Source organism: Lathamus discolor, chromosome 4, assembly GCF_037157495.1.
Source record: "Lathamus discolor isolate bLatDis1 chromosome 4, bLatDis1.hap1, whole genome shotgun sequence".
Lineage (NCBI taxonomy): Eukaryota > Metazoa > Chordata > Aves > Psittaciformes > Psittacidae > Lathamus > Lathamus discolor.
This window is the reverse complement of record NC_088887.1, coordinates 127117643-127255817: the sequence shown is the minus strand read 5'-3', so window position 1 is coordinate 127255817 and position 138175 is coordinate 127117643. Positions and strand designations below refer to the sequence as shown.

The window sequence follows — 138175 nt, the reverse complement described above, 5'->3', positions numbered from 1 at the left end:
TCTACGAGAGGGTGGCCAGCAACCGGGAGCAGTGGACGAAGGTGTCCCACAAGTTCACCATCCGCGGCCTGCCCAGCAACAACTCCTTGGACTTCCTGGATGAGGAATACGACCCCCAGCTCAACGGATGCCTGGAGCCCGAGCGGGGACACCCCATGGCAGGGGCTGAGTGAAGGGGGCGATGGGGGGGACACCATGGATGGTCCCCCCCCCCAGCCCATGGGGAGGAGGTTGTGGGGTGGTGGGGATGGACACGAGTGACTGGAGCACCATGGCGAGGGCTCAGCCACCACCCACCTCCCCTCCAGTGGGGACTGTCCCCTTCCTCTGGGTGTTCATTCAGGTGTCACCTTCACCCTGGGGCCCTCTTTGGTGGGACTCTGCCTGGGGACCCTGTGGGGATGCTATGGGGACGCCATGGGGACGCCATGGGGCTGGGTGTGCTTTCAACTGCCTTAAGGCTGCAGGTTTTGTCCCCATAGGGTGACAATGGGGACAATGTCCTCAATGGAAGCACCCTCAGAGGGTGGTCACCTGAAATGGGGTCAATGGGATGGAGGGGGATGAGGGGCAATGAGAGTGCTGGTGATGGGGTGAATAGTGTGGGGACGTCCCTATGGACCCCAAAGGTGGAGCCAAGGCTGGGGAGGTGGGATGGGAGTGCTGGGGATGGAGGAGCCAGGATGAGACCCATGGAAAGAGGCTGGATCTACATGGAGGAGGCATCTGGAGCAGGATACCCATGACCATGGGGATGCTCTGCCTGCATCCAGCCCCACCACACTGGAGAACCCCCCTGCCTGTAACCCCCAATCACCCATGGGAGGCCCCGTGTCTTTCACCCAGCCTGGTCCCACCAAACCATGACCCCTGCAAGGGCTACACCCGTGCCAAGGCTGAAGGATTGGTCCCCACCATGTGGTGTCTCTGTGGCTCAGCACCGTGGTGCCCATCCTGGAGCCTCCTCGCTGCAAGTGGCTGCACCAGTGACCAACCCGTCCATGGCCTCACCCCACTGTGACCACCGTGCACGGACCCCACCATTGTTCCTCTGGTCCTGCAGAGCACCATGCATGGACCCTGATGGTCTCCTGTGGCCCCTCTGGTCCTATAGAGCACCATGCATGGACCCTGATGGTCTCCTGTGGCCCCTCTGGTCCTATAGAGCACCATGCATGGACCCTGATGGTCTCCTGTGGCCCCTCTGGTCCTGCAGAGCACCATGCATGGACCCTGATGGTCTCCTGTGGCCCCTCTGGTCCTATAGAGCACCATGCATGGACCCTGATGGTCTCCTGTGGCCCCTCTGGTCCTATAGAGCACCATGCATGGACCCTGATGGTCTCCTGTGGCCCCTCTGGTCCTATAGAGCACCATGCATGGACCCTGATGGTCTCCTGTGGCCCCTCTGGTCCTGCAGAGCACCATGCATGGACCCTGATGGTCTCCTGTGGCCCCTCTGGTCCTATAGAGCACCATGCATGGACCCTGATGGTCTCCTGTGGCCCCTCTGGTCCTGCAGAGCACCATGCATGGACCCTGATGGTCTCCTGTGGCCCCTCTGGTCCTATAGATCACCATGCATGGACCCTGACGGTCTCCTGTGGCCCCTCTGGTCCTGCAGAGCACCATGCATGGACCCTGATGGGTTCTTGTGTTCCCATCAACTGCCATGCATGGACCTTGCCATCCTCCCGTGGACCCTCTGGTCCCACAGACCACCATGCATGGACAGCAATGGCCACCTGTGGTCCCTCTGGTCCTACTTAGCACCATGCATGGATCCTGATGGTTTCCTGTGGTCCCTCTGGCCATGCATGGACCCTGCCAGTGTCCCACCACCCCTCCTGCCTTGCTGACTGATGCATATGGACTCTACCATCCTCCTGTGGTCCTATTGACCACCATGCATGTGCAGCGATGCCCTCCTGTGGTCCCTCCTGTCCTACCAACCACCATGCATGGACCCTGATGGTCTCCTGTGGTCCTTCTAATCCCATCAACTGCCATGCATGGATGCTGCCATCCTCCTGTGGTCCTCCCAACCACCATGCATGGACCCTGATGGTCTCCTGTGGTCCTTTTAGTCCCATCAACCACCATGCATGGACCCTTCTGGCCACCCCATGGTCCCCCCAGCCCCACCACCCGATATGTGTGGACCCCTCTGCTCCACCAGCCCCACAGGGTCCCTCCAGGTCTTTGTCACCCCATTCAAAGCCACCCAAACCAGCCAAGAGCAGGAGAACCAGGGCAGGGGGAGCTGGGAATAAGGCATTGGGGTGCACTGAGCCCCTCTGGCTGCTCCATCCAGCCCATGGGAGCTGACGGCTCCATCCTCAGCACCACAGCAGAGGAAGGTGATGGAAGCAGCACAGTGAAGTCCTGGCTCTACTGGGGTTGGTCCCGATGGGGTTGGTCCCACCAGGATCAAGGGCAGCTTGGCCTGGTCTCCTGGGGTGCCCTGGAGCACACGAGTCTATGGGAGCATCAGGACGACCTCGCCATGGACAAAGTGAACTCAATTCCTTTTGCCTTACCTACTCGGAGATGCCTTTGCCCAAACCCTGGTAGGACCCATGCGGTGACCACGTTGGCTGCTGGCTTCTCCTACAAGATCCCCTCCAAGCCCTTCTCCACCTCCCTTGGCCACCATGAGATGACACAAGGGGGGATATGGATGGTCCCACAAGGCAGCGAACCCCCACACTGCAAGAGGAGGAAGGTGGCTCCATCCCCGGTGTGACACCAGCGTGGTCACGGACCAGCGTTCCTCATCCAGCCGGTACCTGCATCCCGGAGCCAGTGAGGGAGTCTCACATCCCAAACGGGTGCCGATGGATGCGGGGATGGGGATCCCGCCTGGGGTGCCGCATCCCGGGTACCACGCCACCGCGGAGCGCCGCATCCCGGCCGTATCCCGCTTTCCCAGCCCCTGCCGCTGGTGGGCGCTGCTCACCCGGTTCCTGGACAGATCCCTGTGGATACCGGGCGGTGGAACCTGCGCCGGTTCCTCCGGGCCCCGCTCGCGGCGCTGGTTGTGCTGGGCTCCGGGGGAGCCCGAGGAGACGAATCTGCTCCTCCTGCTCCTGCTTTGTCTCCTTCTCTTTATTCTTCTCTTCCTCCTCCTTCTCCTTCCTTCTCCTCTTTCTTATCCTCCTCCTTCCCCTTCTCCTTCTCATTCTCCTCCTCTCCTTCTGTACTTGTTGTTCTCCTTCTCCTCCTCGTTTTCCTCCTCCCCGTCTTCTTTTCTCCTTCTCCTCCCTTTCCCCTTCTCCTCCTCCTTGTTATTCTCATCTTCCCCTTCTTCTTCTCGTTCTTCTCCTCCTCCCCTTCTTGTTTTCTCCTCCTTCTCATTCCCCTTCTCCTCCTTGTTTTTCCACTCCTCCCAATCTTCTTCTCCTCCTCCTCCTGTTCTCTTCCTCCCCTTCTCCTCCTCCTCCTTCTTCTCCTTCTTCTCCTTCTCCTTCTCCTTCTCCTTCTCCTTCTCCTCCCCCTCCCCCTTCCCCTCCTCCTCCTTTCTTACTCTATAATTTTTGGTGGGTTTTGGTTTCCTAAATAAATTTCATACGTGGATCTCCCCGCGGCGGCTCCGTGGGTGCCTCGTGTCGGGGTCCCGAGGGATGCTCTGGAGCAGGGTGGGGGATGTGGGTCTGGGGGGCAGGGACGCTACCAGGGCCGGGAGAGCCACAGCTTCTCGCCACAGCCCCTTGTGCTGCTGCCCCAGAGCTGGATCAGGGCTGCAGGGGGGGTCTCCCCAGAGCACAGCAGAGGGGCAGGATCCCCTCCCTGAGCTGCTGCTCACGCTCTGGGGGTGCAGCCCAGCACATGGGGGGGTTCTGGGCTCAAGCACTCACTGAAGCCGGGTCATGGGGAGCTGCTCCTCACCCAGCACCCCAAGTCCTGCTCCTCAGGCTGCTCCATCCCATCGCCCCCAGCCTGGGTTTGTGCTGGGATTGCCCCGACAGGGGCAGGACCTTGCCCTTGGCCTGGTTGAGCTCCATGAGGTTTACACGGTCCCACCTCTGCAGCGTGTCCAGGTCCCTCTCGGGGGCAGAACATCCCTGCCAGCGTGACTGGGCTCAGCCTGAAACAAGGGACGTTCAGGTTGGATCTAAGGCAGAAGCTCCTCCCTGTGAGGGTGCTGAGGCGCTGGCACAGGGTGCCCAGAGAAGCTGTGGCTGCCCCATCCCTGGCAGTGCTCAAGGCCAGGTTGGACACAGGGGCTTGGAGCAAGCTGCTCCAGTGGAAGGGGTCCCTGCCCGGGGCAGGGGTTGGAGCTGGAGGAGCTTTAAGGTCCCTTCCAACCCAAACCATTCCCTGATTCCATGACACCCATCTCAGTCTCATGGGCAGGACTCTGCACCCATGGGTCACGCTGCCCTTTGCTGTGCATGGCTGTGATTCCCCCCACAGACCCTTTCCCACAGCGTTCAGGGATGCACGATCCTGGGCTCAACCTCTCTCCCTCCCCTTGCAGAGCTCAGCTCTGCCCATCACCTCCCCATTGGGGCTGTGGTTTCCATCCCAGCTCCAGGCCTGACTTGAGCCATCCCACTAACAAGCAATTCATTACTGGGATCAATGCAGCGCTTTCATCCCAGCCCGATCCGATGGCTTCATCCCAAAGGAAGTCCCCGGTGGCTTTGACGCTGTCACGGGCTGAGCTGCCAAAATTGGGGTGAAACCTTGCCTGAAGAGCCCCCATCCCGCTCCAGCCGCGCTCAAACCCAGCCGCACGGCCCTGAGCAAAGCCCAGATTGACACTAAGCGAGTCCCAGAACAGCGTTTGGGGGGGACGCCCGTGGCTTTTCAGCTCCTCTGCCTCTGACACTGGAGCCTCCATGCCCTTGGTGACGTCCCTTTGCCCCCCTGGGTGCTCACAGGGTGCTGCGACCACCCATCAAGCCCCTCACCCCGGCCTCTGGGCTGTACCTGTGTGCACCCATGGGTGCTTATGCACATGGGCTTTGTGCAGGCAGTGACCTTGCTGCACGTGCATGTGTCGGCCGTGCACAGCACTGCATGGTGATACAGAGCACTGCACTGCACAGCGCCACGAGACATGCCGGATTGCACCCTCAAGGCACCACACTGCACTGCACACTGCACTGCACAGCACCACGCTGCACAAGCCCCATTGGATTGCACCACGCAGCGCCGTGCAGCACCGCAGAGTGGCACAGAGCACCACACCAAACTGCATTGCACTGCACTGCACTGCACCACACAGTGCTGTGCCACACTGCACTACACCATGCAGCACTGCACAGCACTGCACACTGCACTGCGCATCGCACTGCGCACCACTGTACTGCACAGCACCACACTGAACCGTACCACGCTGCATAGCATTGCACTGCACCACACTACAGACAACATTGTGCAGCACCACACTGCACACATTGCACAGCACCGCACCATACCAAACCGCACAGCACCGCACTGCGCTGCATACAGCCACTCTGCTCCACACTGCACTGCACACATTGCACATCACTGCACCATACCAAACCACACTGCACAGCACCACAATGTGCTGCGCTGCATACAACCACTCTGCTCCACACTGCACTGCACTTCACAGCACCGCACCACACTGAACTGCACTGCACAGCCCTGCACTGCATACAACCACTCTGCTCCACACTACACACATTGCACAGCACCACACCACACTGAACCGCACTGCACAGCACCGCGCTGCACTGCGTTGCATACAGCCGCTCTGCTCCACACTACACTGCACTTCACAGCACCGCACCATACCAAACCACACTGCACAGCATCGCACTGCACTGCGCTGCATACAACCACTCTGCTCCACACTGCACGCATTGCACAGCACCGCACCACACCGAACCGCACTGCACAGCACCGCACTGCACAGCGCTGCATACAACCACTCTGCTCCACACTGCACTGCACTGCACAGCACCGCACCATACCAAAACTACTGCACAGCACCACACTGCACAGCGCTGCATACAGCCGCTCTGCTCCGCACTGCACTGCACAGCACCGCACAGCACTGCACCATACCAAACCGCACTGCACTGCACTGCACAGCACCGCTCACCATCGCCCTGCCAGGGCCCCCCCGCCGCCCGCCCCGGGGATCTCGCAGTTGCGAAGCCGCAGGCAGGAAGTGTCACACCCCACCGGGGCCCTGCCTTGCCCTGCCTGTCCTTGCTCCTTCCTGCCTGTGCCTGCTTCCTCCTACCCTGCCCTGCTTGTCCCTGCCTCCTCCTGCCCGTCCCTGCCTCCTCCTGCCCGTCCCTGCCTCCTCCTGCCCGGCCCTGCCTCCTCCTGCCCGTCCCAGCTCCGCTCCGCATTTTGGGGCTGCCCGCGGGAATCAGCTGCGTCCCCCTTGCCGCGGCGGCTCTGATTGGCTGCTCTGGTGCAGGAGGCGGGCTAACAGGGGGAGGCAGCCAATCAGAAAGGGAAGAGAGGCAACTCGGGGTGTGCCGGGTCCCAGGGAGTGCGTGTGAGCTCGCGGAGGGGGGAACACACGGACACGCGTGTGCGCGAAGGGGCCTGTACACGTGTGTGTGCACATGTGTGTGTGTGTGCACATGTGTGTGTGTGCACATGTGTGTGTGTGCACATATATGTGTGTGTGCACATGTATGTGTGTGCACATATGTGTGTGCACATGTGTGTGTGTGCACATATATGTGTGTGTGCACATATGCGTGTGTGTGCACATGTATGTGTGTGCACATATGTGTGTGTGCACATGTGTGTGTGCACATGTGTGCACATGTATGTGTGTGCACATATGTGTGTGTGCACATGTGTGTGTGCACATGTGTGTGTGTGCACATGTGTGCGCACATATGTGTGTGTGTGCACGTGTGTGCACATGTGTGTGCACGTGTGTGTGTGCACGTGTGTGTGTGCACATATGTGTATGTGTGCACGTGTGTGTGTACATGTGTGTGTGTGCACGTGTGTGTGTGTGCACGTGTGTGTGTGCACGTGTGTGTGTTTGTGCATGTGTTTGCACATGTGTGTGCGTGCACACATGGGTGTGTATGCGTGCACACATGGGTGTGTGAGCACGTGTGTGTGTTTGCACATGTGTGTATGTGTGTACATGTGTGTGCACGTGTGTATGTGCATGTGTGTACATGTGTGTGTGCACATGTGTGTGTGCACATGTATGTGTGTGCACGTGTGTGTGTGCGCATGTGTGTGCACGTGTGTGTGTGCACATGTATGTGTGTGCACGTGTGTGTGTGCACATGTATGTGTGTGCGTGTGTGTGCACGTGTGTGCGTGCATGTGCACACATGCATGTGTGTGCACGTCTGTGTGTACACGTGTGTGTATGCACATGCATGTGTGTGCACGTGTGTGTGCGCACAGGGAGGTGCTCACGCACAAAGGGGACCGTGTGTTCGTGTGTGTTCACGCACCCCCCCCCCGCATGCACACGTGTGCGCGCCTGTGTGTGCACGAGCACACGCGCCCCCCCCTTGTGCACGTGCACTCGGGGGGGGGGGGGGGCGCCCCTCCTTTCCCTCCCTCCCCCCTCCCTTTCCCTCCCCCCCCCCCCCCCCCGTCTCCCGCCCCGGGGCCTCTCGGGGCCGCTCGGGGGCGCTCGGGGGCGGTCGGAGGCGGCGGCAGCGCCGCGGGGCTGCGCTCGGCAGCGCCCGAGCCGGAGCCGAGCCGGGCCGAGTCGTTCCGAATTGAACCGAGCCGGTTCGTGCCGTTCCGGTCCCTACCGAGCCGCTCCGGACCGGGCTGTACCGAGCTCTCCCCGGGCCCAGCGCCCGCCCCGCCGCCGCCTCCTCTCCCCGTCGCCGTCCTGCCAGTAATTTTCCAAGCCCGGCCGGCGCTTCCCGGTGGAGCTGCCCGCGGATCGGCGGGGCCATGGGAGACAAAGGCACCCGGTGAGCGGGGCAAGGGGGAGCGGGGGCACCGGCAACGGCAGGAACGGGGGGGGGGGGGGTGTTCCCGGTGCGCGCTGCCCGCCCGCTGCCTGCACCCAGCCCCGGGCTCGGCCCCCACATCTGGGCACCGCTGCCCCCGGGGGGGGGGGGGAACGGGGGACGGACACGGACACCCTTGGGGTCCCCTCGATGTCGGGCTGCGGGGCTCAGGCGGGGGCTGCTGGGGCGCAGGGGGATGTGGGGTGCGGGGTGTGGGTCCCGCATCCCTTCCTGCCCCGCTGTGGGTCCGCGGCGCCGCTGCTCTCTTCCCGTCTCGTTCGGAGCGTGGATGGATGCCGGGGGGGGGGGGGTGCTGAGCGCTGTCATCCGGTTTATTCCGTTTGTGATTCCAATGGGAAGCTGCGGTGACCGCCATGGGGTGCTGGGCTCTGGTGTGCCCCCCCCCCCCCCCAGTGTTTGGTCAGGAGTAAGTGCCATGCACCATGGCAGCGTGTGACACCCATGGGGGTCACCCCGATGGGTGCCACCCTTTGGGGACCCCCTGGTGATGGGGACGGGGGGATGGATCCTTCACCCGGCCTTTGCCAGCGCCATGGAATGCAACAGCCCCATGGAAATCCCACCCTGGGATATGGCAGCCTGGAGTGTGTGTGTGGGGGGGGGTGGCGGTGACCCCACCACCCATGGGTGGGGGTTTGGGGTGTCCCTTTTGACACCCCGTCCCCAGCCAGCTCTGGGGGTGACCGAGGGCTTGGTGCTGCACCTCGGTGCCATCCATCACCCTGATCCCTACCTGACAGCTCCCTGTCCCTTGGGACCTCCCCAACATTCCTTATTTAGGACCAGCTCTTCCAGAGGGCTCCCGTTTGCCCCCCATCCCCGGGACCAGTTGCGGGGGGGGTGGCATCACTCTCCCATCATCCCCTTCCCCATAGCACCGGGGTGACCGGACCATGGGGGTTCGGAGCATCCGGTGCCACCACTGTGCCCCATGGCAGGAGGGAAGGACAAGGGGGTCCAGCCTTGCTTGGGCAGAACCTTCCAGAAGCGCTGCATCCTTTTGGGATGGCAGGATGGGATTTGGGGGTTCCATTGACCCCCGCAAGCACTGCGGGGGGGGGGGGGGGTTGGTGCTGGGTGTTGCTGCCTGACAGCATCTGCATCCCCCCGGTTCAACATCCCTAATTCGGGATACCCGGTGTGTTGCACCCCGGCAGCGGGTGAGCAGCACCCAAGAGATGTGGGGCTCGGAGCAGTGGGGCCGGAGCACCCATTGGGTTCCATAAGCCCTGGGATGCAGCCGGATCGGCCCCGGGAGGCTTTTGGGTGCTGGGGGAGCGGCATTCCCGTAGGAAGGCAGGAGAGGAATGAGCTGATCTTCTCCCTGCCCACGCAGCGCGTACGGAGGGAGCTGGAAGGGGGGGGGGGGTGGTTAGGCTGAGAAATCTCCCTTTTGGCTCCAGTTTGGAGCTCTGACCCCAAATCCACTTGGATTCATCCCAGAACCACCAGAGAGAGGTCTCGGGGTCTGGCTGCGGGAGCTGCGTTCCCCCCGGACACTCCAAAAGCATCATTTCCATGGATTCCTTGGGGGTCACCAAGGGACCGGCCTGGGTGCTGCGAGGGTTTGGCATCCCTGGGTGCTCCATGCAGGATGTGGGACCCATCCATGGAGTGCTTGGGGGGCTCGGCTGAGGTGTCTCCATGTGTCACCATTCCCAGCTTCCCACTCAGTCCCTTCAGTGCCACAGCATCCAGCCCCATGGGTGCCCATTGGTCCCAGTGGGTTTGAGCCACGGTGGTCCTAGCACGGGCGACCGGCCCCTAGTTAGCACTAGGGCTCCGTCCATGCCTTTCCCAATGGCCTCTGATCCCATCCTGCCCCTCCGCAGCACCAAAGCACGCTTTGGCCTCTGCATCCCTATGGATGAAGCCGTAAGGTCCGGGAGCGGGATGGGGATCTCCAGCAGGAAGAGAAGGAGCCCTGGAAGGTGGCCCGGGAGGGGAGACTCCTGCTTCCTGGATGTTGTTTGGAGAACAAACTCTGGGAATAACAGCAGGATCCAGACACATCCCGAATCCCACAGCCAAGGCGCTTCCTTGCCAAGGGAGCCGGCGGCAAAGCTCCGACCTGCCTGGGGGCTGCTGCCACCGAGCCTGGCAGGGATGCAGATGGGATACGGGATGCAGCGGGGATACGGGATGGGACCCATGGGATGCTCTGGCTCTGGGATGGGCTGGCCCAGCCTTCCCGGCTCATCCCGGCGCGGCTGGCCCGGTGCCAGTGGGGTTGTACCGGAGCGTGTGATGTGGTTCCTGGCGGCTCCGGTATTCCCAGAGGTCCCTTCTAATGAGGTTCAGGCTAATTGGAGCTGCCACCGGCCCCATTAGCGGGAGCAGCCGGTGCAGGGCCCGGCTCTTCCATCCCCAGTTCAAAGGCAATCGATGGCCTCGGGCTGTGGGACCCCGCACGATCCCATGGGAATGGGATCAATGTCCCTGACCCAGATCAAACGGAGCCCACTCAATCAGTGAAGCGATGCTGAGGCCCGGATCAATGGGATGGAGAGGGAAAGGTGGGATCCGGCTTTGCACAGGGGGTTGGGAATACTGGGGCTCCATCCATGCATTGGCAGGGATGGGCAGCGGTGCTGGTGCTGGTTTCCTGCCTGCTGTCAGCACCAGGAAGGGCTGGAAGGGGAGGGAAGGCCTCGCGCTTCCTCCTTCCCTCCCTCCGGATCCGGGAGCAGGAGAGGGGGCTGTGTCCGTGCCCCCATTCCCGGTATTGAGCAGGGTGTAACTGTGGGGCCTCACTGCCCCTTCGTGCCCCTTCCCTGCTCCCAGGGGTGCTTTGGGATAGGGATGGTCCTTGGGATGTGTGGCCATAGGGGCTGCCCATGGTCCTGCACCCACAGCATGGGCCCATGCAGGTCCTGGGCTCTGTGGGACCCCTTGCACCCATACGTGGGGCTGCACAGGGCTCCTGCATCCGTAGCATGGGGCTCAGTGGGTCCCTCATAGGTGGGTGCTGGGGATGCCAGGGAGGAGCGAGCGGTGGGTGGTTGTTTCCTGCCCTCCATCCATCCCACCCCCCATTGATCCCACCCCCCATCGATCCCTCCATCCATCCCACCCCCCACTGATCCCACCCCCCATCGATCCCTCCATCCATCCCACCCCCCACTGATCCCACCCCCCATCGATCCCTCCATCCATCCCACCCCCCATTGATCCCACCCCCCATCGAGCCCTCCATCCATCCCACCCCCCATTGATCCCACCCCCATTGATCCCACCCCCCATCGATCCCCCCCCTCCATCCATCGCACCCCTCTGTTGATCCCACCGCTCCATTGATCCCACTCCTCCATCCATCCCACTCCCACCGGGCTTCATTACTGGCTGCTCCGTGTTTCCCAGGGCTTCCCAGCATGGCTTGGGATCAGAACCCGGTGCCTGCATCCACTCGGGATCAGGACCTGGCACCTGCATCCCCAACCCTGATGATGAACCCAGGCCCTTTATATCCCTCCCCCTATATTTAATTGCAGCGGCATTCCCAGCACAGGATCCGTCTCCCACCCTGTGCCCTGGGGATCCTGGTGCCGGCAAAGTCTTGTGCTGAGCATCCCACCCATGGCAATGGCAAGGAGAGGTCCTTTATCAACAGCTCCCGTTGTCTCCTGGGATGCAGTTGGGATCCAGGGAATAAGCCACCCGCCCCCCCCCCCCCCCAACCCCAGCCCTCTCCGGCTCCTTCGGTGTCATCCTGACTCCGGGCTGAATCCTGCTGCATTCCATGGGAATTGCTTGGCCAGGCCCTGCAGCTCTCGATGGGGTGGGATGTGGGGACACAGGAATGTAAGGATGCAGGGATGCATCCTTATACAAAGGGATATATGGGATGCTTACATATATATAAGGATATAGGGATGCAGGAATGTGGGGATGCAGAGACACAAGGATGCAGAGATGTGGGGACACAGGGATGCTGGGATGTAGGGACACAGGGATGCAGGGATACAGGATATGAGGACACAGACGCAGGGATGCAGGGTCACAGTGCCTCGGTCACTCTGGCACATGGACATGGCTGAGGGTCACCCCAGCGCATGGACCAGCCCCAGCCCCATCACTGTGGTCACCCCCGGCTTGGGTACCACACATTGGGCCTGTCCTAAATGTCACCGCTCCCTTTTCCTTCCCTGCTTGTGCCTGGAAAACCCAGCGGCTCCTGGCTGGGTGCAGGCAGATCCTGGAGGAATTCCGGGTATTCCAGGCAGAGCCCAGCCTTGGGAATTGCTGTTCCCGGCCAGACCCGTGGTTACTAATCTTCCCGGATGGCTTTAATGGAATTTAAAGGTGGGGAGGGATTATCCGAGGAGAACCCATTAATGGTGGCTTCATGCCAGGGCAGCTCGGACCAGCTTCCGAAATCAGGAACACCGGGAATGCTGGCTTTATCCTGCCTGCTCCAGGCACACCGGGAATGCTGGCTTCTCCCTGCCTGCTCCAGCATTCCCAGCACCGCGGTGGGATGTTGGTCCCACATCCTTTCCCTGTGGGATCTTTCCAGAGGGATTTTGGGGGACACCGTGGTCTTTGGGCATCCATTGGGATGGAGGATGAAGGATGGGGATGAAGGCCTTGGGAACAGCAGCATCCTGGGTGCTGCTGCTGGTGTTGGTGTTGGGTGCTGGTGCTGGGTGCTATGTGCTTGGTGCTGGGTGCTGGTGTTGGGTGCTGGTGTTGGGTGTTGGGTGCTGGGTGCTGGTGTTGAGTGCTAGGTGCTGGGTGCCGTGCACTGCACTTTGCATGGCAGGGCCTTGGCTCTGTACTTTGCACCTTAGGCTGCTCCTTGCTCTGCTCTTTGCTTGGCAGGGCCCTTGTACTGCATCACACTGCGCATTGCATAGCAGGACCCTTGCACTGCTCCTTGCACTGCATCACACTGCACACTGCATAGCAGGACCCTTGCACTGCTCCTTGCACTGCATCACACTGCACACTGCACAGCAGGACCCTTGCACTGCTCATTGCACTGCATCACACTGCACACTGCATAGCAGGACCCTTGCACTGCTCATTGCACTGCATCACACTGCACACTGCATAGCAGGACCCTTGCACTGCTCATTGCACTGCATCACACTGCACACTGGACAGCAGGGCCCTTGCACTGCGCATTGCACTGCTCCTTGCACTGCATCACACTGCACACTGCATAGCAGGACCCTTGCACTGCTCCTTGCACTGCATCACACTGCACACTGCATAGCAGGGCCCTTGCACTGCTCCTTGCACTGCATCACACTGCGCACTGCATAGCAGAACCCTTTCACTGCTCCTTGCACTGCATCACACTGCACACTGCATAGCAGGACCCTGGCACTGCTCCTCACACAGCCGCTTGTGCTGCGCTGTGCACATCAGGGTAAACTGAGGCATGGGGCTGGCTCCTGCTGCTGCTGGAGCCGGTTGTGGTGGGGCCAGGTCCCAGCCTGCAGCACCCATGGGTGCCCCGTGTCCCACCCGTTGACCCCCTCCCCTTGCTTTGCAGGGTGTTCAAGAAAGCCAGTCCCAACGGGAAGGTGAGCGGGATGCTGGGAAAACCTGGGGGGGGGGGGTGGTGCTTCCCGGGTGATCCCATCCCAGATCCCAGGAACGCAGCCATGGGTCCCTCTCCCATCCCAAAGATGCCCTGAGCATCAGGAAGGGAAACTGAGGCACAGCAGGATGGGGGCTGGCAGCAGGGCTTGGAGCTGGCGTCACCTCTCCATCATTCCCAGTATCCCGTGGCATATTCCAGGGGGAGCACATGGGGACCACGGGGTGATGGGATGGACTCAGGGGGTGGTGACCAGATGGGGGGACCCCAGGAGACCCCCTGGAGCTCAGCCATCGTGGTCCCAAGATCCATGTCCCCACGTCCCTCCTGCAGCTCACCGTCTACCTGGGCAAGAGGGACTTCGTGGACCACATCGACGTGGTGGACCCCGTGGGTATGTGGGGATGGGGCTCGGTTGGGGGGGAGCACATTGGGGTGGGCTCTGTTGGGTGGGAGGGAAGGATATGGGGAGCAGGAACCCCCCAGATGTCCCCCTGTGCCACCGTGTCCCCATAACCCAGCCCCGGACGCAGCTCTGGGGTGATGATGTAAAGGGGGGGACATCTCGAGCCGTGTCCGCTCCTGTCCCCACCGGCGTGTCCTGACCCTGCGCTGTTCCCTTGCAGATGGGGTGGTGCTGGTGGACCCCGAGTACCTGAAGGAGAGGAAAGGTAACGGGTGCCCAGGGTCCCTTGGGGGTGGCACCGCCATGGGGGGGTGGTGGTGGCATCTGTGGGTCCTCAGGTGCATTTTGCAGCCCCTGGTCCCCATGGGGGGTGCCTGGTCCTGCAGAGGATGGGGGCTCGTGGTGGGCACCCCAAGGTGGTTGTGGGTGCAACCTCATCTCCATAGCACATCCTGGGAGCTGCCATCGCTTCCCAGTGCTGGTGGGATGAGCCATGGTGGCACCTTGCCATGATGCCACCACGCCATGGTGTCACCACGGTGATGCAGTGATGCCATCACACCATGTCATTGTGCTGTGATGCTCCATGCCGTGATGCTATTATGCCATTGTGTCACCGTGGTGATGCAGTGATACCATCACACCATATCATTGTGCCATGGTGCTCCATGCCGTGATGCTATTATGCCATTGTGTCACCGTGGTGATGCAGTGATACCATCACACCATATCATTGTGCCATGGTGCTCCATGCCATGATGCTATTATGCCATTGTGTCACCGTGGTGATGCAGTGATACCATCACACCATATCGTTGTGCTGTGATGCTCCATGCCGTGATGCTATTATGCCATTGTGTCACCATGGTGATGCAGTGATAGCACCACACCACAATATCGTTGTGCCGTGATGCCAGCATGCCATGATGCCATTACGCCATTGTGTCACCATCCTGTGATGCCACCGTGCTGTGATGCCACCACACCATGATACCATTAAACCGTGGTGTTGCCACGCCATGAGACCACCGCACCATGATGTCACCATGCTGTGATGCCATGGTGCTACTGCACCATGATACAATCGTACCATGATGCCACCATGCCATGATATCATTATACCATGATATCATGATGCCATGGTGTCATGCTGTGATGCCACCACGCCATGATACGATCATACCACAATGCCATCATGCCATGATACCACCACACCATGATATCACCATGCTGTGATGCCTTGATGCCACCATGCCATGACACAACCATGCCATAATGTTGCCACACCATGATATCACCATGCTGTGATGCCGTGATGTCACCATGCCATGATGCCACCATGCCATGATACAACCATGACATGATGCCACTACACCCTGATGTCACCACACCATGATGTCACCATGCTGTGATGCCGTGATGCCACCGTGCCATGATACAATCATAGCACAATGCCATCATGCCATAATGCCACCACAACTTGATACCATTATACCATGGTGTCACCACACCATGATGCCACACCATGATGTCACCATGCCATGATACAACCATGACATGATGTCACCATGCTGTGATGCCTTGATGCCACCATGCCATGATGCAACCATGACATGATACAAGCATGACATGATGTCACCACATGATGATGTCACCATGCTGTAATGCCGTGATGCCACTATGCCATGATACAACCATGGCATGATGTCATCGCACTATGATGTCACCACGCTGTGATGTCACCACGACATGATGTCACCGCACCGTGATGTCACTATGACATGATACAACCATGCCATGATGTCACCACACCTTGATGTCACCACGCCGTGATGTCACCACACAATGATGTCACCACGCCATGATGTCACCACGCTGTGATGTCACCACACAATGATGTCACCACGCCGTGATGTCACCAACACTCTTGTCCCCCCGCAGTCTTCGTGACGCTGACCTGCGCCTTCCGCTATGGGCGCGAGGACCTGGACGTGCTGGGGCTGACGTTCCGCAAGGACCTGTTTGTGGCCAACGCTCAGGCCTTCCCCCCCCTGCCCGAGGAGAAGAAGCCCCTGACGCGGCTGCAGGAGCGGCTCATCAAGAAGCTGGGCGAGCACGCGTACCCCTTCACCTTCGAGGTGGGACCGCGGCGTGCGATGGAGGCACCTTAAAGCCCATCCAGCCCCAACCCCTGCCCCGGGCAGGGACCCCTTCCACTGGAGCAACTTGCTCCAAGCCCCTGTGTCCAACCTGGCCTTGAGCACTGCCAGGGATGGGGCAGCCACAGCTTCTCTGGGCACCCTGTGCCAGCGCCTCAGCACCCTCACAGGGAAGAGCTTCTGCCTTATCCATAACCTGAACTTCCCCTGTTTCAGTTTGAACCCATCACCCCTTGTCCTGTCACTGCAGTCCCTGATGAAGAGTCCCTCCCCAGCATCCTTGCAGCCCCCTTCAGACACTGGAAGCTGCTCTGAGGTCTCCACGCAGCTTCTCTGCTCCAGGCTCAACAGCCCCAATGTTCTCAGCCTGGCTCCATACAGGAGCTGCTCCAGCCCCTGAGCATCCTCGTGCCCTCCTCTGGACTTGCTCCAACAGCTCCATGTCCATGAGATGCTCCCTTGGGTCTCCAGGGCTAAAAGCTGGTTTGGGTTTGAGGGTCCCATCCCTGTTTCTAACCCCATTTCTCTTCCAGATCCCCCCCAACCTGCCCTGCTCCGTCACACTGCAGCCAGGCCCCGAGGACACGGGGAAGGTAAAGTTCCCCCATCCTTGTCCGTGATGACCAGACTCTGGTTGGGGTCACCTCCTATGGGGGTGCAAAGGGGTTTCTCTGCCTCCTCTGCCCCCTCCTTGTTCCCAGGCCTGTGGTGTGGACTATGAGGTGAAAGCTTTCTGTGCCGAGAACCTGGAGGAGAAGATCCACAAGAGGTGAGTGGAGAGGATCCATCCAGCACCGGCACCGAGGGGCTGGCCAGGGCTGTGCCCAGTGGGGAAGGGGCACCCCGGGGTGGTACCAACAGTGAGTGAGACGGGGATGGGATGGAGGTGAACTCCAGGATGGGGATGGGATGGAGGTGAACTCCAGGATGGGATTGGGATGGAGGTGAACTTTAGGATGGGGATGGGATGGAGGTGAACTCCAGGATGGGATTGGGATGGAGATGCTCTCCAAGACAGAGGTGTTCTTTGGGATGTAGATGGGATAAAGATGCTTCCCAGAGTAGGGATGGATCAGAGCTGATCTTGGGGCTGGGATGGAGACATCCACCACTGTGAATGACCCTGCTTGGACTGACCATGGAGCTGCCCCTCGCAGCATCCTCCTCCTGCCCCAAACAAGGGTCTGACCCAAACCGGGCCAAGCGAGACCCCGTGGGCAGAGGTTCTGCTGTCGCCATCCCATAGGAACTCGGTGCGCTTGGTCATCCGGAAGGTGCAGTACGCGCCGGAGCGCCCCGGCCCCCAGCCCATGGCAGAGACCACGCGGCAGTTCCTCATGTCCGACAAACCCCTGCACCTCGAGGCCTCCCTGGACAAGGAGGTGGGTGAGGACCTGATGGGGGGGACACTGTGGGGTGGCCCAAGGGGTGATGGAGACCTCCTTGTCCTCCCTTCGCCCCTCCGCAGATCTACTACCATGGAGAGCCCATCAGCGTCAACGTCCACGTCACCAACAACACCAACAAGACGGTGAAGAAGATCAAGATCTCAGGTGAGGAGCGTGGATGCATCCGTCCCTGCTGCTGCCCCTGTCCCCATTGGGGTCCTCCTTGACCCCCGTGGCTCCATCTCTCTCCCCAGTGCGCCAGTACGCGGACATCTGCCTCTTCAACACCGCCCAGTACAAGTGCCCGGTGGCCGTGGAGGACGCGGAGTGAGTACCTGCTGCCTGGGGACAGCATGAGGGACCTCATGGAGCCCTGCAGGAGCCCGGGAGGTCTCCTGCTCCAGTGCAGCACCAGTGGGATGTTGCATTCAGCGAGCAGGTCCTGGTGGGAGGAGCGGGGAGATGGAAACCCCCTGTTGATGGTGCCTTGGGGATGTCACCATCTGTGGCCTCCTGGGTGGAGATGGGCTCTGGGATGGGGCAGGGAGAGGTGTTTGGGCTGGGGTCGGGATGGAGGTGGGATGGAGATGTCCTCTAGGATGGGCTTGGGATGGAGATGTCTGGGCTGAATTTGGGGTTGGGATAAGGATGTTCACCACACTAGGGTGGAGATGTCTGGGATAGGCTGGGATAGAGATGTTCACCAGGGTGGGATGGAGATGTCTGGGATATGTGTTTGGTTGGCACGGAGATGGTCTCAAGGCTGGGATGGAGATGTTTGGGCTGGGTCTGGGGTGGAGATGTCCTCTACAATGGTACCTGGGAGGGAGATGTCTGGGGTTGGGGTGGAGTTGGGATGGAGATGTCTGGGCTGGGTCTTGGGTTGGGATGGAGACGTTCACCAGGCTGGGATGGAAATGTCTGGGATAGGTGTTTGGTTGGGATGGGGATATCTGAGATGGGTCTGGGATGGAGATGTCTGGGGCTGGGATGGAGTTGGGATGGAGATGTCTGGGCTGGGTCTTGGGTTGGGATGGAGACGTTCACCAAGTTGGGATGGAAATTCTGGGATAGGTGTTTGGTTGGGATGGGGATATCTGAGATGGGTCTGGGATGGAGATGTCTGGGGCTGGGGTGGAGATGTCTGGGATTGGGATGTAGTTGGGCTGGAGATGTCTGGACTGGGTCTTGGGTTGGGCTGGAGATGTCCTCTAGGATGGGTTTGGGCTGGAGATGTCTGGACTGGGTCTTGGGTTGGGCTGGAGATGTCCTCTAGGATGGGTTTGGGCTGGAGATGTCTGGACTGGGTCTTGGGTTGGGCTGGAGATGTCCCCTAGGATGGGTTTGGGATGGAGATGACCTCCAGACTGAAGCTAGGGCAGGGATGTTCCCAGGCTGGGATGGGATGTCCAGGGTGGCCCATGGGGGTTATCGGAGGTGGGGAAGCCTCTGTCTGATGGTGTCCATCACCCCCAGTGACATGGTGGCCCCGAGCTCGACGTTCTGCAAGGTCTACACCCTGACCCCGTTCCTGGCCAACAACCGGGAGAAGCGGGGCCTGGCGCTGGACGGGAAGCTCAAGCATGAGGACACCAACCTGGCCTCCAGCACCCTGTGAGCCCACCATGACCCCCCCCAGGGCTCTGCTCCCACTGCCACTGCTGGGGCAGCACCAGGCCCTGGTGGGGCTCCTCCTCCTGCTCCAGGGAGGATGCTTGGGGTGCAGGAGACCCTATGGGGGGACCTAGAGGAGGATGCAGGGCTTGGTCCCTATGGACATCACTGATGCCCACCCGCCCCTTCCTCCAGGTTAAGAGATGGAGCCAACAAGGAGATCCTGGGCATTATTGTCTCCTACAAGGTGAAGGTGAAGCTGGTGGTGTCACGAGGAGGGTGAGTGATGGGGACCCCCCCTGAGCTGGTACCCCCAAAGCTCTGCTGGGACTCAGCAGTGTCATGGGGACACACATGGTGGGACATGCTTGGTGGGGTGGTGGCATGTCCGTGGTGGGATGGTGACTAATGTGTTGTCTCCTTTGACCCACACCAGGCTGCTGGGAGACCTCGCCTCCAGGTAATGCCCCAACCCACCCCTGCGCCCCCCATTGCACCCCAAACCCACCCCCTTGTCCCCTCCGCTGCCACCGTCACCCCACACTCATCCAAAGGATGCTCCTGGGGCCACAACTCACCCAAAGACAAGCACCAGAGATGGGGCTGGTGGTGGGGTGAGGAGTTGTGGGGCTGGGGATGGTGATGAGGGTCTCACCCTTCATCCCCCCAACCCTAGGTCAGAGCAGTGGAGATGGTGTGAGAAGGACCCAGGGGTGAGGAGGGCACCAAGGTGGCTCCTTGGGGCTGAGCATCATTGGGCTGTGGGGAGGAGTCTCCAGGGCTTTCCTGGTCTCCATCCTCACACTGGTCCCATTAACATGGGGTCTATGGGGACCGTGGTTCCTGGTGCATTCCCAGGAATGCTGAGGCCACCCAACCCCATCCCTGGAGGAGCTCAGGGCCATGTTCAGCCTCTCCCACCATCACCGTGCTGAGTGAACCATTCCAGGAGTCTATGAGCTTTAAGGCCCCTTCCAACCCAATCCATTCCAAGAGCTTCAAGGTCCCTTCTAACCCAACCCATTCCAAGAGCTTTAAGGACCCTTCTAACCCAATCCATTCCAAGAGCTTTAAGGCCCCTTCCAACCCAATCCATTCCAAGAGCTTTAAGGACCCTTCCAACCCAACCCATTCCAAGAGCTTTAAGGACCCTTCCAACTCAAATCATCCCATGGGCTTTAATGGTCCCATGGCACCAGAGGTGCCCAGATGCCACTGCAGGTCACAGACACGCAGCCTAATCCCAGAGGATTTGGATCCTCAGCAGCTTCTAAGCTACTGAACAGCAGATTTGGGCCACCCAATGTCCTCCTTGTGCCCAACCACTGTCCCATGGGGGGGCTTTGTGCTGATCCCAACCATGGGGTCAAGCTCAAGCAAGGAGCGTGGTGGCTCTAAAGGGGTTACAGTGAGGGTACTCCAGGGTTTCTCCCTGTTGGTGTCTCCAGCAGTGGGGATGGGGGTGATGATGCTGCTCCCACCCCAGCTCTGCCCCATCTCTTGCAGCGACGTCGCGGTGGAGCTGCCCTTCACCCTGATGCATCCCAAACCCAAGGAGGAACCGGCACATCGGGATGGTGAGTGGGCACCGGCCAGCTCCATGTGTGGGGCAGGACCTCCATGGGATGGGACGGGAGGGGATGGGATGGAATGGGATGGGGGGAAAGGGGAACATCCCACTCCCCTATCTGGGTGGATGGAGATTTCCACCTCCTGTTGAGGAACCTGTGGACCAAGCAGCAGGTCCCTGGGGGCGTCCCCATCACCCTGGTCCTGCCAAGCACCAGTGGTGGGTCTCACCCATCCAATGGGACAACAGTGAAGATCCCGGTGTGTGCATTGACTGAGCCTGTGCCATCCCTCTGTTCAGTTCCAGAGAACGAAGCCCCCATAGATACGAACCTGATAGAGCTGGACACAAAGTAAGAGACACAAAACCCATCGTTTTCCACCCAATGTGGGGTCTGTGCGGGAAGGGGAAGGGTTTGCAGAGGTCTCATGGGACCCCCTAACCCACTAACCCCGCACCATGGTGACTAACCCCGTGCATGTAACCCACCACGCATGTTGTGCCCATCTCTCTTCTCTCCTTTGCCATCTCCTTGCATGGCTTCCAAACACCCCAGGAGAAACCACAGTAAGGAAGCACCCGCCGGGTTGTGTGTTGGGATGGGGGGGGATGTCCCTATGGTGTCCATGTGGTGTCCCTGTGGTGTCCCCATGGTGTTCCTGGGGATGGAGGCGCATGTTCCGGATGCTGGAAATAGATGAGCTTTAAGGCCCCTTCCAACCCAGATCATTCTATGATCTTTAAGGACCTTCCCAACCCAAACTGTTCCATGATTCCGTGATCTTTAAGGCCCCTTCCAACCCATTCCCTGATTCTATGAGCTTTAAGGACCCTTCCAACTCACCCCACTGTTTGATCTTTCAGACCCTTCCAATCCATTCCATGATTCTATGACCTTGAAGTACTTTTCCAACCCAACCTATTTGATATGATCTTTAAGGCCCCTTCCAACCCTACCCATTCCATGATTCCATGATCTTTAAGGACCCTTCCAACCCAAACCATTCTATGATCTTTAAGGACACTTCCATTCCAAACCATTCCATGATTCTATAATCTTTAGGGACCCTTCCAACCTAAGTAATTTCGTGATTCTATGATCTTTAATACTTTTCCAACCCAAATCATTCCATGATCTTTAAGACCCTTCCAACCAAACCCATTCCATGGTTCTGTGATCTTTAAGGCCCTTCCAACCCAACCCATTCCATGATCTTTTAAGACCCTTCCAACCCAACCCATTCCATGGTTCTCTGATCTTCAAGGGCCCTTTCAGCCCAACCCATTCCATGGTTCTCTGATCTTTAAGGACCCTTCCAACCTAACCAATTCCATGGTTCTGTGATCTTTAAGGACCCTTCCAACCCAACCCATTCAATGATCTTTAAGGCCCTTCCAACCCAACCCATTCCATGGTTCTGTGATACTTAAGACCCTTTCAATGAACCCATCCCATGGCTCTATGATCTTTAAGACCCTTCCAACCCAACCCATTCCATGGTTCTATGATCTTTAAGGACCCTTCCAACCCAGCCCATTCCATGATCTTTAAGACCCTTCCAACCCAACCCATTCCATGGTTCTATGATCTTTAAGGACCCTTCCAACCCAGCCCATTCCATGATCTTTAAGACCCTTCCAACCCAACCCATTCCATGGTTCTATGATCTTTAAGGACCCTTCCAACCCAGCCCATTCCATGATCTTTAAGACCCTTCCAACCCAACCCATTCCATGGTTCTATGATCTTTAAGGACCCTTCCAACCCAACCCATTCCATGATCTTTAAGGACCCTTCCAACCCAACCCATTCCATGATCTTTAAGACCCTTCCAACCCAACCCATTCCATGATCTTTAAGGACCCTTCCAACCCAACCCATTCCATGATCTTTAAGACCCTTCCAACCCAACCCATTCCATGGTTCTATGATCTTTAAGGACCCTTCCAACCCAACCCATTCCATGATCTTTAAGACCCTTCCAACCCAACCCATTCCATGGTTCTATGATCTTTAAGGACCCTTCCAACCCAACCCATTCCATGGTTCTATGATCTTTAAGGACCCTTCCAACCCAACCCATTCCATGGTTCTATGATCTTTAAGGACCCTTCCAACCCAACTCATTCCATGGTTCTACGACAACCTCTGAGACACAGAGTTCTTTGCTGAAGGACGAAGGTTTAAGCCCCCCCAAGCTACACCCCCACAGCGCAGCACGAACCATCCCAGACCCCATCTCCCCCCACGGCCCCCATCACATCCCCTCTCCCTCCTGTCCCCACCAGCGACGACGACATCGTCTTCGAAGACTTCGCCCGCCAGCGACTCAAGGGCATGAAGGACGACAAGGAGGACGAGGAGGAGCGGACGAACTCCCCGCAGCTCAATGACAGATAAGCCCCCCCCAACCCGTGTCCCCGCTGCCGCCGCCGGGGGGGCACAGCCGGCTGCTTCTCTTTTTGTATGATGATGGAGTTTGGTTTCTACCTGTACCGGAGGCTCCGGCTTCGCCCGCTGGTCACAGCAATTATAACCCTCCAGCTGTGCCGCTGGTGTTGTCACTTCATGCAGCTGCCAAAGCCACTGCAGGGCACGGCCGGAGGGGTACTGGAAGCACTGGGGGGGGGGGGCTGCACTGCTTCCATTGGCACCCCCTTTTCCCCATCCATCCATCCATCCATCCATCCATCCATCCATCCATCCATCCATCCATCCATCCATCATCCCCGTGTCCCCTTTCCTATGAGCTGCCTCTTTTATGTGTTTTCTATCCAAGTCCAGTCTCAACACCAGTTTGTAATGGGGAGGATGGGGTGGGGGGTGCAGCAGATGTGGGGGGGGGCGGGGGGGTTGGGTCTTTTCTAGGCAGCCTGCTCATGGGAAAGGGCACCCACACACTTGGGGTGTCCCCTCCTCTCTGGCCCTGCTGCATGTGGGATGCACCAGCCTGGCTCTGCCCCATGGAGCCCCTGCCCTTGGCTGAGCCTCCGAAAGGAGGCAGCAGGATGGGTCTTATCCCAAAAGCCTCCTAAAGGAGCCAGCCCCGGGGCGGGGGGGGGGGGGGGGTTCATCAGCTCCAGTGGGATTTACACCAGTGCAGCCTCCCTGGAGGGATGGAGCTGGGAGTTGCCAGGGCAGGGAAGCGCATCCCACATGGATCCATGCCATCAGCCACGCGATGCTCGCACCGGGAGAGCTGCAACTGCCCCTTCCGAGCCCCAGCAGGGGCTTGGTGGAACCACCTTGTTCCCAGTGGCGTTCCACTGGGGATGGTTCCCCCATTCCCAAGCTGCCAAGCTCCCCTGGTCCATGGTTCCCCCCTGTCTGTGCCTGCATGGGGTCAAGCACCTATTTGGGGATGGGGAGGGAAGGGGCACACAGCATTTGCCACCTTAACCAGTGCGTCACCGGGTGCTCGTGCCCATCCAGCACCCATCGCACCCCATGGACCCTCACCGCGGTCTTGGGTCTCCCACCTCACCCAAGAGACCATTCCCATTATTTATTGTGCCGTTGCGGTCAGCGTTGGCATCAGAGAGTGATCCATGGGGATGGCTCCATCCCTCTGGATGTGGGGAGGGGGGGGGGGGTTCAGAGTTGAGCTCCCCCCTCCCCGCCCGTTTCGGGGTAAAGCTGATGGGCAGCGTGGTACTTTTGTAAGTGGTTCCTTTGTACTGTTCTGGGTGACTGCTCCTCGCCCCCCCCCCCCCCCCCCCCCCCCGTCTCTGTGATGTTTCTGTGTCTGTCAAATAAATTATTCTAGTTTATTAAACTCAGAAGGACAAAGAAAGAGAATAAAGAACCAGTCCCGGCGCCTGGACACGTCTCTTGGCTCGGGACAGGGGAGATGGAACAGGCCTGGGGTGTCCGAGCACCTGGAACGCAGAGGAGGTGATGGGCGCCTCCGCGTTCTCCCTAAGAGCTCAGCTCAGTCTCCCCTCGGGCAGGTTCAAGCCATTCCCCTTGGCCTGGCCCTACAGGCCCTTGTCCCAAGCCCCTCTCCAGGCTCCCTTCAGCCCCTTTAGGCACTGGAGCTGCTCTCAGGTCTCCCCTTCAGGAGCCTTCTCTTGTCCAGGCTGGACCAGCCCAGCTCTCTCAGCACCTTCCCCCTCTGGTCCTCTCCTCAGCTGCAGTGTCTCCCTAGGAAATCCATTCACTCCTGCATTCAGGTGTGTGTGTGTCTCCAGCAGCATCCCAGCTCCAGCCTTGGTGTTCCCAGCACCCCTGTGCCTGTCACCCACCTGGATGTCGGTGCTGGGACACCCCTGCCAGGTCCCCGGGCCTCAGTATCGCCCACAGCTGCCCTTCCAAGCCCCTTATCCCATAGGAGACTTTGGCCATTGAGCTCCCTTGCACGTCCCCGTTCCAGACGTGGTGGCCAAGCTTGGCTCACACCGGTGCCTGTGTCTGTGTCTGTGCTGCAGGCTGCAGCTGGAGCCTCGCAGATCGATGCTCTGATGCCACAGGGCTCCCACCGAGCTGGCTCCTGTGCAGGGGCAGGACAGGAGGTCCGTGCCCCCCCCCGCCAGCACCCTGCTTGCTCCGAGCTGACACCTGAAACAGGGGGTGAGGAATCATTAACCCAGCCCAGGCTCCCTGCCAGGGTGAGGATAGGGCCAGGCATGGATCCAGCAGGTCCTCAGCACAGCAGGACCCTGGTCCTGGAAGACCAGAGCGGATGGACACGGGCACCACATGGGATGCGGCTCCTCCTGCCAAGGACCAGGGTGAGGAGCAGCCTCTGAGCCACCCCATCCCTCTCCATCCCCTGGCACTGCCCCGAATCCAGCCATGGATGCGTCCATAAGACCCAAGGAGGGGATGAGGGTTTGGGCATCCCACAGGGCATGACTGTGGCTGGCCACGCGGTGTCTGGTGAGAATGGGGTGCAGGTGATGAACAAGCAGTGTCCAGTCTGTGCCTGCTGAGGAACGTCACGTTGATGGTTCAGTTCCTAGGAGCCGTGCCCTATAGGCTGGCACTATGGGATGGATACACCCAGGAGCTGGTGCCCACCAGCAGGATTGTGGCCAACAGGTCAAGGGAGCAGCAATGAGGGGAGATACAAGAGTGGGATGTCTCAAAGGGACATTGTGAGAGCAAAGGAAAACCTAACGCAACCGCTGTGTGCAACAGCAGGGGCTGAGGAGAAGCTGGTGCTGCAACAGCTCTTGCAGAAGGTGCTGAAGTGTTTTTAAGATGGGGACTTCTGCTTTGAGGCCTTGTGTTGCTCCTTAAAACTGCTGGGATGGCTTTGGGGGGAGAAGGTGGGTGCCAGGGATGTGGCTGCCCCATCCCTGGCAGTGCTCAAGGCCAGGTTGGACACAGGGGCTTGGAGCAAGCTGCTCCAGTGGAAGGGGTCCCTGCCCGGGGCAGGGGTTGGGGCTGGATGAGCTTTGAGGTCCCTTCAACCCAAACCAGTTGGGATTCTATGAGAAATGCCATCACCGGCATCACGTTAAGAGGAGATCCCTCTGCGCATCATCCCTTTGTACCACAGATGCAAGTGCTTCCGTTTGGACATCGCCATTCCCTGGCAGATCCAGGTCAAGCTGGACAAGAAGGGTTAAGATCTTTCGGTGGGGGGGGGGAAAGGGAAGTTCAGATGGGTACAAACTGTGCTGTTGCTCAAGTCCTGCTCCTCTGCGAGTTTGCTTCCGCATCCTCTGCACCGCCTGCATCAGCGTGACGGGGAGGGCGTCAGGCTCATCTCTGCTGCTTCTGCCCCTCAGCTCCCCCAGCACGGCCCTGCAGTGGAGACAGGGAGGAAGTCTGGCGGTGGGGAGGGCTCTGGGGGCCAGCCCCACAGCTGCAGCAGCAGAGCCCTGCACGTCAGCTCCTGTGGGACCCCCCCGTGGGCTGGGTGCACCCCCGGAGTGTGAGCAGCGGCTCAGGGAGGGGATCCTGCCCCTCTGCTGCAGGAAGGGGAGACCTGAGAGCAGCTCCAGTGCCTGAAGGGGCTGCAGGGAACCTGGAGAGGGGCTTGGGACAAGGGCCTGTAGGGACAGGCCAAGGGGAATGGCTTGAACCTGCCCGAGGGGAGACTGAGCTGAGCTCTTAGGCAGAAGCTCTTCCCTGTGAGGGTGCTGAGGCGCTGGCACAGGGTGCCCAGAGAAGCTGTGGCTGCCCCATCCCTGGCAGTGCTCAAGGCCAGGTTGGACACAGGGGCTTGGAGCAAGCTGCTCCAGTGGAAGGGGTCCCTGCCCGGGGCAGGGGTTGGAGCTGGAGGAGCTTTAAGGCCCCTTCAGCCCAACCCATTCCATGGTTCTCTGATTCCCCAGAGTGCCTGAGCTCCAGGATCCCTCCCTGGGCCCCCTCCATGTCTGCATCCCCATCAGCCACACACCGCCCTTGCTGGGACTGCCCCAGGTCCCACTCTTGGGCCAGAACCTCCTGCCCTCACCACTCTGGACATCCCAGTGCAGGGCATGGGCACACGATGCTCCCATGGACCCAGTACCTGACATGGAGAGCCTGGAAAGCCAGGAGCCGTCTTTGCAGCCCCTTACTGGGGCTCAAATCCTCCCAGCCCTTGGCAAGACCCCACTCACCCCAGTCTGACATGGCCAGAGCTGGACTGGTTCTGCCTGGGACCTCCCAGCAGTGGAGAGGAGGGAGAGGAAGCATTGCTGCACCAGTGCTCAGCTCCTTTGGGCTCAAAGAGGCTTCCTTCTTCCCACTGCTGGTGGTGACAGAGGCTTCAAAGCATCAACCCCCCAGGTTCAGGCAGGCCACAGGCGCCTGTTTCACACTGCCACACAGGCAGGGATAGTTTTGGGATACTTTTGGGATAGTTTAGGGTGTGGAATGGCAAAGCCCACACAGCTTGTGCTGGAAGAAGACCCATGAGAAGCTTCCCTCTGTTATCAGATGGCAGACAGAGGCTTCCAGCCTCAGCCCCCGCAGGCAAACATGCGCGTCCATGACCCAGCAGCGCAGGGCAGCACAGCACATTCCCAGCTCCAAGGCTTCCCCAGCACAACCTTCACCCCAGGCCACCCATTGCAGCACCCAGGCTCAACTCTCAGAGCCCTCTGCACCCTCCTGACTGCAGAAACAGGCAGTGGGAGGCATGAGGGGACAGGGAATGTGGGGTGCTGGGAGGCAGGATGCAGCCTGGCACGTACTCTGTGAGCCTTTGCCCTGCAAGATGCAGCTTGGCTGCTCCTGTGGGAGCAAATCGCAGGGCCAGAGCAAGGCAGGGACCCCCTGCCTGTACCCCTGCTCAGCTCCTCCCTGAAACAGGCTGGTTTTCATGGTCAGGATATGGAGCAGAGTCCCCCCCCCCTCACTAAATAGCACCTTGGTAACAGAGTAAAACCAGTGCCTGGCTTCCTGAAGCCCAGGAATTCCATTAGCTCCATCGCATTTCAACTTCCACTGGGGGGAAAAGCACCAGAACATCCCAGTGCCTTTGCTCAGCAAGGGGAAGGACAAAGCTTGCAGCAGGCTGGGGCTGCAACGGTTGTTCCTGTTCCTTTTGCAGGCTGCGGCTTCCTGAGCAGAGGCCACCCTACTCGTGACACACGCACGTGATGATCTACCAGCACCCCAATGGGGTGCACAGCCCTCCCCCGGGTGCTGCAGGCGGGGAGACAATGGGTTAAATATACCACAGAGCAGGCTGTTTCTTCCAACTGCTCCTTTTGTGGTGGCTCTTTGCTTCTGAAAAGCACGTGTGTGACAAGGCAGGACGCGGGGCTATGATAAAACGGCGGCAGGATGCTCGCTGTCGGTAGATACAAGCAGGCTACTACACTGCCACTTGGAGACAGGAGAACAACTCACCCCATCAAGAGTTCGGATTCTGTTTCGAAAGAGCTCTCTGCAGTTGGTTCTGTTCACTACAAAGCGGCTCGCCACAGTCTGTGCATGCAAATGGCCACCTCCCAGCCTACACGCAGGAGAACAGAGACAGGAAACACCTCGCAGCTCACCGCAAGTACAAGCTACCCACACGTCCCTCCGGGCTGAACCCAGTCCCAGATGCTCAGGGAACCATCGCTGGCTGCTGACAGTAAAGTTCTTGGTTTCTGTGGGTGCCACGTGTGAGCTGTGACCAGGAGAGGGTCTCCAGTGCTGGCCTCTTCACCAAACGTGTGGCCTTTGTGGACAAAGGTTGGTTCTGCTGGCCTGGCGGAGCTGTCCCAGCTCCCAGTGTCATACACGTGCACAGTCCCATCGAAGCCTGAGTTAAAGGAACAAGAGACACCACAAGTCAATCACGTTGTACCAGTGCTGCTGGGAGAGAAACCAGGCCAAAGGCACAGCCTGAAAACCTGTGAGAGCAAAGCAGCCAAAGCCTCTGAGGAGCTTGCCTTGAGCTCCCAGCTGCTGAGGTGAACGCAGGCCAAATCCCCCCAGCTTCCACATTCACTGGTTGGATTTTGCAATGCTCTGGCCATGAGGCAGCTTTTGCTGCCCAGCTGCTGTTATCAGCAGTGTCCCTGCAGCCAGGAGGTCACTGGCACCGTCAGGGCAGTGTGTGCAGAGAGCTTGGGGTGTGTTCTAGGAGGGAAGCTGGAGCCCCCCCAAACCCACCCAGGCTCCATCTGTGGTTGTTGGGGAGAAGAAGCAGTAGAGGACATTGAGCTCTCAGGTCTGCTGGCTCCAGGGGCAGCTCTGAACAGCCACCCCCTGCCTGGGGTGTTTGAGGTGGGGTGGAATTGCTAAAGACACAGCTCAAACTGTCCCCTGTCCTCATAAGAGGGCTGGAGCCCCTCCCGCAGGGAGCCAGGCTGAGAACATTGGGGCTGTTGAGCCTGGAGAAGAGAAGCTGCGTGGAGACCTCAGAGCAGCTTCCAGTGTCTGAAGGGGGCTACAAGGATGCTGGAGAGGGACTCTTCATCAGGGACTGCAGTGACAGGACAAGGGGTGATGGGTTCAGACTGAAACAGGGGAAGTTCAGGTTAGATAGAAGGAAGAAGTTCTTCCTGTGAGGGTGGTGAAACACTGGAACTGGAACTTCAGTGCAAGGAAGAGGTAGATGCAGTGTTCAAGGCCAGGTTGGACAGGGCTCTGAGCAAGCTGCTCCAGTGGAAAGTGTCCCTGCCCGTGGCAGGGGTTGGAGCTGGAGGAGCTTTAAGCCCCCTTCAACCCAAACCATTCTATGATTCAAAAAAAGCCTCCAGAAAAGGAGCCCTGTGCCCCAGAGCACATACCCGAAATGGCAAGGCAGCCTTCCAGAGCAGGAGCCCAGGACACACACAGGAATTCTGCATTAGAGCTGGGCGAGGGAATGCTGCACTTTGCTGAGGCCAAAGGCTCCGAGGGTTTCCTTACATCTGTGAGGGTGAGGTGGCCTCTGTTCGAGAGGCAAGCTATGGGCTGGGAGCTTGAGGCAGAGCCTGGAGCTGTCTGCCTCACTCCCATGCACCACCGCTCGTCACCCAGCACCCAGGGGACAGACACAGCCTCCAAGGGATCCTGCGGCTGCCGAACGTCCCCCAGGTACAGCTGCCCCTTGGCACAGCACAGGAGCAAGGTGTTGCAGTCCAGGAATGCCAGGCCACTGAGCTCCTCGCTGCTCCTGGGGGCTGCAAGAGAGAGGAGGATCTCAGGTGGTGTGAGGAGGATTTGTCTGAGCCTTGTCCCTGGGGGTGGCTTTCAAAGCATTGTGTCCTTGGGCTGCACCCCCAGAGCGTGAGCAGCAGGTTGAGGGAGGGGATTCTGCCCCTCTGCTCTGCTCTTGTGAGACCCCACTTGCAGCACTGTGTGCAGTTCTGGGGTCCCCAACATAAGAAGGACGTGGAGCTGTTGGAACAAGTCCAGAGGCCATGGAGCTGCTGCGAAGGCTGGAGCAGCTCTGCTCTGGAGCCAGGCTGAGAGAGCTGGGCTGGGGCAGCCTGGACAAGAGAAGGCTCCTGAAGGGGAGACCTGAGAGCAGCTCCAGTGCCTAAAGGGGCTGCAGGGAACCTGGAGAGGGGCTTGGGACAAGGGCCTGTAGGGACAGGACAGGGGGAATGGCTTTAACCTGCCAGAGGGTAACAGCCACAGACAGCTCACTCAGGAGCAAACTGATACTAGTGAGTGATATGACCCTGAGGGCAGCACCTCCCTTGTCTGGGCCAACACACTCAGCAGCATCCCTCTGCTAACCCAATTCTGTGCACTGAAACCATCTGTGGTGCTCTCTCAGGACTCAGATCTGGGGCAGAAGCCTGAGGAATCACTGTCATGGGAGTAGTGAGAAGCTGGAGAGAGCCCAGAGCATTGTAACTGCTTTCAAAATACATCTTTATAGCCTTGGGCATGCGTCTGGAAGCACCCACGCAAGTGAAGTGTTTGCTGCTTGAGCAGTTCCTCTTGCTTTACCCAAAGCTTTGCACCAGCAGACATTTGACTGGAATACCTGCCATGTAGATATTTTTCCTTGATTCCACCTCTGTAATGTGGACACTGTCAAGGGTTGATCCATGCAGGACCCACTGGGCTCTGGCTGCTGTGGTTGCAATTCTAGCCCAAGGATGCCCATTTTCTGTAGGTATGGCACTTACAGGTTTAATAACATCTGTTTGGGAGATAAGAGCAGCTGTAAAGCACATCAGGAGTCAAGTAAGCCCTGGGATTAAGCTGTTTCACAAAGCTAAAAGTGACCTACTAAAGCAATAAGGAAGCCAATTACGACTAAAGCCCTCACCAGAATAAACCCACTGTGCCAATACATCCAGCCAGGATTACCATGGCAAATCCAGCCAAACACATGGGAAGTTGTGAAGCAAGACGTTGATTTTCAAGGAGGAAGAGTAAGAAAGCTTTTAACGATGTTTTGCACTTCCTTTCTGGTGGTTTCAAAGTGTTTCCCAATTTTGCTGTAGCAAGGCAACAGCAACCCTTTTTCTAAGGCAGATAGAGGCTTGGAGAACTGAGGTGTTTCATGGACTAACCTGAAAAGTGGTGCAAGGAGCTCTTTTATTTCCAGCCTCTGGAGTTGCAAAGGTAACACTGTGCCAACTGGATACGGAAGGAGTTTGTTTGTATGATTAAGAGCTTACAACTAAGTGGAAAGCCACTGTGAGAGGCCTAAATCTCCTAATTTACTTAGGAGGTTTATGCTGGCAAGTCCATCTTTCCAAGCCACCAGAGTTGGCACAGACACTTCTCTGGTGCCCTTCTCCAGCCCCTGCCATGCAAGGGCAGTCACTCAGGATGTTACCTAATGGGACTGGTGCTCCTCTCCTCATTTTATACCCAGGCAAAAGGGGAAGCTAAAGATGCTCGATGCAAAGACTGCATTGCGAAACTACTCCAACTGAGAAACGTGTCTGTTTCTTACTAGAGTCCTCTGCTGACACCTTCCAGAGCTGGAGGGAGCTGTCTGGTGGGCCACTGGTCACCAGCAAGCTGAAAGAACAAAAAGAACCCCATAAATCTCTTCAGGAGTAAAGAGCCTGGGACAAGGTGCTCTGCTGCTCCTCCTGTGCTCAGGGGCTTTTCCCTGTGCTTGGAGCTGAGAAAGGGTTGGAAGGACAAGGATCCCAGAACTCCTCACACCAGGGTAGACACAGTCCCAGGGCATGGCATTGAATTCACACACATTCCATAAGTGCTAGACTAAGGATGGTGCAAAGAGCTCCAAAGTAGCATCAGGGGCTCATGTGGGAGGAGAGAGCTGAAGGGGTGAAATGAATCAGTCAGAGGGAAGTGTGTTTGCTTGGCCTAACAGCAGGAAAAGAAACCTTTGTGAAGGCACACACAGAGCCCCTGGGGCTGGCAGGGCTGCAGCAGCAGGGTGCAATCCATTCTGATGAGCACCCCAATCACTGCTCCTCTCCAAACACCAAGACAAGGTGCTGGGAGGAACACTACATGTCACTGGCCTGCAGCTCCCCTCCGTACTCTCACAGCTAGGTCAGGAAGCAAGGAAGGAAAAGGAGCTTTCTCCCAGTGGATGAGCTCCTTCTGCATCTCCAATATGCCCTGAAAGGACCTCAATGCCTTACCTGGTGCCAGGCACACACTTCAGGCTGTATATGGGGCGGTCGGAAAATCCACCACATTCCACCTTGAATTCTCTCTCTGGAAACAGGCTCTAGAAATCAGAAGCAAAGTGATTTCTTATCACTTAACAATGCAGAGCTTGGTGAGGTTGGTTACCCTGAAAAGAGACAGAGACACAAGCCACCCTCTTCTGCCTGCCCAGCAATGCCCGTTTCAACAGGAGCTGTAGGATTGAGGGATCAAGGAAGAGTTAAAGAGAATCTGGAGAAAGCTCTGTCAAGAATCATATCATAGAATCCCAGTCTGGTTTGGGTTGGAAGGGACCTTAAAGCTCCTCCAGCCCCAACCCCTGCCACGGGCAGGGACCCCTTCCACTGGAGCAGCCCCTGTGTCACAGAATCACAGAATCCCAAGGGTTGGAAGGGACCTCAAAAGATCATCTAGTCCAACCCCCCTGCAAGAGCAGGGTAACCTACAGTACATCACACAGGAACTTGTCCAGGCGGGCCTTGAATACCTCCAGTGTAGGAGACTCCACAACCCCCCTGGGCAACCTGTTCCAGTGCTCTGTCACAGCCTGGCCTTGAGCACTGCCAGGGATGGGACATCCAAACCTTCTCCATTCATCCCATCCCAGTCTCCCAGCACCCTCACAGGGAAGAGCTTCTGCCTTGTATCTAACCTAAATGTGCCCCGCTTCAGTTTGAATCCGTCACCCCTTGTCCCACCACTCCAGTCGCTGATGCAGAGTCCCTCTCCAGAGCACCCCCCTTCATCTCCATCTCCCCTCCAACAACTTAAAGCCTTTCCCCTTTCTACTCACAACCTGGCCAAGCCCTTAGCAGAGCAACAGGCCCCAGGGAACAGCCTGTGACCCCCAGCCTTGGCGCGGTCTCCGAGGACCCCAAGCCGAGGGGCAGGGCGGGATGCGGTGCCCTGCGCCCCGCAGCACTCACCTTGCTCACCACGTCCCGCACCGGCGGCAGCAGCTGCAGGATCTCGTTACCACCGGCCTGTCCGTACCCGGCCACGAAGACACCTTGAGGGGGGGGGGGGGTGAAGCAGAGGCACACGGTGACGGGCCTGTGGTGCCATCCAGCCCTGCACAGCCCCGCTCCTGCGGCCCTGTCCGACCCCATGGCCTCCCCTTCCCCACGGCTCCCCTCAGGCCCAGCGCGCACTCACGGTTCCCCGGGGCCCATTCGAGAAGGCGGGTGGGCTCCTGGAGCTCAAAGACGTGCAGGTCCTCGTACCTGCGGGGACGAGGAGGAGGAGGGAGCAGCGGCGGAAGGGGAAGGGGAAGGGGAAGGGGAAGGGGAAGGGGAAGGGGAAGGGGAAGGGGAAGGGGAAGGGGAAGGGGAAGGGGAAGGGGAAGGGGAAGGGGAAGGGGAAGGGGAAGGGGAAGGGGAAGGGGAAGGGGAAGGGGAAGGGGAAGGGGAAGGGGAAGGGGAAGGGGAAGGGGAAGGGGAAGGGGCCTCCCTCACTGGCTCAGGGACTGCACCAGCCACTCGTCCTCCCTCTCCATGGCAAGGCGCGGCGCTGACGTCACTCGGCGGCGCGCCGCAGTGACGCTCCCCACCCGCGCAAGGGCGGCTCCGCACCGGTTGGAGCCGGTTAGAGCCGGCAGCGCTGAGGAGAACGTGGGGGGCGACCGCCGCCATGAGGGGGACAGGCGGGGGGGCTGCGGTGTGCGGCCGGGAGGGAGCGGAGGGGATCCGCTGTGGTGGGGATCTGCTGTGCAGGGGATCCGCTGTGGTAGGGATCCGCTGTGGTAGGGATCCGCTGTGGAGGGGATCCGCTGCGGAGGGGATCTGCTGTGGTGAGGATCCACTGTGATAGGGATCTGCTGTGGAAGGGATCTGCTGTGGAAGGGATCCGCTGCGGAGGGGATCTGCTGTGGAAGGGATCCGCTGTGTAGGGATCCGCTGTGGTGAGGATCCACTGTGGTAGGGATCCGCTGTGGAAGGGATCTGCTGTGGTAGGGATCTGCTGTGGAAGGGATCTGCTGTGGAAGGGATCTGCTGTGGTAGGGATCTGCTGCGGAGGGGATCTGCTGTGGTGAGGATCTGCTGCCAAGGGGGAGAGTCCCTGGAGGGGGCCCACCGTGGGCAGCGTGTCGCGGTGCTGGGGGGCACATTCAGGTCTCGTGGCGGTGTCCGAAATGAAGCGTTCTTTTAATAAAAGGAGTGATCAGATGTGGGTGGCGCAGGCACAGGCGTGGGGCTGTGAGGGCAACGGAAGGAATGACGCGGTGTGGGTCTGGGCCGCTCCTGGGGCAGCCTGGAGAAGAGGAGGCTCCTGAAGGGAGGCCTCAGAGCAGCTCCAGTGCCTAAAGGGGCTGCAGGGAACCTGGAGAGGGGCTTGGGACAAGGGCCTGCAGGGCCAGGCCAAGGGGAATGGCTTGAACCTGCCCAAGGGGAGACTGAGCTGAGCTCTTAGGCAGAAGCTCTTCCCTGTGAGGGTGCTGAGGCGCTGGCACAGGGTGCCCAGAGAAGCTGTGGCTGCCCCATCCCTGGCAGTGCTCAAGGCCAGGTTGGACACAGGGGCTTGGAGCAAGCTGCTCCAGTGGAAGGGGTCCCTGCCCGGGGCAGGGGGTTCATTCCCCACCTCTTTGTGCAGCCTGGGCCTCCCCATGGACCTTTTGCTGTTCTGTTCATAACCATGTGTTGTTCTCAGCTACTTCGCTCTTCCCTGACAAGCACTGGGCTCCATTGCCTCGACTCCGGTTGCCTGTGCCAAGAGGTTGCTGCTCAAACCAAGGTTCCTGGGTGTGAGCAGGAGGTGGTTGCTCTTCCATGGATCCATTCCTCTCCAGGGAGGCTCAGACAAGGTGCTGAAGGCTCAGTGCAGCAAATCCCCTCCGGCTTTGGGCTCGGCGCCGGTGATGGAGACACTTGACAATCACTGCTGATAACTGGGTTTATTATCACTGTGCTTTCTCTGCCTTCTGCCTCAGCTTCCATTGGTGTGCGGGTGCTGTGAGGCGACCGGTGGCTGTGTTCCGTAGCACTGGAAGGTGGCAGCCTCCAGCTTCTGAGGTGGCTCTGGAATAAACAAGAACACCTGGTTTGGACAGAAATCCATCTGGATGTGAGCCTCTGAGCCTGGGCAGGGTCTCCTGTGTTAGTTGGCATTCTGGGCTGGTTATTTCCTCCTGCTTTTCACTCTGCTGTCAGTGTTGTCAGGGAGGAGTGGAGGTGCTTTGAGTGGGTTTGTAGGGAGGTTTCCTGAGCTCCTGCAGTGCTTGAGGATGTTTCTGGGTGATGTGAAGGGTGCAGACATGGGTTGTGTTGTCTGAACTCGGTGCTCAGGGCTGCTTCAGGGCTGTCAGTGCAGGAGTGAGTGAGAGATCAAGGGCAAAAGCAGGCACAGAGGCAGAAGTGTTCAGTGTTGAAAGCCAGGTTGGACAGAGCCTTGGGTGACGTGGTCTACTGTGAGGTGTCCCTGCCCATGGAAAGGGTTTGGAACTGGATGATATTAAGGTCCTTTCCAACCCAAACCAGTCTGGGATTTATGGTCCTATGGAGTGCTGGGAAAACAAGGGTGGAAAGAGGGAAGTCAGACCCCTTCTTTCACCCCCTCTCCAGGTTTCCTGCAGCCCCTTCAAGCACTGGAGCTGCTCTAAGGTCTCCCCTTCATGCAACAGAGGGGCAGGATCCCCTCTCTGTGCTGCTGCTCACGCTCTGGGGGTGCACCCAGCACACACGGGGGGGTTCTGGGCTCAAGTGCACATTGAAGCCGGGTCATGGGGAGCTGCTCCTCACCCAGCACCCCAAGCCCTACTCCTCAGGCTCCATCCCATCTCCCCCAGCCTGTGCTTGTGCTGGGAATGCCCCAGCCCAGGGGCAGGACCTTGCCCTTGGCCTGGTTGAGCTCCATGAGTTTCACATGGTCGCACCTCCAGCGTGCCCTGGTCCATGTGGATTCCATCCCTTCCCTGCAGTGTGTCACTGCACCACACAGCTCGGTGTCATCAGCAAACATGCTGAGGGTGCTGGATCCCACTGTCCATGTCTTCAAGCAGGATCAGTCCCAACACCAACCCCTTGTTGAGATGCCTACTGCCATGTGCCTATGGAGTCTGTAGGGCCCATGATGACCAGGAATGCTGGTACAGTAAAATTCCTAGGAAGCAGAGCTGGAAGCCTTTGGAGGAGCGTGGAGTCCAGCTGCCTCCTGAAAACAAGCTTTTTATTGTATAGAGAAACAAGAACAAACCCTGTTTAATGCCTCAAAGGTAACTTTGCTGTTTACAGCTGAACAACTCCCAACTAACGGGTCGGACTTGGGGAGAACAAAGCTGTCCTGCAGCTCCTCAGAGGCAGCAATGCGCGAGGCTGCTCTCGGAGCTGGGGCCCGCTCTGGCAGCCCTCAGGGGCCTCGTGTCCTGCAGAGAGGCTCAGCTCTGGCTCAGAACTCATCCTCTGCTAGGTCATCCTGGAGGAAGGAAAGGTCAGGGTTAGTGCAGCACTTTCTGAGTGAACGGAGCTTATTTTGGTCCAGTGGTGATGATTAATTCCCCATCCCTGGCAGTGTTCAAGGCCAGGTTGGACACGGGCTTGGAGCAAGCTGCTCTAATGGAAGGTGTTCCTGCCCGTGGCAGGGGTTGGGACTGGATGAGCTTTGAGGTCCCTTCCAACCCAAACCACACCATGATTCAATTTCTGGGTGTATCACCTGCAAATGTAACCAGGGCATCTCCTCTCTTTGCTCCTCTTTCCTGGACAACTTTCTAACCCCTGCCCTGGTGTCAGTGCTTCCCTCCTATTCTTAATTATGTTATCTCTCTCCAGTGGCTTTTCTCATGATGTCAAAATTGGACTGAAATGCTTCAATTGCATCACCTGAATGGAATGAATTTTCCTGCATTTTACCAACTCTCATTCCTGGTCTCCAGTGGTGTTCAGAGACCACACATGACGTGTTAAGACAACATCTAATACAAAGATGTCAGACTTATCATACCAAGACTACTTCTGCTCTCCTCTTACTCATGTTGTGGGTTATGCTAATGCTCTGTTGAAGATTAGATTGCTCCTGTGATCTCTCCATGTGACTAATCTCCTTTGCATTATGTTCAGTGCTTGATTTCATCAGCACCTCGTGACAATGACAGATGTATTTAGCTAACTATTGATAGATAAAAGTAACTTCCCCATCTCTCTTTTTAGGTTCACTTGTTCAAAAGCCTTCTCCTGGGGGCTGGCAGTGTTCAAGCCCAGGTTGGATGGGGCTTGGAGCAAGCTGCTCCAGTAGAAGGTATCCCTGCTTATGGCAGGGGGTTGGAACTGGATGAGCTTCAAGGTCCCTTCAGCCCAAACCAGGCTGGGATTCTATGATTCTAGGAGATGTGGCAGATCTCCTCAGTGCTGTATATAAAGAAACAGCATTATTTTTACATCTTTCTAGCCAAAATCTCTTGTTTCAGTTTAGTCTCACCAGTTTTTGTTCTGCCCATGGTCAACCTAAAAGACAAGGTCTCACATGTTGCCTTGAATGGATTTGGGGGTTATTATCCTGTATCTCCTCAATCACCTCTCCAAGTCACGTAACCCATGTTTCCAGTTTGTCCTCGAAGGCCATGAGTTTCCCACCCCATGGCAATTCTCTGGGCCTCCTGGATGGATGATCCCTGCCCATGATATGAGGTGAGACACCAGCTGCTCTTCTTCCTTGCTCTCTTTTCTCTGTTCTGGTTCCTGAGCTGTTTTCTGCTTTTCTAACTAGAAGCAGCAGGATTTTATTTATTTATATTTCTTTTCCAAGGAGCTTTTCCTTGGAAAACTTAATCTGATCAAACTGCATCAGCTTTAGATTAGCCACGTTCCTGGAGGAATGAGCTGCCTCTCCAAACAGCAGCAGCACAGCAGGAAAGTCCCATGGCCAGGACCAAAGCAGAGGCTTGAACTTGACCGTCCCTGCCAGGACGCTGAGGTTTGTAGCCTCATAGAGATCATTTTGGGAGAGATCTCCTATTTGTCCCAATCTAGACAGAATTCCTGCTTTTGCTTGTGTTTCCTTCAGCTGTGCCACCATGAAGCTGTCAATGAAAGCACTTCCGTTTGTAGGAACATGCTGCTTTTTACCCTAAACTGTCTTTTGTCATGAACCCAACCTGTTTGCTGCAGGGCTGCTGCACCCTTTGGCTGTGTCCTCACTGGCAGCTTCCACCTTGCACTGAAAACAACTGGGGGAGCAGAATTACTGTGAAAGGAGAAGGAAGTTTGGAAGGTACCATGAAGTTAAAGCCCTTTGAGAATGTGGATTTTAGCACTTACATCTTTCAGAGAAGAAGAACGACTCTTATTCCATCCTTTGTCGTTTCTTCTAAGTAGCCACCTACGATACCTATAATATCAAGTGCGCAGTGAACATGGACTTTGGACAGTGGTTTCATGCAGCATCAGCTGCTTTTGTTGATGGACAAATACCTTATGAGGAATACTGGGTGGGGTTTCCTTGTTCTCTGGCACTGGGATGTAAAATGACAAGGAAATAGAGCTGTGGGATAAGTTAAATCCTGTTTCTTAACTGGTTACACATAAGGTTAAATCCTGATCCGAGATTAGACCCACAGGTCACTGTGGTAAGGGGAAAACATTAATTGTATCTGCTCTGGAGACTATAACATAGGGTAGAGTTACCTAAACTGGGAGTACAGGAGGTAGCTGAGTACCAACACAAGCTTGCTGCACACAGTAGAACAAATCTCCATGTGGATTTTTCCTGCTTCCTGGCAGGATAAATGAGCCCAACAAATCTGAAGCCCGTGGATGTGCAGAGATCACGGGGTGGGGGGGGAATGCGATAGCTCATTTTCTGGTTTGGGATTGTGAATGAGCTTGTGATGACACTGAACTGTTGGTGCAGTGACACACGGGAGAGAATGGATGGATCCACATAGACCTGGACACGCTGCAGAGGTGGGACCGTGTGAACCTCATGGAGCTCAATCAGGCCAAGGGCAAGGTCCTGCCCCTGGGCTGGGGCAATCCCAGCACAAACCCAGGCTGGGGGCGATGGGATGGAGCAGCCTGAGGAAAAGGACCTGGGGTGTTGGGTGAGGAGCAGCTCCCCATGACCCAGCTCCAGTGTGCGCTTGAGCCCAGAACCCCTCTGTGTGCTGGGCTGCACCCCCAGAGCTTCCAGCTCAGGGAGGGGATCCTGCCTCTCTGCTCTGCTGCTGTGAGACCCGGCTTGCAGCACTGTGTGCAGTTCTGGGGTCCTCAACATAAGGACAGGGAACTTCTGGAGCAAGTCCAGAGGAGGCCACGAGGATGCTCAGGGGCTGGAGCAGCTCCTGTATGGAGTCAGGCTGAGAACATTGGGGCTGTTGAGCCTGGAGCAGAGAAGGCTGCATGGAGACCTCAGAGCAGCTTCCAGTGTCTGAAGGGGGCTACAAGGATGCTGGGGAGGGACTCTTCATCAGGGACTGCAGTGATAGGACAAGGGGTGATGGGTTCAGACTGGAACAGGGGCAGTTCAGGTTGGATCTAAGGCAGAAGCTCTTCCCTGTGAGGGTGCTGAGGCGCTGGCACAGGGTGCCCAGAGAAGCTGTGGCTGCCCCATCCCTGGCAGTGCTCAAGGCCAGGTTGGACACAGGGGCTTGGAGCAAGCTGCTCCAGTGGAAGGGGTCCCTGCTCGTGGCAGGGGTTGGAGCTGGAGGAGCTTTAAGGTCCCTTCCAACACAAACCAGTCTGGGATTCCATGATTTTCCCTCTCTGCAGTTACATTCCCATGTTCTTTCAGTTAAGCTTATAAACCAATTTGACCTGGGAAAAATGTGCAGAGCAGTAAGAGGATAAGAGTGTTTATCCTCCACAAACTGTTGTAAAATATTTCCTGTTTTTTCCACTGTTATAAAATCTTTTTCTTTTGTTTTTCTAACTTTTATTTGCATTTTTCAGTGAACTAAAAAAAAAGGAAAATCAAAGGAAAAATCTGGAAAATGGGATTGAATATCGCAAAAGAATTAGAAAGAAGAGCCTTTTAGAAAAAGCTGAACTTTAGGACAAAGTATCCTGAAATTGGACAATTTTAGTTTCAAAATCTCCATGGAAAACCTCCCAGAAATGCCAGGAAGGATTGAAAACTCTTCAAGCTGGAGCTGCCCTTTTGGGATGAGGGGCAGCGAGCTGTGACAGAGCTCTCCTCACGGATCAGAGCCCATTTGCTTGCATTACCTTGCAAGTTCTCTCTGATGCCAGAGGAACCTGGTTCACACAAAGGGTGGTCAGCATTGCACGGGGAGCACCCAACATAAAGGCTGTCCATGGAAGGGGATGCTGAGAACCTTGGTGAGAAGAGGTGGGATGTGCCTCAGTTTTACCTGGTGATGTGGAGCTCAGTGGCGATGGACTCACCTTCGGAGGCAGCGAACAAAGGCAGCCCTCTTGTGCAGCAGGAAGGCCAGGATGAAGAAAAGCATCAGTCTAGCCATTTTGACAATGTTCCTTGCAGATGTGAATGCTTGGGATGGAAGAAAGAAAGAAAGACCATGATGCTCATGATGCTATGTGCACACTGGGCATCCCTGGCACAGCAGAGCTCTGCTGGGAACAGCACTTGTCATGGATGTTCAGATAGTTGTGAGTGCACACCCACGGCCCAGCAGACACTCACTTGGAAGTGGTGATTCCCCACTGTTGGACACTGTTAAGATTGGGCTGCACAGGGCGGTGGGACATTGAGCCTAGGTCATGCTGTGCCTGGACAGTTTGGAGCAGGTGATCCTTGAGGTCTCCTCCAACCTCATGCTCTATGATTCTATGATTGTCTCTAACTTCTGCTCTCAATCTGGGTCTCCAGATGACCTCCAGCACTCCCTGTTTGTTAGCTACCACTGTTCTTATCCTTCTGAGAAGCAATAAAAAGCCTTGAGGTGTAGAGACTGAAGTAATGTTGCGTAGATCTGGAACCAGCAAGTGTTTGGGACTGCATAAAAGGAGTTTGTGGACATAATGAATGGGCAGGAAGGTTTCCCATGTGGTTCCTGATAAGGACACACAGATGAAGGATGTAGGGTGCCCAGAGAAGCTGTGGCTGCCCCATCCCTCGCAGTGCTCAAGGCCAGATTGGACACAGGGGCTTGGAGCAAGCTGCTCCAGTGGAAGGGGTCCCTGCCCGTGGCAGGGGTTGGAACTGGATGAGCTTTAATGTCTTTCCAGTCCAAACCAGGTTGGGATTCTATGAAGTATACAGCACTGAAGGAAAAGGTAATGTGAGCTGAACATCTCCTTCAGCTAATGGCTGATGCTTCACTGTGTCATTAGTGTATGAATAAGTCATGTAATCACAGAGTGGTTTGGGTTGAAGGGACCTTAAATCTCATCCAGTTCCACCCCCTTGCCACGGGCAGGGACACCTTCCACTAGAGCAGCTTGCTCCAAGCCCCATTTAACCCTACTTTGAGTATCTGAGAGGTCAATACCACAATGGGTTGATACTTGAGGAACAGCTTATTTGGCAAATCAACTGTTACCTGCTCAATAGAGTGTTTCTGCCATGCCAGTTACTGCCTGAGCAATGTGGCATTGGCCTGGTCAGATGAAGAGCAGAAAGACCCAATAGTCCTTCAGCAGCAGAAGTGATGAGCAGAGAGGGTTGGGAAGAGCTTGAAGATGCTGCTGGGTCTGTGGACTGCGGAGTGAGTGCGTGGTACAGGAGCATGTGTGTTTGCCTCCTGCCCCCTCGGGAGTGGAGCTCTGCCGGGTGCCTGTGCTGAGAGGAGAGGAAGGCTCTCCTAGGAGCATGACACCCTCATAAAGCATCTTCCTGAAGTGTGTGCTGGCTGCTGGGCCTCTGGGCTTCATGGAATCGATCTGCAGCTTGTGTGGGTGCACTGGGAGCAGTCTGGAGAGCTGGGAAAGGCGAGTGAGTGCAGCTGGAGTGATGGAGAAGAGGTGAGGAGAAGGAAGGAAGAGAAGGGAACAGAAAGAGGAGAGGGAAGGAGGGGAGAGGAGAGAAGGGAAGAGAAGGGAACAGAAAGAGGAGAGGGAAGGAGAGGAGAGGAGAAGAGAGGAGAGGAGAGGAGAGGAGAGGAGAGGAGAAGAGAGAGGAGAGAAGGGAAGAGAAGGGAACAGAAAGAGGAGAGGGAAGGAGGGGAGAGGAGAGAAGGGAAGAGAAGGGAGAGGAGGGTAGGGATATGATGGGAAGGGAAGAGAAGGGAGAGGAGGGAAGGGAAAGGAAGAGTAAGGCAAAGGTAAGGTAAGGTAATGTAAGGTAAAGGTAAGGTAAGAGAATGGTAAGGTAAGGTAAGGTAAGGTAAGGTGAGGTAAGGTAAAGAAAGGAGAGGAGAGAAAATAATCCAACGTGGCTACATAGCAAGAGGCAAAGAGATGCCCGAACAAAGTCTGAAGTGATCTTTAAGTATAGAATCAGAGACTCAAGTAGGTTGGAAAAGACCTGTAAGATCATCGTCAAGCTAAGACGGGCAGTGTGACATGCAGGGAGGTCCCAGCGCATGGTGCTTACGGTGCAGAGGAGGGGGTGGCCCACTGTCAATGCTGCCTCCGGCCCCTTCCAGCTGGCAGTCCGGAGGGGCCCATCCGAAATCACAGTGACAGTTGTCATTGTTGTTGCACACCTGAAAGAAAGCACATGCTTTAGGGCATGAAACCCAAAGACATCATAGGTGGCCCTGCCTGTCTCTAGGGATAGGCTGTGAGCACAGCAGAGCCGGGCTGGGTGAGATCTGTGTCCTGGGATGCATTTGTTACTCTGCTTTAGCTCCACTGTGGCAATGTTCATCCTGTTTTGGGCAGAGGTGATGGACTGGGGGCCCTGGTCCCAGGCTGTTGGGGGCTGTGGGCTTGTACCCATCATTAGGTGTCTGCTGCACCCATGAAGTGAGGGCACTGCAAGTCCCTGATCCATCACTGAGGATCCAACAAGAAGTGCTACAAAGACAGCAAGGAGATGACAGAGTAGAGAATGAGTAAGTTGGTGTTTCCTTTCAAGTCAGGACCGTGACTGCCTTGGTTGTGTATTCATTTGTCTGTCCAGGCCGGGTTACTCAGCTCCTGAGTTTCTCAGTGCTCACTCATGGTCTGTAACAGTAGAACCTCTCATGGGGTGCAGCAAGTTGTTCCCTATGGCTGCCTGCCAGGAGGATGGAGCCAGGAGGGGCTGGGCTCTGCTCCCAAGGAACAAGGGATGGGACAAGAGGAACCGGCCTCAAGCTGCCCCAGGGCAGGTTTAGATGGAGCTGAGGAACAATTCCTGCCCCAGAGGGTGCTCAGGCATTGGAACAGGCTGCCCAGGGCAGGGCTGCAGGCACCGGCCCTGCAAGGGTTCACAGCCCGTGGAGACGAGGCCTCAGTGCCATGGGGCAGGGGTGGCCTTGGCAGTGCTGGGAGCAGTTGGACTGGAGGAGCTGAAAGGGCTTTTCCAACCTGGCTGATGCTGTGAATCTAAGAACATGGTGGGATGACCCTGGCTGGACAGGGGCAGGAATTGTAATGGGAGGCTGGAAAGGGGCAGCTCCTGGAAGTGATGCCATAAAGATACCCACGTATGCAACAATTCTGCCAGCATTAATGTCCCAAATGTAGGTCGTCCGTAAGATGAAGTGCAGCCAGTGTGGTACAAAATGGGCCATCTCTGTGCTATTTGTAAGGAAAGTGGATTTCTAGACCTGAACATGTGTTTTTTTAGATGCTCTCTGCAGTTCCACCCATGTTACATTCCGTAGCACTGACGGGTGCAGTGAAGGATGAAACGTTGTGATGTGGAAGTTGCTTTTCACGTTATTTAAGGGAACAAAGAAGTAAAAGGGTAAAAGGAACCAAGAGAAGAGTTTTGGGTGGTCAGAGCTCAGTCACGGGTGAAACCCAAATGAATGTCTGTGTTGCTGAACCAGGAATGATTCTGGACTTCTAATAATGCTTTTGAGAGGCCAATTGACACTTCTTGCTTTTATAGTCAAAGACCACTCCGAGGTGTTCTACGTACCCCTCTGCCATAGCATTTGGTGTCCCCGCAGTCATTGTTGAGGAAAGCTGCACCAACACACGTCCTGTTCATGCAGATCTGCAGGAAGAGGTAGGTTGGGATTAGTGGGATGATAAAAGGACAGATGAAAGCAGTGAGAAACAGCAGGCCAGGTCCTTTTGGGCAGTCCTTTTGTGTCGTTCCAGACTTTTCTTTCTCTAAACAAGCATTAGGGAAGCATAAAATGAAGCTCTGGGGTTCCAGAGTCAAGGTAAAGCAAAGGAAAGACAGAACAAACCCACTGAGGGTGACAAAATGCACAGCAACCACTTGTACCAAAGGAACTGAGTAGCTAGGAGCTGAACATAATTGAAGGTAGGGCCAGTGCTAGTAGGAAGGAGTGTATGTGCCTGTTCTGTTCATCCCCTTCCCTAGGTAACTGCCTGAGGCTGGTGGAGGGTTCGAGATGGATGGGCTCTTGGGCACAACCATCCTGATCTTTGGATAGAGATCAACACATTTCCCCCAGCTCCCAGCACTTTGTGGCTCTGGTCTTGTCCTGTCCATGATGTGAACCAGACCTTGGAACTCCACTGAATAACTTGGAGCATCTTCCAAATGTAGCAGGCACAAACTCATCTCTGTACAGAAGAACGAAGGAGATGCATTGTCTACTTTTTGCCTTGCAAATGAGTTCTTTTTGTAATGACCCTTTGCCTTTGGTGATGTGAAACCCACGTCTACTGAAAGGACAACGCTACCAAAGCCAGCCCTCAGGAGCTCCTTCCCTTTTGGAGGAACTCAGCACCTCTGTTTTCCTCCGGAGTACTTTCTCTGCCATGTAATAGCAGGAAACTCATCCTTTAGTGTGTCACCAGCTCGACAGGAGTTTGGTTTTCTATGTGGGCCAAAGGGAAGGAGTGAGTCCTGTTCTTGGAACAATACTTTGAATTCTTTTGTATGTGCAACAGATAAATTTTGGCTTTGGTAATAACCCAAAAGAAGAACAAAATGCATTTCTTTTCCCTTCTAATGGGGAAAAAAATACCAATTATTGTATTTTTTCATTCAACCTGAGGGAAAAAACCCACAAAGCCAATACAAGACAGGTTTTTTTCAGCTGCCAAAGGAGGCTTTAACAGAAGGCATGGTGGGGTTTGGATCGGAGACCAAGAACATCTCCTTTAGGACCAAAATCCTCCAATTTCATCTCCATTCCTGCACTATCCATGCGTCCTGCTAGTGTTCACAGGGTACCTTGTTCCTGCCACACGATGTCCCGTCTTTCACTGCCCCCTCGTCGGGAGTGTCTGGATCCAGATGGAAGTCGAGTCCCCAGCAGAGCACGTTGTCGATGGCGGTCTGCACCACGGTCTCACCATCCTCCCTGACTGGTACCCTCTTGATGTTAACACACTGCACCCTTCCACACAGCACGTTCCTGGGGCAGACAGATGGCTCTAAGGGTTTGTAGGGACACCTGGGATGTGGTGATCCGTGGTGCTGGTGCACACCCTGGTGTCAGGTTAACCCGCTCCAGCTCATACATTGGAGCAACCCTGGGCATAGTCAGAGGTTCCAGATGTGCAGGGACAATCCTGTTGGACATTTTGCATCCAAACACCCCTTTTCTGAGGTTAGGACACTTGAACAGCATCCACACTGACTCTTTTAAGCCAGTTGGTGTTGGTGCCTTGGGCACATAGAATCATAGAATAGTTCGGGTTGGAAAGGACCTCAAGATCATCCAGTTCCAACCCCCCTGCCATGGACAGGGACACCTCACACTAAACCATCCCACCCAAGGCTTCATCCAACCTGGCCTTGAGCACTGCCAGGGATGGAGCACTCACAACCTCCCTGGGCAACCCATTCCAGTGCCTTAGCACCCTAACAGGAAAGAATTTCCTCCTTAGATCCAATCTAAACTTCCCCTGTTTCAGTCTGAACCCATCACCCCTTGTCCTGTCACTGCAGTCCCTGATGAAGAGTCCCTCCCCAGCATCCCTATAGGCCCCCTTCAGACACTGGAAGCTGCTCTGAGGTCCCCACGCAGCCTGCTCTTCTCCAGGCTGACCAGCCCCAACTTCCCCAGCCTGTCTTCATACGGGAGCTGCTCCAGCCCCTGCTCATCCTCGTGGCCTCCTCTGGACTTGTTCCAACAGTTCCATGTCCTTTTTATGTTGAGGACACCAGAACTAGAACAGACATCAGTGCAGCCCTTTGGTGTATCGTTCCAGAAGCTGCCGAGATGCTTCCATTTGTCATTTTGAGTCTCAATTTCATGTGTTTCCCCCATTTTATATACTCTGAGACTTGCTGAACCTGATGGAGTCCAACAAGGACAAGTCTAAGGTCCTACCCCTGGGAAACCTAATCCTGGAGTGCAGCCCAGGCTGGGATCTGCCCGTATGGAGCAGCTCTGAGAAAGGGCCCTGGGAGACCCCAGCTCCATAGGAGTGAGCAGTGAGCAGCTGAGCCAAGAAACCCAGCAGGGTGCTGGGGAGCATCCCCACAGGGATGAAGGTGCCATTGTCCCACTGTGCTCGGCGCTGGGCAGGGCACCCCTGGAACATGGGGTCAGGTTGGGTCCTGCTGCACAGCAAAGCTATGGATGGAAACAAGTTACTCCTGCGGAGATTCCCACTGGACACCGGTATCCAGGACTTACTCTTCCAGGCATTTCGTGAAGTGTGTCCCGTTCCAGCCGCAGTTCCCACACCGGTCACCTCGGACATTCACCTCCAGGAAGCAGCTCAATGGAGCACGTTGGGCGGCTGTGAAGCAAAAGGAGATGTTCATGGAGGGACAGGGACTATCGCATCCCTTTATCCCTCTGGATCATTTCTGTGATTGCGTATGACCCGCCATGGTTTCTGTTCTGGTCCTTTTCTGGACCAGAATAGTCAATGTAAGAATGAAGGGACTAAATGAAGAGGTTTGCCACCAACACATTGACCAATGGTCACAAAGGACCATGGTCATTTATATAGAAGGATATGGAGCATAAATTGGATTCAAAACCTTAAATCTTTTCCAATCCTATTTTTCTTTGTAAGTCTTTAACTGGTTGCGTGGCACAGGTCAATATGTGACACAGGTCACTATATCTCCCACTGACCATGAAACCAGGATCACCACCATTATATTCCATGTCAGGAACACTTAATTCCTGTTAGAGGTCAGAACCAGCTCAAAAATGTGGGTTTCAATAAGGCAGAACCATTTCTAGCCCAGGGGACTCCAGTTTTGTCAGAACATCTTCATGTCCATGGGGTACCAGAGGATGGAGGGAGAACATGGAGAGCCTGAGGTCAGTGCAGGGCTCCCAGGTGCTCGAGCATCTCAAATGTTCTCCAAGTAAACCCCATTGCCCAGCTGTCCTGCAGAGATCGCTGCTGGGGAGCTTTACATGGTGATAGCACCATGTAAAGGCTGGTGTGGCAAAGCCTTTGGGTCCCATGTTGAAATGAGGACAAAAATGTTCTGCCTTATCAGTATCCTTGTCTTCCCCAGCAATGCCTTCCATGAGAAATGCTACCGGCTTCATTTGCAGGGATTCTCCAAAGTGCTCGTAAATGGGGTAAGGTCACAGAGGAACCTGGTTTTACTTACTGAAGGCTTTTGTATGCTCATATTCTTCCTTATGAGGGCGGTGAGACATTGGAACAGAGAAGCTGTGGCTGCCCCATCCCTGGCAGGGCTCAAGGCCAGGTTGGACACAGGGGCTTGGAGCAAGCTGCTCCAGTGGAAGGGGTTGGGGCTGGATGAGCTTGAGGGTCCCTTCCAACCCAACCCTTTCCATGATTCCATGAGCTATCTTGCCTTTGCCAAATAAAGCTTTGCACTGTGCCTCGTGGCTGTGGCAGCTCCCTTCATAGCAGTGGTCATTGTCTCCACATACGGTTCCATCTTGCTTGAAGGCGTCCAAGGGGCAGACCGCTGAGGAGCCGTTGCAGTACTCGGGGAGGTCACAGATGTTGGCCTCTCCTCTGCAGATTTTTCCTGCTGGATGAAACTGTAAAGAAAAGCCCCCAAAAGAGCTTTGGGGGATTCATTTTGCACAGGATCCGTCCCAATTTACCGACACCCCTGGGGCAAGGGCTTAGGAAATGTCCCAAAGGGGTAACATGAAGAAAAGCAACTTGCATTTGCGATGAGTGAGACAGAATAAGGACTGGAGGACTGAAGTCCTTGCTGCCCTATGGAAATGGAGCCCTTGCACATGGAGATTGCTCATATTCCAGCAGAGAAACTGGAATTCTTGGTTCATTGAGTCCACAAACACCACGTTCCTGGATTTCCCTAAGACCTCAACATCGGCAGGAATAGAAAGGAGGTTTTAGAACCTCCTTCCTTTCAGCCGCACTTGTGATTGCTGGACGTTAGGTCTGTGGCACCAATGCTTGTGTTGGGTTAGTAAGTTCTGGCCTCACCCTCTCTCTTTGCTGCTGCTGCTGCTGGCTTTGGTGTGACCCAATCTGGTGCTTCTAAGCTCTTTGTTTCCTGCCTAAGCATGAGCAGTCTCCAGTCAGCTTGATACAGCCCCAGGTCCTGCCTTAACCAGTGTCCCAATCCTCATTGAAGGCATTAGAGAGCAACCTATGAGGTGTTCCTTTGGTTGAGTTTGGGATGTAGGAGGAGAACAGGATGACTGCGAAGGGTTTATTTCCTAAGGAAGTCAATGTAACCGTTGCGTCTTGTTCTTGAGGTCTAATATTGCTTGTGAGGGGAGAAAGGCTTCTTAGCAGGGGCTGTTGTGACAGAACAAGGGGTTATGGTTGTAAACTGAAAGAGGGAGATTCAGGCTGGATGTGAGAAAGAAATCCTTTACAATGAGGGTGGTGAAACCCTGGCACAGGTTGTCCAGAGAGGTGGTGGATGCCCCATCCCTGGAGACGTTCAGGGCCATTGGATGTGGCTCTGGGCACCCTGATCCAGTAGAAGATGTCCCTGCTCGCTGCAGGGGGTTGGACTGGAAGAGCTTTGAAGGTCTCTTCCAACCCAAACCATTCCATGATGATTCTATGATATATTCAAGGCAGATAGAGTGAGAAATAGAGGAAATAGGTGTTAGAGCACCTCAGAGCTGTGAAACCCAATTCCATCAATGCTTTCCTATCCCTTACAAAGCCAAGAGCAGTTGTTGCAGTTGAAACTTACCTGACAATGGTGACAGCATTCACCTCTGTAGCAAGAAGCCCGCGGCACGAGCATGCAGTTGGAGGGCGAGCAGCATCCTTCATGGAGGCATTCCTGGAAGGACACAATGCCGCATCGTCTCAGTATGAGGGTTTCTTATCTGCATCATTTTCTCTGGCTTAAGAGACACAGAATTAAAGGAAATGAAGGGGAAAATGGTGTTTTCTGCTGCTCCACAAGCTCTGGACCTTCTGGAGTTGAGGGAGATGCATCTTATGGAGATGCTTTTAAAGCAATTCACATTTCCCTCTAAACATGAGTGCTTCCACCTCATCTCATCTGTGGTGGGATTTAGGTTCTGGTATAGTTCCTTATGGCAGGTGATCCTCTTTACCAACATGGTGCAGGATGTTCAACCCAAGCCTGGATCTAACACACACAGAGATCGCTCTGTGGGGAAATGTCAGTGCAAAGGCTGGCGTTTGACAGCAGCTTCGTACAAATAATGATCCCACAAAGGGCAAACAGGAGTTTCCATTGGAAAACTCCGACCTTCCGAAGTGTCACAACCTGGAGTTAGAGCTGAGGAGGTACCAATGTGCAAGTGCTTCTGAAAAGCAGACTTCAGGGTAAATAAAGAACAGAAATAGCAACATGAACGTGAGCAGAGGCAGGAGGAGAACCCCTGCCCATGCGGATGAGGTATGGAGGGGTCTCTGAACACCTCGACTGCAGGGAATTGCGCACCTCATCGCTGCCACAGTCGCACTCCTCCCCTTTCTCTAAGATGCCGTTGCCGCAGTGTTCAAGGAGAACTGGTTTCAAGGGAGGGATGTTGAGGAGACAGGGTTTATTTCTCCTTCTTACTTCATTGTAATACTGCTCTGAGCTGCAGTTGCTGAATGCCAAGCAAGTTCTGTAAGGGAAACCATTAATACATGTAACCACAGCATCTCCATGATGAATTGGTGGAGTTAAAGAACAAGTAGATTAACTGGAAAAGAGGGATATGGACAATGAGAGAGGGAATAAGCCTTTTTTGTCTCCCTTTTTCATGTGTAAATCATGGAATCGTGGAATGGTTTGGGATAAAGGGACCTTAAAGCTCCTCCAGCTCCACCCCCTGCCCCAGGCAGGGACCCCTTCCACTGGAGCAGCTTGCTCCAAGCCCCTGTGTCCAACCTGGCCTTGAGCACTGCCAGGGATGGGGCATCCATAAATGAATGTGGGCATGGGAGCTACTGTAGGCAAATTGGAAAGAACTCAACTCCAAGGCTGGATCAGATGATCCTTGAGGTCCCTTCCAACCTGGTGTTCTATGCTGCCACTGAACATGGTGAATCATTGAATTTAGGAATTCAGGAGGAACTATGGGCTAAAGTGGGAGGTTTCGAAACCTCTACATTTAATGAGTAGGTTCGGATAACAGGGTTCCTGTTGGAATGGATGGCAGCAAAAGCTGAAGGATCGGAGCCATGAAACACAGTGCTCTGTCTTGCTGAGGTTTTCACCCAAGTCTTTGTGTGCTTGGTGCTCAGTCCCCTTGAGGAGGTGACTTCCATGTGGATGGGATAGGAGGACCATCATAGGAGGAGCTGGCAGTGTGCAGGCCAGGTTGGACGGAGTCTTGGGTGACACAGTTCAGAGTGTGGTGTCCGTGCCCATAGCAGGGGTTGGAGCTGGATGAGCTTCAAGGTCCCTTCCAACCCAAACTGTTCCAGGATTCTATGAGATATCTTGCCTGTGCCCAATGAAGCTGTGCATCGTGGCACTTACCCCGGGCTCGATCTCATGATGCATCCTCTTTGGGTGCAGTTGCAGCCGCAGTGTTTGCTTTTAAACTCTTTCGAGTCGTCATGGGCAAAGCCCAGACTGTGCCCGATCTGGTGGGCGAGCGTCATCACCTCATTGACGGTGTCATTGCCAGGGAACTGCAGGTGGGAAGAGAAACCAGAGCCACGTTTTCCCATGTCAGTGTATGGTGATGTGGGGACCTTCAGGGCCAGATCTGTCCCCCTGCACTGGGCACTGGTGAGGCCGCCCCTCGGATCCTGGGCTCAGCTCTGGGCCCCTCACTGCAAGAGAGACATTGAGGGGCTGGAGCGGGGCCAGAGAAGGGAATGGAGCTGGGGCAGGGCCTGGAGGCCAAGTGTGATGGGGAACGGCTGAGGGACCTGGGGGGTTCAGATGGAGAAGAGAAGGCTCAGGGGGGACCTGATGGCTCCCTCCAAGTGCCTGCCAGGAGGATGGAGCCAGGAGGGGCTGGGCTCTGCTCCCAAGGAACAAGGGATGGGACAAGAGGAAGCGGCCTCAAGCTGCCCCAGGGCAGGTTTAGATGGAGCTGAGGAACAATTCCTGCCCCAGAGGGTGCTCAGGCATTGGAACAGGCTGCCCAGGGCAGGGCTGCAGGCACCGGCCCTGCAAGGGTTCACAGCCCGTGGAGACGAGGCCTCAGTGCCATGGGGCAGGGGTGGCCTTGGCAGTGCTGGGAACGGTTGCACTGGATAAGCAGGTCTTTGTCATCCAGTTTTGCCTGGATGGACAGGTCTTTTCCAACCTGGTTGATTCTATGATTCTAAGTCCAGCATCACCTCCTTTAGATGCAGTTTTGGTGTTAGCTCGTAGTGGGTGAAAGCCTGAGCCCAGGGATTAACTCCAAGGTTTCACTGTCGATATAGGTTTATTTGCCTTTCAGACAGCGCAAACCCATAAGATCTCCCCTTACCGAAACAACACCCACGGAATTCGGCTTGCACATTGTCCCCTTCCAGGCAAATCCCCGTTCCTTGTAGTTCTGGCCACTGCAGTGGGAAGATTTAAACGTTAAAGAAATACAGAACAGCTTTGTCTCGATAATGGGATGCATCACCTGAATTACAGGTGGAAAATGATGCTTGGGGTGACAAAAAGCTGCTTCTTACAGAAAAGCCCAGCATCACTCATTCTCTATGACACCCCCCTATGGGGTGGTACCCGCAGATGCTGGGGGGGATATTAAGGAGGCAGAACCATGGTTTATAAACTCATTGGCTTCCCCCCTATTTGAAGAGTGCCTTATTTCAATAAAATATAATTATTCAGAATGATTTGTGAAAGATTGGCAATAAAATACATTGAATTTGAAAAAGAGAAATAGTCGGTACTTTTATATATCTATGTTTGACTCTCCAGAAGGTTTCTTCCCCCCAAAATCAAGGAAAAAGGAACAGACAGAACAGACACAAGGTGCTTGGTCTGAGCAAGCAAAAGAGTGAAATAAGTGCTATTAAACGTCCTCGTCCTAGCGGAGAGGTTTGAGTTGTAAACGGTGCAACAATGAGTTATTACGGCTCAGAAACGAGTGGCTTGTGTATGTGAAAATGAGTAAGAAGTTAAAGTGAGATGAGAATAATTCAGTTGCTGTCAAGTGGATCAGAGTTGGAAATGAGCCGAGCGCTGTGTGTGCGTGGGGGGGAACTGTAACAGAGGACAGTGAAAGGGGAGAGTGAATTCTTGTAGCAATTTGCATGACAAAACCCTGCTGATTAGTACATGAGGCGAAGCTGTTGTGTTCTTTTCCACCAGATACCACCAGCACAAAAGACTTATCAGCAGACAGGTGTCAAAAGGAGAAGAGATGGAAATGCTCTTGCTTTCTGCACATCTCCCCATGGCCGCTCTGTGAGAGGGGTGATAAAAGGCACATCTCTTACAGCAGGAACTGGAGGTTGTCGTAATTGATGCGACCGGCAGCTTCCTTCTGGGACCATGTGGAAAAGGACCTGAGCGTCCGGGCCAGGCTGCGGGATGTGGCCACTTGGTCCGACCCCATCCACATCTCCACGGCGCTGATGACGATGCGGAGCTTCATGCGCTTGTAAACCTGGGGAGAGCAAGAGTTGGCAGGGCTGAAAGAGCTGGGGATGCCCAGCCTGGGGAGAGAAGGCTCCTGAAGGGGAGACCTCAGAGCAGCTCCAGTGCCTAAAGGGGCTGCAGGGAACCTGGAGAGGGGCTTTGGACAAGGGCCTCTAGGGCCAGGCCAAGGGGAATGGCTTGAACCTGCCCGAGGGGAGACTGAGCTGAGCTCTTAGGCAGAAGCTCTTCCCTTAGGCTCTTCTTAGGCGCTGGCCCAGGGTGCCCAGAGAAGCTGTGGCTGCCCCATCCCTGGCAGTGCTCAAGGCCAGGTTGGACACAGGGGCTTGGAGCAAGCTGCTCCAGTGGAAGGGGTCCCTGCCCGTGTGCTGTTTTGGAGGACTCAGAGCAAGGAGGAGGTGAAGAGATGGGAGATGGCACTGAGCTACCAGTAACCTTTCAGTATCAATAATGTGTATTCCCAATCAAGTGGTTTAAAGGGGTGATTTCAAAGTGATCTTTAAAGTGACTTCACTCCTGTCTGAAACAATGTTTTAACATTGAGGTGGGTTTTACAGTGTTGTGGAACACAGATTGAATCATGGAATCCAGCAGGTTGGAAAAGCCCTTTCAGCTCCTCCAGTCCAACCGTTCCCAGCACTGCCAAGGCCACCCCTGCCCCATGGCACTGAGGCCTCGTCTCCACGGGCTGTGAACCCTTGCAGGGCCGGTGCCTGCAGCCCTGCCCTGGGCAGCCTGTTCCAATGCCTGAGCACCCTCTGGGGCAGGAATTGTTCCTCAGCTCCATCTAAACCTGCCCTGGGGCAGCTTGAGGCCGCTTCCTCTTGTCCCATCCCTTGTTCCTTGGGAGCAGAGCCCAGCCCCTCCTGGCTCCATCCTCCTGGCAGGCACTTGTAGGGAGAATCCCTCCTCTCTTTCCCAGGGTAGTTTGCCAATGGAGCAGTGACTGTATTTAACCACGTCATTAGAACTCACTGTGTTCAGGATGTTGCTGATGGAAATGAACATGTGAAGCATCAGGGTTTCATTCTTCTTCTTAATTTTAAACTGAAACAGGAGAAGGGGTAATGGGTTAAGACTGAAACAGGGGAAGTTTAGATTGGATCTAAGGAGGAAATTCTTTCCTGTTAGGGTGCTGAGGCACTGGAATGGGTTGCCCAGGGAGGTTGTGAGTGCTCCATCCCTGGCAGTGTTCAAGGCCAGGTTGGATGAGGCCTTGGGTGGGATGGTTTAGTGTGAGGTGTCCCTGCCTATGGCAGGGGGGTTGGAACTGGATGATCTTGAGGTCCTTTCCAACCCGAACCATTCTGTGGTTCTATGGTTCTATGAAGAGGCTGCGTTCCGATGCTGGACACCAGGGTCTGCCTGCAGCAGAACCGCACGCTCTATTCCTCCTGCTTACCAGCTCCTTGTTAGTGATCAGAGCCAGCTCCAAGTATCTTGCAGGCACGGACACCGGCTTGAGCCCACCAGCCTCCTGCAAGAGACCAAATGTGGTTATTGAGGAGCTTGGAAAGCTCCCACCTCATTGCACAGAACCAAAGAGGCATCGCTCAGGCTAATCCAGCCTTTCCCTTTGGGACAAGAGCACGGAGCAGTTACACGTTAGAGAAGGACTGAGTGCAATGTGTAACTGGGGCGCGAGCAGAGAGATGCAGAGACAGAGCAAGGCTGTAGGTGGGGGGGGTCTTGGTAGCAGGGGGATTCCCTGGCCTTGCTCAAGTCAAATCAGCTCCCTACAAGGGTTCAGGCCACTTCTGAATCCTTATCCAGCTGCAGTTGGCTAATGGGTAACCTGCGGGGTTGTTCCTGGTCTCTGAGCATGGTATTGCCCCATGACAACATTATCCCGTCTCTGATGGAGGGGGCGGACAGTGGCCCACTGAGAGCACTCAGAATCAGCAGGTTTGGTCAAATAACAAGGGGAAAAAGGAGCTGACCCTGTGCAAGCCTTGGTGGCAGCTTTGGCACTGGCTGGGATGGGAGTGAGGAAGGCACCTCCTGAGTAATTCCAAGGAGTTTTCACGGTAGAAGAGAGGAGGAGGAGTTGCTGTCTCTCAACGAGACAGCTCCCTAACTGCTTTGGCTGCTGCAGAAGCATGCATGGCTAACTAAATGCTGTCGCTCCAGTCATTGTAAGCACAGGGCCTGACGGCTCTTCCCTGGTGAACAAGTACCACTTTAGTATTGTTACTGTTCTAACTCATCCTCTTTCCCTGATGGCTTCTCACTAAACCCAGTGCAGTTGTAGCGATGTAGAAAGCCGGCTTTCCTCCATGGGAGCTGATCAGTAATCCTTTCATCTCAGCGCTTCCTGTTCCTATCAGGAGGCAGCATCCCCCAATGTCACTCTATTTCTTGCACCGAGTGCAAGCACAAGGCGCTGGCACAGGCCAGGCTGTCACTATGAATAATCCATGCTCGTAGGTACAGAAATAACACAGTATCTCAGGTCTCTGGAAAGCAGGAGCAGCGGTGACAAAGTCCTCCCCAGCTCAAACAGCATTCACCAATCTGAGCAAATAACCTGGTTTTGTATCCAAAGGGAAACAGATCAGGGATATCCAACATCAAACGATGCCAGAACGAACTGAATTCATTGCAAGCGTGGCAAGTGTGTTTCTGAAGAGCAGCGAAGCAGCAGATGGGTGAATTTGGACATCACTAAAGCTCTTTTTGGGTGTGATTTAAGCAAATTGGGGCAGTAGAGTTTAGATTTAGTTGCTAGAAGGTGAGTACTAGAGCCACAGACAGGGTGGTTGTTGGCTCTTTATTGCTGAGATGTGAGGATGGGTTAAATGAAGTCCCAAAGGAGTCAGACCTGGAGAAGAAGCTGCTCAACGTCTACCCCAGCAGCCTGTGGGTAATGCAGTGTGCCGGCCGGTCTGGGGACAGCTCCATCAGAGAGGGGCAATGAATCGTGATGAGACTGGAAAGAATTCTCCTGCTCAGTGAGGGAAAAGAAGAGCAGACAAATACAGTGTAGGAGCAGGAACTGTGTCAGTTCAGCCTGGAGAAGAGAAGGCTCCTGAAGGGGAGACCTGAGAGCAGCTCCAGTGCCTAAAGGGGCTGCAGGAAAGCTGGAGAGGGGCTTGGGACAAGGGCCTGTAGGGCCAGGCCAAGGGGAATGGCTTGAACCTGCCCGAGGGGAGACTGAGCTGAGCTCTTAGGCAGAAGCTCTTCCCTGTGAGGGTGCTGAGGCGCTGGCACAGGGTGCCCAGAGAAGCTGTGGCTGCCCCATCCCTGGCAGTGCTCAAGGCCAGGTTGGACACAGGGGCTTGGAGCGAGCTGCTCCAGTGGAAGGGGTCCCTGCCCGGGGCAGGGGTTGAGGCTGGAGAAGCTTTAAGGTCCTTCCAACCCAACCCATTCCGTGATGCTGTGGTTGGATCACTCCCAGCGTTTAACAGAACGGGTTCATACACACAGGAACGTGCAGTATGAACACAAGCGGCCCATGGGTCCTTACCTCAATAGTGTGGATTTTACGACTCCCGTTGGCGAGCTCCCCATCCGTGGGCAGATGATCCTGGTGCTCTCCAGGCACTTGGCACAGCCGGCGCGAGCCGCCTTCCAACGCCCTTCGGAAAATGAGGTGCTGGAAGGTTGTGGAGTTCTTCAGGGGCTCGATCTCGTATCTCAGGTCTCCCATCTGCAGAACTCCACTGTGGGTTTGCAAGCAGAGGGCTCAGTGAGAGAAGCGGACCCCAGAACCCACCCTGATGTTCGGGGCTATTGGGTATCAGCCCCTGTTTTATGTTGGTTTCCTTTTGAAAGAGGGGTACGGGAGGGTTTAGCTCTTCCTTATCGCTGCTCCTATGGGCAGGGATCCCATGAGCATAAACAAGGAGCTCACCTAAAAGATGTTTGATGGGACAAAAGGGTCATGGCCGAGGTTTAGGGTGCAGAAGAGCCTTGAGAGGGCAATCGTGCAGCTTTGGGGGAGAAGAAAGAAGCTGCTGCTGAATGCGATGTATTAAATGAGAGTGGGAAGGCAATAAAAGCTCTTCCAAGGAGAATCCATCTCTAAGACACGTTTACCCTCACACGGGCAGTGTTATAGACTGCATCTCCTAATATGTGCATCCTAAAACCTGACTTAATTTGGACACCTTTTGGGCTGCATGTTTGAGGAAGAAGGTGCAGGTAGATCTGTCACGTCTCAGACTCACGCCTAGTCTCAGAAGAGAAGCTCATTGGGTCTTAATTTTGCCAGGTTTTGAGTTATATAGCCCTAAAATGTTCCTAATCACTGGGGTGTGCATCCCAATAGGAAAATGTGGCCTCATCAAACACTGAGCTGGAATCCCAGAAAGTTTTGCCAAGGAAATTGTGCCTTAAAATCCCTATGGAGATAGTGTAAAATCTGTAATGATAAAAGATGTCTCAGCTCTGTTTGAAGAGCTGAATGCCTGTAGTGAGATGCACCGTGAAGGAATGAGGGCTCCTGCTTTAAAAGGACATGTAAATCCCTATCCCAGTTAACCACGTGCTTCTGGGCAGCTTGGTCGGGTTGAAGATGTCCCTGCTCATCGCACGGGGTTGGACGAGATGAGCTTTGAAGGTCCCTTCCAACCCAACCCGTTCCATGGTTCTATGCTTCATTTGGTGCTGACCCCATGTTCTCCCTTGGGAAGAGCCCTACCTCATCCCAAAGCACGTGCTGAGCGAGACGATGGAGCCCGGGAAGCCTTCCACAATCCCCTCATAGTAGCAGTCATCCTGCAAGGTGCAAACGTGGCTTCAGGCTGTGGGACAACCTCCTGTGCCCTGGTCCAAAAAGCCCCTACAGCAGTAAAGGGACACAACCCCCTGCCCACATCCATCCTTGACCTCTTCGAAGGGGTTGTGCATGTGCACAAGAGTGAAGGCACGGAAGGGAAAAGGCAGGATCCTGAGAGCTCATCATTTGGGCTCAGACTGAAACAGGGGAAGTTCAGGTTGGAGATAAGGCAGAAGCACTTCCCTGTGAGGGTGCTGAGGCGCTGGCACAGGGTGCCCAGAGAAGCTGTGGCTGCCCCATCCCTGGCAGTGCTCAAGGCCAGGTTGGACACAGGGGCTTGGAGCAAGCTGCTCCAGTGGAAGGGGTCCCTGCCCGGGGCAGGGGTTGGGGCTGGAGGAGCTTTAAGCTCCCTTCATCCCAACCCATTCTGTGTTCCTATGATTCCATGCAATCATTGCATCATGATGATTTTTTGGGGATTATTTTGTGATTTCTCACACAACGGAGATGGACTTTCGATGGGCTGAAAGTACTTTAAAATCTTTCATAATCTGACAGGGAAATCAATGTGCTGATGGCTCTGAAATGGTTCTTCCCATTTTTTTATCAGTCTCTTTACCATTTCCTTCCTTTTTTTTAAACAAACAGTGTAAAAATAACCTATGTTTTTACAAACAGAAAGCCACCCCTTGCTTAGACCCACGAGTATATTGGAATGAGCTGAGGAGGGTCATTTAGTCCTGGCTTTTGATGCAACCCTGACCTAAACTTACCTGAATATATGGAAACTCAGTGAGCAGGTCTCCCTCCTCACTGTACTTGAACACTGGGATATCCCTGACTAACAGATTCCTGGAAAGCAAAGCAGAAACATTCCCTGTCACGGCCCCAGGCAGAAAACAACAGAGGAAGGAAGCTGGGGAAGAGCCTTACTTGGCCTGTCTCAGATGGACGATGTGGTGGTTTCCTTCTGCTGTTATCAGATAGGACCTGTGCCCCTGGAATGGCCAAAGCACCCATTAATGCCGGGTATGCACCCAGTGGAAGGGGTCCCTGCCCATGGCAGGGGGTTGGAACTGGATGAGCTTTAAGGTCCCTTCCAACCCAAACCATTCCATGATGTTGGTTGGGAAGCTGGAGCCGTCTCCTCGCCCTGTGCTCCCTTTGGCACCCACCCACAGCCCGTATGGATGCATTCCATGCTCTAGAGCCCCGGTTGGAAAAGCCAACGACCTCTGGGGATGCCCCGTCCTTCGCCTCCAGCCGCCGGGGCACCGTGACCTCGGAGTAGACGATTCTCGCTGCTCCAGCGGGACGTGAGCCTGGCTCTGCATGGAGGGAGGAAGGGCGTCAATCGCAGCGGCGGCAGGAGGACGGGTTTGGGGGAAAACACCGAAAGATTGGGTCTGTTCAGCGCTGCGCGCCCGTCTGTCCTCGGTGCGGGGTGCAGGGGGTGCCTGCGCAGGTCTTTGCTGTCACCGCTGGCTCCTAATGGAGCTTGGGATGCAAACCCATCAGAGAGACCCAGCAGCTCCAGAGAACGCGTTATGAAAGGGGGGGGAATGAGATGAGTTCTGTGGTCACAGGGTGCTGAGCCCTCTGCTCACCGCCCTGCAGGCTTGCTCCCATCCTGCATCCCCTGCCCGTGTCCCCCCCCTTCATCTCTGCCCTTGTATCCTCATCCTCCACCCCTATCCCCAGGATGCATCCACCGGCCCGGCCAAGGCCGCCATGTCCGCAGCCTGCAGCCCTTATCCCACATCCCGATGCCTGTGTCCCCACATCCCAGGGGTGTCCCCCCAAGTGCCTCCCCACGGGTACCCCCCATCCCAGCGCCTGCTGTCCTCTGCGGCCCCACATCCCCTGTGCGTGTCCCCAGGGGTGCCCCCATCCCTGCTCATTCCCCGCTGTTCATTCCACGCACATCCCGCCCGCCGCCCCTTACCTGCGCAGAGCAGCAGGGCCAGCGCCATCACCCACGCTCCTCCCGAGGCTCCGCAGAGCCCCGGCCGCATCCCTGAGCCTGCCCTGTGGGGATGCTCCATCGTCCTCATCCCACCCCGGGCCTCGTCCGCCTCTTCCATCCCCGCCGCCATAGCTGGGCCCTGCTCCCTGTGCCCCTCACCGGCCCCCCCAGCTCCCCTCAGCCCCCCCATTCCCCGGCCGCTGCTCTCACCCGCATCCAGCCCCTCTCCTGCTCCTCGCCCTGTCCCTGGGGTCCTCCCTGCGCCGTCCTCCCCACAGCCCCTCGCCCCCCGGCCCTGTGCCGCCATCTTCCACCCGCCCCCGGCCTCCATCTGCCGCCTCCGGGCTCCCCAGTCCGCTCCTGCCTGCGCTAATCCCATCCCCTGGCATTCCCGGGCATCCCACAGCGCCCCGTCCGCAGCTCCCATCCCATCCCATCCCATCCCATCCCATCCCATCCCATCCCATCCCATCCCATCCCATCCCGTCCCCATTCCCCATCCCTCCTCCAAGCGCCGCCTCCGCCCATCCTGACACCAGTGCCGCAGGCACCCTGCCAGCTGCCACCAGTGCCCCTCCGCCTGCACCCACCTCGTACCTCCCGCCCTGCCCTCTCCTCTCCTCTCCTCTCCTCTCCTCTCCTCTCCTCTCCTCTCCTCTCCTCTCCTCTCCTCTCCTCTCCTCTCCTCTCCTCTCCTCTCCTCTCCTCTCCTCTCCTCTCCTCTCCTCTCCTCTCCTCTCCTCTCCTCTCCTCTCCTCTCCTCTCCCCTTTCTTCTTCTCCTCCTTCTCCTCCCCCAGCCCCCTGGGTCCTCTCCTCTGCCCTCCTACCAGCATCAGACTGGAACAGGGCAAGTTCAGGTTGGAGATAAGACAGAAGCTCTTCCCTGTGAGGGTGCTGAGGCGCTGGCACAGGGTGCCCAGAGAAGCTGTGGCTGCCCCATCCCTGGCAGTGCTCAAGGCCAGGTTGGACACAGGGGCTTGGAGCAAGCTGCTCCAGTGGAAGGGGTCCCTGCCCGGGGCAGGGGTTGGGGCTGGATGGGCTTTAAGGTGCCTTCATCCCGAACCATTCCATGTTTGTGCGTGATTCTGTCTCAAGGCAGAGGCAGGCAGGGAAGACCGAGGATTTCATGGAATCAACCAGGTTGGAAAAGCCCTTTAAGCTCATCCAGTGCAACCGCTCCCAGTACTGCCAAGGCCACCCCTGCCCCATGGCACTGAGGCCTCGTCTCCACGGGGTGTGAGCCCTTGCAGGGCCGGTGCCTGCAGCCCTGCCCTGGGCAGCCTGTTCCAATGCCTGAGCACCCTCTGGGGCAGGAATTGTTCCTCAGCTCCATGTAAACCTGCCCTGGGGCAGCTTGAGGCCGGTCCCTCTTGCCCTGTCTCTTGTCGTGGCCGCTGGAAGTTGCCCAGCTCCCGGTGGGGTTTGCAGCTGGGTGGATTCCCAAGGAAGGAATGGGGAAAGCCACCGAGCAGGGAAGCTGCAGTAAAGCCTCGCTTGGGAATGGCTTCCCAGCTGTTCCCTGGGCTCCCTGGGGTTTGGGCCATGGGCTTTCACTTCTTCTGTGTACAAAAAAGCCCTTTCCCCCCCTGGCCCTGCCTGTTTCCGACCTTCACAGCATCATGAATACAGAGCAAATGTCATGGAGCAATCCAGGAGTGAAGGAATGCAGGCAAAGGCAGAGAAATCTGTGCCAAGAGCAGAGGGAGAAGGCAGATACTCGTGTCCCCAAGCGCTGCTGGTGCAAACAGCTCAAACACGGTGTTAAAGCACCAAGGGGATGATGAACTCACGCTCCGGCTCCTGGGATCTCTGCTCTGATGTGTCCTGGTGGAGCAGCTGGGTGATGGGGGCCCTGCCTGCACATAGACCCACGTCTCAAGCCGCGGTTCCTATTCTGTTCAATAATAAATGAAGATGTGCATTGCTCTGCTGCAGATGCGACATTCCCAACCCAGATTCCTGGCTCTTCAATCCATAAACAGCCTTGGCAACCTCCCGGCTTTGTGTTTCCCTGCTGTGATGCTGCAGGAAGATCCCCTGTGAGCTGACCAGAACTGATCCGATTGAAAGAGAGAAGAAGAGTCCAGCCCAGTCACTCTGATGCATGCCAACATTTCCAGGTGCGGAACATCCCACATGGAGAAACACAAGAGGCAGGATGACTTACCCGGGAATAGGGCTCTGTTTTCCATGTTGGCTATGGAGGAGCTCAGCTGCAGCGCTTGGCTGATGGATGGGAAAGGGGGGATGTCAGCTCAAGGAGACAGGGGATGCTGCTTGTGGTACTCAGGGGCTTCTTTGGAGGCTTTTGAGTGTCCCCAGCAAGCATTGTGCTTTGTAGTGGGGAAGAAGGCGCATGAGGGTACCCTTGGGTGCCTTCTCCATAGATCGTGGTGGTGGGTGTGGAAAGCTGTCATAGGATGATGGAATGGTTTGGGATGAAGAGGGAAGAGCTTCTGCCTAAGAGCTCAGCTCAGTCTCCCCTCGGGCAGGTTCAAGCCATTCCCCTTGGCCTGGCCCTACAGGCCCTTGTCCCAAGCCCCTCTCCAGCTTTCCTGCAGCCCCTTTAGGCACTGGAGCTGCTCTCAGGTCTCCCCTTCAGGAGCCTTCTCCAGGCTCCATTCAGCAAACCAGTGCTCAGAGGCTGCAGGTTCTGCTGCTCAGTGTAACGCTTGTTCTTGTTTTTCTGTTCCAGATAAACCAGAGATGAAGGTTTGGAGCAGAAAACGCGTTATGTGAATGCAGTGTCTTGTAAAAGGCAGCTGCGTGACCCTCTGGATGCGAGTATGATGCTGTTGCTGCTGATAACAAATAATAGCAGCTGGGAACGGTTCCTAGCTGGTAGGTGAAATTATTACATTGCCAAAGGTGATGAATGAGGGAAGTGGAGGAAGCTTTTGCCTCCTGCCTTGGTAGTTCTATTCTATAATGTTATTCAGGACGCCGGCTCTAACCCTCTGTACCCTGCGTGCTTTGACCTTGCCCTTGAATGCAGATGCTCAGCCAGGAGAAGAGAAGGTTCCGGGGTCAGCATCCCACCCCTGTGGCCGCAGGAGCTGGTTTCCACCATTACTTGTGGTTATGAGCCGTCCCCCAGGACCACCATGGGAATTTCATGGCAACCGGTTGCATCCTATCCACTGGCTCTGCAGGAAACCCAAATACATCCTTTCTCCATGGTTTAATAGTTCTTTTCCTGATGACTAGCCAAGGGAAGAGCTCAGCATTCCCCATTTCCTCACAGACCATGTGCTTCCTCTGGATTGGAATGATTTGTTAATCCCTTCCCAGCATCCCATCCCAGGGCTTTGGGAGGCGTTTCCAAGCTGTAGATGAATAAGGATGAGTTGGAAGATACCCTTCTGGGCTTGAGCATCTCCACAATGCTGGGCTCTGCACCGTTCCCTGCTCAATGCTATGGCTGTTTCCTCTCATTGAGGCACTTGGAAAAGCAATGCGATCAAAATAATAGCTAAAATCCATATATTTAGGGCTTTTTTTCTTGGGAACAGAACGACTTGTCGAGAGGAGTAAACCAACCCTATATATATCAGGAGGGGATGCTGGAAGCGTTAGGTGGGGATAATCTCTGCTTGATGATGGTGCAGCCAATACAGGATTATTCCATTGAGTTTTTCTGATTACTCTCCAAGAAGAATATTAAAACATAAAGGGGTTTTGGGGGAAAATCATGGCAATAGTGAAAAGTTTGGGAACTGTTACAGTGAGAGCCTCTGAGCAGTCGTTTCACAAGGAAGAGTTGGATCTTCTCGCCTGTGAATTCACCCGGGCAGCACGGATCTGATCTGGCATCAGACACAAAGCGAAATAGTGGGAAATGAGTAACAACAAAGTGGAAACAAGGATTAAATATAAGAGTAAGAAGAAAAGGATATTTGTTGGGCATCGTGAGTGGTTCTTTGCTGCCAAACACTTTGTTAGGAGGGGATTTCCACTGAAAACTCCACTCTAGTTGGCCTAGAAGTGATGGAGCTTTGTGCGGTCCCAGACCCAAAGGCCCCACTGGACAAAGTCGGGTCCAGGGGTAGGTTAATGATCCATGGTGCTCACTCTCTAACACAGTCTAATCCTGGGAGTCCCCATAGCTCATTAGGGACCTCTAGGTCCCTTGGAAGCTCTTCAGGCACCTGAACTTGGTGTGGTTCTTAATGCTTCTGCAAGATCCCTAGTGGAAACCTCTTTCTCAACACGTATGTAGGCCTCCTTTCATGGGGACAGGGATCAGTGCTGGGTTTTCACATGCTAATGGACACACGGGCATCTCTGTTCTCATCTGGACCCCATGCTGCCTCCTCATGTGGGGCAAGAGCCTTTGCCTGAGCATGGTGGCCACTTTAGGCAACCAAGACGATGCCATGCTAATGTCTTCAGTGCCTCTTACAAGCTCATAGCTCCTGCTTGCACGATGATGATGGAGAAGATGCTCTGCACACTGGGGACTCCTGCGGTGGGAGTCTCATGATTCTGTGATTGATCCTCACCCAGGAGTAACAGCCCAGGGTCACCTCTATCACTCGTAGGGCAAATAACTCCATCCACCCTGAAAGTGTTGAATGGAGGAATCAAAATAACACATCCTCCATGGTGCAATGGGGAGGGCGATGTGTAAAGAAAGGTGCCGCCGCTCTAGTTCAGCTTTATTCGGTGCATTTCTACCCTTATTTAGTGCGTTTTCACTTTTATTTAATGCTTTCACAGCTTTATTTAGTGCATCCATGGTTTAGTCACTGAAGGATAGAAACTAAAGAAGAAAATGATAAATTTCACAGCAACTCTACTCAAACCTTCACAGAAATAGGCTGAAACACATTAACATGAGATATAGCACAGCTCGAGGAAGCAGAACTCCAAAGATGATGATATCTTAATGAACCAGAGGGCTCCAGTAATAAATAGCACGAGGCTTCCACACTTCCACCCATTTATTTTACCCAAATAAATCAAACTTTATAGAAAGGGGAGAGATTTTCTGGAAAATGGACTTTTTAACAGCAGATTTGACCTCCTTGTTGCGTAAAGTGTGAATGATGGGGTTTAGCAAAGGAGTCGAAATAGAGGAGACAACGTTGCTCATGATGTGGACATCAGCAGGGATGTCCGCTCTGTAGGACACATAAACCACGGTGATGGAGGAGTAGCAAGTGCCTACCACGAGCAGATGGGAAGTACACATTGAAAAGGCTTTCATGCGTCCTGCTTTGGAGTTGATCCTCAGTACAGAGAGGATGATGTGGACGTATGAGATGGTAACAAGCAACAGAGGGACAATTGACACCGTCATAGTGATGGAGAACCCCAAGAAGTTCTGGAAGTCGGCATTGGAGTCCAAGCACGATGCTTGTACCACTGCCAGGTGGTCACAGAAGCAGTGGTGAAGCCTGGTTGTGTGCCCATAGGCTAGTTGAGACGTCTGCGCAATGACGGGCACGGGGATGAGCAGCGCAGTGATCCAGGCACTTGCTGCCAGTTGGATGCTCATTCTGCTGGTCATCTTGGCTGGGTAATAGAGGGGCTTGCAGATGGCTTCATAGCGGTCATAAGCCATGACCATGAGGAGGAGCGCCTTGGTCACCGTCAGGGAGTGAAAGCTGTACATCTGCAGAAAGCAGCCCTGAAAGGAGGTGGTTTTAGTGTTGGCCAGGAACATCAGCAGCATTTTGGCAGCAGCAGCAGCATTTTGGGGATGGTGGTGGTGGTGAACAGCACGCCTAACACAGAGAGGTGGAGCAGGAAAAAGTACATGGGTTTGTGGAGCGTGGGGTCTACCACAACCACAGTGATGATAACGGCATTACCAGCCAGGATCAGCAGGTAGAATAGCAGGAACACAATGAAGAGCAGGGGCTGGGAACCCTGGAGAGCTGGAAACCCCACCAAGAAAAAGACTTTGGTGGAGGCATTGCTGCTGCAGCTTTCCATGGTGGGGCTGGGCAAAATGCCTGCAAGGATGAAGAGGCAGTAAGGGTACAGGGTGCAGGAAGACATTTGTCTAAAGAGCTTTGCAGAGGTTCTGCAAGGAAAATCCGTGTTGGATGAGCTCTCACAGAGCTGAGCACACTGCGAGCCATGGCTCGTTCCCTCTTGTCTCTAACCCACACTTAAGATGATTTGAATTCACTTTTGATGATGCTGGAGCAGCTCTGCTCTGGAGCCAGGCTGAGAGAGCTGGGCTGGGGCAGCCTGGACAAGAGAAGGCTCCTGAAGGGGAGACCTGAGAGCAGCTCCAGTGCCTGAAGGGGCTGCAGGGAACCTGGAGAGGGGCTTGGGACAAGGGCCTGTAGGGCCAGGCCAAGGGGAATGGCTTGAACCTGCCCGAGGGGAGCCTGAGCTGAGCTCTTAGGCAGAAGCTCTTCCCTGTGAGGGTGCTGAGGCGCTGGCCCAGGGTGCCCAGAGAAGCTGTGGCTGCTCCATCCCTGGCAGTGCTCAAGGCCAGGTTGAACACAGGGGCTTGGAGCAAGCTGCTCCAGTGGAAGGGGTCCCTGCCCAGGGCAGGGGTTGGAGCAGGAGGAGCTTTAAGGTCCCTTCAACCCAAACCAGGCTGGGATTCTATTCTATGATTCCATGCAACCCGAGGCAATAGCTCATCCTCAATACGTTTTCTGTTTCCTGAGGAAAAGGGGCATTTGGGAGGATACAGCTCTTCTGCCCTATTCTGTACAGAGGAGGAGAGGAGCCGCATTACAGACATGTCCATTTCTCCTTTGCAGGGGATTTCAGGGCATCAGCTCAGCAGCATTCAACCATCCATCTCTCCTTTGCTAGGTTCTTACAATCCTTCCTACCCAAAGCCGTTCTCACTGCCCTTATTCATGCCTATGTTACCTCTGGTTGGCTACTTGTGGCTCACTGGTTTCCCCATGGCCATTGCAGCACCCGGTCGATTCCTGCTATTCTTGCTGCAATTCGCATGGAAATGTTGGATTTTTCCAGGTTGTTTCCTGCTGTATAAAAGGAAAGGGATTTCCACAGTGGTTTCTTTGGCTGATGTAGGTCAGAGTCGTGTCTTTTACATCAAGAAATGTTTTAGAGGTTCATGAAGTTCAAAGACACTGTAATAGCAAAAACCAGGAGCACGTATCCACCAGCGACTTGAGCTGGGGTGGAAGCGGGCTTGATGTGACAGCTTTACGGCCCTTCTATCTCTTTATTTTGCATAGAGTAGTCTTACAATTGCATTATCCGTACAAACCTGTGATCCTGATTGGATTTCTCCAGGAAAGGAGCATGCTGTTCTTCCCCTTTATTTCACATTATGGGCTTGTAAGATTCCTGAGTTACAAAGATTTTCTTTCCTCTTGACAGAAATACTTCCTTTGTGGCTCATAAAGATGTAGTGCAGATTGGAAAGGACTCTTCTGCCCAGACTGTATGGAATATCCTTGTTTGCTGTGGCAGAATAAAGTAGCCTTTTGGAAACTTCCAGCATCTCCTATTCAAGCCATGAAGCAGCCGCTGCACTTCCACGGGCACAAATTCCTTTGGAATATATCTGTTTTCTCTAACGTCGGATAAATCAAAGTGAATGTTCAGAAGGAAAAAACACCCTTGTTTTCATGGGGTTTAAGCTAAAAAAAGAAGCTTAATGACGTTTCTATGCCTTTTCTTGCTTTCCTCATCCCAATGTAAGAGAAGGGAAATAAAGCTCTCTTGGAAACGGTTCGTGCTTGGCCGCAAGTAGTTGAGACGAATGGTTGGACTCAAGCAATTTCCTTATATTATTAAATCTCTGCTAATTCTCACATAGTTTTACCTTTCCCCCAGAAAGTCATCTCCAGAACCAGACGGGGAAGATCCATTTAATATTACAAATAGACAGATTTGCTGCTGCACTGAGATTTAAATACAATCAATATTTGCTTACTCCCTACCTCTCATCTCATCTCTCCTCCTCCGTTTCTCCTTCTTGTTACTGCGTGTTCCAAACTGCTCAGCTTCGAGGATGTCGTTTGTACAGATAATGCCGTGCTACTAAAAACCCCTAAGAGAATTTATTGTGTTGAATTAAAATCGCCAGCGTGGAATGTCCTTAAAATGATCATCAATTTGAAGCTGTTTCCTGACAAATCCCCTTTATTTTGGAGCCTGTTGACATGCTTTACAACCGTCTGAGAAAACAGTAAATCAAAGCGGAACACTTCATTAGGCTGCATAATCTTGTAACAAAAGAAGAGCAGCAACAATAACTCACACTCTGAAGTTACAACAAGGTCTTCCCCTTCTTGAATGTCATCCTTAGTGGGAAGTGGAAAACTCCTGCGCTACGTAGAATCATCGAATCACAGAATGGTTTGGGTTGGAAAGGACCTCAAGATCATCCAGTTCCAACCCCCTGCCATGGGCAGGGGCACCTCACACTAAACCATCCCACCCAAAGCTTCATCCAACCTGGCCTTGAGCACTGCCAGGGATGGAGCACTCACAGCCTCCCTGGGCAACCCATTCCAGTGCCTCAGCACCCTCACAGGAAAGAATTTCCTCCTTAGGTCCAATCTAAACTTCCCCTGTTTCAGTTTGAACCCATTACCCCTTGTCCTGTCACTGCAGTCCCTGATGAAGAGTCCCTCCCCAGCATCCCTATAGGCCCCCTTCAAGTACTGGAAGCTGCTGCTGCCATTGAATACGTTTGAATGTGCCACTAGAGATGCTCCTCAGAGACGTTCTCCATGAGGTTTTCTTGCCTCGAGCTGGGAGACCCACATGTCATTTTCCCGACGGAGCATCTCCTGATGGAGCATCTCTCCCTGTTGCTCACTGCAGCTCACAGCAGATGGAGATCGTAACAACACATTTGCACAGTCAAGAGCAGCAGAGGAAGAGTTTTCACTACCCAAAGTCTGTCGTGTGATGGACGTGGGCTGTTGTGTCAAGGCTGGTGGAGAAACACTGCAGGAAGACCAACCTTTTCTTCCCAGATCTGGGGGAGCTTCCCATGGTTCAGTGCTGGCCCTTCCTTTGGAGCTCCCTTTCCAACATGTGGGTTGCACTTGGAAGGGTGTGAAAGTCTCCATCTCCCCCTTTACACCAATCAAGGCACACACTGAGGATGTAGTGCATGGCCATGGCAGAGGAGCAGCTCTTAGGTAAGGTCAGCAGCAGCTCTCGCAAATGTGAGCATACCCAAATTCAGATGCAATCACAGAAGACCCTGACCTATATCTGTTTTAGCTCCATCTCCCTTCTCCAGGTCAAGTCTGGTACATGGTGCATGGCTCAGCCTGAGCAGGAGGAGTGGGCAATCACGGAATGATGGACTGGTTTGGGTTGGAAGGGACCTTAAAGCCCATCCAGCCCCAACCCCTGCCATGGGCAGGGACCCCTTCCACTGGAGCAGCTTGCTCCAAGCCCCTGTGTCCAACCTGGCCTTGAGCACTGCCAGGGATGGGGCAGCCACAGCTTCTCTGGGCACCCTGTGCCAGCGCCTCAGCACCCTCACAGGGAAGAGCTTCTGCCTTATCTCCAACCTGAACTGCCCCTGTTTCAGTCTGAACCCATCACCCCTTGTCCTGTCACTGCAGTCCCTGATGAAGAGTCCCTCTCCAGCATCCTTGCAGCCCCCTTCAGACACTGGAAGCTGCTCTGAGGTCTCCACGCAGCTTCTCTGCTCCAGGCTCAACAGCCCCAATGTTCTCAGCCTGGCTCCATACAGGAGCTGCTCCAGCCCCTGAGCATTCTCGTGGCCTCCTCTGGACTTGCTCCAACAGCTCCGTGTCCTTCTGATGCTGACACCAGAACTGCACCCAGTGCTGCAAGTGGGGTCTCACCAGAGCAGAGGGGCAGGATCCCCTCCTTCAGGATGGCGCTTTTATTAAACTACCCAGTTCCATGAAGCACCCGCTAAGTCAGGACCAGGATCTGCTCTGCCTTCAAATGCCATCACTGGCTTCCCTGGAGACCCGACAGAGATGCTCGGGCTGTCCATAGTTCACAGCAGCTCGGGTCACTAGAGCTGAGTGTTGTATGTGTTGTGTGAGCACACCAATGGTGGTATCTGAGATACCTCCTCCAGCGTGCAGCTCTGTAGGACCCTGGTGCTGCCACCACCCCGGTGTCTGAGGCTGTCCCAGGTAGGATGGCCACGGTGTGGGGAGGATGGAGAGGTCAGCACGAACTGACACCCTCAGGAGAGCTGAGGTCCTTGCTCCTGCTCCAGGATATGCTCCAGGATATAGGTTCCTAGGATAGGGTTCCAGGGGAAACCCATCTCATTGTGGATCTCATCTCAAGCGGAACAGCTGGAGAACATGCTCCATGAAGCTGTGGGCACTTGGGTGCGACAGGTAGATTGCAGCAGAGGAGGCTGCCGTGGGACAAATGACCAAATGACAAAGTGTTGAGGTTGGGAGGCACCTCTTGAGGTCATCTCCACCATCTACCACAAGTTGCCTGGGGCTGTGTCCAGTTGGGGTTTGAGTATCTCCTATGATGGAGACTCCCCGACCTCCTCAAGTGACCTGTGCCGGTGTCTGGGTGGGGGACAAATCCCTCCCCTGTGCTACGGCTGCCCCAGGCAGCAGCATCCCAACACCACCCCACCTTCCTGGCCACATCTGGCCAGCTGTGGGACAGGCAGCAGAGCTGTCAGAGGCCAACCAGACCTTCCTGAAGGAGACCTTGGTGTCTCTTGAAGTCCTGCAAGCTCCCACTCTTCCCAGCTGGAACCACCTACTGGGATGACAGAAGAGCCAAGCCCATGCTTGTTCGTCTCGGTTCATTACTTGCAACCCATAAGATACCTCTTGTCATCTCCTTTTCTTCTCCATCCTTCCCTTTGCCCTCAGACTTGTCTGAGCTTCCTCCCACTGCCACACTCTGCTCCTCCAGCTCACGAATCACATCTCCATTGTCTCACTGGTGCTCCTTCTGGTTTCATGTCCTTTCCCAGAGCCCAACCCCTCATGTCCCACCTTCACCTTCCCTCGATTTGCACTTTTTGGGTCAGATTTTCCATAATAGCCTATTCGCAGATCAACACCACCCTCACCTACCCATCTGGTTTCTGCAATCCCCTCTTGGAGCACCTCTTGGTGCAAGAAGACCATGGGCATGTGTCCCTTCATTCCCATGCAGGAGGCAGAATGTGGCCCTGCTCCTTGGACATGAGAGCAAATAGCATCAACACTAAGCCAGGATCATCAGCGCAAGCAGGACATAATGACTCTGCTCGTTTCCATGGACCTTCTGGAATGATCTCCCACTTGAACTTCTGATTGCGTCAAGGGGACGTGGGGCCCCTTACGGCAGCGCTCCTGGGTCCTTGTGTTGAAAATACTGCCCGTGAACACCAGGGAGAAGTTCTGCTTCCAAACATGTTTGTTTGCAAACACAGATTCTGACAGTCGGGTGGCAACGCGAGTGGAACCAGAGCAAATTGGTCTCTCGGTGGCTTGCAGATCCCTTGGGATGTACAAATGGATTTCAGCATAATTAATGCCCAGGGATGGTGTAATCAGAGTTTGTGTGTTCAGTGCTGGAGTGTGCTGGAACCTCGGGGAGCACAAGCCTCACATTGCGTGGAATCATAGAATAGAATCCCAGCCTGGTTTGGGTTAAAGGCAGCTTAAAGCTCCTCCAGCTCCAACCCCTGCCCCGGGCAGGGACCCCTTCCACTGGAGCAGCTTGCTCCAAGCCCCTGTGTCCAACCTGGCCTTGAGCACTGCCAGGGATGGGGCAGCCACAGCTTCTCTGGGCACCCTGTGCCAGCGCCTCAGCACCCTCACAGGGAAGAGCTTCTGCCTAAGAGCTCAGCTCAGTCTCCCCTCGGGCAGGTTCAAGCCATTCCCCTTGGCCTGGCCCTACAGGCCCTTGGCCCAAGCCCCTCTCCAGGTTCCCTGCAGCCCCTTCAGGCACTGGAGCTGCTCTCAGGTCTCCCCTTCAGGAGCCTTCTCTTGTCCAGGCTGCCCCAGCCCAGCTCTCTCAGCCTGGCTCCAGAGCAGAGCTGCTCCAGCCCTCACAGCAGCTCCGTGGCCTCCTCTGCCCTCGCTCCAACAGCTCCAGGTCCCTCTTGTGCTGCTGCCCCAGAGCTGGATCAGGGCTGCGGGGGGGGGTCTCCCCTTTCACGCAGCAGAGGGGCAGGATCCGCTCCCTGAGCTGCTGCTCACGCTCTGGGGGTGCAGCCCAGTTGTGCTGAGCATCCCTTGGTCCTGCTGTTGGGGTGGTTCATATGTCAGACCTGCGTTCACTTTATCTCCATCCCCTCTCACCCTACTCAGGCTGTGAGTGATGCTATATATGATCAAATCAAAAGGAGCGTGACCAGCAGGTCGAAGGAGGTGATCCTGCCCCTCTACTCTGCTCTCATGAGACCTCACCTGGAGCATTGTGTGCAGTTCTGGTGTCCTCAACATAAAAAGGACATGGAACTGCTGGAACAAGTCCAGAGGAGGCCACGAGGATGATCAGGGGCTGGAGCAGCTCCCGTATGAAGACAGGCTGAGGAAGTTGGGGCTGTTGAGCCTGGAGCAGAGAAGCTGCGTGGGGAGCTCAGAGCAGTTTCCAGTGTCTGAAGGGGGCCTATAGGGATGCTGGGGAGGGACTCTTCATCAGGGACTGCAGTGACAGGACAAGGGGTGATGGGTTCAAACTGAAACAGGGGAAGTTTAGATTGGATCTAAGGAGGAAATTCTTTCCTGTGAGGGTGCTGAGGCACTGGAATGGGTTGCCCAGGGAGGCTGTGAGTGCTGCATCCCTGGCAGTGTTCAAGGCCAGGCTGGATGAAGCCTTGGGTGGGATGGTTTAGTGTGAGGTGTCCCTGCCCATGGCAGGGGGGTTGGAACTGGATGATCTTGAGGTCCTTTCCAACCCAAACTATTCTATGATTCTATGATTCTAAACCAATGTTTTTGGAATAGTGAACCCAGCTTCTCCTAGTTTAAAAGATGATTTCCCACCCCATTGATCCTGGATTGCAGAAGTTCTGAGTAGGGAAACGCTCATTTCTCTTTGTGTGCACAAAACGCTGGATGTCTCCCTTCAGCTTCCCCATTTCCCCAGGTGTGCACGGTTGATTCTTAATAAAACAGCTGAAAAGGGGAAGATTAATAAATGGATCTGCTCTGACACATCTAGATTTAATCACTGTTGAGATGCTTTAAGCATTCATTTCCCAACAGCACATGAATGCTGTATAAATCATCCCCATTCCTCAAGTTGCAAAAACAAGAGCAGAGAAGGGATATCGAGGCAGGGTGAGAATGGAACCTGCCTTTCCTTATTGTGTTGGTGTTCTTTCTATGCATTTAGAAAGGGACAAAGGACTCAGGGATTACCCAAAGCACCGTCAGCCTCGTGCAGCTCATACCCTGCATCCTGCAGGATGCTCTTGAGGGGAGAACCCCCGGATTTCTAAGCAGGGCTGAGGATTTCTGTGCAGGGGGTTGAGAAAATGGGTGACGGTGACTTAATTCACTTGGAAATTCAGCTGAGCAGCCCTGGCTTTGCTGATGGGGAAACCGAGGCTGGTGGAAAGCTGGGATGTGCCTAGGACCTGCTCAGGGTGCGGGTGGGTGCTCACACAGAACCGGGTGCAGCAGGAACCCAGAGCTGCTCTTTGGTTTTCCCTTTTGCCTCAGTGGTCCAATGAAAAGTCCAATTCGTGATTTTATCTCCTCTCTTTACCCAGAGGTGTGTCCAGGACTAAAAGTCATCCCTCGCCCCAGGAGCCTCTGAATTGCTGCTGGGCTGTGGGGTGAAGGATGCTCAGGGCTTGGGGTATCCCGACTTTAGGGCATTGCAGGTTCCCTGCTTGCATCCTCCTTCTCTGCTCTAACACTGCCACCCCCAGGCACACCAGCACACAGCTTTGGGGAGCCAATGTGCCCAGGACCCGATGGACACCTCTTCTTCTCGATCAGTGGCAGAAGAAGTCAGGCCATCCATCCCTCCATCCATCCATCCCTCCCTCCATCCACCCATCCATCCATCCATCCATCCATCCATCCATCCATCCATCCATCCATCCATCCATCCATCCACATGCAGAGATGGTAAATAGCAGCTGATGTGCTGGCTCTGCATGTTCCCACCAGCTTTTCAGCAGGTAAATAGCACCCACTTAGTTGTTTGGGGGGATGCAGGCCCCAGAGTGCTATGAAAAAAGGAAGGGTTTGGGGTTCTATCACACTGGTACCTAGCAAAAGGACTTGGACAAATGTGCTGCTGGAGCAAGGCTCACCAGGGTTTGCAAGGTCTGCTTGGGATTCATGGTGCAGACCTTGGTTGGATTGAATGGAAAAACCTGCAATGTCACCAGCCAGGCCTCCCCATCCAAACCGGGCTGTCACCTGCATGGGACAGGGCATCACACCCTCAGAGCATCCTTTTTTCCCCTGTTGAGCCCAAAGGAGCTACCTGGAGGTGAAAAAGTCCACTTGGTCAGTTTGGGCTCTGCTGTGAGACATGGGCTGGCCAGGGTCCTGCAAAGCTTGTGTGAAGATCATAGAATCCCAGACTGGTTTGGGTTGGAAGGGACCTTGAAGCTCATCCAGGTCCAACCTGTGACTCCAGGGACATCCAACGAAGCCACCACAAGTTGCATCAAAGCAAACAGGAGGAGGTAGATCTCCATGTTGGGGTCCCATCTGCCCTATCTTGAAGCTCCCTAATACGGGATGCTGTGAGATAAAGCAGACACAAGTCCAAGGAAGGACCTGGAATGGAAGAGAAATTGCGGCTTGCTAAATAGTTAATGACTGTTCTGACTCAGGGAACGCTGAGCTGTTAATGGTTATACTCTCGGGGCCACAGTTGGACCATCTCCTGGATGAAGTGGGCTTCTGGCTACCTGGGTATGGGTGTCCTCTTCTTAATTGCTCCTGCAGCCTGTCAGGGGTCCTCACAAGCAGGGGATGTCTCAGACGTGGACATTCTCCTCTCCTACCATTAGGCTGGTTTAATGAGAAGGTGCCTTTGTGCCTTGGGGGTATTCTGATGCTGCCACAGCTGAGCTCAGCCCTTTGGAGAGGTGGCCAAGTGTCCTGCTCATGGGAGGGTCTCTTGGGGTAAAATAGAGATCAGTGATGGAGAACATCAGCTTTGCTGCGAGACTGCTGACCATGGGAAAGCAAGAAAAAACCCATTAAATTTTAATACTTTGAGGCTATTCTGTGACACCCAAATAGAAGGTGCTGGAGAGACCTTAAGCAGCTCCAGTGCCTAAAGGGGCTGCAGGGAACCTGGAGAGGGGCTTGGGACAAGGGCCTGTAGGGCCAGGCCAAGGGGAATGGCTTGAACCGGCCCGAGGGGAGACTGAGCTGAGCTCTTAGGCAGAAGCTCTTCCCTGTGAGGGTGCTGAGGCGCTGGCACAGGGTGCCCAGAGAAGCTGTGGCTGCCCCATTCCTGGCAGTGCTCAAGGCCAGGTTGGACACAGGGGCTTGGAGCAAGCTGCTCCAGTGGAAGGGGTCCCTGCCCGGGGCAGGGGTTGGAGCTGGAGGAGCTTTAAGGTCCTTTCCTACCCAACCCATTCCATGTTTGTTTGATTATCCAAGCATGCCCAAAACTCCTCTTCCATCATTTCTGGCTCTGTCCATTCCTCTCCACTGTAGGTGTCTACTTCGCTCCAAGCTGTAGTTCACCTTTAGGTGACCATTGATGTGAAAATCAATGTGGATCATAGAATCCTAGGATCCTGGGTTGAAAGGCCCTCAAGGATCATCTGGTCCAACCTTTCTAGGCAAAGCATGATGCATTAAGATGCATCCTTGCACTAAGATTTATCTGGGATGTTGGGTAGACTTGATCCATCATTATCTTGATCTCTCTATCAACCTTTATTCCAGGTTGTTTTTTCTTATTTGGTTTTCCTGGTGAGGATGTGGTAAGAAACCATCACCATCCTTAACCCGCAGTGCTTGCTTCTATGGGGAAACCCAGCTCGAAGTGCGCTGGAGACCATCTGCCCTTCCCTGTCGCCTCATCCTTGCAGCATCACTTTCCAGTTCCAGCGATACGCAGCTTGTGGCATCACAGAGAGCAAAATCCCCAAGTCCTTCTCTTCCCAAGAGGCTTTTCACATCTCATTCCTTCCATGGGCTGCATTTATTGGAATGATGGTATCTCCCAGTCACACAGAGTGGGGACTTGATAATCCTAAAGGTCCTTCCCAACCTGTTGGATTCCCCGATTTGGAGCTGAAATTCTCCCAGATGGATGTTTATAACATCAAAATGATCTTTTAAATGACTTTAACCCAACCAGGACGAGTCTCATTGCGGGGCCATAGAGCCTGGTTTTCCTTCCCAAAATTTTTCCATTCTAGGAGCCAACTGCAATTCTTCCTCATCCCTTTAGATCTGACTGGGTCTGGCCTTGGTGGGATTAGATTTCACTCGATAGGTGATAGCAAACACCTTCCAAACCGGAGAAAAAGTGGTGAAAATGGGAGGAATCCAGTGCTTTATCAGGCCTGAAACAGCATTTATGCACCGAGCGATTTATTTGGCCTCCTGTAGTAAACGCAAAGTGCATTGTAACTATAATTGAGCTGGTAACAGCACAGTTCTTCTCAGGATTCCTGTCTATAAATTAATGCAAAGCTTCGCTCCAATAACAACTGCAGATCAGATGCTCCCAAGAAGCAGGAACTCATTGAATTATTCAGCACCCAGTGATGCCCGCGGTGAACCGGGTGCGGAGTCTGGCTCAGGAACTAATTGCTTCTCATCCTAAGATCCTTCTGAGGAGAGGCTCTGCCCCTCCTCATGGCATTGCTATCAGCAATTAGGGCATTAGAAGCAATTAAGACTAATTGGAAGCCTGCACGGATAGAGATGCTTTAGGGAACGGCAGGAGATAGCAGGACCTTGCATCTCCTCATTAGGTGTGGGTCAAGCTGCTCACACTGGACATGGTCAGGGGGCTGTTTCCCATACATTAAGTTCAATTAGGTTGGACAGGGCTTGGAGCAAGCTGCTCTAGTGGAAGGTGTCTCTGCTTGTGGCAGGGGTTGGAGCTGGATAAGCTCTAAGGTCCCTTCCAACCGAATCCATTCCGTGATTCTATAATTCTACGCTTGTCTGATTAAATAAATCCGCTGCCATCACAAATGCCATTAATTTGACTGGAAGACTGCGTGGACAATGAAGGTGTTGCAAAGCACCTTCTGCATTTTAAAGCCGTGTTGAAAGGGTGACAGGTTTCAGTTGACATCCTCGACCAAGGAAAACCCATGTTTTCCACGATGCCTGATGTGCTTCGTAAGGAAAAAAGGAAAGGAAATAGAAAACCAGACATTTCAGGGCACTCTTGTGATTTATATGCTCCTGTTTTAGCCATATGCCCCTATATCAAGCCGTTAAGTCTCATCATTAACACCCAGCACTCAGATGCAGCGAGCGATGGAAACCTGGACCGGCCTGCGAAGGATCATGACTTGCAAGCTGCTTTCTCTTTTAGAACTGAATTCCAAGCAGCGCGCTGGGCTCTGCCCATAACTCAGTGCCTGACACCGCATCCCCGAGGAGTGAAGTGCATCAACAGGCTCCAAGCTCTCCCAGAAGTGCATCTTGTGCAATTACGCGGCACCATCAATGCGCCGAGCTCAGGCAGCCGCCGAGCGCGGCGTTGATCCCCCCCTGGAAGGTTTTCAAGTCAAAGCACCTCCTTCAGGAAGCGTTATTCCTTCGGCGTTACTCATAAAAACAACCACCCCCATTCTCCCCTTTGGGGAGGTTTTCTTCCAAGGCTGGAGGCATCTCACACATCAGGCGATGCTCTCCCAGAATAGCCGTGCCCATGGGAGGGGGCTGGCAACGACACAACGGGAAAGTCGGACTTTCCCCCTTTCTCTTGCTTTCCTCTGCCTTACCCAGGGCAGGATTGCTCCCTGGCCTTTCCCAGCTGTTGCTGCAGATGTTGAAACCCAGCTCTGCTGCAGTTTGCTCTCTGTAGCACTGCGCACTCCTAAGGATTGATGATTCAGTTCAATACATCCCTCTTAGCTGCTCTAGAAGAGTTGTGGGGTGAAGTTCAGCAGCAGGACAATGAGGACACTTCCCAGTGCATGTGCACAGCCCGCAGGATTCCTCTTTCTCCAGGACAGGAAGGAAAGTCCCATGGTTCAGGGACAGGAAAGGGAACCGTGAGTTCAGCCTCTGGTTTTGTCCTTGGCTTTCCTCTTCTGAACCCACCCTGCACCGATGCCTGCGCTGCTGACAGGTCTCAGTGCAACTCCTCCATGCATTAAAAGGCAAGGCAAGGATTCCAAAGCAGCCCTCAATATATAGGAAGTGGCTGTTTACTGCTGGTGGCCTCCAAACACCCAGTTTAGATCCCATCTCTGCAAACAATTCCTGCAGAATTCCAAGCATTTGCCCTTGGATTTTGGCTGGCTCCCTGTACAACGTCAGCAGAGCTCAGATGGGAAATCCCAGCCCTAATCCAGATGGTTTTTTTCCTAACCCCACATGCAGAAAAGCATTGGTCTTAGCCCCACACGTGGAAATGGGTCCCATTTCCCATGCAGGTCATAGAGCTGTTCCTGAACTCTTGGATCAAGAGCAGAGCTGGAGTAACCAGTGAGCCTGGGCAGATACGAGCTCACTAACGTGGCATCTTCCAGGCTGGGAGACCCAGTTTCTTTATGTGTGGACCTGTATAATCTCAGACATGTGAGGTTTTATGATCCCTTTGCACAAACTGGGGGTTGGACCAGATGATCTTTGAAGGTCCCATCCAGCCCGAACTGTTCTATGATTCTATGGAACCAAGTGTTCCTATTGTTGGCTGCAAACCGGTTCCAGTTATTCCAAGCACTAGTCCTTCCACCGCGTCCTCCAGAGGATTTAACACCACTGAATGGACTGTAATGAGATGGGTATTGAAGCACTGCGTGTGGCTCATTGGGGTTTTATCCCTGAGATGTTCCTGATGCTCAGCTTTCAATAGGAATGATCCTTTCACTCACCCGGGATGCTCCTGGGGGTCTCGGGTGCAAATATCTGAGGGTCAAATGCTTGCAGTGACCTAAAAGCTGAGAGAGCTGCAGGAAAGCTCTTGGTCAGAGAGTGGCAGCAGCAGGCAGGGAACAGCTCCGAGCCGGCACCCATGGGGCTGCTGCACCCGGAGAAACGCGCTCCTTCTAGGGGCTTTTTTAGGATCATGGAATAGGTTGGGATGAAGGGACCTTGAAGGGAGCTTAAAGCTCCTCCAGCTCCAACCCCGACCCCGGGCAGGGACCCCTTCCACTGGAGCAGCTTGCTCCAAGCCCCTGTGTCCAACCTGGCCTTGAGCACTGCCAGGGATGGGGCAGCCACAGCCTCTCTGTGCCAGTGTTCCGCCTGCATCCCTTTCCCACACGATGCAGCGTCAATTCATATATACCTACATAAAGCTCTTTGCATCCTACAGGGGAAAAGAGCAGCCTTTGGGGCTGCAGGAGGAGCCTGTCTGACCATGGAGATGCAACCCAGTGCTGGGCCATTGAGCTTGGACCAGCAACAAGAAGATGATGCTCCTCTGCCTTTGAGGGTACAAACACGCAGGGTCTGGGATGGAGCAGCAACCTGTGCGCTGGCAAAAATGCTGGCTCCCAGGAATGAGGTGCTGCGGGAGAGGAGTCAATAGATGGTGCTCTTCTTTCATGCAATATCGCAGTGTGATGATGCTGAAAGGGGTGTCCGTGCTGCCTTAGAGGCATGGGGGGTGATGAATCCCTCATCTGGACCACTTTGAGCGTCTGCCTCTTGCTCCTCTCTAAATGAAGTCTCCCCTGTTATCCCTTGCTTATTGAGGAGCTCCCACCCCCAAATTAAGCACAGTTTGTGCTTCCTGGGGGACAATCCTTGCATGCTCTGAATAGAAAGGAATTACGTAGCTGTGAAACATTAATAATACGTTCTTTAGATCTAATAAAGCCTTCCTGAGATACTGCAGGGCCAACGGGAGCTGATGGAGTTTCTGCTCCCTGCAGTGCACTATCTGTCTGATGCAGCCTTGCTTGGGAGGACAGCTCAGGGTCACTTGGGCAAAGAGCATCTTTGAACGTGCTGGTTCGGCCATCTCCTACTTAGCAAAATGTGTTTCCGCTGCTCGAGCTACTGAAGTGCTTGTTTAATTGCTATTTAATGAGATTGAGCAGGAAAGCAGATAATCTTCCTTTGGAAACATCAAGTGCCTCTGCCCAGCATGCTGTGTTTCGCATGGCTTGGCCATTCCACCCTTCAGACCCTAACAAGAAATGGCAGGAAGAAAGCGTGGCTGTGCCTTTCTTTGCTGCTAACAGGCCATGAGCTGAAAGTATCCCATTTGGAGAATCCATCTGGGAGCTTGTTGTGGCTTTGGGGATGAAAGGAGAATGGGGAACTCACCAAAGGTCTCTCCATGTCCTCCTGGTACCTTATGTTCCCCTTGGATGTGACTTTGCAGCTGCCCTGGTCCCCACAGTGCAGCATCATAGAACAACAGAGTGGTTTGGGTTGGAAGGGACCTTAAAGCTCCTCCAGCTCCAACCCCTGCCATGGGCAGGGACCCCTTCCACTGGAGCAGCTTGCTCCAAGCCCCTGTGTCCAACCTGGCCTTGAGCACTGCCAGGGATGGGGCAGCCACAGCTTCTCTGGGCAACCAGAGAAGAATCCCTATGGGAGAAATCCCAGTTTTCCTCTGACAGCTTTAACTGGGGCTGTTTGTTGACTCCTCTGGTTCTTTGGAAATGCCTCAGTGATAGGTGCAGAATGCAATAGGGAGAGATATTGAGAAATACATAATCCAAGTTTATGCAAAGAACCTGATCACAAATCCCAGGATAACACCAGAGCTCTGAACGTTAAAGGAATAAATGCAGATGAAGCAAACGGAATGGGAAAACGAACAAGGAAATCACTGCGGAGGGGTGGATGGGACCCTTTGCTTGGAGGGGATGGGAGCTGCAGTCCGGCCTGGGGCTGTGCAAGCAGTTCGCAAAGCTCTGTCTCAGCAGAGCACAGGGGCCGCTCTGTCCTTTGGGATTGTAACCTCAGGACAGCCCCAAAAGATCCAATTGAGAGAGGTTGCAACAGTTTGGGTTCAAAGGCACTTCGGCTTTCGGAGCTGCAGCCTAAGCCCCACCTCCCCACAGCCATCCCCACCTCCAGGCTGGAAGTTAAAGCACTGAATGGCCCCAGCAGGCGCTGGCAGAGGAAAAGTGCTCCCGGTGCAGTGGGATTGGGATCGGGAGAGTCCTGCAACTGTGAGTATGGCAGCAGCAGCCTGGGCGAGGAGGGAGCTGCTGAGGCTGAGGCTGGTACGGAGCTGCAGGACGGGATCGGGGATCGGCCGCTGGGAAGCTTCCCCCGCTGCTTTTCCCTGTGGAGTTTTGCAAGACTCCTTGAACCATCTGGCTCCGGAGCTGGAGTTTTCCAGCAGCTTCAAAGCTCAAGGGGAGGAAACCCAGGAGCGCTCCCAGTGTCCGTGCGCCTCTTCCATGGCGCTTTCTGCACTTGTGTTTCCTGGCTTCCTCTCTGCTTGTTCGTATTTACCCGAGCCCTTTTGTGCCACTGGGGCAGCTCCGCTTGTTCCTCCCTTTGCAGGGACCTTTGCCAGCCCCTGAAGCTGCCGCACTTCATTTCTCTTGCACTCCTGCTCCTTCTCTTACGGCAATGCCTCCTCTCACCCCAGGTCTTGGTGGGCTCTGAGGCTGGGGGCCAGGCAGGCACGGACCTGACCTGGCAGCGTTGGGACCTTGGCCAGACCCAGGCATCTCCAGCAGTGCATTGCTTGGAGAGCAGCCGATTGACACCCATCCAGAGCAGGACCTGCTCCTGCTTTATGGTTGGAGTCGATGATCCCAAAGGTCTTTTCCAGCGCGGCTGGTTCGATGGTTGGTTATGAAAAGCTGATGGGAGGCCCTGGCTCTGGGAGAGCTGGTGGCAAGGAGCAGGAAAGGGTTAATGCTGAGGGAAGAGCCTTTGTGCAGCTCCGCAGGCTGTGGGTGAAGATGCGAACAGGCCGGTGATGGGCTGCATTCCTCTTCTCTGTTGAGTGGTTGTAACCCTCTTGTGCATTTGCTGCTCAGGGGAGAGCCTGGGGCCAAACCCTGCGTTCAGGGCTGAGCTGCTGCCTCTGCCTGCTCCTGCAGTGTCCTGCTGAGCTTTTGTCTATCTGACCTGGGGGAAAGCAGGCTTCTCGGTTTCACCTGGGTCTTGCAATGGTGGATAGAATGGATCTAAGGAGGAAATTCTTTCCTGTGAGGGTGCTGAGGCACTGGGATGGGTTGCCCAGGGAGGCTGTGAGTGCTCCATCCCTGGCAGTGTTCAAGGCCAGGTTGGATGAAGCCTTGGGTGGGATGGTTTAGTGTGAGATGTCCCTGCCCACGGCAGGGGGGTTGGAACTGGATGATCTTGAGGTCCTTTCCAACGGAACTATTCTATTCCATTCCATTCCATTCTATTCTATTCTATTCTATTCTATTCTATTCTATTCTATTCTATTCTATTCTTCTATGAACAGTTGTGTCCCTGAAACCCTGATTTCCAACAGTTAGATATGAGATTGATTCATGATCAGAGATATCAGACTGAGCTGAGTTCTTAGGCAGAAGCTCTTCCCTGTGAGGGTGCTGAGGCGCTGACACAGGGTGCCCAGAGAAGCTGTTGCTGCCCCATCCCTGGCAGTGCTCAAGGCCAGGTTGGACACAGGGGCTTGGAGCAAGCTGCCCGTGGCAGGGGTTGGAGCTGGAGGAGCTTTGAGCTCCCTTCCAACCCAACCCATTCCATGAGATGAAAAGCTTCACACAACCCAGCACATCGTGTGTTGGCCGTGCCCGGTGCTTCTGTTGCATTTTGGATGTCTCAGGTGGGCATGGGGACAATGGGGTTGGCTGTGCAGAGGTGCTGTGGGGAGACATCCCACCCTGGCTGGGGGCTGTTGCACCCTCTGCTTCCAGCCCCTGCGAATCAGTGTAGAACCATAGAATCCCAGACTGGGTTGAGTTGAGGGGATCTTAAATCCTATCCAGCTCCAACCCCTGCCCCGGGCAGGGACCCCTTCCACTGGAGCAGCTTGCTCCAAGCCCCTGTGTCCAACCTGGCCTTGAGCACTGCCAGGGATGGGGCAGCCACAGCTTCTCTGGGCACCCTGTGCCACTGGGATCTGCTCACCCGGGGGCAAGGCTGCCCCATCCTTAGCCGTGCATCCAGGCTGCCAGGGGTTTACCTGGGAAACCTCAGGGCGCAGGCTCCGGGTTGCTCAAGGATCCTTTATATCCATCTCAGGGGCTGTAAAACCTGTTACTGCTCCAGTTCCTGAGCAGGTTTTCCTCTTTGCTTAAGAGGCACGTTATGCCCAAGGCGTTTGCAAGGTGTGTGAGGGATTCACCCTGCATCTCCCGTATCTCTGGCGCTTTTGGGTAGTTACTGTGTCAGAAGGGCACATCCTTCCCTCCCTCCTTCCTGTCTCACCTGGGTATGTGCTCAGGTACTTTTCCACAGGGTTTGCCATAGGCTTTCTCCAGTGGAACCCCTGCCGTGCACCTTAAACCGTATGGGATCTCTAGACCACGATGCTCTCAGGTCCTGCTGCTTCATGCCCAACCTCTGGATGATCTTAAGGTCCTTTTGCATGATCTTTCAGTCCTCTCAGATAATCTTGATGTCCCTTTCAGCCCTAACCCTTCTATGGTTTTACGAGCTCTTCACTGCTGCACTTAGTGCTGCAGGTCCAAACAGGAAAATGCCAGTCGAGGGTGTTGGAGTAAATCAAAGAATAAGGACAAAAGGGGCAAAAAAGAGACATTTTGGGCAGGTTATGAGCAGCACCAGGGATACCCAGCTACAGACAGGCCAGAGCTGAGCTGCTTCAGGAGCTTATCAAGATGCACGTCTATATTTCACCCTACCAGCAGTCTATGATAACCTTCCAGAGCTCCCATGCGAGGCAGCGCAGTGCAGCTTGCCTGCTGCTGCTGGTACAGCTTCAGTGGGCAATGGAGCATCCCTTCTCCAGGCTCCCATCAGGATCTGATTTCTCACCAGTGCTCCAAAAGGATCTGCACCAAAAGGCCTCTTACCAGCTGAGCGCAGGTATTTCATGCCTTACACTTTCTTTTCCACTCCCTCCCTCCCTGCACCAGTCTCTGGTGCCTTGTGTGTAGGCTGAAGATGCTGGAAAGGGGAAAAGCATTAGAAAGGAGCATCTCCTCCTTGCTGTGGACCCCATCGTTGCATCTGTCTGCTATTAGAGCCCTCCTTCTATTATTGTTTATTATAGAGTCATGGAAGCATGGAATGGTTTTGGTTGGAAAAGACCTTTAAGAACATTGAGTCCAGCCATTAACTCAGCACAGCCGAGCCCACCACTAACCCACGTCCCCCGGTGCCACATAGGATCAGATTATTTGGTTACTTTGCAACATATCCTCATTTATCTTCGTTTTCCCTCCTACTCTTCCCGTTTCCTTGCTTTTCCCACCCATGCTGCTGGTTTAGGTGGCATTTCCAGGCTCTGAAGTGCTTCATCCTGGCTCACCCCAGCACCCAACCCAACTCAACGCAGCCTCGCTCGGCTGCTGGCTTTGCTGCCTCCCCTTTGCAGCAGCTTTGGGTCTCTGGGGACCTTGGTCTGGTCAAAAATAGATCCCGGCCTCCCTTCCTCTGTGGTTCCTGGCTCCAGTTTGCTCCCAGTGCTTCCCTGGGGATGCTGTAGCTGTAGCTCAGCTTTAACCAGACCCGGATGCATGTGCCCTGGCTTGAGCCATCCCAGGGATTAAATTCTTGATGTCTCAAGCCGTTACCTTGCTAAACGTGGACTTTGGAGCTTCATGACCCACCTCAGGACCTGCCCTTAGCCCCCAGGCCTTGGAAATGTTCATTTTAAAGAGAAGTGGAGGCAGTGGTGAAAGACTGCAGAGACCTAAGAGCAGATGAGCTCTTAGGCAGAAGCTCTTCCCTGTGAGGGTGCTGAGGCGCTGGCACAGGGTGCCCAGAGAAGCTGTGGCTGCCCCATCCCTGGCAGTGCTCAAGGCCAGGTTGGACACAGGGGCTTGGAGCAAGCTGCTCCAGTGGAAGGGGTCCCTGCCCGTGGCAGGGGTTGGAGCTGGAGGAGCTTTAAGCTCCCTTCATCCCAACCCATTCCAGGATCCTGTGGCTCTATGAAGGGGAATTTCTGACTCGAAACATGTTTCCGACCCTGCAAAGCACCAGAATATCCTCTGGGAGAGATCGGTCGTGTGTGGATGGCTGGAGAAACCCTGGCAGAAGATTGCTCCCAGGGATGCAGGAGAGGGCTCGCTCCTGGCCAGGCACTGCAATGCAGGCAGGCAGCTTAGCTGAGGCCAGATGTGGCTCCAGCTGCAGGTCTGTGGAGCTCCAGAATACAACCTCCTTTCTCCCTGGGCTTCCGTGCTGTTTCGGAGTGTCCCAGCCTGGAACTGCTCCTGGGGGAGCAGGACCAGCTTCTTCCAAAGGATGTGAATAAACCTGGCACAGAGAAGCAGCAACATCCCTCGGTAATACCATGGACTTTCTGCAGTCCATTAATATTAGATAATGGGAAAAGGACACTTGGCTGCCCCATGAATGAATCCTCTGTGCTGCCTGAGCTATCAACGTTGCTTCCCTTCCCTGTGCCAGCTCCAACCTCCAATGGTTGCCCTGGGCCGGAGTTTGCTCCAGTGCTTGCTCCTTGTGCCACCATCACCCCATAATGTGACCCACAGCGTTTCCCCCTCGATGTTTGTAACCCTCTACCTCTCTTTTGCTGGCTAAGGGAGTTTGGAAGCTCTGTGCTCTGCTTTCAGTTCCCTCTTCATTGTAGCAGTGTTTAGGTTAGAGGGGATCCTAAGAAGCTCTTTACTATGAGGGTGCTGAGGCGCTGGCACAGGGTGCCCAGAGAAGCTGTGGCTGCCCCATCCCTGGCAGTGCTCAAGGCCAGGTTGGACACAGGGGCTTGGAGCAAGCTGCTTCAGTGGAAGGGGTCCCTGCCCGGGGCAGGGGTTGGAGCTGGAGGAGCTTTAAGGTCCCTTCAACCCAACCCAGGCTGGGGTTCTATGATTCTATGACACCTGCCAGCAGGGACAGACCCATGGTTCAAAAGTGTCAACAAGGAGCTGTGCGAAGGTTTAATGGGACATTGCTCTTGCAGAGAGCAGGAAGCATCCCACAAGAGCTTGGGAAGCAGCAGGAGCAAGACATCAAGTGGGGGATGACGGAGGGTACCAGACCCCTGATGGCTCCATAGCCCTGGGCATCCTTTAAAACTGAAACTGAGTGATTCATGTCGTTGTGCAATCCCAGCCTTGTTGCTCATGTAACTCAATGAGATCATGGACCTCAGCCCCATCACTCCCTCATCATGACCCCTGCGAGTCCTTCGCTCTGTGCTCTGAGCCAATTCTGCTCTTGGGTGCTTTCCCCTCTTGCAGGGAAGTCCACCTCTGCCCGTGCAGCGGGCACTTTCCTCTTCCCAAGGATGCATGATGATGGCAAGTGCCACCACCAAGGTCATCCAGCACATGGGGACAGTCCCAAGCTGTGCTTATGGCTCTGCTGGCCTTAACCTGCGGAGCTGCAGGAAAGCTCCTTCAGTGCTTCAGAAATGACCACCCAAAACAACCCAGCTTTGCTCAGTGCTGGACTTTCCTCAGGCTGGATTTGTGCTGCCTTTGCCATTAGCAAATACACCTTGAACCATGGAATCCTGGAATCCCAGCGGAAGGGACCTCAGGAATCACCTGCTCCAGCCTCTCCAGGCACAGCGTGACCCAGGCTGGATGCCCAGCACCCTGGGCAGCCCCATCTGAGCAGTGTCCAACCCTGGGGAGTCACCACTTCCCTGGGCAGGTTATTCCAGTGGGAAATTTCCCTGTTGTTTCCAATGGGAATTTCCCCAGGAGGAACTTGTGCCCGTCACCCGTCAGCTTTCCCATGGGACTCCTTGCCCAGAGGGAGCCTCCAGCTTCTCTGTAGCCACATTTAAACACTGGAACTTGGGGATGAGGGCTCCTCTGAGCCTTCTTTTCTCTATGGAGGTGGTCGAGGGGCAGAGGTCCCCAGTTGCAGATGTGGGGCCAGGTGAACGCCACATCTGCACGACAGCATCCACAGCTCCAGCTCCTCCACATCACCCTTTGCAGCGCCTCATCTCCGTTGGGGATGGTTTTGGTACCCGCAGAGGAGCTCCAATCCCTTCCCTGCATTTTGCAGTGCTGGAGCTGGTGAGGACCCCTCCAAGAAGGGCTCCAGCATCCGGCAGCATCCTGAGGTGGGCAGGGAGCTCTGAGACCTCATCACCGGAACAGGGAGAAGGGCTCCATCCTTCCCAAGCCAGAGGGGCTCAGGGCTGGCAGGGACCTCTGGAGAGCAACAGCTCCTGCCCTGTGCCAGAGCAGGGCTGGTGCCTCCCTCATCACCCGTGGTTGTTTTCATGGGTTTCAACACCAATTTCCCCTTTCGTTCTCATCCCTGAACTTCTCTGTCGCAGGTTTCCTCCTGTTCTGTTCCTGTGAGGTTGCTGGGATGTGTCATCCCTGACACATTCCTCGTTATGGGGAGGCACCGAGTTGGGCTCATTTCATTTGCACTTCGGTTCTGCCAATTGGTGCAAGATAGGAACAGCTTTAGGGTGCATCTCCACATCCCTTTTCTTCCCCAGTCCTTTTCCAGGCAGGGAATGACGGGTATACACTGTCATTGTCATCCGTTGTCTTACAGAGCATCTTTGCCCCCCCATCTTCCAAACCAGCTTCACGTTTCACATGCTTGTAAATAGCCACACTGACACCATTCCTGTTTCACTGCCAGTGCGCGGGGATTATTCAGCAGGAAGGTGGATTCTGGGCTATTTGCTGGCATTCTGTGTCCCCGCTGGGATTTAATTTGCTGGGTTGCATTTGCTGTTATTTACTCAAGCTCTGCTGAGCCCAGCACGTGCTTGTGCCTGTTCAGCTCACAGTAGCCGTGCTGCTATTGTTAATAAAGGGCTTGTGGTAGGTTTATGTCCTTGGGAATGGGACAGGATACTGGTGCCACTGGGACTGGTCCCCTGATAGCCCAGTCAGGACATTGTGCAAATCCCAGTGGAACTGGGAGGGTTGGGGGTACTTCCCCCTTGTCATGTAGGGATAGGAAAAGGGGGATGGCTTTAAACTGCTAGAGGGGCTGTGGCCATGGGATGCCATGCATGCGGGCCCTGCCTGCAGGATGAGGACAGAGGCTGCTCCAAGCTGCCTTCAAACACCAGGGCAGCATCCTCTCTCCTTCCCTCCAGCCAACCCCATACGCAGGCTTTCTCCATGTTGGTCTATTGCTGCTGGCAATGGGATATTTCTGCCAAGCTGGAGTCAGTGCCACCGCTTGACTTCAATCCGCAGTGGGACACTCATCAGGACAGCATGGCCACTGGAAGCCTGCTTGAGGAGGTCTCTTGGTGACCAAAGGGGATGAGCTTGCCCCATACAGGGATGGGAAGGGATGTCCAGGAAGCACAGTGGTGGGCAAGGAGTGATGGCAAAGGCGTGTTTCTCCCTATACACCTCCCCATGGAGGTGCCTTAGGAGCAGGGGGTCTCCTCCTCCTCCTGGGATGGTCTTCACCATGGATAGGAAGCAGAGACAGCACAGGCAGTGCCTGCTCCCATCACAGCTTCGCATCCCTCAGCCTCACAGAGCAGTTCTGCTCTGAGAAGCCCTCTGAGCATCTTCATCCAAACTCTTCACCATCCATCCTCCTTTCCCCTCCTCACCATGAGCCCCATGGTGAAGAAGCTGCTCTCTTATGCTCGGCTTCATCCATCACCACAGCTACATTCATTCACACACATCCAAGGGGAGAGGGGTTATCTCAGCCCAGCGAGGGGTTCACGACACCGAACTGCCCTGCTGAAGCTCTCAGTGGTGCATTTCACCTTTCCTCCCCCAAATCTGGAGCGTGAAACTCGTATGCCAGGGAGACACAGCCACAGAGGCTGGGGCCGGGTAGGATGCAGGCAGTGGTGGCAGGATCGGTGACTGCGAGCAGTGTCACCAACCCCGGCACAAAGCCCTTTAAAGCCATTGCTGCACCCTAAGGGAGCGGAAAATCAGAATCATAGAATCATAGAATAGTTAGGGTTGGAAAGGACCTCAAGATCATCCAGTTCCAACCTCCCTGCCATGGGCAGGGACACCTCACACTAAACCATCCCACCCAAGGCTTCATCCAACCTGGCCTTGAACACTGCCAGGGATGGAGCACTCACAACCTCCCTGGGCAACCCATTCCAGTGCCTCAGCACCCTCACAGGAAAGAATTTCCTCCTTAGATCCAATCTAAACTTCCCCTGTTTCAGTTTGAACCCGTTACCCCTTGTCCTGTCACTACAGTCCCTGATGAAGAGTCCCTCCCCAGCATCCCTATAGGCCCCCTTCAGACACTGGAAACTGCTCTGAGCTCCCCACGCAGCTTCTCTGCTCCAGGCTCAACAACCCCAATGCTCTCAGCCTGTCTTCATACGGGAGCTGCTCCAGCCCCTGCTCATCCTCGTGGCCTCCTCTGGACTTGTTCCAACAGTTCCATGTCCTTTTTAAATTGCTGCTTTACGTGCCTGCAGGTAAACTCTCCAGTGAAATTGCTTCTCCCATCAAACCCAAGGGTTTTCTGTGCTCAGCAGCAGTGTTAGGAGTCCAGTGAGGGGCACGGGTGGCTGGGTTTCATCCATCCTGTTTCAGTGCAGGTGATGCTGGAGCAGCTCCTGCAGCAGGACCCCAACCAGCACCCATGGGTTTCACTCACATACTGCAGGGAATCCGAGCATCATGGAACTGGGCTGAAGGGACCTTAGAGCTCCTCCAGCTCCATCCAGGCAGGGACCCCTTCCACTGGAGCAGCTTGCTCCAAGCCCCTGTGTCCAACCTGGCCTTGAGCACTGCCAGCGATGGGGCAGCCACAGCTTCTCTGGGCACCCTGTGCCAGCGCCTCAGCACCCTCACAGGGAAGAGCTTCTGCCTAAGAGCTCAGCTCAGTCTCCCCTCGGGCAGGTTCAAGCCTCATCCTGTCCCTACAGGCCCTTGTCCAAAGCCCCTCTCTGGATAATCCTGGTGTGTGCAAACACAGCCTCGTTGCTCTCAGGTTAATTATTAAGATAAGGGATGGTGACTTCTGGCTTGTGTTTGTAAAGGTGCTGGCCCCCGGCACTCACAGACCCAGGGTTAGCTCCTTGCGATGCTGTAGATGTGGCATCATCACTTCCATCAGTCCTTGCAAAATGCTCCTCTGGGAAGGAGCTTACCTCCTGCAGTGAGCAGAGGCACCGGAGCTGCTCCCATCACAACACTCTCAAACCAATGCTTGGCTTAAAACGCCTGCTCCGTACGGGATAACCTTGGTCTGACACCCTGGTTTTGAGCTGGAGGAGGAGGTTTGGCGTGGAGCAGATGCTCAGCTGCAGGGATGCTGTGGAATCGTTAGAAACTCATCTCAACATCTCAGCTTTATGGTGCTTTATTGCTCAGGACAAAGTTCCTTCGTGCCTGAAGCGGAGGGCACAGTGCAGGAGTTGCAGCGAGGGAGGGAGCAAGGTTTCCTACAGCACCCTTTCCTCGCCAGTATGGCCAGTGCTGTGCTAAGTCAGCCCCTGCTGCCCCATTCACAGCCTTTGCCTGTCCCAGTTTAGCCACTGCTCCCCACAGCCATTATAGGAGCAGGCGGTGTCTATTCCCCAGCTTGTTCCTGGGGAAACTGAGGCACAGAGATGGGAAGCAGCTTGCTCTGGAGTCCAGGTTGGGAACTGTTGGTCCTGGTCCCGCAGGGCTGGGCTGGGAGTGGGCTTGGGTCAGGCTCTCCAAAACAAGGGTCGGCATTCCAAAACTGACTATTCCTCAGCTCTCAGTCTCCTGGATTAGTGAAAACAGCTCTACCAGTGCTGTCTGCCATTTTCTCCTACCAGGAAGCCTATGAAAACTGATTAGGGAAGAGGCTGGATTAGCTGGATGCCAGGCGTGGAGCGACCTGCTCTAGTGGAAGGTGTCCCTGCCCATGGCAAGAGGTTGGGACTGGATGAGCTTTAAGGTCCCTTCAACCCAAACCAGTCTGTTCAATGATCTGATTCTCTAATTCCATATGCAGCAGCTTCCTGGACACCCAGAGGGGTTAAAGGCTGTGCACGTTTAAAGCGGGGCCTCACAGAGGTGGGCAAGGGGACCAAAATACTCTACAGACCACAGGGTTTGTGGTTTGCAGGTCCCACTGAGTGCATCTTTGGTGAGGCGGCAAAGGCATTCGTATGGATAACCAGGGAACGAAGGGCACCAAGCCTGCAGTGGGTACCAGCCCCATGGCCATTCCCATCCTTGGAAATCCAGGCTCAGACTCCTTTTGCTTCCTCTCTTACCCCCCTGGCACCCTTCTTCTTCCTCCTGTGTCTCCCCTGAGCATTCCAGAGGCTCCAGCAGCAAACTCAGTGGCTGTAAATGACTCATCCCAGCTCTGCTCCTGGAGACAGGCAATCTGGCCTGCAGACAGGCTGGTGCTTTAGCTCCTGCTCTGCTCAGCCCTCCAGAGGTTCAGGGCAGCTTCTCAGATGCTTTAATTCACAATTGAATTTACTGCATCGATCCCATCCCATATTTCATTGCAGCAATATCTGGCAATGGGGCTGAGGGCAGCAATTGCTGCTTGCAGAGGATGATGTCGGGATTCTAACCCAGCAGCACAGGTTCCCCTCCTGGATTTACCTCCCCTGTGCACTGCACTTAATGCTTGTATAAACGCCACTGTGAAGTCTCTTGCTAGAATATACATCACCCCATCCACTTGTTAATTTGTTTGAGGCTGTGGTACTTGCTCCTTTGCTTTCATTAGGGGGGAAATGGAAGGACTCAATAATGCAGAGCCTTTCACCCCATTTGCTGTAGAGCCTGGAGATGCCACCCAGATGGTAACATCGATTACAGTGTGCTCAACAACAAGCCTAATGGGTTTAACGTGCCTCCAAACAATACAGCTTCCTGAGCAGGAAGCCTGCGACTAAAGCCCAACAAAGGCATCGTCCCCCCGAACATCACTCGTGCCACTGATGTGGCTGGTGAGAAGGGAGGAGGGAGCTCAGCTCAGCGGTGCAGGGACAGGGATGCAGGATTCCCATGGATTTAGGTTTGTTTGGATGGTTACGTTTGGGTGGGAGGGACCTTCCAGGGAGGTGAGAAAACACCAGGGGTGGAAATGAGAGGCTGGAAAGGACGGCTTTGGTCATAGGAACAGGGAATGGTTTGGGTCGAAGGGACCTTAAAGCTCTTCCAGTTCCAATCCCCTGCCAGGGATGGGGCAGCCACAGCTTCTCTGGGCACCCTGTGCCAGCGCCTCAGCACCCTCCGTCAGAGACCCAGAGTGCGGAGGGGTGCAGAAGAGCTTGCTGAGCCCTTCTTCTACCTCCGAGCCTGCAGCGAAGTCCCCCAGACCCACCCTCAGACAGGCAGAGTAATGGTTGTCTATTGGGAAGGCAGTTTGGCCAGCCAGCCCCTCCAAAGCTGCTTGATCTCACTTCTGCACACCATGGCCCTTGCAACCATCAGCATTGGGAGCTGAAACCAGTTACATCCCGTGAGGACATACAGCAGCCAATGTGACCTCAGCCATAGCTTGGCATCACCTTGGTGGGATCTTCATGTCTGGGCAGACCCTTCACACTTGGCACAAGACTGCTCCAGCACCGTCCAAGGGCTGAGCTAATGCTCAGATGGGGCTTTCTTCCTAACCCCTTTTCCCATCTCTCCAATGCCATGGGTATTTTTCTCCCTCCATAGCATTGACCTTCAACTACGGTGTCACCACGTGATGCGTATTGCAAATGGACCTGGAAAGCTGAGACAGCTTGTATAGAGCTTATATAGAGCAGCCTCACAGGGAAGAGCTTCTGCCTAAGAGCTCATCTCAGTCTCCCCTCGGGCAGGTTCAAGCCATTCCCCTTGGCCTGTCCCTGCAGGCCCTTGTGCAGAGCCTGGATCCTGGTCTCAGCTGTATCTAACCAAATAAAGGAGCTGCGATGGGACAGTAGAGACCCATGGGAAAGAGAATAAAGCTCAAGGAGGTTTGCACCAGCGCAGTGGAGACCAGAGCCTTCCCCAGGCACTGTATGAAGCCCCTAGGATGCTCTTTGCAGCCAGGGTTCAGGGTGGGAATAGGGGGGTCTGGAGATCTGCTTGCAAGTTTAGATGGTTGATATAAGCATGTGGTTGATAACAGACAAAAAGAAACCAAGATGTCTTGTGTGATTGAGGGATATAAAGGGTTTGATCAGAGCAAACAGAGTCCTATAGCTTGGGACAGTAAAAGATTGCCCCTTTTCCCCTATGGAATTCTCTGATCACTGAGTGGCTGAGGTTGGAGGGGACCTCTGGAGATGAAGGCAATCCTCCTCCTAATGCAGCCCAGCTGCCTTTCCCTGCTGGCTCTTGTTCAACCCTAGGTCCTTCCCGGTTGGCCAACGGACCGTGCTGGTGCCTCCCCAGGGGCAGGACTTTGCCCTTGTCCGGGTTGGATTCCATGAGGTTCTCCATTGAGGTCCCTCTGAACGGCAGCAGGACCCTTGGCTCTATCAGTTGCTCCTCCCAGTCTTGTATCTCCTGAGCTGCTCTCCACCCTTCACCCGGGGCACTGATAAGGATGGTGAATAGAACTCACCCCAGTAACAGGCTCAGACCTGTTTGGGATGAAGGGACCTTAAAGCTCCTCTGGTCGCAACCCCTGCCATGGGCAGGGACCCCTTCCACTGGAGCAGCTTGCTCCAAGCCCCTGTGTCCAACCTGGCCTTGAGCACTGCCAGGGATGGGGCAGCCACAGCTTCTCTGGGCACCCTGTGCCAGCGCCTCAGCACCCTCACAGGGAAGAGCTTCTGCCTAAGAGCTCAGCTCAGTCTCCCCTCGGGCAGGTTCAAGCCATTCCCCTTGGCCTGGCCCTACAGGCCCTGGTCCAAAGCCCTTCTTCAGGTTTCAATGTTCAAACACTGCTGTCCTTGCACCCGTCAAACAGTGCTCAACCTCTCAGGTTAGTGTTTCACACCAACTGGTGCTTTGCAGAAGCCAAGTGCAAGGAGAAAATGAAAGCTGGGAATAATCACTAATTGCTTATGAGGACCATGTGCTGCTGTGTGGGTGCTCACAAAGCACAACAGGATTCGGCTGTGCTGAGCAAGGCGGATTCGAGCAAAGCGACTTATTCTTGTGCTGAATGGTTTCTTTTGGCAGGCGGATAAAGCTGAGCTGACAGGATGACGAGTACCGGCACCAAGAGCAGCTACATGGAGCAGTCCTGGAGAACATTCTGCAGGAGCCCATTTCTCAGTATCAAGGTAAACACCTCCTGCTTTCTGTGACACCTCCTTGTATCACAAAGGATATTACCTGGGGAAGAGGAGTTTGGCTTTCTGTAGAGGAGGCCACGAGGATGCTCAGGGGCTGGAGCAGCTCCTGCATGGTGCCAGGCTGAGAACATTGGGGCTGTTGAGCCTGGAGCAGAGAAGCTGTGTGGAGACCTCAGAGCAGCTTCCAGTGTCTGAAGGGGGCTACAAGGATGCTGGGGAGGGGCTCTTCATCAGGGACTGCAGTGACAGGACAAGGGGTGATGGGTTCAGACTGGAACAGGGGAAGTTCAGGTTGGAGATAAGACAGAAGCTCTTCCCTGTGAGGGTGCTGAGGCACTGGCACAGGGTGCCCAGAGGAGCTGTGGCTGCCCCATCCCTGGCAGTGCTCAAGGCCAGGTTGGACACAGGGGCTTGGAGCAAGCTGCTCCAGTGGAAGGGGTCCCTGCCCGGGGCAGGGGTTAGGGCCGGAGGAGTTTTAAGGTCCCTTCAACCCAAACCATTCCATGCTTCCATGATGAGCCAGAGCCAGTCTATAACAAAGTCACCAAGGCAGGAGGTTTCCAGAGCTGCAGAGGCTGGAGGCATAGCGGAGGGTGCCCTGCAGCCCTGGGCGTTCACCCCCATCCTCTTCTCCATCCATTCAGCCGTTCTCTTTTCAGTCACCAGCAAGATGGGCTTTAAAATAAACCCCATTGATTTGGTTCCCTGTGGAGATGTTCTAAAGGGGTTGAAACTCCAGAGATCCAAGCTGCTGAGGTGCAGTCAGGTTGCTCTGTGAGCAGGATCAACATCTCCTTTGCTGAGCAAAGGTATCTGTGAAGGCAGATGCAGAGGAAACTCTTGCAGTGGGGAGTAGTTCAGGCCAGACCTGGGCAGGGCAATGCCCGTGTCTCCTATTGCTTATTGATGTTCTGGAGCCTACCCTGAGAAGGGCAGAGGTTTTGGTGGGGACCCCGCACTGCTGGGTTGCTGCTTGGGAAGCTCAGCAGGGAGATCCTGATGGATCTTTCCAGGTCAGAACAGCGCTGCAGGAAGCTGCAGGGATCATTGCAATCACAGCAGGCTTGGACCAACCTCAATGAAGCCATGGCCAGGCCTTATCCTGCCATTGCCAGGCATTATCTTGGCTGCAGCCCATAGCCAAGGAGAGCAAATCCTCCTTTCCAGTTCTATCCTTCACATTTAAACTGCTGCAGGACCTGTTTCCAGCCCGGAGGCAGAGCTGCCCTGGCCACGCATGTCACCAAGCGCACCGCTGTCCTCAGCACAGGATGTTTTTTCCCAATCTCCTTTCTTTTTGTGTGGTTTTCTGGGGTGGTTTTTTTTTTGTTGCTTTCAAGAAGTTAGGGCACCGTGTCCGGTTTCTAAATGACTTCCTCAGAAAACATCGCTTCAAGCGCAGGGTTTGAATCGTCCTTGCAGAAGCACGAAACCATTGCACAATGTGGTTTATGTGCTTGACGTGGCTGGAGGACCAAAAAGCACAGCGCTGCAGATTATATATATAGATGCATCTCCAGAGAGAGGGAGTGTGACTTGAAAAGCGGTTGCCACGTGTCAAAATGCAGCTGAGAGGCTGTCCTTCAGGGAATGCTCCTGGGACTGATGGTCCCTGAGCTTTTAGGGGTACTGGGCATGATATACATATATATCATATATATACATATATATCATATATATACATGTATATACATATATATACCCATGTATATACATATATATATACATGTATATACATGTATATACATATATCATATATATATACACATATATATTCATATATATACATATTTATGTATACATACATGTCCATCGGAACAGATTAAATCAGGTTTGCTGCTCCTTCCATTGAAGTCCAACGTCTTGTCTTGGCTTCAAGCAGCATTAAGCATCCAATGCTGGATGCATGAGTTTGGGAAAAGCTGCTTATGCAAAGACATGGAGAAGTACTTTGGGATCCTCTGATGGAGACTGCTGCAGAAGGAGAAACCTTCTGGGGAAGACTGTGTGGTTATTATGGTAACAGCTCATCTGCAGATGAAGGGGAAGGAGGCTGGGAGTGATTCATTGCTTGGCAGCAAAGCATAGTCTATCGTGTGATCCACTACAGGCAATAGAAAGAGGTTTTGCCCAATAAAACTGGGATAATCTGGAAGACCTGAAAGGCCACTTGGACGCTGAAGACTGTGGTTGCTGGTGTGGTCACTGCTGGGTCGTCTGAGGTGCATTGTGCCATTGATGAGGTTGATGAAGCCCCTCTTGGTAGGGCATGCGTAGGAAGGTGAGCGGCCCCACAGGGATGGCATAGTCCCATGGACATGTGCTTCGCATCCCTGCCAGACCCTGCCTGTTGCCATCCAGCACCTTGAGGATGTGCCCAATAACATCTCCCTCTACTGTGCTCTGGGGCAGTTCTGCATCCAGCTCTGCGCTTACAACAGCTCCAGTGCCTAAAGGGGCTGCAGGAAACCTGGAGAGGGGCTTGGGACAAGGGCCTGTAGGGCCAGGCCAAGGGGAATGGCTTGAACCTGCCCCAGGGGAGAATGAGCTGAGCTCTTAGGCAGAAGCTCTTCCCTGTGAGGGTGCTGAGGCGCTGGCACAGGGTGCCCAGAGAAGCTGTGGCTGCCCCATCCCTGGCAGTGCTCAAGGCCAGGTTGGACACAGGGGCTTGGAGCAAGCTGCTCCAGTGGAAGGGGTCCCTGCCCGTGGCAGGGGTTGGGGCTGGAGGGGCTTTAAGGTCCCTTCATCCCAAACCATTCCATCATTCTATGACCTTAATCATAGACATTCACCCTCATTGGCAGCATCAGCCCTTGATGTTCTCTGCTCTGTGCTTTATTTCAAGAGCAAACCAGAGCTTTCCCTGCCCCAAGCCTTTATTACCAGTGGATCTGCACAGTGGCTAAGGCCTTGTGCCCAGTTACACCAACTGGTTTGGATTAAACTGGACCAAGCTGATTCGTCACGGACTCCTTTTCCCCTCTCTGTAAGCACGGCCCAATGCACAGGCTATTATGTGCTGAGGCACAAAACCCTTCCTTAAAATAGCAGCAGAAGTCTCCCAAACACATGGGAGCAGCGTGATGGGGACTTCCCTGTGGCAATGGGGCAGGAGCGTGCGGCTTTCAGAGCCCTTGCATGGAGGATTTGCTGCCAAACTGCACGGTCAATGCTAGAAACACAGTGGAGGCTTTGTGAGATGTTTGCAGAGCACCAAGAGAGGAGGTGTTGGGGTCTAATCCCCTGGTCTGCAGTTTATGGGCTGCTGAGGATTGAGTACCGCACTCTGTTCTCTTACTTGTATGGGGTGGGAGCAGCAATAAGTCACCGACAAGATACAAGGCTCGGTAGGGCAAAGCCTGCAAAAATATGGTTAAAAATATATATAGAAAATATGTATTTTATAGATAAAGTATATAGAATATATATTTAATTATAATATAATTAAATATAATTATAATACAAATTATTATTAAATTATATTATTTAAATTGTTTTTAATAATATAATTTATAGAATATAATTTAATACATAATTTAATTATATATTTTATCTATTCATAAATAAAAATATAGAGAAAAGCAGAAAATCAATGTATTCCTCCAAAAATCAATGACGGCAGAGAAACTCCTCCTTCAGTGTGCGGTAGAGGGGAGATGCACCCATCCCAGGGCTGACTGCGGAGGGTGCAGGCACCGGGTTGGGACATCATTGCCTATGGGTAAAGGCACCCCAGCAAAGACCTGGCAGGGATGCTGCTCTTCCCTCGGGGAAGATGCCCTCTCCGTTGTGGGAAGTGGTGGTGGCACATCCCCAGAGGAGGAAGGCTGCTCTTCTGGCACTGCAAGGGGGTTGCCTGTGGTAGAGGTACCCTGGTACCAAGCACCCTCTGCCCCTGCTCTAGTTGCTGCTTTGGGAGTGATCTCAACACGGAGCCTGAGCAGGCTCCTGTAACGACACCTCCCAGCTGTTTATTAAAGTAAGCCCTTAATGAACCTCTCCCTTCCTTCCTCCTCAGCTACGCCAGTGCCTGTCTGGATTGTCTGGGTTGGTTTAGTTCAACTGATGTAGCAGAGAGGTGTTAGGAGCACGGCTGAGCCGCTCGTGGGAAGGAGCTTGGCTTGGGCTTGCTCCTGGCTTTCTGTGGGCGCATCCTGCTGTCAGGATCCAGGTCTTGGGAAAGGGTTGGTGTCTGCACCCCCAGGTCACCTTCAGACCCTCTCCTGGGGTAACCCATCAGATCCAGGCTGGCTGAGCTCAAGAGTCCAAGTCCAGGCACGGATGGACCCCAGCCTCAAGTCCTTGGGTGAAGTCACCACATGGTACAGAAAGGTGACGCAGGGGATCTGCCTGCCCTGTGACAGGGACTGTGTCCCAGATCCAGCTGGGAAAGGCATAGGGTGGCATCTGAGACTGTGTGGTCAGCCCTAGACCAAATACCATGGTTCAAATACCGTGGTCCAAATGCTATGGTAGGTCCCATAGGAGCCCTGTGATAGATGCACCGCTGGGGCTCGACCACCCATCGCCGTCATCCCATCGCAATGGGGCACACCGGGAATCACACACTAGCAATTAGCAGCTCTCTGTGTCTCATCATGAAAGTATTTCCCAGCCTAAAACTGCCCCGTGGTGAGCGTGGCTGTCCACAATGACTCCCTGAGGAGCAAGAAGGAGACTTACAGGGCTTCAACTGCAAGACCTTCCATTTTGCTGCGTTAGGAAAGTAAATCACCACCATGGGGAAATGGGAAACACACAGACTCCGGGAGATCCTGCAAAAGAGCAGGGTTTTCCTATGTGATTTCCAGAACCAGTTGGCTTGGAATCCCTGTGGAAGCTGGAGAACAATGGTCATCGCATTCCTCTTCGTTTCTTCCTTCTCAACCATTTCCATCTTGATTTTGACTTTTAATGTTCCCTCGCTTTCTCTGCGGTTCTGTGCCTGAACCCCTTTGTGCAGCATCTACAGCCCTCGATGGGGGCATCGAGGTTGCTTATAAACCTCTTGGCCTTTGCTCTTTCCACGCGCGCAGTGCAAAGTGTTAAATGTTGGCTCCTCTCCTGCTGGGGTTTTAGCACTCATTGTATGAAAGGCAAACGCTGAAGGGAAGAGATGGAAGTGTTTAATTAGAGCCTGCTATCAATGGCTTGATCTCCAGCAGCTCTGCTGAGCAGCCCCTGGGTATTTCCTTCCCTTCCTTTCATCCTGCTCTTGGATGCCTTTGCGGCTCTTTCATCATCCCTGCGGCCTCCGTGGGACTTGGTGCATGCCTGAGGGCTCCTGCGGGGCTGTTTTTAACCACCCCACCAGCTCCTGGTGTTACCCAGGACTCCTGCTCTTCACCTCAGTTTCCTCAAGCTGCTTCAGTCTGCTCAGGATGCCCCAGCACCAATGATGTCCTCATACCCTTGCATTGACCCTGGCGTTTGCTCATCCCTGTTGCTCATTCCCCAGGACCTGTGGTGTGGATGGCATCTCCAAGCCCAAGCAGACTGCAGGGACACAGGTGGTGGTGCTCTGTGGGCTGCAGAAAGTGCAGGATCCTCCTTCCAGTGCAGGGTTTTGGTCTGCATGAGCAGAGCTGCAGGCAGGAGCTTGCTGGGAGGAAACCAAAACCCTCTGGCCAGGAGCATCGTGGTGTGGTCGCAGTTCTGGGCTCCTTAGAGCAGCTTCCAGTACTTAAAGGGGACCTACAGGAAACCCGGAGAGGGGCTTTGGACAAGGGCTTGTAGGGCCAGGCCAAGGGGAATGGCTTGAACCTGCCCGAGGGGAGACTGAGATGAGCTCTCAGGCAGAAGCTGGAACTGGATGAGCTTTAAGGTCTCTTCCAACCTGAACCATTCTATGATTCTGTGATCTGAAGAGCAGGACCATTCCTAGCAAGCGTTTGGGGTGAAACCACCCTATTTTGAAGGCTCAGTGAGTTTGGTAGGATGGGTGCAGCCTGTTCCCTTCTCACTGACCTTGGTATCAGAGAATGGACCCTGGCCTGTTTCATTTACAAGTATAGACTCATCCTTTGGGACTTAGCCAAAACTAAGCTTGCATTAGAGTGGAGGGGACCTGAATCAGTGCTCTTGGTGTCACACTTCTCTTCCAAGCCTGCCTTAGGTTTGTGAGCGGACAGGATCCACAGCCTGTGCTTTGAGAGGGTGGGCAGGGATGCTCTAGGTTGGGAGGTTTGTTTCCTGGGAGCTGATAAGCCCATATAATGTGGTTTTAATGTGTTGCCTTCATTCACAACAACCCTGCTGTTTGCTGCTTCCCCCTCCTCGTGCTGGGAGCAGGAAGGAGCAGTTTCTGCTGACAGGAAAGGTTCAGATGAAAGCAGGCTTCCTTAGCCCTGCTGAGAGCCCCTGGGGCAGAAGTTCACTGTGGTTGTGCATGTCCGTATGACCTCTGGCAACTTGGAGATGCCTGTGGCTCTGAGGCAGAGCTGAGCTTATGCCCTGCAGCAGTTGGTCCTCAGGGAGAGCTCTGTTGACTGGGGTCACGCTGGTGTCAGTGATGGTGTCTTCTTCCAGGCGTGAAAAGCATCTTTCCTGCCCATGCAGGTCGAGAGCCAGATGTCCTGAGCAGACACGGGGATGTAAACAAGTGGCTCTGTGCTGCAGGACAAGCCCAGCATCGCGGGGGCAGCCAGAGCACATGGATCCCTCCAGCAGATCTGGAGTCCATGAGTCTGCTCCTTCCTTTCCTGGCAGAGCCGCAGCGGTGCTGTGATCTGATGGCAAACAGCAAACGGCTCCTGGAGCCAGAACTGGGGTCCTTTGCCCGGTGCTGACACCAAGCCACTGCGAGTCCTTTGCAGGGATTTAGTGCTTTCAAGTGCCAATATAGGGGAGAATAAAACACCAGATTCCCATTCCCAACCCATTTTGACCTCCTGAGCTGAAGAGGATGGGGGGGCAGTGGTGGGCAGCTGATGTAAACCATCATGCCATGAAGGTCCTGGATATCCACTGGGCTGTGTGCTATGAATGCCTGGGTAAAATATGAATCTAGCTTCGGAATTTCCATCTGAACTCGTGTACTCAGGAAGCAGTGGCTGGGAATAACCAGCGTGTCCCGCAGGAATGCAGGAGTTTTGGCAAAGCTGGCTCTGGGAAAGCTTCCCTTTGGCTGGGTGACATTGTCCTAGTCCAAACATAGGTTGTGACATGAGCCTGGAAGGGGGAAGGTCCTGGCTGGCATCCTGCATTGCATCCTGCCAACGCATCACTTGTGGTGGTGGTACCCGTCCTCCCGTGCGCCAGCTCTCAGGGAGCCAAGGGAGCTTCACCATCCTCTTTGTGCTGTAAACTGTCCCTCTGCTTACAGAGCGCTCCAGTTTGGCAGTGACCACGCTCCAGCCCTGGATGGGAATGAGACCCAGCAGAAATCCAGGCCAGGCTGAGCAGCTCCTCTGGGTGAAAGTGCTCCCTGGTGGGAGCTGGCTGCAGAGCACACAAAGCCAGAGCAATGCCCTGCCCTGGCCAGGGACTGCGAACGGGTCTGCCAGAAGCCGTGCCTGTGGATCTGGGGCTGTATCCAAGGGCAGCAGCTCTGCAAGGACCCAGGATGCCCAGTGCAGTGAAAGGGCTGCACCCCAGAGCGTGAGCAGCAGCTCAGGGAGGGGATCCTGCCCCTCTGCTGCGTGAAGGGGAGACCTGAGAGCAGCTCCAGTGCCTAAAGGGGCTGCAGGGAACCTGGAGAGGGGCTTGGGACAAGGGCCTGTAGGGCCAGGCCAAGGGGAATGGCTTGAACCTGCCCGAGGGGAGACTGAGCTGAGCTCTTAGGCAGAAGCTCTTCCCTGGGAGGGTGCTGAGGCGCTGGCACAGGGTGCCCAGAGAAGCTGTGGCTGCCCCATCCCTGGCAGTGCTCAAGGCCAGGTTGGACACAGGGGCTTGGAGCAAGCTGCTCCAGTGGAAGGGGTCCCTGCCCATGGCAGGGGTTGGAGCTGGAGGAGCTTTAAGGTCCCTTCCACCCAAAGCACCCTGTGATTCCATGGTTCTATGAGCCATCCATTTCCTTAGGGTGTGTGACTATTTGCAATGCTTACTTTGTCTTAACTCACTTTGGAACTGCAAGGATGCCTGTGAGTGAGCCATGTAGCAGCAGGAGAGGAGATGGTTTGCCAGCTCCTTCCCTTTGCTAGTACTTTGCAGGGCTGTGGGTGAAGGGGACGTGGTCTCCATCCCTATCAGGGCAGTTCATTTGGCACTTGCCAAATGCTTTTGTGTGAGGAAGATGGATGCTGCTCTTGGTAATGGTGGGGCAGCTGGAGCCATGTGTTTTCCTGGGCAGCTGAGCACATCCCAAACCCTGCAGGAGATGAGGTCAGATGTTTTTCTGGGTGGTGACGGTCTTTGACATGATTTCCTCCTAGAAATAGAAAAGAACCATCACGTTTTCCCAAGGGAGATGGGCCCTTGGGATCCGGAGCTTCACAAGAAGGAAAGGAAACCAGAAAGTCCGAATTATCCTCCCTGCGCTTCTCTCCAAAGGAGCTGTTTGCTGCTGTGCCTGGAAGGGCTCGCTCCCATCCCAGGCGAGCTGCTGCCAGCACTGGGAATGGCTGTTTGCCTCGGGCTGGACAGGAGCAGGAGCGTTGTGCAATGTCCCAGTTCCACTGCTGGATCTCGGGGTCGGAGCCAACACAAACTTGCGGCAGCCCAAGTGAAGCGATCTGTTTGTCAAAGCCACTTCCAGCTGAAGAAACAGCAGCCTCCTCGCAAACACCGACCCTACGGACATTGCTGGCAGAGGGCTGTTTAGTGGCCACGACCCTTTAGATTGGATCTAAGGAGGAAGTTCTTTCCTGTGAGGGTGCTGAGGCACTGGAATGGGTTGCCCAGGGAGGCTGTGAGTGCTCCATCCCTGGCAGTGCTCAAGGCCAGGTTGGACGGAGTCTTGGGTGCCATGGTTTAGTGTGAGGTGTCCATGCCCATGGCAGGAGGGTTGGAACTGGATGATCTTGAGGTCCTTTCCAACCCAAACCATTCCATGATTCTATGACCATTAATGGTGGGCAATTCAAAGGCTCATGGGCAAAGGTTTATGCCCAATGATCATGCCTTTGTGTAGGACTGCACTGTGTTGTGTTGCAGCTCACAGTAACCGTGCTGGATGCACTCTTCTTGTCTTGGCAGTTCTTCGTCTTCTGCCATGGGTTCCTGCAGCTCTCCCAGCTCCTGGTCTCTGGATATCTGAAGAGCTCCATCTCCACCATCGAGAGACGCTACGGCCTCTCCAGCCAGACCTCGGGGCTGCTCGCGTCCTTCAATGAGGTGAAAACCAGCTTGCTTCTCCTGGCGAATGCTCTCCCCATGCTCCTGTTGCTCCCCGGTGAGACCTCGTGGTCTGTGTGTCCTGCTGCAGGTTGGGAACACGCTGCTCATCGTCTTCATCAGTTACTTCGGGAGCCGGGTGCACAGACCTCGCTTCATCGGCTGCGGTGCCATCCTCGTCTCCCTGGCTGGGTTCCTCATGTCTCTGCCCCACTTCATAACGGGACCCTACAAGTATGACCAGTCCGTTGCCAGTAGGTACTCTAGGAACTTATGCCTTTGGGGACAGTAAAAATGAGACCTTTACTGGAGGGGTTGGGAGCTGCAAGCTGTAGGTTTGTCCTTGAGGAATTTGAACTGTCTGGGATTGACATCATCTCAGTCCTAAGAGGCAATGGATGGTGGAAAGCAGAGCCAGGGGTAGCTGGAACCATGGGAAAAGGCATGAAAAGAATCAAAGCATGGGCTGTTCCTCTGATTCTCCTTGTCTTCTGCACATCCACACAGCAGGCAAACCGCAGGTACTGGGAAGGTCTTCTCCAGCCATTGGGGCTCTCGTCTTCCGTGTGTTGAACCAAGTTGTCCTCATGCACATGAATTGCTCCCTTATTGTCCTAACGTAGACAAGATGAAGTCTCATGATCTCTGTCACCTTTATGGGGGGAAACAAGAGGTGTGGGACGGAGCTTGTCTCAACCCGATGGGGCAGCTTTGGGGGTGAAGCAGTGCTGTCTGCCATGGGTGAGTGTTGGATTCACACCTAACTTCTGCCCGTGGAGCATCTCACCTGGCACCCCCGGTCTAACTGAGCTGTCTGTGGGTTCAGCCTGTAACAGGGGAGATTCAGGTTGGATATAAGGAAGCAATTCTTTACTACAAGGGTGCTGAGGCGCTGGCACAGGGTGCCCAGAGAAGCTGTGGCTGCCCCATCCCTGGCAGTGCTCAAGGCCAGGTTGGACACAGGGGCTTGGAGCAAGCTGCTCCAGTGGAAGGGGTCCCTGCCCGGGGCAGGGGTTGGAGCTGGAGGAGCTCTAAGCTCCCTTCATCCCAAACCATTCCATGATTCTATGAATGCTTTCAGGCTCTAGACCCCACCAGAGAATCAGCCTCCTGTGAGAAACGTGCAGCTGTAAATCACTCATGGAGGAACAGGTCATGGATTTGGGATTTCCCCCCTCAAAGAAGGTGATGGAATGAGAAAGGAAAGAAACCAGCTTCTCCCTGTCTCATCAGACAGAGCTCAGCTGCAGCCACCAAAGCCTTAATGGGTGACTTAATGGGTGAATAAACCATGGCTGCAGACAGGGGTCAGGAGCTAAGTGCAGTTTGGAAACCGTCAGCCGTGCTTTGCAGTAGTGTTGGTGCAGGTGCTATGTGAGCGCTCAGGGCTGCGTGTAAATGCACTATAACCATGGCAATCCTGCTGTAAACACCACAGCCCTTCCCCCAGGGGTTTGAGGAAGATGAAGGTGCTGGGATCGGCACTTTCACTTTGACATCCCTTTCTGAGGAAAACGAGTTCTCATTTCCATCCCTGGCAGTGCTCGAGGCCAGGTTGGACACAGGGGCTTGGAGCAAGCTGCTCCAGTGGAAGGGGTCCCTGCCTGTGGCAGGGGTTGGAGCTGGAGGAGCTTTAAGCTCCCTTCATCCCAACCCATTCCATGATTCCATATTTCTATATCTATGTGCTTGCTGCTATCCCAGGGATGCTCTTCTGTTAGACAGAGCTCCTTAGTCCTGCTTCCCTTCTCATCACAGGCATGTTCAGCAACACCACTGACCTGTGCCAGCCCGGGGTCCTGGGCTCCCAGGGGAACACCAGTGATGCCGGCTGCACCCCCCATGCTGCCAGGGAGAACCACGAGGTTCTCCTCGTCATGTTCATCGCCCAGGCGCTGCTGGGCATCGGTGGTGTCCCCATCCAGCCCTTTGGGATCTCCTACATCGACGACTTTGCCAGTGAGAGGAACTCCCCGCTCTATCTGGGTAAGGCTGGGGCTGCTGTGGGCTGGCAGGATGAGAGCCGGGCTGGTCCAGCCTGGAGAAGAGAAGGCTCCTGAAGGGGAGACCTGAGAGCAGCTCCAGTGCCTGAAGGGGCTGCAGGAAAGCTGGAGAGGGGCTTGGGACAAGGGCCTGTAGGGACAGGCCAAGGGGAATGGCTTTAACCTGCCCGAGGGGAGACTGAGCTGAGCTCTTAGGCAGAAGCTGTTCCCTGTGAGGGTGCTGAGGCGCTGGCACAGGGTGCCCAGAGAAGCTGTGGCTGCCCCATCCCTGGCAGTGCTCAAGGCCAGGTTGGACACAGGGGCTTGGAGCAAGCTGCTCCAGTGGAAGGGGTCCCTGCCCGGGGCAGGGGTTGGAGCTGGAGGAGCTTTAAGCTCCCTTCCAACCCATTCCATGCTTCTATGATGAAGAGGGCAAATCAGAATTAGGTTGATAATTAGGTGCTAATTGGTGTTAATGGGAGCAGGGGTTGCTGTATCCCTTCTGCTATACGCAGTGCTAGAAGGTTCCTGCAGAAACAGTTCATCTACTTCAAGCTTGTACAAGCTGCAGAGACCAGGAGTACTGGAAAACATGGCTTAGGGCACATGATGGAGTGATAAGATGGAGAGGAACATCAGAACCGTGTCTTCCTCCTGAAAGGCTTCAGCACAGAGAAGAGGAATAATCTGATCTCTGTTGTTCACAGCAGCTATGGGGTTAAGATGCAGCAATGAAGACTTTGGTCAGATATGGGGAAAATCGTAGGAAGCTAAATAGTCAGGATCAAACACCTCGGAAGTGGGCAAGTATCCTTCAGCAGAGGGGGTGCTGGAGAATTGCTTGGTGTCTAAAAGGGATGGCTCAAGGGTGCTGGGATGAGCTGGGATGGTCTTTGCAGGTCTTTCTAGCCCTTTTCTAGCTGAATTAGATAACAGGGGTGGCTGAAAACCAGGTTATTACCATCAGGAAACTGGCAGTACTACATTAGATTTTGATTTGGTACATGCTCCAAACCTCTGAACCATATTTGAAAGGCTCATCTGTTACAAGTGGGATCTTGTATGCATTTGGGTTTTTTATCAGTATTTCATATGGGAGAGTTTGCTGATAACTTCTATCTCCTTAACCTTGTAAAAATCATTGCATTTCCTGCATTTCTTATGCCAAGGGGCACATCTTGTTCCTGGGTGTATTTCAGTCTTTCTAGGAAGCTGAAGAAAAGGGGAAGGAAGGGTCTGAGTTTTGCAAAACCCTTCCTGTGAAGGGAACATGGAAAACACGGGGCTGTTGCCCTTTGAATGGTGTGAGGTAGGAAAGCTGCCAGGGGAACAGCTGTGCTGGAGGGGGATGTGGTGGACCGTGGTCCAGCCCTATCCTGCCTCAATATTCCCTCTCTGCTCTCATCCCTCTGCAGGCATCTTGTTCTCTGTGACTGTCATCGGGCCAGGGGTGGCCTTCATGCTGGGCTCTGCCATGCTGCGCTTCTACGTGGACATTGACAAAGTCACTGGAGGTGAGCGAATGTGTCCTTGGAGACCCAGCAGCATCCTTCACACTGCATCATGTACTGAGCCAGCCCCTGCCTGGTCACCCTGACCCATCCACGGGTGCAACCAGGGTGTCTAAAGGAAGCTGGAGGGGGGCTTTGGACAAGGGCCTGTAGGGACAGGACAAGGGGAATGGCTTGAACCTGCCCGAGGGGAGATTGGGTGCTGGGTATGGAGCTGGATGAACAGTGCGTGTTGATAGTACAGATGCATTTAGGAGCTTTGTCTCCTTTTCAGGGCCTCTGGTTCACTCCTGCTCACTGCCTTCACCGGTCGTTTTTTGCCCTGGACTTTGTCACCATATACATTTGCGATGTTTGCAGCACAAAAGCACACTCTAGTCTTGAGCTGCCTCCTCCTATGAGGGTTATTGCTGCAGCTATCCATCCTTTTCAGTGGGTGAACTATGGAGAGGTGTCTGGAGTCTTGTCTCACCTGCCTCACCTGATGAAGCAATGGGATGAGGGTTTGCTGGTCGCCTGCACACCCTGATGCTCAGTTCTTCTAAACCATCTTCTGCAGATGGACCTTGAGTGAGAAATGTGCCCGAGTAGCCAGAACTGGAGAACACCCACTTTTAGGGCTATCTTCAGCCTAAAGATGTTTTCACCCCATTGGGACAAGCCAGTGAGCTGCGGCTGCTTCATGCTAAACCTAACTTAACTCCCTAATCTAACTTAACTATGAAAAACACAACCTGGTGTTTATTCAGGAGGAGATTTAAAACCCCACTTTGCTGGAAGCATCGTGCAGGGAGGAGATGATCCCGTTTCTTTGGCCTATCACTTGCTCCTGCCATAGATGGGAGATGGGATGCGGCCGCATCCGCTGTGCCGAATCCAGTGAAGTGGTTTCAGTTTCAATTGCACCCCTCCCAGTGAGGACAGCTCACTTGTGTTAAACGAAGAGGCTTCTGGGAGCACTCATTTCCTGGGGTTGCTCGTGCTTAGTGCCTAACCACAGGTATCCCCTTTTCATGTACAAATAGATCTTGGTGCACACTCGCCCTGTTGTGAAACTGCATCCTGGCTCCTGCGTGTTCTGTGTTATTAATGCCAAGTACCTTCCCCACAGAACATGTTATTTTTGGCAGTGTCCTGAGGACGACAGGAGAGGAAGATGGGATGAACTGGGGGAAGACAGGGAAGAGGAAGGGATATAATCCATATTCCAGCTTTTTTAAAGAAGGGGTTCTGTTGGTTGAACTGCAAACCAGGCCCTGGCTGATGGACCAGACTGGTGAGAATAGCTCCATGGTCCAAGTCCTGCCGTGAATGGGGTTCTTGTGTGGGTAGCCAGACTGTAAAGAAACCTAAACCAGTGCTCTTGGATGCTGAAAGTGAACTGTAGTTAACTCCATTTTCATCCTAATAAAGGATTTTTCTGAAGGGAAGTCAAAGGGGAAAAAAAGGGAAAGGAAAGGGAAAGAGAAAGGAAAGGAAAGGGAAAGGAAAAAAAAAAGGGAAAGGAAAGGGAAAGAGAAAGGAAAGAAAAGGGAAAGGAAAAGAAAGGGAAAGGAAAGAAAAGGGAAAGGAAAAGAAAGGGAAAGGAAAGGGAAAGAGAAAGGAAAGGGAAAGGAAGTCTTATTGGCAGATATTATGACCTAATCCACTTGAGTGTTTCCAAGCTTTGTCACACCATGTTTATCCCTTATCTGAAAAGGCTGTGATGGGGATGCTTTCCTTTGCCTTTCCAGCTCGAGGACATCCCTGTCCCAGCTGTCTCCATCCAAAGGGCTCAGTGGGTTTTTAGACACTAAAAATGGTGATAAAGAAGAATGAAGTGTCGTTTAGCACCATGGGTTGACTTGGGTGCAAAGGCTGCTCAGCCCCCAAAAGTGATGCTCCCCAGTTTGGGAGCCATTGCTTTGGAGCTGGATGACGTTTGGGACACCCATCACCATCTCTTCGGGATCCCTCCATTCACCTTCGATTTAATACCCATATCTCTATCTGCGTTGCAGGCAAAGTCCAGCTCACGAACAAGGACCCGCGGTGGGTCGGAGCCTGGTGGTTGGGTTTCCTGGTGGCAGCCAGTCTCGTGGCCCTGTCTGCGGTGCCTTATTTCTTCTTCCCACGGGAAATGCCAAAAGAGGTAGGAGAAGGGCTGCAGATTCCCCTTTTTGTATTGCACGCACAAGTACCTTGTGTATTCACGTGCGTGTTCGTCCATCACCATCACCTGCTGCATCTGGGGCAAACACGACTGTGGATGTGGTTGTGATGTTCATAGCTGCATCCCAAAGTCAGTTGTGAGCTGTGATTTGGTCTCATCTCTCATGTCAGAGGCCCTCGTGTGCTGGGCTCAGTGAAACCCAGCGTGGTGCAAGTAGCTTAATGGACGTGATGATTTCCTTGCTGGGCACTGGAGTAGTGCCTGCGTGTTGATCCCTCTGCATAGGCAGGACGGGGCTTGGAGCAAGCTGCTCTAGTGGAAGGTGTCTGTGCCCATGGCAGGGGATTGGGACTGGATGAGCTTTAAGGTCCCTTCAACCCAATCCCATAGAATTCCATGATTCTATGAGCAGTCCTTAGGGTGTGTGACCATTTCCCTGAGATCTCTTCTCTGGCCAAAAGGATTTTAGATGTTTTCCATCCCCTAAACACCCTGGCTCTGTAAAGCCCTCAGTGATAACTGACAGGGAAAAACCTTTAACAGCCTGAGTATATCACTTCAAGCCGACGTCTGTCTGCCTGCAGCTTCACAGAATCACAGAATCCCAGGGGATGCTTGCCCCTGGCTCTTGCTGGGACAGTCCTTTACTCCATGTTTACTACCAGCGTTTTTACTTCTCTGGAGCCTTCCTGAGGGCTTCAGTGCTCACCCCAAGCTGCAGAACTGCTCAGGAGGTTCCCAAGTGCTTCACTGCCTGCGGGTCCCGGCGTGTCATGAGGGGTAATCCAAACCCAAGTGCTCTTTAAGAGGAGGCATCACGCTACGGTTTGGAATGTTACAGAAGCTGCTTGGACGCGCTTAGTAGGTGAAATTGCACTCAATTGATACTCCAGCCTGTGTAATTGCCTTTCACATGCGTTTTACCTTGGGGCAGGGTTGAAACTTGCTCGTCTAAACAAGCCCATGAACTGTCCGGTGCAGAATAATTCTTCATTTCTGCTTCTGCTGCTTGAATTTCTGCAGGGATGAGTGATGCTTACGGAGATTTGGGTTTCATGTGCCTGGGAGAATGTGACTGCTTGTACCAGTTACAGTTCTGGGGGTGTTGTAATCTACTCCTGGGTTATGAATCATGGAGTCATATAGAATAGTTTGGGCTGGAAAGGACCTCAAGATCATCCAGTTCCAACCCCCTGCCATGGGCAGGGACACCTCACACTAAACCATGGCACCCAAGGCTCTGTCCAACCTGGCCTTGAGCACTGCCAGGGATGGAGCACTCACAGCTTCCTTAGGCAACCCATTCCAGTGCCTCAGCACCCTCACAGGAAAGAATTTCCTCCTTAGATCCAATCTAAACTTGCCCTGTTTCAGTCTGAACCCATCACCCCTTGTCCTGTCACTGCAGTCCCTGATGAAGAGCCCCTCCCCAGGATCCTTGCAGCCCCCTTCAGACACTGGGAGCTGCTCTGAGGTCTCCACGCAGCTTCTCTGCTCCAGGCTCAACAGCCCCAATGTCCTCAGCCTGGTCCCATACAGGAGCTGCTCCAGCCCCTGAGCATCCCCGTGGCCTCCTCTGGACTTGCTCCAACAGCTCCGTGTCCTTTTTATGTTGAGGACACCAGAACTGCACACAGTGCTCCAAGGAATGCTGTGAGGTTTGCAAAGGTGCTGTGGTCCTGCAAGGGAATGGGCTGTAAAAACTGAGTTTAGAGGATAAGGGTGATCCTGCTTTGTCCTCGTGAATCTTGGTTCGCTTTGAAGTCATTTGCAGATGATCCATATTAGCAGAACGTGTTTGATGTACAAGGGTGGCACAGCGCATCTCAGGAGAAAGGTCCTTTATTAGGGCTGGTGGCAATGTTCCTTTCATAAACGGCTCTTGAGGGAAAAAAATGCGCTTTGAGCCGAAACAACTGCACTTTGATTTTGTGCAAGTGCTGCTCTCTGATCAGTCTGAGAGACTGTGAAGAGCTTCAGGGAAGGACTGGTTGGCTGTTGGTTTATAAAGGCAGCAGGAAGGGTTGTGAGTGACTATAGGGAGTGCTCCTGCATGGCTGGGCCCCCATTTACCCCTTTGTAGCCTGGGCCGGCTTCAATTTCTCCCCATTTTAGCATTTCCACCAGAAAACTGTTGGAAACTGCTTCTAGTGAAAAATCATAATGGGAAAATAATGGAAGTGATGGCAAAATTTGAACCCCTTGAAGGATGGGGGATGCCAGGACCAGCCGAGCCAGTTCATGACCATCCCATGGGGTTAGCAGTGCTGGAGCAGCAGTAAAGGGCTCTGCTTAAGACAGTAAAACAACCCAAAAAGCCTCATGTACAAACGTTGCCGGATGCTGTTCTGTGTAAAGCATCTGTCTGCTGCAGGAGCACTCGGAGCATCGTAGGTGATGCATCATCGTGGGTAATTTTCCATAGGTATTGCTGAGTGAAAACCAGAAATCATTTTCTCTTCCTTGCCCTTGGGGTAAATCAGTGTTTGCTAAGGGTAGGAGCGTGACTGCTCCTGCATGGTGAAGGGGGCAGCCCCCTTTCCTCTCCAGTGAGCTGGAGGCGGCAGCATCTCAAAGGCCACTGAATCACTGCACCTACCCCTGAGCTTCTTGCAGCCAGGGTTCACCTCCAAACGAGCATGAACCAGGGATATATGACAAAGCCCTGCAGAGGGGATGGGTGGAGCTGTTAAGACATGCAATGGAGAATGGAAATGTGCGTCTCCAGGTGTAAAACTCAGCTCTGGTAAAGCTTTGACCCCAGTTTTCATAGACCCATAGAATCCCAGAGTGCTTTGGGATGAAGGGAGCTTAAAGCTCCTCCAGCTCCAACCCCTGCCCCGGGCAGGGACCCCTTCCACTGGAGCAGCTTGCTCCAAGCCCCTGTGTCCAACCTGGCCTTGAGCACTGCCAGGGATGGGGCAGCCACAGCTTCTCTGGGCACCCTGTGCCAGCGCCTCAGCACCCTCACAGGGAAGAGCTTCTGCCTAAGAGCTCAGCTCAGGCTCCCCTCGGGCAGGTTCAAGCCATTCCCCTTGGCCTGGCCCTACAGGCCCTTGTCCCAAGCCCCTCTCCAGGCTCCCTGCAGCCCCTTTAGGCCCTGGAGCTGCTCTCAGGTCTCCCCTTCAGGAGCCTTCTCTTGTCCAGGCTGCCCCAGCCCAGCTCTCTCAGCCTGGCTCCAGAGCAGAGCTGCTCCAGCCCTTAGAGCATCCCCATGGCCCTTCCTCTGCCCCTGCTGGAACAGACACCCTTTCCCCGTGGGTCCCTGGTACCACAGTAGCTCCTGCTGCAGCTTTCAGGTTTCACCCGGGTATCTTCTCACCACACAGAGCAAAGCTGTTGTTTCTTCTTGTGCTCGGCTCTGGTTTGGGATGGAGAGGGGTGGATGTGGCATTGCGACAAGGAAGAGCGTGATCCCTGAGGTGTCTCTGCCGCACGAAGCCCCATCCCCTGCCACGCAGCAGAGGGGAAGGGAGGGATGGGGTCAGCACAGGGTTTTACAGACCAGCAGATCAGCAAGAACGGACACTGTGATAACCTTAGGGTCAACCCTGTCTAAATACAGCTGCAGCTTCAAAGACAATCAGCATTTCCTTTGCTGCCTTTGCTTTCAGGGCTTCTTCCTGTCTAAAGCAGGAATAAAGCAACCAGCAGCCACGAGCTGCAAGTACTTGAAGCATCGACTGGGTTTTCCCACTGTGTTTGTAAAGCCCCAGCGCAGCATCTTACCCACACCAAGTACCTATAGGCACATCAGCCATAACACCACATAGGAAAAACACAGGTCTGCTCTGCCCAGAGAAGGAGCCGAGCTGATTCTGCACCACCAGCCATAGGGTTCATTTTTGGAGACCAAAGGGTCAAGCTGTCTTTGTGCCTCTTGCTGTCTGCAGACCCCTGCATGTCTCGGTAGGTGATGAGCCTGCCTGGGAGTAACGTGTCCACATCGAGCTGTGGATGCATCCCACTGCCGCAGAGTCCACCAGATGAGATCCCAGTGGTGCAGACAGGCCCATGGCTCAGTCCTCCCCCCTGCCAAAGGGATTATTCCTCTTCTCTGACCCTCATCCTACCTTCCTTTGTCCTTCTTTCTCCTGTCTTTACATACCTTATCTGAGCCCTTGGTGGTAAATCCATACCAAACACCATCCCCCTCAATGGACACGGTCCAGCAAGCACTAACAGCGCATCCCCCTGCCTCTTTCGAGGCTTATTTGCCTCCTCCCATCAGCCAAGAGAGATCTCAATTACTTATTCTACGACCGCATTTCAGCTTCTCTTTTATTTGATAGCCTCTTCCTTTGAAGTTCCTGGGATGATTTGTGCACTCAGGGTTAGCATCAATGATCACCGGAGTTCTCTCTTTTGATCTTCCTTTTCGCAAATCAATCACTCCAGACACAGAGCGTTTTTATTCCTCTGCTTTGGTACTTGTCAGTGAGCTCCTAGCACCAAAGCATCCCAAATAAGCCCATTAAGGGATGAGCACAGCAAAGCTGTAAAGTTGTCATAGAATCATGGAATGGTTGGGTTGGAATAGACCTTAAAGCTCTTCCGGTTCCATCATGATCAGAGGCAGGGGATGGTAGGATAAGGCTGTTACTGGACAAACTACTTCCAGTCAAAACCATTATTTCCCAATAATTCCAGTTTAATCCTGCCTCCATGAACCTGAACTCTTTCCTTGGGATTGTGCCCTGGATTATGGGGAACTACAGCATTTGAGCACTTTCCAGACGCTGAGTAGCCAAAGCTTAGCTCATTCTTTACAATCTGGTGATGTTGTGTCCCAACCCAGGCAGTTGTATTCTGACTGCTAAAGACTTTCCCTGTAGGAAAGGCTTTTTCTTGGGCACTGTGTCTGTTGCAGGCTCATTGCCTGTTGTATTGCAGCAGGTAAAGCACCTCTCCAGTTGCTGCATCTCTACAGGTGATGGGAAAAGGGTTGGAAAGGGGAAAGGTGATCTCAGGAGCACCTCAAACAAAAGCGGGAGCGTTGCCCTTGCTCAGCATTTCTCCTGTACAAGATCTGTCTTTTCCACCCCATTGTCTCCCAGCTCAGGTTTCGTTCTGTGACGTTCCACAGTCACACAGGACCAAACATCTCCCCAGCCCGTGCAAAGGGGGTGAGTGAGAGCCGCTTGCTCTTTGCCCTGACAAAGCCTCTCCTGTAATGTCAGCACTTGTCATCTGCAAACAGATGCCTCGTGAGAAAGCTGGGATGGGATTTATGGGAAGCAGGTCTACATGTCCTGGTCCTGTTCAGGCCCCAGTGCTGTCACGCAACCCTCTCTGGGTATCAGTGCATCCATCAGCGCTTCCCTCTTAAGCCACACTGGAAGAGATGTTCGGACATCACCATTCCTGATGGAGGTGGTCTTGCTTGGCGACAGGCAACTCCTGTCCCCCCAGTCCCAAAGCAGAAGGTTTCTGATGAGGAGAAGCTCCTGCAGGTACAATGCAGCCAGGACCCCTCCTGCCCTGCCCTGAGGATGCCCCATGGATGCTGCTCTTGGCTACACACAGGATTGCACCAGCGTGTCCGAGCCTGCAGGGAGCCTCCTGCCCTTCACCGGGCTCGCTGGGGACTTCCCATCCCCTTCCCAACCCACAGAGGGTGTTCCAGGGTGCAAACAGCTCCGTCTGGGGTTGTTCTGGGTCCTGGCACGGTGCGAAGGTGCTGGAGCAGTGATCTGAGCCTTCAGTGCAGGCAGCGACATTGCGCAGTGGTGCTGGGGGAGTACAAAAGAACATCTCTGGTGTCTGCGCGGGGACGGATTGCAGCATTTACCCAAAGCCTCCCCTGTTTGCTCAGCAGTGACCTGGTGTGCTTCCAGTGATGCTGACATGAGAGATGATGGGGAACTCCCCTCGATGCCTGCTCCGGTTGGGGTTAGCTGTTAGTAGGGAAAGGTTAAACAGAGGGGACAAGGGAATCTGAGGCTTAGCTGGAAACTTCTTCCCCTGGGATGCTCTGAGGGTGCCTCATTAAACCTCCTCAAGGCAAAGGCGGCCTGGGTATATACAGAGCATTACGTAGGGACTAACGGGGGGACGAGGGCAGGGTGTGGAGGTGCTGTTGGCAGGGATGGGACGATCTCTATGTTTAGATTTTATAGGGAGCTTTATAGATGGGCACAACCAGTGCCTGAATACAACCATCCCGTCACACGTGAGCAAGGTGCCTGTGGGCTGGCTGTTGAGTGCTCTAGGAAGCCGGGTCCCCGGTGGGACCCACGCTTGCTGCAAGAGGCACAGGGATGTGTTGTGGGGAGCGTGACCTTGTCAGGAGGAAACGGGTTCCTTCGCAAGCCAAGGGCTTTTGCTTTTTGTTTGCTTCAGATGAAAATAGCTCCTCCCTGACCTTGTTTGGCACCGAGCTGGAAGCGCCAGGGGATGCGCAGCCACAGGGAAGCGCTCCAGAAGCCTCACATTGAGCAAGGAAAACCTCTCAGCCACAGAGCACGGCTTTTATCCCCTTCTCCAGGGCTGTGTTTGAATAGAACCGGGCTGCAGCACCTCTGGCTGCCCTTCTCGCAGGTGCAGTGGCAGGAGGGGGAGAGCAGGAGCCTGGCTCGCGGGGAAGATGCTTTTCCTGCAAAGCAAGTCCTGGTCTCAACCCTGCTCATACCTCGTTTATTCATGTCCATGCAGGGAAGCAAGGTACATGCCTTTAATCCTGGAGATGAGAAGGATCTGGGGAGACCTGAGAGCAGCTCCAGTGCCTAAAGGGGCTGCAGGGAACCTGGAGAGGGGCTTGGGACAAGGGCCTGTAGGGCCAGGCCAAGGGGAATGGCTTGAACCTGCCCAAGGGGAGACTGAGCTGAGCTCTTAGGCAGAAGCTCTTCCCTGTGAGGGTGCTGAGGCGCTGGCACAGGGTGCCCAGAGAAGCTGTGGCTGCCCCATCCCTGGCAGTGCTCAAGGCCAGGTTGGACACAGGGGCTTGGAGCAAGCTGCTCCAGTGGAAGGGGTCCCTGCCCGGGGCAGGGGTGGGAGCTGGAGGAGCTTTAAGGTCCCTTTCAACACAAACCATTCTGTGATGCTATGGAAGACAAACTCCAGCTTCCTTTCACTTTACATTTAGGTTGCAAACTCTCCTCTCTGCTCCAAAACTGCAGAGTTTTCCAGAAATACATCCAAGCTGTTCACTGTGGCTTTCTCAGCTTCCAGCTCTTTGTCCTTCAGGGAGGAAACACTCTTTTGGGCACTCTCTGCTCATCCAGAAAACCACAAAAAGCCCCAAATCCCTGAAATTCCCCACTCTGGAATGCCTCTATGTGAGCATGACCCCTGCAAGTGGGATGTTCCTGTGCACATCTGGCTTAGCACCCACTCGAGGAGCAGCTGCTGTCTGCACATGGAGCCAAGCCCTCAAGGAGGAGGAGAACTCCTCTCCCCAAGCTGGCTTGGGCCCCTGATATATTTACTTGCTGTCTGAAAGGATCGGGAAATGCATTCCTCTGGGATAAAGCAGGGACATTCACATGCTGGGAAACAAGATGCAGAGGGAGCGGGGGGAATCCTGACTCCTCACTACGGGCAGGGAGGAGAAGGATGCTGGGTCTACCATCAGAGATGCTCAAGCCTTGCTGGTGATGCCGTGCTCCTGCCACAGAGGACTTCAGCATTACTCAGAGCAGGCAATTGGGCAAGCTGGGGTTGGAAGGGGCAATAAGATGGGCTGGTTGCTTAGCACTGCCCCGACTGCAACAGCACCATGCCAAAGAAAACTGGACAAATGTGGGAAGCACCTTACAACATGGCCCCACGCTTGGATTTTTCAGGATGATTCCCTAAAGGATGGGTGCGTGTCCATCAGTGAATGGGCTCCTATGGCACCTCATGTTTTTTGTAAAGGGATTTTGTCTATAGCCATCACTTCTAGCCTCGTGTGGGGATGGTGAAGGCTTTTGAGGAAGGAGGATGGAGCTGCTCCATGCTTTCCATTAGGAAGAGCATCCCTAAGCTGAGCTCAGCCTGGGAAAAGCCGGAGAATCCCAGCCTGGTTTGGGTTCAAGGGAGCTTAAAGCTCATCCAGCTCCAACCCCTGCCACGGGCAGGGACCCCTTCCACTGGAGCAGCTTGCTCCAAGCCCCTGTGTCCAACCTGGCCTTGAGCACTGCCAGGGATGGGGCAGCCACAGCTTCTCTGGGCACCCTGTGCCAGCACCTCAGCACCCTCACAGGAGTCACATTTGAGAGGTTCATTAAACCCCAGTCTCCAGCAATGGAAGCCATGAAATGAGCGTTAGCACTTTCCCCTTGTAGAGGCTGCTCCGCAAGGGAAGGTGGGAGCTGCAGCACGGGATGTTTTGACTTCCTCGATGCTAAATAATCAGTCTTGTTCTCAGAGGAAAAGAGACCTTTTTAGCCCAAGAGCTGCCCAGTTCTCTCTGTGAATTAAGGACATCCAATTTCTGTTGAATGAACTCATTTGTCTGTCTCGGTAAACTGGTGCTGACTGTTACCGCAGCGCTGCTGCTGAGCCGATGTGGGATGCCAGAGGCTGAGCTGCTGCAGACAATGTGGATGTCAGAGACTGAGCTGCTGCCTCTGGCCTTGGGCTAAAAAACCACTGTGGTTTTTCATGAAAACCACACTTTTGAACACTTTCTGCTGTTGCATATGGATAATAGCACATCTATTGTCATTAACGCCCTCCATCCCAATGATTCCCTAGCAGCCTGCAGAGCAGGGGATGCGATAGCCAAGGGAGAAATCCTCTTCTCCCTTGGCTTGCTGCTTGCTGACAGGGGAATGATGCCCCAGGGTGTTGGACACTTGCCTTGGACGTGCAGTTATCTAATGAGGATGCAATGGATCTTGGGTGATTCAAGCCCTTCATCTTCCATCAGCATCTCTTTGCTTCTTAGCAGCAGCACCAGGTCCTGTGGGCACCCAGGTTAGTGACTCACAGAGCTCTAAACACTGGATGAGGCAAAATCAAGCAGAGATACATGGATCCATCAGACCTTCAGCAGCAAAGTGTTGCTCTTCTGCATAGAGAAGGATAAAGGGGAGAGAGCTGCAGGATCTGTTCTGTTCCATGGCCCAGTGTGAACAAAGGCACTCACACAGCGGCTTGTTATGGTGCATATGGAGATGTGGGGGAAATGCTCATCCTCCATCCAAACCCAGCATCCAAACCTTTGGTTGGGGGTCTAGGATCATTGCTCCCTCAGTTCCTGTGCTTCCTTCCCCCCTCCGCATAGGTAAACCAGACCCTCTGGGGAAGAAAAACATCTCCCGAAGGTAATCCAGCTTTCTGGATGCACAGACTTATACCCCTTGAGTTCCTATGTTCATGTGAGCTCAGGACATGTTGTGCTGTACCTGGGTAACGGCCTAGCTTGATATTTAGGAAGTGGGATTAATTACTGCAGGGAAGGTGGCTCTTATCCCTGTAACAGAGATGTATGCATGGATGCTCCCACCCCACAGGACATGGACAGTGCTGGCCAAGCCCAAAAGCATTGCAGACTCCATCTCCAGGATAGGCTGCTGGCTGGCATGACTGGGGAGAGATAGAGGGGGTTCAGTGGAAATGGCATGGTCAGCGCAGTGACAGCCTCTTGTGTGTCCCCAGGTGGCGAATGGGACGGAAAGTGACAGCAAGAAGAGCGAGGATGTGCTCAGCCAGCTCAGGTCGAAATCTGAACACGTGCAAAACCTCTCTCTAACCACGTTCATCAAACGTAAGTGTCTGCATCCCCGGCCTCCCCCTTGGATGGGTTCTCTCTGCTTGCACAAACACACGTCCTGGCAGTGGGCACTGCAGGGGCTTGCAATCGTGGGATGGTTGGGATGAAGGGAGCTTAAAGCTCCTCCAGTTCCAACCCCTGCCAGACCCCTTCCACTGGAGCAGCTTGCTCCAAGCCCCTGTGTCCAACCTGGCCTTGAGCACTGCCAGGGATGGGGCAGCCACAGCTTCTCTGGGCACCCTGGGCCAGCGCCTCAGCACCCTCACAGGGAAGAGCTTCTGCCTAAGAGCTCAGCTCAGTCTCCCCTCGGGCAGGTTCAAGCCATTCCCCTTGGCCTGGCCCTACAGGCCCTTGTCCCAAGCCCCTCTCCAGGTTCCCTGCAGCCCCTTTAGGCACTGGAGCTGCTCTAAGGTCTCTCAGCCTCTCCCCATAGCAGGGATATAATTAGATCTGCATGTCTCTCCCTGGTCTGCTCACAGCAGATGCTTTCCATCGCATCCACACTACTCCATTCCATCTCGTGCTGATCAAAGCATCTGGGGTTGGTAGCTTGCAGTGTTGTGTGGCTTTGTGGCTTGTCTAGGCTGCGGGAAATGGAACCCAAAACCTCATTAGAGCCCTAAATGAGGCAGGAAAAGGGTGCAAGGTGCAAGCCATGGGAAGGGAAAGAGCCCCATTTAGAGGGCTTTTGCAGTATGGGTCCATCCAGCCCATCTCTCAGGTCAGTGAGAATCAGACCCCCAGCATCACCCCCAGAAGCCTCCCCAGACTCCCTCTTCCGAGGCTGGTGACAGCACCCAAGCCAGGTTCCCTCCCTGTCCTTCCAAGGACAACCAGGGTCTGATGCGTGTTCGTCTGGGGTGGTTTTAACCCAGCGCAATGTCTTGCTTAGCACCGAGCGGGCTCTTTGTGCTGCAGGGATTCAGCTGGGCTTTAGCCTGCTCCGGGTTGTTTCTCTTGAAGGAAACACTCTGCACTTTGGCAATTACCGAAGGAAAGTGACCTTCTGAAGCCAACCCACGGCAGCTTCCTCCCTATCTCCTGAATATCATCCCTTTAATGTATTGCAAATTCGCTGTATTATTGAGGTCAGTGCAGGGCAGGCACGGCCAGAGCAGCGTGGGCAGGTTTGTATTCTGCTCCTTGCGCTGTTTGCTCGCTACCTTAATGCTAAATCAGAGGAGCAAGCTGAGGGTTTATCCCCCCACCGACCTTGTGGCACTGTCATTGAGAAACCCTGTGTGACGGGAGCAGATTTATCGCTTTCGGATGGGATTTTCACACCGATGCTGCTCTTTGCCTCTTTAAAATGAATGGAAATGAGCTTCTGGGTGAAGAGGGAAGGGAATGGGTTGTGTGGGGTGGAGCTGCAGCGTTGCTGTTGTCAGGGCTGTGGAGCTGTGCTAATAGAAATCCATTATTTCTGCGAATTCGCTCCCCAAAGCCCGGTCCTGACGAAAACGAAGTGTCTGGAGTTTTGTTCTCTTGCTGAAATCATAGACTCATGGAATGGTTTGGGGTGGAAAGGGCCTTAAGATCATCCAGTTCCAACCCCTGCCGTGGGGAGTGATGCATTACCCGGATCTCTAACACAAACCTCTTTTTAGAGCCAGAAAGGGAGTGGGAACTAGTGCGTGATGGTTCGATGGGGACAATTTGGGGGAAATCTCAGGACTTTAGTGCTAGCTCACCTGCAGGTCGCTGGAAAGAGGATTTTGCCTCCCATTTTGTGTCTGGTTTTGCTTATTCTGTTTCTTCATTTTTATTCTGTTTCTGTTCTCTTTGGATGCTGGTGAGGGGCTCTTCATCAGGGACTGGACAAGGGGTGATGGGTTCAAAATGACACAGGGGAAGTTCAGGTTGTGGATAAGGCAGAAGCTCTTCCCTGTGAGGGTGCTGGGAGACTGGGATGGGATGAATGGAGAAGGTTTGGCTGCCCCATCCCTGCCAGTGCCCAAGGCCAGGCTGGACACAGGGGCTTGGAGCAAGCTGCTCCAGTGGAAGGGGTCCCTGCCTGGGGCAGGGGTTGGAGCTGGAGGAGTTTTAAGCTCCCTTCATCCCAGCCCATTCCATCATTCTATGATTGTTTCTCCCACCAGGCATCCTTTCCTCTCTTCTTTTCTACACAATGGTTTATGAAAACAACATCTGGAGATTTTCCAGCCTGAGTCACCTTGGATTATTATACCTTCTGTTGTTTGAAAAGAAAGGCAGAATGAAACACACGTGATGGGGAAACGCTGTAGGACAGTCTGGTTTCTGTGCTGTGCTCATAGTGAGCCTTTCATACACCATGCCCCAGTGCAAAAGGATGACCCAGCTCCTGGAGGAGGATGGTCCCAGTTTTCAGTCTCAGCAGGCTGGAAGTGATGGGGTTGTGCTGTGGAATCTTTGAGAGGTACCTCCTTGCCTTGTCTGGTTGCATCTGGCATCTCTGCCTGCAGCATGGGAGGCAGAAGGACAGGAGATGGGCATTTAAGAGATGGGCTGTATCGGTCCATCAGCAGAAACGACACAAAACAGATTCCTATCGTATCTGACAGGAGAAATAGCAACCTGTGTATTAATTCAGCCTTGATGCTCACACTTTTTAACTGCTTGTAAAAAATATGTTAGTTTGATGGGCAAGGGGCTAAGCTTTGTGATGGAGAAGGCTGTTGGCAACACCTCATCTGCTTGCTGGTCCATCTGCATCTTGAGGGGAGCTTTAACAGATGGTCCCAGAGCTGCCCAGTGCTTTGGTGCTATCTTTGGAAGAGAGAGCCCCAGAACTGCCCAATGCTGATGGCTGTGGGTCCCCTGTATAGGATGGGATGAAGGAAACCCTTAGGATACCAGCAGGGATTGGATCAAACAGGGACTGCACAAGATCTCAGGTTTTTCCCTGGGATATTTCAGTCCTGTTATTCCCACATCCCGTGTAAGACAGAGTCCTCCCTCTGAGCCTCCCATGAGGGATGGCTGCAAACTCAGCCTGGACCAGGATGACTTCACCTGGGAGAAAGGCAGCATCTCCCATTGGGAAGCATCCCTTTGCCTGTCAGCTGGGGGGAATATGGGTGTCAAAGCACTTGAGGATGCTCCTTGAGCAGCATAAGGCTGAAAAGCACCTTTAAGGGTTCATCATTCTCTTGAGGGCTTGGCAGAGGCAAGCCTTAAGTTACTGAACTGACCTGGAGCAGAAAGATGTTCAGCAATGCTGTTTAGTCACTTAGTTCAGCTTAAATGATGCAAAATGAAGCATGATTACGGAGAAGGAAATGCATCTTGTCATTTGTTCTGTTGCTTCATTGCACATGGAAAAGAACTGAGAGCAAAAGGGAATATTTGCCATTTGCTTTATTGGGAATGAACTGCGGATGGGTTACAGCCCGTTCCATGAGGTGCTTCGTGGTCTCCCTTTCTCTGGAAGCCTCTGGGCTTTCAATCTTCCTGGGGCAAGGTGTGACGAGCAGGGAGCAGTTTGCACAGCCCTGGGAAGTCTGCCTCAAGGACAGGAAGAGTTCTTCCCTCCCCAGGCAGCAATAACAGGATGGAGCCGTGCACAGGCTCAATCCTCAGGCAAAGCACTGGGGACGGATCCAAACAATGAGGTCAGTTACCCGAGGAGGGAGCAGCATCCACTCGCCGGAGTTAGTCAGAAGTAGGAAAGTCAAAGCACCGTTGGGACTACTTTTGGCTCCCGCACAGATGCTCCGGGTGACATTGGGTTGCACCCCGCTCTTTGTACTCACCAAGTGCTCCTTTTGCAGGCATTGGACCTGCTCGCAGTAATCAAAAAGGTAGGATTTAGCCTCAAGTAATTTCCATTGCTAATTTCTGCTGAAAGCACCTTGGGAGGATGTGCAGCTTCTGTTGCACGTACTGGGAATTAAGCCATTAAAGGTGAACTTCAAAGCAATTAAAACACTGGGCTTGTGACTTGTTTGGGGGTTTTTATCTCTGGTGCCTAAAGATGGTTTCAAGGATATTCTTGTGTTAGGATTTCAAAGCTTCCCTTTGCTTTTAGTATCTGCCCTGCTCCTTCTCTGGAGCTGTAAGGCTGAATTAGTAACTAGATGGTGGTTGCAGAGGATGGTTTCTCACCATGAAGTGGGGAGCCTGCTCGCTGTTGTAGCTTTATAGCTCCCATCTGGGATGGCAGAGGGGGTGTAGTGTGCTTGAAAAGGCCAAAGCACCCTATGGAAAAGGAATTGCTTTGGTGTAAGATTCCCATTGCCTCCCACAAAAGGCTGGATTAGTTCTTGGGAGATCTTTCAGCAAGCAAGTTGAGGTTTCGCGTTTGTAATACATCTGAAGTATTGAGAAAACTAAGCAGGTATATGATGCAAAAAGCAGAAGTGGTAAATGCTCCATCCCTGGCAGTGTTCAAGGCCAGGTTGGACACGGGGGCTTGGAGCTAGCTGCTCTGGTGGAAGGGGTCCCTGCCCGTGGCAGGGTTGGAGCTGGATGATCTTAAGGTCTTTTCCAACCCAAACCATCCTATGATTCTATAGCTAAGGGTGAAACCACCTCCCTCTTTGGGGTTCACATTGATCTATCCCAGAGATATCATTGCATAGCTGAGTGCTAGCCTCCCACCTCCCCAACATATCAGTATTTCAGGGCCCTTGAACACGCCTTGAATGCTTGGACCGTCTTTTGTGCTCTGCTTTTGTTGCTCCCCAATGTCTTTAGCTGCTTGCCTAACCCTGAGAGCAGAGTGCTGAGCTGGAGAGGCAAAACTTCCATGAACAAAAGCTTTGCCTTTGAATAGAGGACATCCATGGATGGACCTTTGCTCTTCACGTAAGAGGTGAAGACCACTGCCTGCTCTAGTGGAAGGTGTTCCTGCCCATGGCAGGGTTTGGAACTGGATGAGCTTTAAGGTCCCTTTAACCCAAACCGTTCCATGATCCTATAACCTTTTAGGACAGCTTAAACAAATACACAGCTTGGGACAGCTCCCAGACAAGCAGCCGCAATCTCCCAGCGGCTCCGTACTGGAGCAGATATGAAGATTGTCCCAATTGTTTGTGAGCTGCAAAGAATTAACACCATTAATTTGTGGCCGGCCACTGCATTAATCCTCCCTGGAAAGTCCTTATCTCTGCCTCAGCATATTGCCTTTCATCTGGGAAACTCATCATGTGTTTGTCTGGAAGTTGCCCTTATGCGCGCCCTTTGCTTGCGCGCCGCGAAGCCGGATACGGAGCACGGGAGAAGGAGATGGTTCAGGGGGAGCAGAAAGCGGGTTTGGGATGTGCCCGAAGCAGAAATCACTCCAGGAGGGAGACCTGCAGCTTCCCAGCTGCTGGGTGTCAGCATCGGGCATCCCAAATCCCATGGCACTGGGGGGGAGCTGTCTTTGCTGGGCAGGATGAAGATGTCTTTCCTCAAGCACTAAGGCTTTAGCCACAGGGGAATTCACTGGAGCAGTTCTTGCCTATCCAAATACATCCCCAAATACATATTTTTTAATGATGGAAACAGAAAAGACGTTGAAATTCCAACCGCAGCAAACAAATGAATTAACTTTTAACGACTTCCCAGCTCCTTTGGTACTTGTTTTAGCAGAAGCACTGCCAGGAAGCTCCAGGGAAATGAACCGAGGCTCTGTTCGCTCAGGGCATGCGTGTTTGTAATGACCCCTATAATCATTCGGTGCCACAGTGCTCAACCCATGGGTGGGGGGGGGAAGACAAGCAGGTTTCCATGTTGCTCTCAGCCATCCTGCTACAGTCCAGCCTTGGAAGGCCACAGATATAAACACTGTTCATAGAGGTTCAGCTGAGGCTGAGAGAGTACCATAAAGTCACTTGAATTTCTCCAAAGGCATCATAAGAACCTGGCAGCTCTGAAGAAGAGCTTAGCAGGAGGCACTGCTGCAGAATCATAGAACCCCAGCCTGGCTTGGGTTGAAGGGAGCTTAAAGCTCCTCCAGCTCCAACCCCTGCCGTGGGCAGGGACCCCTTCCACTGGAGCAGCTTGCTCCAAGCTCATTCTTATCCCTACAGGCCCTTGTCCCAAGCCCCTCTCCAGGTTCCCTGCAGCCCCTTTAGGCACTGGAGCTGCTCTCAGGTCTCCCCTTCAGGAGCCTTCTCTTGTCCAGGCTGCCCCAGCCCAGCTCTCTCAGCCTGGCTCCAGAGCAGAGCTGCTCCAGCCCTCGCAGCAGCTCCGTGGCCTCCTCTGGATGCTCTCCAGGAGGTTGGCAATGACCACGCGAACAATGCCCTTCTTTACGTGCTTTAACTTTCAATCAGGCTTGAACTGCTCAGGCAGTGGGACCAGATGATCACTGCGCGTCACTTCCAACTGAAAACCCTACTTTGCTCCTGGCAACAACTAATTCTGCCATTGATTCACCCATCCCATGCCTGGTTCTGGAGGCAGGTGGGATGAGGGATCATCAGCTTCCATCTCTCACCCTGGTTTGCAGTTTTTAGGTCAATTTTTGCAGTGTCACGATGCTTCATTCCAGCTTTTTAATATCCAAATGGTCACTCAATCAAGCCCTGAAATGATAAACCCTGAAAGCAAGCCCTTTTGTAAATGAAATGTTCAGAAGAGCTCATCACTCCTAAAGAATTAATTCAGTGCATAAAATGTAGGAAAATCCAGGGTTTTGCCACTTTCCTTGGGTCATTTTGCTGTACACCTCCTCTCTATGCAACAGTTTTCCCTTTTCCTTCCAGATTTCCCCCTGGTGCTGCTGAGGAACCTGCGCCATCCCGTCTTCCTGCTGGTGGTGTTGGCTCAGGTCAACCTCTCTGCCATGGTTGCTGGGTTAGCCACGTTCATGGGGAAGTTCCTGGAGAGGCAGTTCTCCCTCACAGCGTCCCTGGCCAACATGATCATCGGTGAGTGCTGCTGTCGAGGCTTTGAGCCCCTCTTAGAGCTTAAGCTGGAGATCACCGTTCAGTGCGGAGGAGGCCACAAGGATGAGCAGGGGCTGGAGCAACTCCTGTATGGAGCCAGGCTGAGAGCACTGGGGCTGTTCAGCCTGGATAACAGGAGCTGCATGGAGACCTCAGAGCAGCTTCCAGTGTCTGAAGGGGGCTACAAGGATGCTGGGGAAGGACTCTTCATCAGGGACTGCAGTGACAGGACAAGGGGTGATGGGTTCAGACTGAAACAGGGGAAGTTCAGGTTGGAGATAAGGCAGAAGCTCTTCCCTGTGAGGGTGCTGAGGCGCTGGCACAGGGTGCCCAGAGAAGCTGTGGCTGCCCCATCCCTGGCAGTGCTCAAGGCCAGGTTGGACACAGGGGCTTGGAGCAAGCTGCTCCAGTGGAAAGGGTCCCTGCCTATGGCAGGGGTTGGTGCCGGATGAGCTTTAAGGTCCCTTCCAACCCAAACCACTCCATGATTCCTGAGAAGGAACATTTCCTGCGGAGCCGAGGCAGAGGTGACACAAGGTCCTTGCCTGTAGTTTCTCAGCTGCTATCTGCTTCCCTTCCTTTACACTTCTTGCTAGAAGAAAATCTTTTAAGACCTGGCTAGATGTTTGTTATCTCAAGCTGTTCAGTATAATCAAGGAAAGGAAAGCGACTCATTGCTTCAAGGGAGCAAGGAAACAACGGATATGAACTGTGCGTGTTGCTGTAGCGGGGGTTACTTTACATCAGTCATTGGGTTAAGGGTCTTTAAATAGTCGCTAGTAAATAAAATGCAAGCCTGCAGAGATGTAAGAATGCATCTGAAGGCGCTTTGGAGGAAGAGGCCAATCAGGCTCTGATCGCGCCTGAACTCTTCAGCACGTTTTCTATAGTCAGACTCATTGCTTGTAGTTGTTGATCTACTTGTGTGCCGTCGGTGTTGTTAGGAAGGAAAAGAGTAAGTGCTGAGCAGGATATGTGCTCGGGAGATTAGCCTGCTTTTGCTTGCATTGTAATATCCAGAATATCCTGTCCGAGGCTGAGGTCTCCCTCTGTGATCTTCTCATGGTAATAAAAGTACAAAGAAGAGCACTCTCCTCTTGTAAAATCAGCTGGGGAGTTCAGAGATCCAGACGGGGAAGTATTTTAAATACACTTCAGCACAAACAGCAGGAATCCTCGTAAGAAAGAGTTTTCTGAAGTCCACAGCAAATAAATCAGAGGAAAAGGATCGGAGCAGAATGGCAAAGCCCAAGCTAACTACAGGCAGAAAGGTTAAAGGCGGCAGCAGTGGTGTCCTGCACTGATGTGCCCTGCTGAGCTCTTCCCAGGCTTGATTTACCCACCCTGTTAAAGGGTAAAAACCCTGTTTCTTGGGTGAATTGATCTAGCTTTTGTTCCCAGCTACTAAATCTTGGTTTGCCTTCTTCTGTCAGATCAAAAAGCCTTCTGCAGTTGGAAAACCCTTCCTCGTGTGGGTATTTATTGGCTGAAAGCAACTTCCCCATTGATTCTTTGTTGAATTAAACAGGTTGCGCTTTGATATCCCTTTATAAAAGTGGGGTTTGTCGAATGCCAAGTGTGTGATGGAAACCTTCACAGTTTTACACCGATGACAACTGAAATGGGCAGATGGTTGCATTACACAGAGATGTAATATCTTCTCTGGGTTCACTTGATGTTTTTGCCTTGTCTACACTGAAAAGTCACATTTGCTGGGTGAAGCATAGGTTTTGACTGGTCCCTCCATCTTCCACGCATGGATACGTAAGACAGCCAGTCTGCTGTGGGATCCTGCTGGTTTTGCATCTTAGCATCATCCCGCTGGTCCTTGCAAAAGCCTTGGTACCCATCAGAGCACAGATGCTACAAACCAGGAACCCAACAGCAAATCCTCTGGGCCTTTGTTATAATGAAGGGACTGATATGGATCAGAGGATGGAGAATAGGGTTCAGGACCTGTCTTTCCCCAGGTGCTGTGAACATCCCCGGGGCCATGGTCGGCATCGTGGTCGGCGGTGCCATCCTGAAGCGGTTCCAGATGTCCTTGAGGCAATGCAGTGCTATGTGTGTCCTCGGCATGTTCCTCTGCCTGGTCGTGGCCTTCCCCCTCCTCTTCCTCGGCTGCCCCACACAGAAGGTCATGGGTGTTACCTACAGTGAGAGGTACTGACAGGGTGGGAACGGGGGCGATCATTCCAGGGATGTGGATACACCCCAATTCCCATCTGCACTGATTGGGGTGGAGGTGGGAGTTAAGCAGAATACCCAGAAATGGACTTATTCCCTAATGAGAGACAGTGAATGGTGATAAAATGAGGCTAGAGATCAATGCTGCGGTGAATAGACACTGATTTCATTGCGTTCTTCCTCCTTCCATCTTCATGGACTGGTTGTGAAACCCAAAGTGAACGTTATTGGCACAAACAGCCCAAGATTAAAAATTCATCTTGGAAAGTGCAGCCCTTACTCAGAGGAGAAGAGTTTGGGCAGGGGCCAGCCCTGGGATCACACCTTCAAAGCTGTGGCTGCTTCCCTACGCAGCTAAACATGGGCAGGACCTTCTTGGTCCAGAGCGTCTGTAAAGTCTTGTGTTCAGCATCCTGCCGTCTCGGTGGAAGCTGGGCTGAGCCCTAAGTGGGAAGCTCACCACCTCTGTGGTGCTGCAAATACCCCAAGAACCCAGATTTGGGGCTAAATGTGGAGGAAGTGGGTGATTTTCTGGACTGCTTGTGGTCAGGATGCTTTGTACAGGCAGAGCCAAGGCTTGGGGGGTTGTAGTGGAATTTCTGTGGGTCCTCACACTTAGGCCAAGGGGAATGGCTTGAACCTGCCCGAGGGGAGACTGAGCTGAGCTCTTAGGCAGAAGCTCTTCCCTGTGAGGGTGCTGAGGCGCTGGCACAGGGTGCCCAGAGAAGCTGTGGCTGCCCCATCCCTGGCAGTGCTCAAGGCCAGGTTGGACACAGGGGCTTGGAGCAAGCTGCTCCAGTGGAAGGGGTCCCTGCCCATGGCAGGGCTTGGAGCTGGAGGAGCTTTAAGGTCCCTTCAACCCAAACCACTCCAGGATTCTATGACATGGGGAGGGTTTTGTTGAGCAATCAAATGTTTCTCTGCTAATCCCAATGTACCTGCAGTGTATTTTCAGTATATTTATGATACTCAATACCATGCGTTAATATTACAAGGGGTAACGGGTTCAAACTGAAACAGGGGAAGTTTAGATTGGATCTAAGGAGGAAATTCTTTCCTGTGAGGGTGCTGAGGCACTGGAATGGGTTGCTCAGGGAGGTTGTGAGTGCTCCATCACTGGCAGTGTTCAAGGCCAGGCTGGATGAAGCCTTGGGTGGGATGGTTTAGTGTGAGGTGTCCCTGCCCATGGCAGGGGGGTTGGAACTGGATGATCTTGAGGTCCTTTCCAACCCAAACTGTTCTATGATTCTAACATTTTCCTCCTGCTGTAGCTCTGAATTTGGACACCACGCCTTGGAGTGCAACCTCCAGTGCAACTGCCCTGAGAAAGCCTATAACCCCATCTGTGGCTCCAACGCTATCGAATACATCTCACCCTGTTCTGCTGGCTGCAGGGGTGTGAATATCGATGCAGACAACAACTCAGTCCTGGTAAGTCATTCCTGCGCTGCATCCCTGTCCTGGCATGGGATGGATAATGAGGGATGCCCCATGCTGTGCTCAGGTCTGGTGGCTGGGTTTTCTGATGTGTGTTAGTGTTGGACAAGCTCCGCATGACCGTGTGGGATGGGCAGGAGAAGGTTGGAAACATCCCAAGAAAAGCCTGGTGTCTGTTAGCACTCTCCAGTATAACAGTCCTCGGCCAAGGTATCCAACCTTTTGGGACACCAAAGTGTCCTTCCCTGTCAGCTGTTCTGTCATTGGGTCTGGTTTAGCTCCACAACCCCCAGCTTCAATATCTCCCTGCTACCCAGCAGGCTGAGTGGACTTCTTGCATGGAAGATGCAAAGACCATGCAAAGACGCATAGAAGATGCAAAGACCTTCTGCTTTCCCCTCACCCTTAAATGCTCTTCAACAAGGATGAGCTTTAAGATCCCTTCCAACACAAACCAGTCTGTGATTCTATGATCTAGTTCCACCCCCCTGCCATGAGCAGGGACACCTTCAACTGGAAGCTGAAAACACTCAACTGATACCTACGGCTGCAGAAGCAGCCAGGTTATCTCCATCATATACCTTGGTTTAGCTGTGTTACATCTATAGATGAAGAGGGAGGAGGCAGCTCTTGCTTTTGGGGACTTGGGGAGCAGCTCTGTGTGCTCTGAGCCAGCCGATGGAGGGACCACTGCCCCAGTACACCCAGCACTGACATTTAGTCAGTGACTGCTGTGGGAGGGCCTTGGTAAAGCAATGTTATTCCACCTTTCAGCCTGCCGATCTGCAGGTTACAAAGTCATGATCCAGTTGCAATGTGCATCCTCCCTGTAAATACCAGTTCTCAACCCATGTGTCTGCACAGGAGGATGATTTAGTGGGAAAATCCAATGGGAGCTGGAGAAATGGGGCTTGCTCTTGGCTTGGCCTTGATTTGCAGACCTGGAAGTGCTATTGTCCTGCCCTGTGCTTCTCTCTCTTCTGCTGCTCCCTGCCTCTCACCCAAACCCCGATGGGGCTGAGTATTCACAGTGCCAGTTGTCAGCTGAGTCTCCAGGCAATGCAGTTCAGCAAACAAATCGGAAGGAAGGCTTTGCCAGTTCAAATACCTATCTGAAACACATTAGCGATCCATACAGGGTGAGTAGCTTCCCGCTGGGTTCTTGGCACAGGATGTAATGGTAGCAAGGGACTGTCTGGGCACTTTTTAGCAGCATTTTGTTAATTAACAACACTTCATTCTAATAACCATTATGTTTTGTGCCAAGGCTTAGTCCCAGATGTACTTTTCTGCATCCCTGTGCCTGTGTTTAGAACAGCGGGGCTTTTTCAACTGCTTCTTCCTTCCCAAAGATGTCTCCAGCCCTTTGACATCCTAAATTCCTGAATGTGACCCACTCCTGCATTTGTTACATGTGTAATTATGTGGAGCCAGGTGCTACAGCAAAACTGGGGCTCCCTGGATGGTGCCATCAAATACCACTTGGTAAAGCCAACGTTAGCTCTTCCTTTAGCACTGAGATACTTTGCTGGATCTTCTTGCCACCTATAGAATCATCTTAGAGTCATAGGATGCTCTGGGTTGGAAGGGACCTTAAAGCTCCTCCAGCTCCAACCCCTGCCCCGGGCAGGGACCCCTTCCACTGGAGCAGCTTGCTCCAAGCCCCTGTGTCCAACCTGGCCTTGAGCACTGCCAGGGATGGGGCAGCCACAGCTTCTCTGGGCACCCTGTGCCAGCGCCTCAGCACCCTCACAGGGAAGAGCTTCTGCCTAAGAGCTCAGCTCAGTCTCCCCTCGGGCAGGTTCAAGCCATTCCCCATGGCCTGGCCCTACAGGCCCTTGTCCCAAGCCCCTCTCCATGCTTGGAGCCTCCAGCCAACACAAAGCTGTCTTTGAGTCCCTTTAATTCCTGACTCTGACTCTTTGCAAGGTGCTGGTTGCACGGATCAAGCGAGTTTTAATTTATCTAATTGCATTTCTGTGGACTGCGTTGGCCCAAATTCATCCCAGCTATCGCAAGCACTCATCTGTGCTGGGTCCCCTGGAGACCCTGCTCTCTGCCCATGACGGCAGAAGGAGCCCAGATGCTGAGTTTGGTTTCGCTCGTTTCAGATGGCTGAAGAAGATAAATCCCTCAATTTAGATTCTAAATCCTCTTTCCCCGAGGTGGGAGGAGGGATTTTGTCCCCTTCCATCCCAAATCTCCCCCTGTGCTCTCAGCCAAGAGCAGTCTCTTGTGGGTCTCTTATGGGCATCAGCCATGCCCCTTCCCCAGGCAGTGATGTGGCAGTGGGGACTTAGGAGACCCTGGTCTGCTCCTGCCTCTGGGATCACCCTTCTGCAAACTGCCAGCCCGGTGTGAGTCTGGCTCCCTCCAGCAACAGTAAAATCACGCCCATTTCAGCCAAAGGTCTTGAAAAAGAGGTTTCTTGTTCAAGAAAAAGAGAATTGTGACTGAAACCTGGAGAAAAAGGCAAAATTCCCCTGTTTCTTGCCCCAGGGCATCTTCCCTTTGCTAGCGCTGTGCCAGGAATTTATGACCCTCTCTCAAAGGTGAGATTTTGCATTTTCCACATGCAAGTGATTTCTGATTTAGTCCTCCCCTGAGCCTGGCTCTGGCTTTGATTGCAGCTCTGCTCTGCATGGAGCCACTGGATGGAGGGGTTTGCAGTAGGAGACAAGGTGGGTACAGGGGATGGAGCCTAGGCTGCTCCCCTGGAGATTTCCTCCTAAAGATCATAGAATCAACCAGGATGGAAAAGAGCTTCAGGGCCACCCAGTGCAGCCATTGCCCCACGGCCACCCCTGCCCCATGGCACCGAGGCCTCGTCTCCACGGGGTGTGAACCCTTGCAGGGCCGGTGCCTGCAGCCCTGCCCTGGGCAGCCTGTTCCAATGCCTGAGCACCCTCTGGGGCAGGAATTGTTCCTCAGCTCCATCTAAACCTGCCCTGGGGCAGCTTGAGGCCGCTTCCTCTTGTCCCATCCCTTGTTCCTTGGGAGCAGAGCCCAGCCCCTCCTGGCTCCATCCTCCTGGCAGGCACTTGTAGGGAGCCATCAGGTCCCCCCTGAGCCTTCTCTTCTCCATCTGAACCCCCCAGGTCCCTCAGCCGTTCCCCATCACACTTGGGCTCCAGGCCCTGCCCCAGCTCCATTCCCTTCTCTGGCCCCACTCCAGCCCCTCAATGTCTCTCTTAAATACAGATGTAGCACAGGTGGGTAAACTCACATCAGGCTTTAATGTTTTATCAGCTGTGTTTATTTCACACCAGGAGTCCAGATTTATTCAGGATGCCAGAGCATTCATACGGCAGATGATGACATTGAAATAAACCTGTGTGTAAGCATCTTCAGTGCATAGCAGACATGAAACAAGCATAGAAGGTTTGCTGCAGGGAGTAGGGAGGCATTGCTGCGGCTCACACCAACAAGGCAAGGATGCTTCTGGGTTGGGAGCACTTCCAGATGCCTCTGGAAGCACAGAGAGATGAACCAAGGTACCACTGTAGATGACACTGGAGGACCCCAGCTCCATAGGAGTGAGCAGTGGTTGAGGCAAAGAAACCCAGCAGGGTGCTGGGGAGCATCCCCAAGGGCATCCCCACAGGGATGAAGGTGCCACTGTCCCACTGTGCTCGGCGCTGGGCACGGCACCCCTGGAACATGGGGTCAGGTCGGGTCCTGCTGCACAGCAAAGCTGTGGCCGGGCTGGAGAGGGGCCAGAGAAGGGCCACAGCGATGGTCCAAGGGCTGGGCAGCAGTGAGGAAAGGCTGCGAGAGCTGGGACTGTTCAGCTGGAGAAGAGAAGGCGCAGGGAGCCCTGATCCATGTGCCAGGAGGTCAGTGTGGCTGCAGGGAAGGTGGAGGCTCCCTTTGGACAAGGAGTCCCATGGAAAGCCGAGGGGTGAAGGGCACAAGTTACTGCTGGGAGATTCCCAATGGACACAAGAGGAGAATCATTGCCACTGAGAGCAAGCAGCCACTGGAATAACCTGCCCAGGGAAGTGGTGACTCCCCAGGGTTGGACACTGCTCAGATGGGGCTGCCCAGGGCGCTGGGCATCCAGTGTGGGTCACGCTGTGCCTGGAGAGGTTGGAGCAGGTGATCCTTGAGTTCCCTTCCGCTGGGATTCCATGATCCTGTGGTTTGAACCAAGGTACCACGGTGGTACCAGCTTCCCCATCACCTGTGCGTGCTCACCTATGTGACACCCTGGTGATGCCCCTGGGGCATTGTGAGCCTGGGACCTCCTCTCAGCGATGACAGCACGTTGTAGGCTGTAGGTGGGATGGGAACCTGTGTTTCCTCAATCCACTCAGCCTGCCATTCCCATCCAGCTTTATCATATGCGCATCTTCCTCCCCTCAACCCCTCTCTGAAGTGCTGAGTGCTGATTACTGCTGACCATGCACAGACAACCCTGTGGCAGCTGGTACCTACCCCTGGTGTCTCCATAGCCTTGAGCAGATGAGCAGCCTCTGGTTTCTCTCCTCCCTGCAGAACTACACCGACTGCAGCTGCATCTCCGACAACGGGCTCATGGGCTCTGCCAGACCCGGGACCTGCAGCACCGGCTGCTTCCGCCTCTTCCTGCCCTTTGTGATCCTGTCCTGCCTGGCAGGGATCCTCGCCAGCACGTCCCACACGCCGTCCTTCATGCTCATCCTCAGGTGAGCACCTTGGGTTGGCCATGGTCTGGGTGCAGCTGCAAAAGCCATCCAAAAGAGCTGTTTGAAAGCCCAAGAGGTCTTTGAATCGAGGAAGGTTCTCTCCAGCTGAATCAACCCTATATTGCAGCTCATGCCCCTGTTCCTCCCGTTGTTTTTACATGGGTTTTGCATGTGTTGGTGCAGGGAATGGGGCTTCCCTGCTCCCATCAGGGCAGTGCATGTGATTGTCCATCTTCTAGGCTATGTCTGGCTCAGGAGACCTGGTGTTGCAGGGCAGGACAGAACCACCAAGCATCTCTGGTCTCTGCTGGAGCAGGAGAGGCCTTCAGGACTCGCTCTTGAAGACCCAGCACTAACAGAGCTCCTGCTTCCCTAACACTGCAAAGGCTCCTCCAAGGTCTCTTTGGTTATTGCTGCTGCTCCCTGCAGAGTTAAGCAGCCAAGTGGGGATTTCAGGCTGCTGGAGGCTGCATCATGGAGCCACGGTGCTGTGGGGCCAATTGCTCTTGTAGGGAACGTGGTGTTCAGCAGCATGCCAGGCCCCCACAGCCCCACCACCCAGCAATGGGGCCGTGGAGCTCGCAGGAACCCCACATGGCCCTCAGCACCCCTATTCCTTCAGATCCAGCAGCAGATCCTGTTCCTTCTCCCCACCATGGCTGGTACCTCAGGAACGAGATGCGCCATTAACTCAGCATTAACTCAGCACTGCAGAACTTCAGCACTTTTTAATGCAGCTCTGTGCTCAATAAAGAAGTTTAATTACTTTCCTTCCTTCTGGTGGATCTCCCTTGAGCACAGCATCCCTTCCCAGTGCAGAGAAGCAATTAGGGCTGCAGCTGCCCATGCCCTTAGAAAGGTGCCTATGGGGCAGGCTGGAGCCAACCTCAGCACAAGCCCCAGGCTGGGATGGGCAGGAGGGGGAAAAGCCATGGATTAGTCTGTACACGATATTCCCAAGCACATTTCTGTGGTCAAAGCCCTCCAAAGAGTTGCTTTTTAGGGAAAAGCTGTGGTTAAAACCTGGTTTTAGCTTGACTTGTCATTAAGTCATATAAACCCCACCTTTAATGCCATGAGTGAGGTATGTGGACAGCAGGCGGTCAGAGAGGAAAGGGAAGCTGAGTCCCCTGAAGTGATGCCCCATCCCTGGCAGTGCTCAAGGCCAGGTTGGACACAGGGGCTTGGAGCAAGCTGCTCCAGTGGAAGGGGTCCCTGCCCATGGCAGGGGTTGGAGCTGGATGAGATTTAAGGTCCCTTCCAACTCAAACCACTCCATGATTCTATGGTATGTGTTGACCTGGAGGTCCTCTCCCACCCAGTCCTCTCCCGTGCGTGACCCCATCAGGAACCACAGCCTGAAATACTTCCAGAAAACTGGGGTACCACCAAAGCACACACTGGGACATCCTCAAGGAAAGCCACTTCCTCAATGGGTAAATCTCCTCCACAACTACAAAAAGCATCCCTTCTGTTGCTTGTGTTTGCAGAGCCAGCAGCTAAATCGGGTTTTGTTTGTGACTTACTCTTTAAACAAGAAGCAAAAATACTTCACTGAGCTCCTCCCTGTCTCTTATGGAGCTCAGCAGGTTTTCCAGGCCAGGAAAGGGCGTCTGGCCTTGATGAATGAAGCTTCATCAAGACACTGATGTAAACGGGAACTGCCTGGGGTCCTGGGCTGGGTTGAAGGATGATTCGGGGGGGTGAGGTGCCCTAAGGCTTCGTGTGAGACCAGGGAGGGAAACATCCGTCTTCACGGCACAATTTCCATTCTGTGTTTCAGGAGCATCCAGCCTGAAGACAAATCCTTTGCTGTTGGGATACAGTTCATGCTGCTGAGAGTTTTAGGTAAGTGAGAACGTGTTGAAATGTCATCCTGGAACATCACGGCAGCTCCGGGGGATTCGGCAGCCCCAGGGCTACAGAACTGATGCTTAATCAGAGTTTCAGGCTGAATAAAGCCTGCTCTAAGCCAGGGAAGATGCTGCCTTGCAGGGTCTGGGAGGCTGCACATGGTGGGGAGGGAATGAGGCATCTCCAGGGGGTACATGTACATGGTGAAATAAAGAAAGCAGGGAATAAGTTCAGGTCCAGGCAGGCAGCCCTTGGCTATGTGAGGATACTGCCGCATTTGCCCTCAGTGTATCAGGGTGGCTGCAAGCCATGTCTTGTGATCCCATTAGTTAGTTTTCCTATGGTGAAAATCCATGTTCACCTGGAGACCCCCAGAACATGCCGTTGCTGTTGTGGGGTGGAGCACATAGGCACAGTGCATGAAGGAGGTGAGCATCATTCCTTTGTCAAAGAGCAATGAGAAGGAAGGACCATCTTGCATCCCAGTGGGGTGCAAACGCACAGCCAGCCCTTGGTGCTCTGTGCAGGACCAGTGGCTTCACGTGCCACCACAAAGACCATCCCCAGCCACTTTATATCCCCTCACATGGGAGAGTAACCAGGGTTGGGTTTGTCGTGGCAGAGTTGCTTCCATAACATCCCTAAGCCCCCCTTAACCCTTTCTGCTTCCAGCATGGATGCCAGGACCTGTTCTGTATGGCAGCGCCATCGACACAACCTGCATCCTCTGGGAGAAGAAGTGTGACAGGAAAGCAGCCTGCAGATACTATGACAATAACCTCTTCAGGCAAAGGTAGGGATGTGCATCAGGATAAGGGCTGAGGGAAGCCCAGGGGCAACGTGGCATCAGGCCACCTCCTACATGGGATAAGTTGCTGCATATGCCATGGTAAGCAAGCATCACCCCTGGCCCATTCTGACTCCCAGCAATGCCTACGAATGGTTTGGAAAGTCATTGGCACAAGTCAAAACCCCGAAAAGGACCCTGTTAACCTGCTGCTGTAGACCACAGAGGTCCAGTTCCAGAAGAACTCCCTGCATTGAACTCCAGGCTTGCAGCAGTTGCTGAATGCGCCCAAGGAGCCAGTCCCCATGTTCAGTGTCCGCTGGGTGTCTGGGGACACTGGGTATTGGTGCTTGATGCGCACAGGAACACGCTTCCTACCCTGATTTATTGTGTTTCCACACCACAGGTACCTTGGTCTCCAGTTTTTCTTTGAGGTTGGTGCCTTCCTGTGCTTTGTGACCGTCTACATGATCCTGAGACGGCAGGAAAGGGACGCCAGCAGTGCAGCAGGGACAAAGGCAGACCCAGAGAAGGAGAAACTGGCAGGAAACTCCATAAAGAGCCCAGAATCCAAAGTGTGACACCAGAAATCCATGTCCTTGGCGGTGAAACCATGTGAATTGTACCACACCTGAACTGTGAAGGATGGATGGTTGGAGCTGGTGGACAATGGGGCTGCTTCCTAATGTTCTGGGTGGGATGTACTACATCTGTAATGCCATGGGCTCTGCCTCCTCCACGTCAATGGTGCAGCTTACTCCTTCATGTGGATCAGTCCACACACATTAACCTTTGGACACTGCAGCCTTCTGGATTTATGTCCTCCAAAGCACTTGCTCCTGCTGACGGTCTTGGTGACGCCAGCACTGAGCAGTAACCACGGAGCTGAAGGATTCTGTGGGGTTTTTAAATAAATCATTTGTAAGAAATGGTTTTGTACTGGATCCATCCATCTCCATGAGTGATGGGTTGTCCTTGTCCCCAAAATGGCACTGTGCTTGCTCCTTTTGCTCTTGCAGTGTTAGATGGTCTCTCTTCCTTGAAGGCTTCATCCCGCTGGAGCTGACATTGATGGGGTGTTTGTCACAGGCTGTGGACCATTGCAAGGACAAACTTGTCTGCTTCACCCTGCTGCTGTGCAGATGCTGCTTTGGAGGTGAGGGGAAGGGATGAGGATGCTGGGGATGGGAGGACGTCAAAAGGAGCCACAGGTCCACCCTGGGAGAGAAGCTGCAATACCTGTTCAGTGCCTTGTTCAGCCTGGAGGAGAGAAGGCTCCTGAAGGGGAGACCTGAGAGCAGCTCCAGTGCCT

The 138175-nt window shown here is 54.1% G+C and overlaps 6 protein-coding genes and 1 long non-coding RNA gene across 12 annotated transcripts in view; 3 read left to right on the top strand and 4 right to left on the bottom strand.

The window, feature by feature from the left end:
• PDE2A (phosphodiesterase 2A) overlaps positions 1 to 3582 on the top strand; it is a 50623-nt gene extending 47041 nt beyond the window's left edge. For both annotated transcript variants that reach the window (XM_065678969.1, XM_065678970.1), the window contains one exon: positions 1 to 3582. This exon is cut by the window's left edge and continues 35 nt beyond it. In XM_065678969.1, the coding sequence (XP_065535041.1) occupies positions 1 to 173 (173 nt within the window). In that variant the 3' untranslated portion in view covers positions 174 to 3582.
• Positions 3583 to 7594: 4012 nt separating this feature from the next.
• On the top strand, positions 7595 to 24460 carry ARRB1 (arrestin beta 1). Its single transcript, XM_065678967.1, has 16 exons — positions 7595 to 7898; positions 13459 to 13489; positions 13840 to 13900; positions 14133 to 14177; positions 15854 to 16050; positions 16605 to 16664; positions 16773 to 16840; positions 17318 to 17453; positions 17540 to 17624; positions 17714 to 17786; positions 18936 to 19073; positions 19269 to 19352; positions 19510 to 19533; positions 20580 to 20650; positions 20944 to 20995; positions 22933 to 24460. The coding sequence occupies exons 1-16, from the start codon at positions 7879 to 7881 to the stop codon at positions 23042 to 23044; spliced, it is 1257 nt and encodes a 418-aa protein (XP_065535039.1). The 5' UTR covers positions 7595 to 7878; the 3' UTR covers positions 23045 to 24460.
• LOC136014146 (uncharacterized) lies at positions 24398 to 25053 on the bottom strand. Its single transcript, XR_010612518.1, has 2 exons — positions 24889 to 25053; positions 24398 to 24787 (listed from the first exon to the last, which is right to left on the bottom strand). It is a non-coding gene; the product is annotated as an uncharacterized LOC136014146 (long non-coding RNA).
• A 3221-nt stretch (positions 25054 to 28274) lies between these two features.
• Positions 28275 to 34156, bottom strand: WDR73 (WD repeat domain 73). The gene is made up of 8 exons (XM_065678968.1): positions 34072 to 34156; positions 33773 to 33840; positions 33544 to 33626; positions 32590 to 32678; positions 31923 to 31990; positions 30999 to 31157; positions 29809 to 30183; positions 28275 to 28835 (listed from the first exon to the last, which is right to left on the bottom strand). Exons 1-8 carry the CDS (start codon positions 34110 to 34112, stop codon positions 28597 to 28599), a joined length of 1122 nt encoding a protein of 373 aa, XP_065535040.1. The 5' UTR covers positions 34113 to 34156; the 3' UTR covers positions 28275 to 28596.
• Positions 34157 to 36668: 2512 nt separating this feature from the next.
• On the bottom strand, positions 36669 to 60823 carry LOC136014142 (disintegrin and metalloproteinase domain-containing protein 20-like). 3 transcript variants are annotated; one of them, XM_065678965.1, is made up of 23 exons: positions 60789 to 60823; positions 60178 to 60260; positions 59466 to 59560; positions 59166 to 59230; positions 59006 to 59084; positions 58155 to 58231; positions 56979 to 57174; positions 56334 to 56456; positions 54915 to 54989; positions 54488 to 54559; positions 53353 to 53522; positions 52386 to 52461; positions 51437 to 51591; positions 50408 to 50576; positions 49682 to 49774; positions 48344 to 48536; positions 47190 to 47295; positions 45776 to 45959; positions 44540 to 44617; positions 43061 to 43172; positions 40951 to 41056; positions 38866 to 38935; positions 36669 to 37024 (listed from the first exon to the last, which is right to left on the bottom strand). In XM_065678965.1, the coding sequence occupies exons 2-23, from the start codon at positions 60245 to 60247 to the stop codon at positions 36998 to 37000; spliced, it is 2391 nt and encodes a 796-aa protein (XP_065535037.1). In that variant the 5' UTR covers positions 60248 to 60260; positions 60789 to 60823; the 3' UTR covers positions 36669 to 36997. The 3 variants fall into 3 exon arrangements, with proteins under 3 accessions (XP_065535037.1, XP_065535036.1, XP_065535038.1); XM_065678964.1 differs by lacking the exon at positions 60789 to 60823 and having other exon boundaries at positions 60178 to 60328; XM_065678966.1 differs by lacking the exons at positions 56334 to 56456; positions 60789 to 60823 and having other exon boundaries at positions 60178 to 60328.
• Positions 60824 to 65147: 4324 nt separating this feature from the next.
• On the bottom strand, positions 65148 to 66139 carry LOC136013410 (olfactory receptor 2AT4). The gene is given in 2 exon segments (XM_065677171.1): positions 65148 to 65879; positions 65882 to 66139. Coding segments are annotated over 2 exon segments (990 nt in total).
• A 15110-nt stretch (positions 66140 to 81249) lies between these two features.
• SLCO2B1 (solute carrier organic anion transporter family member 2B1) lies at positions 81250 to 137792 on the top strand. 3 transcript variants are annotated; one of them, XM_065678961.1, is made up of 15 exons: positions 81250 to 81377; positions 94341 to 94444; positions 103592 to 103729; positions 103821 to 103983; positions 105488 to 105715; positions 107127 to 107225; positions 109223 to 109353; positions 118960 to 119068; positions 125749 to 125913; positions 127902 to 128094; positions 129390 to 129549; positions 134053 to 134222; positions 136006 to 136070; positions 136749 to 136869; positions 137270 to 137792. In XM_065678961.1, exons 2-15 carry the CDS (start codon positions 94364 to 94366, stop codon positions 137442 to 137444), a joined length of 1998 nt encoding a protein of 665 aa, XP_065535033.1. In that variant the 5' UTR covers positions 81250 to 81377; positions 94341 to 94363; the 3' UTR covers positions 137445 to 137792. The 3 variants fall into 3 exon arrangements, with proteins under 3 accessions (XP_065535033.1, XP_065535034.1, XP_065535035.1); XM_065678962.1 differs by lacking the exon at positions 81250 to 81377 and adding an exon at positions 83859 to 84207; XM_065678963.1 differs by lacking the exons at positions 81250 to 81377; positions 94341 to 94444; positions 103592 to 103729 and having other exon boundaries at positions 103869 to 103987.
• The last annotated feature ends 383 nt before the right edge of the window (positions 137793 to 138175 follow it).

What these genes read in the sequence shown, in the direction of transcription:
- ARRB1 (XM_065678967.1), top strand. Translation starts at nt 7,879, where the DNA reads ATGGGAGACAAAGGCACCCG. An exon ending in GAGGAGAAGATCCACAAGAG is followed by an intron (nt 16,841 to 17,317) that starts GTGAGTGGAGAG and finishes GCCATCCCATAG; the next exon opens with GAACTCGGTGCGCTTGGTCA. An exon ending in CTGGTGGTGTCACGAGGAGG is followed by an intron (nt 19,353 to 19,509) that starts GTGAGTGATGGG and finishes GACCCACACCAG; the next exon opens with GCTGCTGGGAGACCTCGCCT.
- SLCO2B1 (XM_065678961.1), top strand. Translation starts at nt 94,364, where the DNA reads ATGACGAGTACCGGCACCAAGAGCAGCTACATGGAGCAGTCCTGGAGA. An exon ending in CATTGACAAAGTCACTGGAG is followed by an intron (nt 107,226 to 109,222) that starts GTGAGCGAATGT and finishes TCTGCGTTGCAG; the next exon opens with GCAAAGTCCAGCTCACGAAC. An exon ending in CAGACAACAACTCAGTCCTG is followed by an intron (nt 129,550 to 134,052) that starts GTAAGTCATTCC and finishes TCCTCCCTGCAG; the next exon opens with AACTACACCGACTGCAGCTG.
- WDR73 (XM_065678968.1), bottom strand. Translation starts at nt 34,112, where the DNA reads ATGGAGAGGGAGGACGAGTGGCTGGTGCAGTCCCTGAGCCA. An exon ending in CTGGTGCAGTCCCTGAGCCA is followed by an intron (nt 33,841 to 34,071) that starts GTGAGGGAGGCC and finishes TCGTCCCCGCAG; the next exon opens with GTACGAGGACCTGCACGTCT. An exon ending in CGAATGGGCCCCGGGGAACC is followed by an intron (nt 33,627 to 33,772) that starts GTGAGTGCGCGC and finishes CCCCCCCTCAAG; the next exon opens with GTGTCTTCGTGGCCGGGTAC.
- LOC136014142 (XM_065678964.1), bottom strand. Translation starts at nt 60,328, where the DNA reads ATGGCGGCGGGGATGGAAGAGGCGGACGAGGCCCGGGGTGGGATGAGG. An exon ending in AGCACGTGCTTTGGGATGAG is followed by an intron (nt 57,175 to 58,154) that starts GTAGGGCTCTTC and finishes GCAAACCCACAG; the next exon opens with TGGAGTTCTGCAGATGGGAG. An exon ending in AATGCTGTCACCATTGTCAG is followed by an intron (nt 48,537 to 49,681) that starts GTAAGTTTCAAC and finishes TTTTCTTTACAG; the next exon opens with TTTCATCCAGCAGGAAAAAT.